General features: G+C 32.0%; 2 protein-coding genes across 3 annotated transcripts in view; one reads left to right on the top strand and one right to left on the bottom strand.

Moving 5' to 3' along the window:
* LOC132923893 (contactin) overlaps positions 1–15,660 on the top strand; it is a 21,244-nt gene extending 5,584 nt beyond the window's left edge. The window contains exons 6-22 of one of the 2 annotated variants that reach the window (XR_009661275.1): positions 45–245; positions 319–421; positions 1,169–1,350; positions 2,088–2,378; positions 2,446–2,583; positions 4,052–4,192; positions 4,273–4,442; positions 6,787–6,925; positions 7,011–7,148; positions 7,210–7,445; positions 7,508–7,684; positions 7,753–7,938; positions 8,217–8,391; positions 8,727–8,860; positions 8,927–9,110; positions 9,609–9,720; positions 13,253–15,660. Coding sequence is in view for 1 of the 2 variants with exons in the window: in XM_060987882.1 (XP_060843865.1) it covers positions 45–245; positions 319–421; positions 1,169–1,350; positions 2,088–2,378; positions 2,446–2,583; positions 4,052–4,192; positions 4,273–4,442; positions 6,787–6,925; positions 7,011–7,148; positions 7,210–7,445; positions 7,508–7,684; positions 7,753–7,938; positions 8,217–8,391; positions 8,727–8,860; positions 8,927–9,110; positions 13,253–13,347 (2,690 nt within the window). In the remaining variant the exon portion in view is untranslated. The remainder of the gene's footprint in view (positions 1–44; positions 246–318; positions 422–1,168; positions 1,351–2,087; positions 2,379–2,445; positions 2,584–4,051; positions 4,193–4,272; positions 4,443–6,786; positions 6,926–7,010; positions 7,149–7,209; positions 7,446–7,507; positions 7,685–7,752; positions 7,939–8,216; positions 8,392–8,726; positions 8,861–8,926; positions 9,111–9,608; positions 9,721–13,252) is intronic. The other variant, XM_060987882.1, reaches the window with a different exon arrangement.
* A 61,787-nt stretch (positions 15,661–77,447) lies between these two features.
* LOC132923990 (G1/S-specific cyclin-D2-like) lies at positions 77,448–138,028 on the bottom strand. The gene is made up of 5 exons (XM_060988029.1): positions 137,433–138,028; positions 115,154–115,369; positions 98,613–98,778; positions 82,617–82,753; positions 77,448–81,028 (listed from the first exon to the last, which is right to left on the bottom strand). Exons 1-5 carry the CDS (start codon positions 137,625–137,627, stop codon positions 80,885–80,887), a joined length of 858 nt encoding a protein of 285 aa, XP_060844012.1. The 5' UTR covers positions 137,628–138,028; the 3' UTR covers positions 77,448–80,884.
* Positions 138,029–144,179: the final 6,151 nt, after the last annotated feature.

The raw sequence follows: 144,179 nt of genomic DNA, 5'->3' as shown, positions 1-144,179 counted from the left end.
TCACTATCTAATGAATTGTGTTTATTCATTTTGATTGTTTTTAGAGGTGAGATATTTTTGGGTCAGAGAATCGTTTCCTAACTTGGTTCAAGAAGATCGGAGAGTGTTTGTCTCATATGATGGATTCTTATATTTTTCCGCTTTGGAAGAAAGTGATGCTGGCAACTATAGTTGTAATGTGCAAAGTGAAGTTTCTAATACTGGCAAGAATGGTCCCTTGTTCCAGTTGCATGTAGTAACACATTGTATGTACTTGTATTTTTATAATTTATTTCAATATGTACGTTAACTTATTTATTATTATTTTTTTTTTTTTAGCTGACTATCAACAACTTATATTACCCAACAACTTCCCTAAAGCTTTTCCAGAAGCACCTATTGCTGGCCAAGAAGTTAGACTTGAATGTGTTGCATTTGCATAGTAAGATTATTATTCTCTTATCTTTTTTTATACATAATTTCCGAAAACTTATCTTTAAACTATCTAGCTTATTAAATTATGTTACTGGCTATAATGAAAATAAATCTCTTATGTCAGAATTTATATTATTTCTTAGTCATTTTTGACTATGCTTAACCCTTTCAGTAAACATAAAAAAATATGTTACTAAGATTTTTAAAAATATGAATATTGAATAAGAATAATTTTTAGTAACTGATGTTCTTTAAGCAAATAAAGTGGAAACATTTTTTTTTGTATAAACAAATATTTTACAATTACATTAATTTTTATAAGGCCAAACATTGCTTTTTTTCTTATTATTAAGAAAGGTAGTCACTAAATATGTAAATATAGGCATGTGTACAAAGTGATCCAGTCAACCCTAGACTAAATACATAGTTTAGAACATATATATTATTCCCAGGTCATGCATATATTCATAAAAATTCCTAATAAAATTATAAGTTATGGCAATATTATAATAAATATAACATTTACTCATTAGCTAACAAGTCAAAGCATTATGGACAATCCCTAAGAAACTTAGTTATTTCTTGAATAATTACTAATAAATATTTATTCCATCATTACCTGTTACATGTATAATATACATTATAACTCAGTACTTGTTAAACTTAAATTAATTTAATTATACTCTATTATTAAATTACTGAGTATTTCGCTTTCTAATAAATAATAATAATTTTTTATTACTTTTACTTTTAGTCCTGTACCTTCATATAATTGGACAAGGAAAGGTTCTCCATTACCTAAAGGCTCTTATTTGACAAGCTACAATCGTGTATTGATAATTCCTGAAGTTCAAGTCGAAGATCAAGGAGAATATAATTGCCATGTTTTTAATGACCGAGATAGTAAAGAGAAAAGTGTTACTCTAACAATACAAGGTAATTAAAAATTATTACTATAATTTATAGTTTTTGTCAAATAACTTGGAACTATTTTTATGGTTCTGCGCTTTCCTTTGTCTGTAAAGTGCTTATGCATTAAGCATTAAAAATCTCAATTTATGTCCTACAATATATTATCTAGATATATTCAACTATCAAAAATTCCTAAATTTTTTTTCTTTTTCTAATCAGTCATTGACTGACAACTGTTATAAAAATAAACTAATGGTACATTTAACTTTTAACACTTTCAACACCACCCATGATTTTGTAAGTAATATCGCGACGTTGTGTTGTTCATACTGTGATGCGATGATTAGATAACGTGAATCTAAAAATAACGAAAACAAACCAATTATAGATTTAAATTTAGAGTTTATTGTTTACAGCCGGTGCACATTTTAGAGTTTATTAAAATTAAATCGATAAAATTAAGGTGAATACAAACTTACATGTTTCTGACGCGTAAACGCGTCACTGGGTCAATGAAATAAACTCTGTTAATGCGTATATGCATTATCATAAACTCTGTTAATGCGTATACGCATTATCATAAACTCTGTTAATGCGTATACGCATTATCGGCGTTGAAAGTGTTAAGTTTGTAGATAATTGGGATTATTCATTACAGGTGTTGCTCTTTAAGTATTTTTTGTTTTAATATTTTTGAGGGTTCACTATATTAGATGTGTGCATCTGATGTTATGGTTATTATATTCCAAATATTCTTTTAGCTGAACCAAACTTTACAATCCCATTGGAAGATAAACACATGGATCACCAGTCAGATTTGACATGGACATGCGAAGCTTTTGGCGTTCCAGACGTAACATATAAGTGGTTTAAAAATGGTGAACCACTAGATATTGATAAACTATTACCAGAGGATCAAAAACGGTATTTAATACAAGACAATGTATTAAGTATAAAATATGTAGAAACTGAAAAAGATTCAGGAATGTATCAATGTCAAGCTCGCAATACTTTAAAAACCCGTTACTCATCTGCACAGTTAAGAGTGCTATGTAAGTTAATGATTTTTTTAAATGTGTACAACGATATAGTGAAAAATTCATGATTTTCTTTTTATAGCTTTACGTCCATCATTTAAAAAGAAACCTCTGGAGCCTGAAATATATGGTGCTGAAGGCAAAAATGTAACAATCAAATGTAATCCTGAAGCTGCACCTAGACCTAAATTTACATGGAAAAAAGATGGATATATTATAGGTTAGTTATGTTTTGTTTTTTTTTAAATAAATTAATGAATAGCTTAAGTAATTTATAAAAAAAATTAAATAATGTTGGTACATTTTTTTCAACTAGTTAACATTTTAAATGATAAATTAAATAAAGACAGATTTTTTTTTTATTATTAAAACTATTAGTATATAAATGTATTTAATATTAAGTCTCGTAAATTACGAGTCGTAATATACCAAATTCTGTATTCTTAGGTGATACAATTGCTAATAATGGTGCGGTTATAGCAAAATTTATTCTCTGATAACTTTTCCACTGTATATAACACTTCACCCATTCCTTCACTTGGAGAATCTTGCATTTCTACTTCTACTCATCAATTTTATCATATCCTCCTAAATGTAGTATTTATTTTGACCCTGATGGAGTTTCTGGTTACTTTTTGGCAAACTAATAAGTTCTATAGCTTATCTAATGTTTATATATATGCAATAAACTCACGACCAGAGTATTTTTTCTTCACATTACTAAGGGAGATATTAAATTATCACATTAACAACATTTTGATGTAATTCTCGGTTTACCTATCAATGTTAATACTACTTTTTAGATTTTTATTGTACATTTTATATGTAAGATATTATATATTGTATATAATGTTGTATTTCTTTTGTAATATTGTTCCTAACCCGTTATTAGTCGTATGATATGAGGTTCTCTCACAATATTATTTTTGTCATCACTATCTTTTATATCAATTTAATGTCTAGTAGTTATGTTATATCTTAACAGGTATATTTAATCTAAAAATTGATGGGCGTTAACCAAAATTGTAATTGATTATCTATTGTCAGTATCCGTCTAACGCGACTCATATACAAACGGTGACAGAAATTCTCTATATTCTAACCATTATCATAGGTAATTTGTACATCAAGTTCAAGTTGCAAAAACATACTACAACCACATTTGATTCCTGTACTTGTAATATGCGAATTTAAGAAGAAAACATTTTATGTCTTTATTTTCTTGTAATAACAATAACAATGTTAATTGCTTAATGCTCAATCATTCATATTGTAATGTGTAGTGTGTTATGTATAAAAGAAAATATTAATACTGTAAATATATTATAGATTAGAAGTGCTTATAACAGAATAGTTAATATAAATTATATAACAAATATATTTTGGTTGTTTAAAACATATTATATATGACATATTAAAAAATTGTTAGAATCTCTCACCACGCAACTAAAAGAGTAATAATAAAAAAAAAAACGTGACCAACGACGGGTTTAACTATCTGTACTATTTTATTCAATCGAATAAATTATTTTTATTAAATGTAATCATGTGATATAATTATATATTTGATCAATTCAAAATTGTTTTGCTGTTTTTATATGTTTCAAATACTGCTTTTATTATCTGTTTTGATATTTTTGTGTTTTACACATATTTTATTTACTAAATTTTATTACCTTTTTTTTTAGGGTCTGGAGGTAGACGTCGCATATTAGAAAATGGAAATTTAATAATTAATCCAATTGGGAGAGATGATGAAGGAATGTATATATGTATTGCAGAAAATGTGTATGGAACTGCAGAAAGTCATGGAAAACTTATTGTTATGCGTAAGTTAATATTTTGTTAAGTAATTATATTATAATATTTTTGTTTTTACATTTCTTTAATTATTATAACCTTACTATAGGTGGCCCCGTGTTCATTGAACAACTAAATCCCCAAATAAGGTCAATTGTTAAACATGATTTACTATTACGTTGCCAAGCTGTTTCTGATGAACTTTTAGACATTGCATATGTTTGGACCCATAATAATATGCCATTAGCTAATTCTAATTCTGAACTGATTGGACATGTTGTGAGTATTAGTCTTTTAAATCACTTCAAATTACAAATTATTTGTATTGACTTATTTTATATTATAAGTAATAAATAAATAATTTTTATCTCATAAATTTTAATAAATTAATAACAATGGACAGAGTGCTGACATTCACATATTCTCATTTATTTATTTTGTGTTTGTTCTTAGATTTAACATTTCAGTGAACTAACTTCATTATTAAGTTTAAAGATAAGAACACTACCTGTGTTCTTTCATTGGCTTCTCAAAATATTTTAACTTCTAAACAAGTTATGAAAACTTTTAAATCTGACTATTTTACACACTCTTAACTTGCTTAAAAATTAAAGCATCATAAAAAATCAATGAGAAAATAAAGATAATATTCTTTTCTTTAAACTTGATAATAAGTCAATATGTATATGGACACTTTTTAGTTTGTACTCAAAAAAAATATTCGGTTTTTGGTGATGTCTGTAAGGGAGTTGTCACTGTATTCCACTTTTCTATTATATTTGAAAATAAACAATGTTGATAACTTAAAGCCTTTATTAATTATATAATTCAATTAGAATTTAGAAAAATACACTCATGATAAGTATTAAATCATTAGATTAATTTTTAAAACAAACAAGCAACAGTAATTAAAAATCTCTCATAACAAATATATAATTATAAATGATCTATATAGTTGTTTATAACAATTTTACATACATTTTTTTTTTATATTTATTAGATTAAAATTATAAAGGTACAAAAATCATCATTTTATAATGATAAAACACTTTGTACTTAGTTTTAAATATAAAAAATAATATATAAATATACAGTGTGTTTACACTAAGGGATATCACTTAATATTTCAGTTGGATGATCTTGTATTGAAATGGGGTTTTTGCTGAATGAAAGCGTGCACTTAAATACATATTTTTAAATAATTGTATAATTTTCAATTCTTTTGTTACGCACATGTGCGATACAACTTACTTTTTTTTAAATAGCAACATCAATTTTTTATTTTTACAAATATAGAATAATTTTTTTTAAACAATTTTTACTTGAAAAGTTTTTTTTTAATTACAAAATTTGCAAAGTTATAGTGTGTTGAATTTTTATTATTTACGAACAATCGGTTTTTGAAGAAATTTTAAGTCAAATTTATTAAAACATTCAAAATCAAAAGTAAAAACCAGTAGTCAAAACAAAATGTTTATTTAAGTTTGTAGTTAGTTGAAACCTCCCTTAACAGACACCTCCAAAATTTTGAGTATAATATTTGTTTCAGTACAAACTACAAAGTTTTCATAAACAGCTGTTTAAATAGCAGAAAAATTTAAGCAATTGAGAGTTTCCGGTATGCAGAGGTTTCGCTGTATTATATTTTATTCAAAACAAATCTGGTACTTCAGAAATCACAATTCTGTTATTGCTACTACCTAACTACCTAATTATTTGAGTAGAATAGCTTGTAGGTATTCTAAGTCTGATCTTATCATCATGTGTCCAAACCATTTAATACCTTGTTCTTTCACAAAGTTAGTTATTCTCAAAATGTTCACTAATTATTTTGGATTTTTTTGTTTCTTTTTCTACGTCAGCATCCCAGTTTGTTGTCATACATCGGGCTAAAGATGATTCACTGTATATTGTTTTCGAACGACATTGGTTTTCACACCATTTGGTTTTTAATGGCCATACTTCACATCCATATGTTAGGGTTGGTCTTATAATCGCTATGTAGAAATGCACTTTGATTCTTCTAGAAAACAATTTAGATTTGAGGTATTTGGTTAATGAAAAAGATAACATAACCTTTTCTGTCTTGTTGGCTTGGCTGTTTAATTCGATGAACCAGTCACTGTTAGTAGCTCTCAAATATGTAAATTGGTGTACTTTTTAAAATTTATGTCTTTGTATCACCACATTGTCTCGCATGGTTGTTTGTTGGCAGTAGCTCCATTACTTTGTTTTGTTATTACTCACAGCCAGCCTTATGGTTTTTGCCTTATTGACGAGAGTCGAGGTGTTTTGCATTATACTTTATACTGTCTTCATCGTTTACAATTAGATGAGTATTTTTATTAAATTTTAAGTTTTAATACAAATCTGTCATTTATTATAAAAATTAAAATGATGAGTATTTTTACTAATGTATTTAAATAAATTGACAAATTTATATTAAAATAGTTTTCACATAATAAGGTAGAGGCAATTATAATTGCGACACTAGTAATAAAACCATAATTCTATTAGGTAGTCGCAATAACCAATAAGTACCAACAATTATCAAGCATACATTATACCTTTACATTTAATTTATTTTAATTTGTATTAAATAATTAACAATTTATTATTAAAGAGCATTAATAGTGGAGAGCTGTACATTCATAACATGACATTGGAAGATTCTGGTGAATACAAATGTTTTGTACACAGTGTAGTTGGGGAAATATCATCAACGACTAATTTATTTGTTGATGGACCTCCTGGACCTCCAGGTATATTATATTTTTACCTAAACATTGCAATATAAAATGTGCATGTACAATGTAGTTGCAGTTAATTAAATCATTTTTTGTATAGGTGGACTACAAGTTGAAGTCTTAAAGACATCTGCCAAACTTCAATGGTCTGATGGTGCATCAAACGGACGTCAAATAACACATTATATAGTAAGCGCCCGTTCACAATGGAACAGTACTTGGTATACAGTTGCCACAGGTAATTTTGAATTTAGAAATTTATGTTTCGTCTTATCTAAAACTGTTATTAAACATTACAGATTTTATAGTCAAGGAAGTTGATAGGTATAATGGGCGCAAAGAAGCATTTTTAGAAAATGTTTTGCAACCTTGGTCCAAGTATGAATTTAGAATGGTAGCAGGAAATGAGCTTGGTTTTGGTGAAATATCTCTTCCTTCACCTCAAGTTAATACACCAGCTGATCGCCCATATAAAGCACCAACAAATATCACTGGAGGTGATGGTAAAATTGGAGATTTAACAATTGTGTGGAAAGTAAGTTTTTATCACTTTATTTTCTTTGAATTGGTCTAAACATACTTTTTTATACCATATAGCAACTTCCTCCTCAAGATCAAAACGGACCAGGCATCTATTATAAAGTATATTGGAGACGTTTGGATCATGATACAGATTTTCAGTATGAAACATTGCAAGATAATGGTAATATTGGAATGGCAGTAGTACACATCAAGCCAGAATTTTATTACACTAAATATGAAGTCAAAGTTCAGGTAAGAGTTGTTTTACTTTATTTATTGGAGTATTCTCTATTTGTTAAACTTATTTTGTGTATCTACAGCCCTTTAATTCATTCGGTGCTGGTCCTATATCAGATCCTAAAGTGATATATAGTGCAGAAGATATGCCACAAGTATCTCCACAGCAAGTGTTTGCTATTTCTTACAACTCAACTGCCATTAATGTAAGTTGGGTACCAATTGATCAATCACGGGAAATGTTACGCGGTAAATTAATTGGCCACAGAGTAAGTATATTTCATAATATTTAAAATGATTCATTATATTCTGTGCCACGAAAGACCAAAACCTGAGTTTGAACAAAACATGTCGTAGTCTGTGCAGCACCCAGCACCAGTCACACCGCATTGTCTTTTTGGTGGTGGTGGTGGTTAGGGGGTTTCATTAATTATATATGTGGCAGAGTTACAGTCTTTCATGGCCAAGAGTAAAACAGTGATTTTTTACAAAATATGTTATTATTGTTTTTCATAATTACATAAACATTTAATAATATGTTCTTTAGTTAAAATATTGGAAAAAAGATAAGAATGAAAAAGAAGAAGATGCTGTATATTATTTAAGTAGATTTGTTAGGCCTTGGGCACTTATTGTTGGATTGCAACCAGATACAGAATATTATGTAAAAGTAATGGCTTTCAATTCAGCTGGAGAAGGTCCGGAGAGTGAGCGATATATTGGTAAGATTTTAAATCTAATAAGTGTTATTATATTTTTGTAAACTAATAATTTTAAATATTATTTGATTGATTTTTATATTTTATTAATATTAATAAAATATTAAACTTACATATTTTTTTCTGTATTGTTGGTCATTTGTTTGCAAATATTATTACTGTACAGCGTTTTTCCTGTAAGATACTCTATTAACAATTTAATTAAAGATAAATTATTAAAAAAAAAAGTATTGTTTAATAAAAATAGAACCAAATAATAATAAATTAATTGTATATCTTAAAAATATGAGTCAACATGCATAGAGTGACTGAAACTACATAATATATTTTTTTTACAGAACGAACATACAGAAAAGCTCCTCAAAAACCACCATCATCTGTTATAATTAACGGCATAAATCCAGGTACCATACATGTAACATGGCGATATGTACAACCAACACTTGAAGAAGAACCAATTAAAGGCTATAAGGTTTGTATATTGATGAAACCAATAAAGTTAATAATATAACATTTGATTTTACATATGAATTGATAGGTGCGAGTATGGGAAAACGATCAAGACATGAGTACTGCGAATGATACAATTATTGAAATTGAAAGCAAATTAGAAGCGTACATTTCTAACCTAACACCTGGAAAAGTATACAAACTTCGAGTATTAGCATATTCTAATGGTGGAGATGGACGAATGTCATCACCCATTAACACTTTCCAAATGGGTAAGATTTAATTAATTAAAAATTTATATTTATACATAATTTAAATTTTTATTACCTAGTTATACAGTTTGTGTGATCAATTTAGTTGTTTCCATTGTTAAGTAGTACATTGCTTGATATATGTTGACAATGTCAAAATCTCTATTTCTGCATGTAATTCTTAATTTTTAATTGCTATTAATTATGTGTAATGTACCAATTTCTTTATATACCTAGGTATATTATATAATGGTATATACTAGTATTTTAATTTTTTTAGGATTCAGTTCAGTTATTACCATATTTATTTTTAATAACTTACATACACATATAGTTATAGAGACAAAATTAATTTGATTTTTCCAACCAAATTTTCATAGCACCATTTAGTAAAGTACTGTTTTTATGTGTTACTTCATATTGTTTTATATACCTATAATTTATAAATAGGTATACTTAAATGCGAAACCATTTGTTTGCATAATTGGTTTAATACATATTACAAATATATAATTACAGGAAGTTTTACTTAATAATGAAAGTAAATTACTTATGTGTAGCATATAATATAAATAAAAATATTTATATATTTATGCTGAACAATACAAGCTTACTCTAGTTATCACAATATGTAAGTAACATAATTTTATGTTAATGAAATAAAATAATTTCGCATGCGGATAATTGTTTCATACCTAAAATATTGTTCAACTTATATTTTTTGCATGCATAAGAAAAATATAATTTAATTTTACATAGGTGCAATCATTACACTTTTTATCTAATAAATAATTTAATTTATTTCGGAAATCCGTATCGATTTTCGATTACTTTAAAATTTGTAATATGTAAAAACATATCTAATTGATTAGGTAATCCGTCATTATCGTAATTTTGACGTTCACTAATTGTACAACGTATCAAGCAATTGAAATAATGATGAATGCATTTTTGTGAGAAACGTGAATCGCGAGCCTATGATAGATAAATCTTAAACCGTTGTTTGTATTAGTTTTTAGGTATTTTCGTATTTGTTTTTCTTCGATTAAAAAATTATTTCTAATTTTCGTTTCGCATCATTGCTGACTTTATTCTCAAGTATTTTGATTTTCAACGGTTTTACCTTTCACGAAAGTCTTTACACGTTAAATAAATTCGAGTTGTTCACCCGCATAAGATTGTCGAATCTGTATAGCTATTAATTATAACGATTATTACTAAAGAAGCCACACCTGTACGTGTTGTCCTGTCTTACATACGTAAATATCAATGCTTATACGTCGTAATGTTGGTTTTATATGATATTTTAATTTTTAAACGAGTTATATGCCTATTTAAATCCCAGTATTTTATATTTTACTTATATATAACTCATAAGCCATTACCCGTTCAATATTTAAAATATCATTAAAAAAGAAAACCGATGACGTACGAACATAGAGAAAGTTCTTGTCTTAAAATTTTATAATAGGTTAACTCACTCCAATATTGATTTTAACACAAAATTGGTTCTGCTGAACTATTCACTATATTGTATAGCTATAGTTATCTAGTATATATTTACTATGGTTGTACCTACGTTTGTGTGTTTTTAAGTTTGTACGTTAGACTAATACAAATAATGCAAACATGGCATCTTTTTAATCACGCTTTGTAATCGTCACTGTCAAATCACCAACAATAATCATAATGTATCATCGACATTTGCTTAATCGATTTGTTAACATTCGTTTAATTATCCGCAACTTGTATAGAATCGTATAATGACAACCATTATTATTAGTGAATATAATACATATTATAGATTAATAAATGATTTGGAAATAGAATTTGGTGAGAAAATCATTAAGTTAAAAAAAATGCATTACGAAATAGAAAAATATGAAAACACTTCAATAATGAGTCTTGTCTTTAAATGCAAAATTGGAAAAATGTTGGAAACTAAGGCTTCAAAAAATATTAATAATATATATGTGTATCAAATTTGTATGCCTTAATTTAATATAAGTAAGAAAGGTATTTTTCTGTATAAAAAGAGTTTAAATTGGCGTTGACTCTTTTTTATACTCATTATCATTTATTATTAGTTTGATTAATATTATACCATTATGGCTATAATATGTTTAAGATGAAGTTGCTTGGAATATAAGTTGAACAAGTCTAATTTTTATTTAACTTATTTAATAGATTGTTAATTTATACATTATTCTATTGAAAACATATAAGTGATTCAAATGTAGGTATACATATTTTTACAGATTGATAATGTGTTAGATATACCTAGGCACTTGATTCATTTTGAAAATATATAATTTTAGTACAGGTTTTAAATGCATGTAATATCTTAGTCTTCTCTATAAATTATATTACATTTCATGTACTAGTGTTGAATAGAAACACAAAATATGATTGTATCTGCAGGGACCCAATGATAGCACGACACTGCGTAAAATAATAATTACTTAGCTATTCACATCTGGATATTTTTTGTCCTTTTTCGTTCACAATAAAATATTTTTTTCTTTTTTCTACAAGTAGAATTTAATTTACCATTTTAAAAATATTTTCTCAATTTTTTTTTGTAATTTAAAAACCATCCAAATTTAAAAGTAAGAAAAAATTATGATTTAACTATATTTTATTTAATAATTAATTAATAATATGATAATTTTTATTTAACGTTTTCTTTTTCACTTCTTATTTCAAGTGAATTTTAATTAAACACTAAATCCAAACCATCTCCTAGTAGGTAAAACGGTTAATTTTTGTTAACCGCACGCAGTTTATTAGCCGTCGGCTATCGCTAATAATAGAGTATGAATGAGTAATATTAGTAATTCATAGATTGCTGTGCATTTCTTAATTAATAATACACATTAAGACATTCTAAAAAGTTATTAAAATACAGCGTATGTTGTATGTACCTGTATAAATGACTGGACTTTATTATTATTATTATTATTATATTTCGTATATTTTATATCCAATATAAGTTTAACTGTAATAATATGTTGTAAGATAATATATGCTATTTTTGCATATTTATGAATAAATTGGTATCTTTTTTTATTATTCAATATTATTTGAAATTATAAATTATGTACATAATATTTTATTTTAAATTAACAAAAGTATTCGAAAGTTTATACAATATCGTCATAAATTACGTATAGTGTATAATGTAAACAAAAAAAAAATATATTAAAAACCTGGAAGTAATTTAAATGAGACAGGTATGTGCATATAGTAACGTAAAGTTGTTAGGTACATGCAACAGTTTTTTCTTTATAAAAAATTAATATTATGATTTATAAATTTGAAACAGCAATAATTCAAATCGAAAATATTTGTAAAATATGTATATTGTTTATATATAAAAGTAGTAAATCCGTGTTAGTACATAATAATATGTTTTCAGTCAAAACTATTGCGTGTGTGTGTAACTGTGAATTATGATAAACATTTTCATGTATGTTCAATAAAGATTTAATATTATTATAAATCTGGATGTTTTTATAGAAAACATAGAATCTAGAATCACATACAATTCTGAAATATTTACTTGACACGTAATTTTATTGAAATCAGTTTTTTACTTGTATGTTTAATACATACAATTGTAAAAATATTTATTTATATTAGTCGTAATTCGCTCTTATATATTTTTTTGCTATATATAGTCAAAAATAAAGTTTGATAACCCGTGCTTACTGAAATATTAACTTAGATTGCATTTAATATTTTATAATCTCGCAATAATTGTGATTTTCCAAAATTTTAGAACTATTATTACAGTAGAACAACGATCGTTTCTAAATTGCAGATCACATGCACGTCACAATGTCCTATTAAAACACATGTCTACCAATAAAGTCGTATAGGCATACCTACGTTTTATTTGCTTAGATATATGTATAAAAATACTGATAAATCATTACGATATAATTGCGATTGCCAGTTTGTACTTAAATATTGAATTTTAACTTGTGGGTTTGTCTTTCGTTTTACTGGAAGGACGTACGCTTGTTGTGATCGTTGCGCGTGTTATGTCTTGTATGATTTAAATGTTTTGTTTTGCATCAATGGGTGTCATTCCTTACCAGAATGTCTCATTTCATAATATCAATTTTCTGTTTAAAATATTTGTGTGTATTTTTTTCCAGGTAATCCCGATCTGTACTTGACCAACAAAGCGAGCAAAAACTCGGCAGTCTGTCTGTCGATCGTGTTGCTGCTGAGATTGTACGGCATCATTTAGAATTTATAGATCTAAAACGTAACGCGCACGCCCACATGTAATAATCTCAATTATTATATTTTTTTAAACACATTTTTTACTATTATAAACGTATAGTTTTAAGTTAACGACAATAATTCGCCTAGAGTGTGATCAATTTTTGTGATTATAGTTAGATATATTCATAACAGATCACATATATTATTTATAAGAATATTAACCTATAACGGTAAACTCTATACAATTGTCCATACAAGTAAAATATCAAAATATATATGATTTCGGTGTACGTAATTATATACCGAATGTATATGGAGAAACAGTGCCTTGAAATATTATTAATAATATTATAATACGCATGAATCAAAAACTCTCGTCTGTGTTCAAAATATAATTGACAGCCATTATTTAATATAATATAATTGTGATTTAATACTATTCAATAGCGATAAGTGAGATTTTTAATATAAATACTGAAAAATGTACTTGTAAGTATAATTTTCAACGTTGTAAAATTACTAATTGTTTAAAATGTTTCAAGCGTAAACTATTAAAAGCAGTGATTCTTAACTTTTTTTTTTGTTTGTGGTACCTTTGGGTGTTTTATACAAATCCCAGAGTACCCTACACATTATATAATGTGTATGAATCATTTATATTTTAAATATCTTGTGGTACATCTAAAACCAATTCACGGAGCACTAGTGTTTCACGGCACACCAGTTGAGAATCACTGTTAAATACAGTACATACAATAATTATATTTTATATATTATATTAATTAAAAGTGATTATATAGTGTTCAACCTACAAGTTGTTTTCAGATAATGAATTTCTGGCGAAAAATTCCCAGTGTTAAAATGAAACTATTCTAATATTATGTTTATACAGCCTATATAATAGCCTATAGTAATTTTAATGTAGCTAAATATCAATACAAAAAATAATTAAATACTAATTTTTTTTTTATCATTAGATAAAATACAAGAGACCTATATAGAACAGATTATTAATAAAATATTTTATATTATGTTATTAACTAAAGAGTCTTTTAATTATATAATTTAAAAAAAAAATAATAATAATAATATTTATATGATAAATTAAGCAAAATGGAAAAATAATATTAAGCGCTATCTAATTTTTTATGATACTTAAACAAATTTAATTTTGAATATAAAAAAGCAAATTATTTACTATATTGTACGGCGATTTTATGACCTTTATCTGTTTTAGTTTTATCCTTTTTTTAAAGATTAACTAATAAGTAAATCATTACAGAATCTTAAAGTACTAAAAATTTAAAAAAAATATAAAAACGATAAAATATTGCAATAAATTTTGTTTGAACAACACCGGAATAAATTAATTACATCAAATATTTAATTAATTGACCTATTTAGTACCTACCTATGACAGTGGCGTAGCCAGGATTTTTTTCGTGGGACTGATCAATTTTTGTAAATTACAATTTAACATTTTTGTACTTTTAAAAATTAAAATAATTTTTTAATTTTCTTAATATTTTTTTTTGGAGAGGAAGGGCTATAGCCCTCTCAGCTTCCACCCTCGCTAACTGACCTATGAATAATACTCATAATACCTTTATATATAACTTATTATACAATAATAATATAGTACTAGGTTTTATAGCTCCGTATTTTAATTTATAATTAATTACCATATTCAGGAAGTATAAAAATGGATTGATTTTTATATTGGGAATTTTTTCGCAAATATTTTTGATCACACGTAGGAACTGCCAAAAAATATTTAAACATAAAATCACTATATATACATAATCATAATAATATATCTGTTCATTTAAACATTTTACAACATTGATTTATTTTTATAATGTATATTATTTTATTTTTGTACTTGCGTTTATGAAAAGTAAATTAGTTCTAGCGATTTCATTCTTATAGGTTTATATATACATATATATATATATATATATATATATATATATTATATTTTATATTAATTGCTTTTATACTTTTTATTCATTATTTTTATGTATACATTTTTATTGTATTTTTTACTATGCAGTATGCGTTTTTTTAATTTAAGTGAATCTATACCGTCCATACTATCTAGTGATATTTAATTAGTGCACAATATTGACGTACCTATTAAAGTAGTCGTTAAAATATTTTATTTATAACTAATATTGACAAATGTAGTTATTTTAACCTGTAGTACTTAGAACAACAATAATGTAACTAAATACCATTGTATACTTTTGAAACTTTTTGACTTTATATTGGCAATGTGTAACTTCCACTTATTTTTTGTTTAAATATATTATATTATTAAAGTTTAATCACAATATATACATGTATTTATTTGTTTTGCAATATTATCATTTTTTGTCGTCTTCTAGACGCGTCAAGCGTTTGAGAAATTTGTACAATATTCTTCTACCAACCCACGAAGTTGCCACCACACCTGGAAAACACGAAAAACCTGATAAATGATAGGTGATTTTCTCTAGTCTAGTAAGTCGTGAAAAGTCAAAAGTTTTTGTTTTATTTTCGTAGTAAAAAAATGTACGGTTTCTAGAATCAGAGAATTATTAAAATAAATAAAGAAATTTCACTCTCCAACAACAAAAAAGTATAATTAAACAATTTTTTTTTATTTATCATGTAATTATTTTGAGACTATATTTCATATTTATTATTCATTTAGGTTTTTGAATAAAATAAATGATTTATTTAAATTAATGTTTTCTATAACAAAAAAAAAAATTGTATATTGTTGTATTTAATATTTTTATGAATATGATTTCGTTATTGTTATTGACTAGTAGGTTGTAGGTATGTATATAAATGCAATTTAAATAAAATATTAAATTAATTTAAATTTATTTCAAAGTTTCTGTTGAAATTACAATGTCAATAATTAGTTTAATAGGTATATCTATTAGACAGACTGCGCATAGTCATGGCTAAATATATTTGTTTTATTTTTAAATTCTAACTAATATTGATATTTTGAATTAAAAAAATGGCTTTCAGAATACACGAAATATGATACCTATATAATACAGAATAGTTGTTAAATTTGAAAATCGTGGCGACTCTGGAATAGTAACCAACGATCATATTATACATATTGTATACATTGGAAAGTTTTTAAATGCAAAATTGACAACGTCTTGTACTTTTTAGTTGATTAACACTGTTGTTTTGATTAAAACTTTTTGAAATAGTTAATGAAATAGTAAATTGAACAAGAATTGTACTTTAGAACACCGACGTTAAATCTGCGATACACAAAAGTCAAAAGACTACATATCTATTGCTGGTAAGTAAAATTAGAACAAGATTAGAGGTTAGCCAGATTAGCTAATGTAACCTTTCAAATTTTAAACATTTTGTTAGTAGTAACAATATTGATTTGATAACCATTTGACCTCTGCAATTAGATGTCGAAAAACGATTTTTTTTTTCAACTTTACGGTAACACCTGAACCTGGTAACACAGCATGTATAAAAAATAATCACAGCAATACAGCATAATTCGGTTTTTAATATGACGTATTAAATATTATGAATGGACAGCATAAATAATAGCTGAGTATAATGGTACCTGTTTGAGTCATAAGTGGCACACCAGTGATACGCGTAAAGAAAGCTCTGCTTTAAAGAATTAGATAGACTTCCCAAGTTTTAAAACTTATAATGGCTTTTTGAGATAAATCTCACTTAATAATTATTATAAAAAAATATTCAGTGCTAGTCTAATAATTAAATTCCAAATGATAATACCGTATTCTATTACGATTTATCATTAAAAATTTAATTCTTGGTAACATTTTTTATGCCTTGTCAAAGGTTTAAAATGTAATACTATGTTCCTTCTTGCTAAAACTCCAATAGGTATCTAAAATAAAAAATATTGTGCTGTAATAGTAATAAAAAATAAATCACTGTAATATCAATTAAAATATACATATTATTTAGTAATATAGGCTAACTGCAGTATCCGTCTCAAATGAAGAATCGCAATCAATGATTTATTAATGAATTTAAATTATACAAATCCATAACTATACAATAACCTGTTCGACGACGAGGAATACTTGACACCACTCTACAGTTGAGTGGTTATAACTACATTTCAACTTCTTATTTTTGTTTTAAGACAAGATATATTTGTATAAAAAGTCGGTATTTTGATTATTGAATACTATTTTACGTCCGTTCAACTTTAATCGTAGAATTATATCTATTACAGTACTACTTATTTTATGAAACTGGGCATAAATGACTATCAGACTGTTGTAGCAATTCGTAAAGGTTAGTATATTGATAAAATAATAACCTTTTCACAAAATATAAAAAATAAAAATAAAAATATTATCTTAAAATAGTAAGCACTTAACAGTATTATTTATTAATTATATTTAATAATAAATCAAGCATTAAATATTATAAATATTTTCTATTTAATTAAGTAATTTATTAGATTAATTGTCATGAGTTATACTATGTAATGTTTCCGTTAAAGTTGTTTGTATTGGTTAATATGGCGATGGTGGGTATTGTGGAGGCATAAGGCTATATATAGCTTCCTCGACTATATGTTATCTGACATTTAAGCCCCCATTTTTACCTATTTGCAAAAATTTTCACCTATACTCCTGCTTTTAAGACTTCGGTCCTTTAAAGTTTAAAGTTCTTACTCTCTGGAAATTTTTATACAAAATAATTTTTATTAAAATGTGAATTTCAATTTATAATACAACGAATTTTAAAATTTTTAGTATCAAAATTATTTTTGATAATAGTTTATTAATTTATTATTATTATTATCACTACTATGACCCTTTAATTTTACAAATTTACCCTTTATTTTTTTTGTTTTTTACTTTATGACCCCATTTTTTTTTTGTAGTTTGTTTTTTAATTAATTATAATATCACACTTTCTTTGACTTAATTTTTCCCAATTCGAGCACTGAGTATATTACTATATATAGTACATTGATTTATATTATTATTTTATGTTATAATTTTATGATAACAAATTTACGTTACTTAACATAATACATTAGGTACTGCAAAAATTAAAATTATTATATGCAACAAATACAATTTTACCGCGATAGACGTTGGTAATTTTAATTTTGACTTAAATATAAATCATGATAAAGGAAGTTAGCTTTGACAATATATTACCTACTCAATTATTCAAAAGACATAATATTATATATAAATATATATATATATTTTATCATATTATGATAAAACAGTTGTTCGTATTTCGTATAATATTAACAGTTAACACCCGACATTGTGTAATAGGTATAATACACAGTTATATATAATTTAATTTATTATAAATATGGAAAAGGTTTCGTAGTAGAATTAGTAAATTGATATATAGGTCCATTGGAAAATGGGATTAGCAATTTCAATTCTCCCAAAAATGTACTACCGAAACTTCAAACAGAAAAAGGTTTAGAGATATATTATCGGTACTGCTTACAAAACCAAATGCAAAATCAGTAAGTTAATGTTTGCGAGATCGATGAAGAAATTGAAGTCGACGAGGAACCTAATGAAACTTTACTAAACGGGAAATTCTAAAAAGTAGAATTACCTAAAGAAACAAAATATGTTGAAATAAGAGATATAGGAAATGTAATACACCAGACACAAACAATTAAGCAACATCGAGAAAAATCTCATATCGATGAACTGCAAAAACGAGTCAGAACATGAAGGTAATATAAAATAATCATTATAATTGGGCAATCATATAATTTGATCAGAGTACAGTAGTTGATCCTGCACATTACCTACTTGGTTAGTGCCGCTAGTGGCCAGTGCTTGATTTGGAAAATAACTAGAAAGGGGACTCAGTGGATGTTGGATGAACGAGCGTTCCACACAAAATTCAATATCACATTACTGTGCGGAGCAAAGCCCCCCCACATCACCTTCAGCCACCCATAATCCCCAAAAATCATTACATTTATTATATAAAAATATTTTAAAATAAAGAAACACTTATTTATTTATTACACATCATCCAATGACATTATAATTTAAATTACGATTTATAAAGATATTTAACATGTTATTATAATAACTCCATCAATACACCTACGAAAAACTTATCATGTATTATTACCTATATATATATATACACCAATATACCCATGTATACAGACATACAGTATTGTGCGACACAAACGTCGTCGAGAAATGATTTTATGGTATACAGCACAACCCGTGGTTGAAGATATAAATATGACGTAAACGTTTAGCTACCGAGAACAACCAAAATAATATAAATATATAATGCAATTTATTGAATAAAAAAAAAAAACAGTATTGTACATCGACAAATGGGCTTCGAATCAAACGTATATTATATACGTGTACATTAAAGCAATAACAATAGAATAAATATCACGTACATCGATCGACGTCCGCGATCCTATGTGCGAAAATAAAAAGAATGAAGAAAAACGTCTGGGGGACTGTTGTCGGCGGTCGTACGGCGAAAAAGTCGTATATACGCACGGCTTTCAAAAGACGCAAACTAGGTACGCGAATACGAAAAGAACGTGTTGCAAAAAACTCTGGAAAAGTATTAAAATCCCGTGAAAAGTTTGTACATAATAAATAATTGTTTAATATTTTAACTTTTAATTTTTTGTCCGAGAGGGGGGATTTTTCCGTTCGGTGTGGGGGAGATGCACGGATAAGGTTCTAGATTCTTCTTTTCCTTTTTATTATTATCATTTTTATTATTCTTATTCCTAATCTTATTATTATTATTAATATTTCTATTTTTATTATTATTATTATAATTATTTTATTCTCATAATAACTTTTATTTAAATTGTGCGTTTATCGGCGATTGCACTATTGGGGTTTCTACGGTTTCTTGTTATCTGTCACAGAATACGATATCGGTCCTGTGTATAAAAGACCCGGTGAAACGACCAGCATTAACATTCACTGTCTTTCCTCCGTCGTAGCAAGACCCACCCTGGGCAGACTTGCGCGATTAGGGAAGGCATCTGGTGTCTATATTTTTTGATCTTTAACATATTATGTTGCCTGCACATTACATTGCTTGTACTCGTATTATTAAATAGTGATTTTATTCATATCTATATTCATACCTATTCGCAGCTCTAACATTTCCTTAGCTCAAGCTCTAATATGCACAAACAAAATTCGACCTTGGCCTTGTTCCGTGGCCTATAATATAAGTCTGACACCGTTTGGACAGTGCATCAGTGGTTGGTTTGTTGCGTTTGCGCGAACACTGATCGTCACATCTGTATTAAATATTTGCGTTAATGCATATTTTATTTTTTCTGTTTCCGTGTTATGCAATCAACAGTCATTCAAATACGTTATTCGTAAGTGTTCAAGTATGTTTCCCAAACAGAACGTATATTCGTAAAACCCCGTTTCCCTGTGCTTTATCGGCATTGTCGACATATGCGCAGAGTTACGGCGGGTTACGTTCCGCAGAAATGACAAGTCGCGCGTACGTCTCATCTAGCGAGCATATGGCACAGTTCCAGTGACTCGTCAGAGTTCCGCGTTACGGGTGTATCGCTCTCGTTTGAGCTGCCCGTCTCGTGTGCCGCTGTAATGATCTGACAACGCGTGCGATTCGATTCTGATCCGATTATTCGGTGGCTGTGATGTCGTTGAATGACATACGAATCTGTTCGAAACATTTTACACATTACGAAAACGTTAATTTATTTTTGGTAGTGTTGGTAAAATTGTAACGTATAATAATTGTCTATTATACAAGATCTTTTTTAGTAATACATATATCCAAGTTCATTTAGTTAAGTTTATTATTTATAAGCACTTAGTTATGAATATTTATTTTTAATATAGATTTCCTATAAAAAATGAGCAATTAACTCAACTGTAGCCAATCGATATTAATAGCGAATTAGTGTAAAATTTGTTGAAAAAGCACTCATAGATTTGACATATTGACATATTTTTCTTTTATATATTATTTTAATAAAAGTGAAAAATAGTTACGTTCACAATATCTAGGATCGCAGCGGTCGCATAGAAAAAAAGGTCTAGGTGTGGTCGCCGCAGCCTAACGATTGATTATTATTAACCAATTTTTTTTCTTTTCATAGTCGATACAAATACACAAATATTATGGCTCTATAATAGGTTATAGGTAATAGGTATATTTTGCATCAGAAAAAATTGATGATTTACAAATTCACTACATCAAATGTTGCGTTTCCAGCGTTCCGTTTAAATAAATAGAAGGGGTATGCTAAAGAAAAAAAGAAAAAAGAAGGCGGACTCCGTCCCCCCACTTCCTCCCCTAATTCAAGCACTGCTAGTGGCTGTGGTGTTATGCAAGTTGTGCGTGTAAATTTTTATTATCCAAATAAAAAAGTAAGAACACTCAACTTTTCATTCAAAATCAGTTCACCTTAAGCGAAGAAACCGTTTTAATTTTTGCAATAATTTTAGATTTTTAAATTTGTAATCGTCAAGTACTCAAATGGTTGGTATTGAAACTCTTTTATTTAAATGGTGGACCAGGATTAATAAAGTATATAATGTAAACGTCGATCCAAAAATGTATCGTGCAACTAGAGATGTCATAATAGCCGATCATCAATAAATCATTTTTTTAATAAAATACACCTTATTTATAACAATAATTTCAATTTTTATAATAATACCTCATATAAATAGTTATAATATTTAATAATAATATACATTTTTTATTTGTAGTACCTATAGCTGAAGTAGCAGCTAATAATTAACATACTTAAATAGATAATAATTTTTATTGTTATTAAATTAAAGTATATATTATTGTAATATTATAAAGGTACGAGTAGGTATAAAGCAATAGGAGAAAAATAAAAATATCGCGCAATTGGTAAACATTTTCAGATTGCTTACACTCAAGGTTTATCAGATAAATCGTTTGTAAAAGTCCTAACTACTTGGCTTAACCAAACCGACAGCAGTCAATAAAATATAAGATTTAGCGGTAAATCCCCGATTTCACCGGTATTCGTACTTTTACCAGTTTTACCGTAACATAATATATTGTATATATTATATAATACCAACACTATATTACTATAATATATTATTATAATAAATTAAACGTTCCTCTTCTTATGTCTGTGGTTAGTTATAATTACTATATTTATATTATCTGGGACGTCGTCTATCGACTATCACATTATATTTCAATATAAAATATATACCTACTAATTTATTACGTTATTAATTCACGTAAGTGGTCTTTGCGGATGACTTAAAATTATTTCGTATTTAATATATAAAGGCCCCAAATTATGCTGAATTACTTTAAAATGATATAAACGTCCACTATGACTGATGTAACTAAAAGTGCAGTATACTATTGAAAAAACGAACACCATATCTTTATCACTACAGTTTAAACGATTCTGAACTTCCTCGCGTCTATAAGAATTATGACCTAAACAAAACATTCGACGTATTTCAATCATTTAATGACCATTACTTATACATTTTCCGATCAAAGTTTCGTCTAAAGTTCTAAACGTTAGATTTCATAAATCGAAGCTGTAAAAACTTTATAAATAATCCACATGCATTAAAAGCCCTTCATTTATTCCTCATACGTATTACGTATACGTATATATGTGGTCAATTTTGGAATACAACTTTATTTGTTCGGTGTCGCCTAGTAAATGGGTCCGATATAAATAATAGAGTCGATACAAAATCGGTTTTTAAGATTTTGTGACATTCAACGCCAACCTCAGACTTTTTACCAACCGCTTTTAAAGTTTTAAACACAGAATCCTAGGAGATACGAAGGAACAGGTTAGACTTTTGTTTTATCTTTAAACTACGATACTCTTATAGGACAAATGTACTAACCAGAATTACTTTCAAACCTTAGCTTTCTGGTTCCGAATCATAGTACTCGACAATTAAATATTTTTTGTGTACCATTCTAGTCCAGTCTACCAATTATGGTCGAAATTCTCCTATATTAATATAGAGTAATGCAACTAGTTAATATATTTCATATTGATTCATTTTCATGTAAAACTGTTGATAAGTTTAATGTATATTTAAATAATTTAATAATATAATATGTAATAAACAACCTAGAACCTATGATTTGACGTATCATATTTATATTGTAAATAGTTTAATTCGACTTATGTTAATTTTTATTCAAAAATATATTATCTTTTTAATAAGTATGTCGTGTGACCAATTCACCAATTTAAAAATTCTATTTAACTGACCATCTTCAGTTTCCATTGGGCATCTTGTACGTCCAAATACATAAGTATAGTAAAATAATAATATAAATACAATACATAATGATGTTTAACTGCGTATGAGAAAAGCTTTAATTTCATATTCTTCCTTTTTTTGGTTTTAGCGATGGCCTCAAATCGTATATTATATATAAATGAATCAAAAAACATAATAAATCGGCAAATCGGCTATTTCTATTTAATTAACTATTGTACAATGTACATTATATTATTATCGGTATATATACATAGAAACATACGTTTTTTGTTGTTGTTGTATAATATTCATCGAGTTCCCCGAAAAAATGTATAATAATAATAATAACAAAAAACCATATCGAATAAATCATTTTCTGTGGGATAAAGGAAACTCCCCTTCTACTATAAACGGATCGAACCGCCGATTAAAAAAAAAAAAGAAAAAAAACAACCAAATCAACACTGGTGCAGCGGCTCTCTCGGTGCAACAGGGTTCGGTCGGCGTCGGCGGCAGAAACAACGGACCGTCGCGCGGCTTCACACGGATAATAATATTCGGCCGACCCACCCCCGCCCCCGCACCGAATATCACATAATACATATAATTTGGTCGCACAGTACACACACACACACACACACACAAACGTTGAATATATATTTCCTATGTGTGTGTGTGTGTGTGTGTGTGCGCGCGTATTATTGTCTGTGCATATTGGCGCCACCTCCTCCGACGGCGGCGGTGCCTATTTATACCATATACACACACCTGTATGAGTGCATTCATATATCATGTACATATTATTATTATTATTATTATTGTACGCGCCGTCTCTTTTCAACTCACAAAGAAAACGACAATATTTTACGCGCATTATTATATATTATTATTATTACCATCAACGTCTTATACTATGTCTATGTATATATATATTATATTTACAGCCATCATACAGGTATTGCACCGCTGCGAATTTGCGGGGCTTGAGTGAGCGCACGCGAAAAAAATAAAAAATCACACGGCGCGCGCACACATCCACCACAGCGGACCGGCCCGTCTTGTCATATGATAATAATAATAATAATAATAATAATCATTATTATTATACCTAAATTATAATAATATATTCGTTTCGTTTTGTGTTTCCCGCATATTATAGCATATTATTATTATTATTATATTCTTACGACCTACGTCATTATGTTATTGTTATGTGCGGTGTAATTTAGCCGACGACAACGGATGTGCGACGGACAGTGGTCTAAAATAATACCATAATAATATATTATGTTATAAATATATTATAATTTATAATATACATAGGTACTTTGAAAAGACGAACGTGCCACATTGGCTGTCACAATATGTTTTATCATTTATATATCACATTTTATAACACACAGTAAACGCGATGAACTTATATGACCTATATAATATAGTATCATTGATTATAAAATACTAGTATTAACATCAATGATAGTATCTATACATATTATATTACGAGTATATATTTTATATATATTATATTAACATAGGTATTCTTGCTTGATAGGTATATGAATATGAAACTTGCCTAAACAATGTAAGAATTTGGAAGTCGTCGTTTTTTTATTTTATTCAAAGAAATATCCCTCGGCATCGTGGTCATTGAAGAGAGTTTATACATTTTTTTAATAATAATATTTCACATTTTTAGTGTAGATAAAATTTTTTTTAAATTAAATTCAATAAACCTATTAAATAATTCATAATTATTATAATATTATAAATGTATATTTACACTGCAGGTTTATTCTATATATTATAATAATTTTTTCAACCCTTTCCGATCATTGCAGGCAATTTGGATATTTTGTTTTTTTCTTGCTTTACATTCGGTTAGTATTATGCCAATATTTATATAATATGTTTGATTGATTATTATATTTTTAATATCGTCTTATATAGGTAATATAGGTCGAAGATGCTGTATTCTTGACGTGTTTACTTTTCTGTTTCTTTTGAATGGTGCAGACTAACCCGGTACGTATGTATATTGTAGATACTAGATATTGTTTAAGAAGTGTTTTTTTATAAGTTCAACGCCTAAGTGGAATGGGGTGGCAAATCTCGTTTGAAAAATAATATATTTACTTGAAATGTACAGGTATTAATGCTTTTTGATACAATTAATCAAACACACTTAAGCTCAAATTGGTTTTCTTAAAAAAAAAATAAACTGTTAGATATGCGAGTGAAGTCACGAGAAATAGTACGTAGTTATATATTTTAACGGATTAATTTGGTTATTACGTTCTCTTGAAGGATTTTTTTGTTCAATTCCGTGAAAAGTGCACTTTCATCTAGTTTTTTTTAGTAATATCTTCAATATTGGTATACTGACCGTAAAACAGAAACTACGCAATCAGCATAATATTATATTACAGTCATAAATTAATCATACCCACGTAGACAGGCAAAATTGGTACTCGCAATATAGAATTCAGAAAAATTAGTATTATTCGGAATATATATGATGCCGGTCTATGGCCCTTTATGGTAATAATATATTGATATATATTATTCGTATGATGTAAAATCGAATACTATTAAAATGTTTACAATATTAAACGCCCGTACACATATACCTATAAAGGGGGCGCAGAATATTTTTCAAAGTGGACGCAATAGTTTGTACGCGCGTGTACACGTACATATAGGTATGTATTATGCAGTACCTATCTATAAAAAACGGTGTCGAAATTGTAACCGTCCGCTACACACATGACATTCGATTAAAAGAGATGTCTGTTTTATTACTCATGTATTAACATATTACATATATGTAGGCACGTAATTGAAGGTTGGGAATTATTCAAGACGGCCCTGTTGGATCGTATACGTATATACATATATATTATATATATCTACGTGCAGTACAAGTATCCGGCGACTGGAGTTGAATGAAACAATACTCATTCAGAAGATGAAAAAAATATTTTTCGGAGTTCCTATTCGAAGTACACAGCATTCAGAACACTATAATAATATTATAAAATTATGCGTATGTACATTACTATATGATATTATATAATATAATTATATATACATGTCTCTTTGGCTTCGTGTAGAGATTACACGAATGCTCGCAGTTGTTACACCATAGTTTATGTTTAAATGAAAATAGGTAGGTAAACACATTAATATACATAACATAGAGTATAGACTAGAGATCTGTATTTGCTTAATACTATTATATACAGAGTGGTTCTCTTAAAGGTTATAACTACTAAGAAACGTATATTAAGGTCTATGAATAACTATTTAATTAAAAAAATTAATATTTTTTATCGTTGTTGATATTGTTACTTTTTAAAAGACAATAATATATTTAACTTTTCATTTCATTTTTCGAAGCAGGATGTTTTTTTTGAAAATGACAACACTATTAGTTATAAATTAGTGCCTATATATTAATGTTTATATATGAGTGCAGAAATGATGCGCTGCCTGCAAAATGCTGGTATATTATAGTAAATATATATCTATGTACTCTACTCGTGCAAAGTCTAATTACTTATAACTGATATCAAATAGTTATTGAAAATTTGATTTCTATACATTGAACATCTTAGAAAAATATTTTATTTCGGAATAGTAAATTAAAATATATGTAACGTTGTTAATAGTTTTAGAGTTGATGAGTGTCTAATATTGAAGTAATCACTTTGTATATAATACTATTATGGATATATACGTGTATAAGTTCCTGCGCAAATACTATGATAAAATGTATATACATTGTCTATACTCTATAGATATATTAAAATAGACAAATAAAGAACTTGGTTTTATTTTTTAATATCAGGAACAAGAACCGAATTTGATTTCTTTTTAAAAGTAACTTTCTGAACAGAATATAACAAATGATTATAAAGAATAATTCATATGTGTATAGATGTATTAAACATTTATATTTTATATGAGTAGGTATTGTGTAAAATAAAAATAGACGTACGTTTGATGCTGTAAATGACCACGCTGCCACATTACGCCAAAAATAGCAAAGGGGTATCTCAAATTTTATTCAGAATCATTTTTATTACTCTATAATTTGATATACGTATATTTATACAGTAGTTTCCAATAAAATTCAGACGCTAAATGCTTAAATCTCATATTTCCATACATTTTTAAAATATTAGTTTATAAGTATGTCCAAGAATTTTTATAAAATAATGTATAATAATATATAGTATTCAAGAAATACTACAACATAATAATATCGTGTAGATAACTCTTATTATATAATATCATAATACCTATAGTTTATTATTTATCTAATTGGTTTTATCACAATTCTTAGGATAATTAGATATTTTCCCAGGCTTTCCATATCTCTGCGAAATTCATTAAATATTTTTCTTACCATTCAGGATTACGTCATTTATTTCTTGTCATACTTATACTTTGTCCGTCATATTTGAGATCAAAAATATATGTAAAACAACTAAAACTGGTTTTGACAATGTCCAGGTTATTATTGTGACTGAAGACTTTTTTAATTTTAATTTAATGTTCAATATAGAAATTACAAGAAAGACTAATTTTAAAGAAATCGATTTGATTTCTGAATATAAAATATTGTTTTTGATTTTGAGCTGAACGATGTATTTGTATTGTGTATATAATTTTTACAATACGACGTGTGTACACGATAAGTAGTTGAAAATATTTTTAGATTTTTAACTTAGAAAGAAGTTTCTGATATAAAATTGAATTTAATATGTATATAAGAGAAGTCAGTATCAAAAAATTACCAATACTTTTCAAAATAACTGAGAAAAACGAACATTTTTAGGCAAAACCATTTATCGAAAAAGCCGGTTAAAAATGAATAATCGTATATATTTGAACTTTTAATCAAACGTTATTATTAGCATTTACTACTCATAGCACAATTTTAAAAATATTTTGACTTTTTATGAGCTATTTATAAACGATATTTTTTTTTAGTTTTTTCTATAAATGTCGTTAAAACATTTTTCACTGATGAAAATGCTTGAAAATTGAACACAAGGTTCTTTATGAGTTGTTAATTTACCATTTCAAAAATATTGAAAAAAACATATTCACAATATTTGTTATTACTGAATATGAGTAATGAGTAATAACATACCTTCTCTCAATAGCATTCTAATGGAATTCCAGGTATCGACAACAAAAATGTTATAATACGTACAATATATTTAGTATTATTATAAGTGATAACCTACTTGAGATTAGGTTTGCAAATAATGACAATTGATATTATTATTATTGTGGTGAATGTATTGCCATTCAGTGAATATTGTAGTTTGTATAAATGACGAATGGTCCATTTCCTGCTATTAACGCATAATCATTACTCTTTATCATGCGTTTCCGTTAGGCGCATAGAGTATACAATTCTTGTTCTTATAGCGAAATTGTGTCTATTATATCAACACATTTTGGTGTAAAATAAATGTCTACGCTGGAAATAGTTTTTGAATAAGAACAATACATACATATAATATATGTTGATATTAACATCCCATTATCGTTTAGAAAATTGTAAAGAACTAAATTCGACTGATGGAAGAATGACCATTTCCTGCCATTAACATAAAAGATTAATATTATTGTGTTCCCATCAGAAGACTAGTATTTATGTGGCAGTTGCAATTGTTATTCGATCTAATGGTTAAAATGTCGACTTCTGTGACCCTGTAGGTATAAATAACACAGAGTGATTCACCAATTACTCTCAACATTTCGATTTTTGTAGATACCTAACCTTTGAAGGTTTTATGAATCGTATCGCGATGGTCTGGCCGCGGCGTAGAATAAACTGACTGTATAACTGCGTCTTAACTCTTAATAAAGTATTAATATGACGTATAACCGTTAAAATATTGGTCGTTGACAATTAATAAATATTTATTATTAATTATTATAAATACTCTGTATTGTATAATAAATAATTCGTATGTGTATAGAATATAGATATCTACCATAGGCGGTATACGACGTTGTATTACTACATAACCGCGGAACGTCAACTGCGCACTGCACCCCTATACATATATATATATGTATATATTACAAACTTCCGATCGTTTCGTTAATTATATTATATTAATTATAATAATATATTATTACACACGTATTATTAACGGTTTTAAAACGTGTAACGACGAATTTCTGAAATTCGTGATCTGAAACATCGATAAAATAATGAGGTGCCCGTCGTACACAGCCACACACAAGACACACAACGCGCGTACAGCAGACACGCATCGGTAAAAATGGTATAATAATAATAATAATAATATATATTATATTATTATATCGACTCGATATAGATCTATATTATTATTATTATTATTATTATTATTATACGCGTACTATTGTTGTATCGCGCGCGCACTGTACACACCGCGTTATGTATCGTATAATATAGCCCTCGTCTCTATACGAGTATACACGTGATGTTGATGGGTGGTGGTGTACGGTGGTCGTCGATGGCGTTCGATTTGAATTTCAAATTAAAAAAACGGACTACGTATATTGTTCTGGCGCGCGCGATACACACACGCGCGGGGTAGTGAATAGAATGTGTGGCTTGCGGTGATGATGGTGTCCGGCGCGGCGCGTTGTTCTCTCGTAGAGACCCGAATCGATTTTTCCCTTATCTAAAACAGTATATATATATGTGTGTGTGTGTGTGTGTGTGTGTGTATATTATTATATAATGTACAGTCACTTACGGCCGATATATACGAGTATATTATAATACATAATATATATTGTAATATGTGTGTACGACCATCTGGCCAGATTTTGTTTTTTATGACTTAAACGACGCGCGACGAGTACGCACACACACATCGACTTAGAATCGGGTGATATTCTCCTGCTCACGCGTTCTCCTGCAGCGGGTGGCGCCGTCGTAACCGAGGGTGGGTGGGCTCATACGTGCAGTGTACGTTTGTCCACTTCAACGTTTACCACTTTCACTGATAATTGTGTGAATTGTGCTGTTTTGATATATTTATCTACATCTCATTGGTGCCTATCACCTATATATATATATATATATATAATAGTTATAATATGTACAATTATTTTTAAAAGTTTTTTTCATTTTTACTCGATTATTTTATCAACTAAATACGATACATATGGTGGTGTATAATATAATATTATTGTGTTGGTAGGGGGGCCCGACCCTCCAAACAGTCTTAACCGACACGATGCATAATAATATACAAACTTCCCACGGGTTAGTGAGATGATATATGGTCTATATATATATATATATATATACAGTAATACTCCATATTATAGACCACGCGATGGCCGACAGCTGTGTTAAAACCTCAAAGTTCCGCCACCGACACTGGTGTGAAACGCTTTCGCCTAATTATTTATCCAAAGGGTATATTATAAAGCTATTGTTTATTTATCGTTATTGAATAGGTACTGTAATGTATTATTTATAAAGGCAGGTCGGTAGTTACAATAGTTACATTAAATCTGCAATCGATTCGGTCATCGTTTTGGTCCTTTTATCATGTTTTTCGAACACTTTTTTCATGAAAACATTCGAGGCCTTGGAATATCAAGTACATAACTTACATCACGTTTATTTGAATACAATTTAAATGTATCGTTATAATTAATTTGTTTATTTTAATTACGTTTAAAATTATTTTATTTATATGGTAAAAATGAGACAAAAATTAAAAAATTAAAAATAATGTCATTCAGTGAAAATATTTTTTGATCAGACTTGAGCCCCTCCAGATTGGAAGGGGCATATAGTTATGCCTATATGATAGCAAAACTAGTCAGAATTTGAAAGTCTTAGAAGTACGCATGCAGGCGTGAGCACAATTTGAAAATTGAATACCGTTTACCTTGTATAACATATGCAAATTATATGCTCTGGAGCTAAAATGTCGAATTACTTGTAGTATATTTTTTATGATAAAATGTCGAGCGGAAAAATCATCCTCCACACAAGTAGTATATTATGAAAAATGTCGCTGACCGTGGAAGATTTCTGGCTGGATATCTGCGTACAGTGCCCACCGCAGCAGTTAAATAGATATAATATAGTGTCACACTATAATTTTTAAGACAACGTCAAACTCGTTCACGACATTATTATTATTATTATTATTATTACTATAATCGACGTTGTTTCGAAATTTCGTTTCGTAATCCGAATTTATAGACCTTAGTATAAGGTCTATGGAATTTACATTTATATTAATATACTATATATTATAATATATAGGTACGTATATCGTGTATTATTGTATAATGCATAAGAACCTATCCCCGTGCCACGTTCTAGATTGTTGTCCAGACAATATTATATCAATAAACGATTTTCTTTTTTCAATTATTATTGTTTTTTAAAAAAGATTTTACGTGTGCGCAATACATAATATTACCATATTATGTTAGATTGTATAATACGTGCCACGACGAACCGTTGTTTTCCGTAATTAATATCGTTTCGTCGCCAAGACGATTCGATACGGGCGGGAAAAAAATGAAATGGAACTGCGCAATGAGAAATTTCCGATGCTGGGCGAACGGCGTTTTGTGTGTTGTTTTGTTTTGTTTGTTTTTTTTATTTGTTTATCTCAATTGGATGGATTATACAATAATAATATCGTTGTCGCCACTACAGCGACAAAGCACATATTTTACGTATTATAATATGCGGGCGGACGAATGCATTCGGTACTTCTGGCGCAGGTATAATAATAATATCAATGACGCGCTGTTTTTTCTTTTCAATAAGTCCACCGTCATCGGTATAATAATATCCCTGACCGTTTTTATCCGATTATATTCGTGAACGACAAACATATATAACGCTATTTGGCTTACATTGTGTTTACGACAAAAACATTTACACTATAATACACAATTTATAATAATTAATAAATATTATAAACAATGTCGCTAAAACAGGGGTGGCGAACCTATATACCTAGCATGCGTGCCAAAACTGGAACGCTGGCAATATTTCTATAGCACGGGAAAATATTTTTTTTTCATTGTTTAATCTTGCGTTTAATGGAAAAAAATTAAAAAAAGTTGTACAAAAATATTTATTATTTTTAAAAAATATACAATTATCAGCTATAAAAACGCCGGAACTCGCTGTTTCTATACATAATATTTTTTACTTTGAAAAAAATTAGTTCATTCTAAATAAATTTGATTTTTACGTCAACAAATACATTACAAATATGAAAATTTTTCAAATTGAACTACTTCGAATCAAAACAGTGGAATAACCGAATAATACATTGTCGGATAAAACTAATAATGCTGCTTGTTTTTCATCAAAACATCTAAACTTATAAAATACACAACTTATTTCAAAATAATTTTTCTGCAAAACATTTTTAAGAACCCATCGCCTCGAAAAAATTGTTTATGGGTATATATTATATATATATATATATATAAAAACATATATTACTGGTACATGAATCTGTTTAAGACTTTGATTACCGCATTTTACATTTTGGCACGTAGTCCAAAAAAGGTTCCCCACCCGTGGACTATATTCCAACCTTAATCCTCATCATTGCAGCAGTTCAAGTATAGTGAGTACTCAGAGTACTGTGTGAGAATGTGAAGGTTTTTAAATTGAACCCACAGTGAGTAGTTGTATAGTAAAAAGAGCAAGTACATAGTAAATTGGGCGTAAATTTGTAATCGTTATAATATATTGTATCACATAAATAAGTAATTTCGTTACAATTTTGAACTCAACATTTCAATAAAAAATATTTGCCTTTGTATTAGATTTTATGGTTAAATATATATTATAATAAAATTCTTATTAAATTTTCAAGAATTTTGACCCAGTGAATAATTTTTTACCAAAATGTATAGAAAAATTTTTTTAAAAAATTGAAAAGACCTCATGTTTATAAATGGCTTAAAAACAGTTAAAAAAAACTTTGAACATTTTAAGTATTTATTGCTTTTTTTTTTTCTGAAATATTTCTAAACTTATAAAGAATCTTGTATTACATTTTAAAATCGTAGATATAAAAAAATTTTTTTTTATGAATTTCTAACTACAAAATAATTTAAATAATCTTAAGAATTTTATCAAAACTCTAACTTTAAGCGCTTATAGAAAATATTGTGGCTATGAAGTTTTGAATTTTAAATGTACGAGACCGGGATAAATTACGTAATAATTTAATATAGGTATACATACAATTACTTCTTATTAACGATTAACCTATTAACAACAAAACATAGTGTATATGTATACTGAAAATATTTTCACCGCCCACCCAACCACCACCCCTTGAGACTTGTCAAATTCCACTACTGGTTTGTCTGGTCAGTCCAATGAAGTATTTACTTGTGTATTTTTCAGTTGGGGTTACCCAACATTTTTAGTCTTAACTTTATAATTATTATTTACAAATGTTCATTTGAAATTTATTTTCATCAAAATATTATTATGTATTGTATCAATGAATTGAGCGGGTCGTCGACAGAAGGGAAACCTCTCCATCATCACAGGATTTTCGTTTTCTTTGTTACCATCACATTACATATTTATACATTCATATACCCGTTTCCGTGAAGACAACTGTTTAACGGAAACGTATATGTGTGTCGTGTGTCTGAGGTCAGCTGGAGAGTTGTCCGAAAAAGTAACTGGTGTAAAATACCGACTTGAATCTTCATAAAAATAAAAAAAACATTTTAACAAAATTAATATAAAAAAAGCCTATGTAATAAATTACACGAACATAATGTATGCACGTATCGTAACTTTACAAACTATATATACTCATATATTCTTATTTCATATATATATATATTATATATATATACATAACTTTAGTACACATTTACCGTTGTCTCATTCACTATGTTCTTTTATAAATAGTCAACTATTTGAGTTCTACTATATATATATATATATATTGTGTTTATTGTAAATAGATGATATATATACATAATATAGAACGAAAATTCTTATGTAATCTTGGTGGTGAATCGTGAACGTATAGGTAGGCGTATATAGGTATATGTTTACAACTATATAGGTATAGATACAAGTGCATCGAGTCGCTACATTTATTAAATGCGTTTGATTACGTACACGGTTGAGAGGGATTTAGGGAGGTGTCGGGGGGTTCAGAAGTGTCATGCGTGGATCTAAAATGAGGGATTTAGGATGGGTGAGGGGAAATATATATATTTTAAGAAAAAAATATATTTAGTATAATATATAATATTCATATAGATTATTGATAACAATTTTATTTATATTTTTAATTTACATAGATTTTATCATTTTAAGACGTATGTACTGTTTATTATATAAACTAATACATAATATAAGACATTTACAAAAAGCGGGCTATAGCCCCTTAGCGGCTTAGTCCCTTTTTGGATTTACGTCTGTTGTTTACATTTAAGGGATTTACAATAATCTTCACATATATGGATAATTTTCACTATAAACCGAGAAAGTGAAATCGTTGCATCTGTTATCTGTCGTTTTCGAATACTTAGTTTGCATAAAACCTAAATTAGTTGTGTCCTACATGGTTATATGACATGGATACTCATACTATATAATGTCTAAAGTGGAACCTTTATTTAATGACATTGAAAATTCTTTGAAAAAAATTCGTAAATAGAAATGTTGTTAAAAAGAAATAATATTTTTTTTCATTTGAAAAACTATTTATTCGAAACGTATGCACTTATAATATTTTATAATGTTTATATATTAATAAAAATAAAAAAAAAATCCATTTAAATTATAATTTTTTTGTTATTCTTTGTTGTCGAAGAACTTTTTGATATCCGATATTCGTTAAGCAACTTTTGTACCATTTTGACATTACAAATGCTTGCTCTTATTTAAAAAGTTCTATTAACGAGTGTGTACTTTATAAATGTATAAAAAAACATTAATTTTTAAATTTTCTGTAATAACATACAATTATTTCGTTAAATAGAAACGTTATTGAATGAAAGTTGTATGGTTCCATAAATATTTTGTTATGTATACGAATATACATAGTTTCGTAAAATAGAAGTTTATTGAATTAAGGTTTCACTGTATATTTATATATACAAAATAAAGTAGACATATAAATATTATAATGCTATAACTTAAAAGTAATGTTCTCAATCCGCTACAAATAACTTAAAAATGTTAAAAATATATGCTTATAAATACTAAATAGGTATTTGACAAAAGGAAAAGTTGTAAGAGCAGTTTCTTGTTCGACAACAACTGTTAGGTATATATAATCGATTTTAGCATTGACCACCAACATATAGCTAAAACGAAGGTAAATGTATGCAATTTTTTAACTCTATACGTATTTTGATTGTATATAGTGATCGGGAATCCTTTCAACTGTACAGCAAATTTAATGTAAGAAATACGTTGTTTATATATATATATATACATTATAATATACATAATAATTTTTAGTTTTTATGTTGTTAAATTATTAATTAAAACTGTTAAAATGGTCAAAGTATAATTTAAAATAAAATTTCCGTTCCCAATTTTAAGTTCGATATTTTGATAATACTGACGGTATTCTATTTAAATATTGATTATATTTTTATAATATAAATGTTTGTAAGTATTTTAAATGTGCAATAGCTCAGTAGTTCTTATAGATTATATTAAAAAGCTACTTTCCTACTACAGTACGGCCGCGGCGGTATACCGGAATATGGTGCATGACGATATTTTAATCTAGTGAAATCAAAATCGATTAAAATTTTAATTACCTACTTTAGTTTATTCGTAATATGAATGTTTTTCAATCGAACAACACTACTACGTCATGTATATTCTATATTTTATATTAAGTAATAGGTACTAATTAGTAATCTCCATTCGAATCCACTTAATTTTATGTTTATAACTTCGTCATAATATAATTAAAGCGTTATAGGTATAAACTATTTTTCTCGTTAAAATAATTATACAGTACACCGATTATCGATTCACAATATACAAACATTTATTTAGTAGATGTGTGTTCGATATATTTTAAGATTCTGAGGGAAGCGAAAAGGTTTCAGTATTGTTCCTTAAAGGCTGTTCTTATTGCAATTAAAAAATATACAAAATATATTCATAATTTATTTTTATGTAGGTATATGTATATTTGTTTAAAGTTCAATTTTTAATTCTGAGAAGTGGATCAATGAATGCATTGATTTAACAATGATGACTGTTTATTTATAGTTATTTGATTAAAGACATTTTTATTGGTAGAAAAAATAATCAAGTTCAAAAAGTTGCTAATTCTGAAATGGTAAAAATTAGATTTAATTAATTGTACTTTATAGTTATTAGTTAGTTTAGTCAATCAAAAGTAGAATTTTGTTTAGTACTTTTTAACATAATAGGGATATATTAATAGGGAATACATATTTATGTTATGAGATAAGTCTTTTATATTAAATTTTAATTATTTATTGTTGAGTAACAAAGAAAAATATTGAACATTTACCCATTTACCCAGCAATCTTTATTTTTGTTATACTTTTGATTGTAAAAACCGCTTACAAAATATCAATTTTTTTAATAGATTTAAAATTTTTTAAATGTCACTTATTTGAGTTATTCTCTAGTATTTTTGAATTTTCTAAGTAAGAAATCGTAGTTTTTTCATTATTAATTTGTGTGACCGAAATGGCGAAAATCGTCGAATAGAATATTGAGGGTAAAAGGGATGAAGTGTACACAATTTAATTTCGGTCATAAGAATATACACTAATTAGTAATCAGGAACAATTGTCAAATTAATTTTTGGTAAAAGAAAAATTTAAAAGTCGATTTTTTGCACTAAGAGTAGGTGTCAGGGAAACTTTCACCATTCCACATTTTTTTTCTATATACTATTATAGTATAGTACTATAGTATCAAATGAGAAATTATTGACAGCACTGATATTATTAGAATATACGTTTTGATTAAATTAATGAAACAAAAAATATGTTAACCACAAGTAAATCGACCACACCTGAACACAAAAAATTATTTTTTTTAAATAATATAAAGTTACATTTAGAATTATGAATATATTACTATATGAATAACAAATAATAATAATAATAATAATAAAAATATAAATTAATAAAGAAGATTTATAACAGCTTTCAATATATTATGTTCAACCACGTTCAACACGGGGCAATTATTGTAACGAACAATTCTCAATATTTTAATATCTATTAATGTTATTGAAAATATTTTTTTACATCATTTTTAATCGAAATAAAAACAAAAACATTTTTTTAAATTTCGATAATAATATTAAAAAAAATATTTGGTAACCATGGTTACCGTAAGACCTAAAATCAGATATATATAATATAAAATACATTTTTCGAACGCATTCTTAAAATTATATAATAACATATAATATATAATAATGTATGTATCGTAAATGATGAATAAACCTTCACTCAATACTCAATGGCACTCAATAGATGGGATTGTGGTGAAATGTTGTTGAATTAAATTATTACCTGGTCTTTATCAAAAGATCGGTTCACTTGATGTGCAGTGTTATTGTTCTGCTGTAATTCAATAAAATACAATATTTTATATTTTCTCGTTAGTGGCTTTATACAAACACATATGCTGCCCTTTATAAAAATATATTTACGGTTTCTAGCCAGATATCTGTTTTCGAAAATGTTTCAAAATGTTAAAACACAATATACATATTATATACATAAATACTATTATATTATTTTACTTTAGAGAGGACTTGCAAATAATGACAATCAATAATCGTTTTTGGTGTGGATGTATAATCACGCTGTGAATATTGTACTTTGTACAAGAGACGGTCGGTCCATTTCCTGCTATTAACGCATAATCTTTATTATACGTTTCCGTTATAGGAGAGCATAGAATATAAAATGCATGTTCTTATAGTAAAAATGTGTCTATTATATTAACACATGTTGGTGCACAATATGATATGTATACATTGGAAATATTTTGTGAATAGTCTGACAATATATGTATATATATATAATGTGATACTAATATCCCATTATCGTTTAGGAAATTGTAAAGTAACTAAATTCGACAGGCGGAGAGGAATGACCGTTTCCTGCTATTAACATGAAAGATTAATATTATTGTGTTCCCATCAGGAGAATAATATAATTTATATGGTAGTACCAATTGCTGAGTGTATGCTTATTAGATCTAATAGTTTTGACTTCTTCTGGATCCCTGTAGCCTGTAAGTATAAATAATACAGAGTACCAAGTACCTAACCATTTTTCGTTTAGCAATGAATTTATTCAAACTGTGATTTTTGGAACTTTTGGTATCACATAATAATTTCAATTTATATAATTTAAGGAGTGTCCAACTAACCTTTTAGATTCTCAATGTAGAATAACATACGTATTATTGATTTTACTATGATAGGCGTTTTTTTTTTATTATTAATACATTTTTGTTTAATTACCTTTCGGAGCAGTAAAAATGATTTTATTTTAAACGTCGAGTGTGGTAACTAAATCTTAAAACATTCCATTACTGCAAACTAAAATACAAATCTCATATCTCGTCTTTATATCAAGTTATTTGTATTCTGTTTGAAAAAAAATTAAATAAAAAATAATATTTTCTTAAAAATAAAAGGGAACTTTTGATAAACAAAAAAAAAAAAAAAAATAAGTTACAATAACGAAAACAGTAAAATCATAATACCGTTTTAACATCAATTGTATAAAAGTATCTTTTATAATATATTGACTTTAGATATATCGATATCTATGTATTAGTATCGATGTATATAATGCATTTTGAACGATAATTCGTGATTATATATTCACTCGCCCCACCCGAGCTTACTCGAGTATTGTCCACGCGCCTGTCTATGTTTATAGATCACATGACAATAATATGTATTAAATACAATGATGAATCGTTGTCGCACAGGTCCAGAAGCTTAAATATTATACACGCCGTGATTGAATCGCGATGCCGCGGGGGCGGATATAGTTTGTCGTGGTGTTTATTTTTTTTTTCAAAAACGGTATTAATGACGGAGCGACAACGCCGTGGACATCGTATATTGTATCGCGCGGCTTAAGTCGAATCGATATAATACGAGTATAATAATAGTCGCAGTGACTAGGTAGGTGGTAGGTATATATATATATATACATAAATTATAATAAGGTACAATGTAGTCTGCTCGACGAGTATTAAACACATACCTGTGCGTATATCGTAACCTATATATGTGTGTACATCATATATGTATATATATAATAATATATTATCTAATAATGAAGGAAAACGGACGGCTGAAAAACGTGTACACTCGCGTATCGTATATAATATATAATATATTATATTCAGATCGGACGAGAGATTCGAAATAGTTTCCAGGTCCGCGGCCGCCGTACACCTCCCCTCGCGGTACTCACGCGGTAGTATAATAATATTATATACGCGCGCATAACAACAAGTGTTGTGTACAGCGTGTGTGTATACGTATATACATATATATATATATATATATTGTATTCATATAATGGCTTCATTTGTCTACCATCGCCGCCGTCCGAATATTTAATATTTCATATTACTATATATACCTATATATACACGTTAACTATACGGCGTACATATAATATTATATTCTAACTATTACTATATATATATATATGCATGCATATAGGTATACGGAGTGAGCGTGCGCGTCTTTGTACGGGACCGCCCTGCCGCCGGAGTCTACGGGTGGCGAATACCGTGGTCGTGGTAGGTTCCATCCATACACACGTACACAAAAGATATATAATACACATACATAAGTGTATGAGTGTGTGTGTGTGTGTGTGTGTGTGTGTGTGTGTGTGTGTGTGTGTAGCACAGGTATATCGGACCAGTCGCCGCCGCCATCGTCGTCGTCGTCGTCGTCGTCGTCATCGTCCCCGGTGGTTACCGTATATACACTATACATATATGTGTGTGTTATTGCCGAGGGAGTCGCTGCGACTGCCGCCGAAATTCACGCTGGGCCCCACACAGGTTATATACGTATATATATGTAGAAGTATGGCCATATAGGTATAATTTCCATCACCGGCAGCAGCAGCCGCCGCCGCCGCCGCTGCCGCCGCCACAACCGGTCGCGAACGAGCACCGTGAGACGTCGAAATTCCGGTGCGGACGGACGTCGGTTGCGGCGGAGGAGACGAGTTCCTCCGTACGCACATCGCCGCCGCACGCGCTCCACTCTCGTCGACACCACCGCCGCAATAATAACCGATCTCCTCGTTTCGTCCTCCGTTTTCGAATCTTATTCGTATATTTATTTTTCGTCCTTCTCAGAACAAGCGCGCGCGCGCGCGCACACACACGATTTTTTCCTCATATATAATATATATTTAATTTAATTACGTTTACGTATTTAAGTACACCGCGTCTGCTGCTGCTGCTGCTGCAGTCGTAGCGGCGCGAACTTGCTTTAGTTCCGAGACAACCCAGATTATTGACCCACCTATCCGTTTACATCTCAAACAGACTTTTAATATAGTTTTGATTTTGCATACAGACGTACACTGCGGGTAGGGAACTATATAGAAAGTCCAGCATGCCAATGCTGCCCGCGGGCAACCACATCCGTCCAAAATACAGACACGAGACAGTTGTCCCGTTGATCCACTGCACGTATGCATACACGTCTGTGTGTATAAATTATCACGTCTATAATAAGATTCTGTAGAGATGTCAAAACCGCCGTCCGTTTGTTGTTTTTTTTGCTCTTATAATAAAATAAAGAAATTACAGTGAATAAATGTAGAATTTTGAGGTAAATAAAAGAATCGAAAATCTGATATGCCCTGTGTCACTCCATAATAAAAATGTTGACATGATAATTGTTTGGTACTGGGGTGAAATTATTTTGCAACAGTATAAAAAAAAAGTGTGATCACACAAGTGCCCCAAAAACGTAGTGTATTTGAGTTTGTGGTGCTAGGGTAACGTTAATATACCCAACACCACGACTAAAAATTGTTTAACATGTATTTGGTCGGTTAGGAAAAGTTATGTCACATACATACGCATTTTAACGCCACAAACGGGTGTGCAACTAGCTATTAGGTGAGTGTTAGTGAGAACTCTAGAACCCCCAAGATCAAAGTTATTACTCTAAATCTCTAACTACTATTGATTAATCATTTTAAAAATAAATGATTTAATATTTATAATTAAAGTAGTCGGTAACTATAATATGAAATTTTGAAAGTTCGGAACTCATTTTCATAACATATTTTGTACTTTGAAAAAACGGCTCATTTCAAACTATCAACATTGTCGTCAACATACAGTCGTGAAAATATATTCTCTATTTATGATGATCCTGATCAGATCAAAATAAGACGGACGAAACTATAGTGCTCTGAAGTGTTTCATTTAAACTTACAAAAAGTAAATACACACCTATCATTTAAGAATTATCCAGTGATAAACAGTAACAACATTACAACAACATATAAATTATATTATAAAATGGGTGGAAGTTCAGTTGACAATTCGAAGATAATATATAGTTATGTTTTAAGAACTTTGTGTTTGTCATTTTTTTGACAAAACTTACTCGATCGGCCCGAAAAAAAATAAAGTTTGTAGCTACGAACATAATATATGACTTAAAATATTATTATTAAACTGTTAAACTGTTATAGTGTTATGTAAATTTTTTTTAGACTGACTATCTACGGAATTTCGGTATCGGCCCGCAGGTTCACCAAACCCAAGGTGTATATAATATAATACAATATTATGTACGTTTTACCTAACGCTTTATTCTGCAATATTTCCATTCTACATTTTACGATAAGTATATTATTATAAATGGTGAAAGCCGACGTTCGGACGAATCGATGAATGGACACATATTATACGCGTTGTACTCGCGATATTACCGGACGGCGGACTCGGACAGCCAGGACAATTCGACACCTGCAGCTGTATTATATAGACTATAGAGTGTCCCTGAATGATGTCCGGTACAACAGGTATATAGTATATACGCATAATGTACACGACGGCGTCCATAGAATACGAGGGCCGTTATATACCGAAAACGCCATATTATTATATATATATATAGTTCGACGTGGCCAACGGGGCAAGGACACCACTCGAATACAAGAAGACAAATAACGTTATATATACAAAAGTATGTATATATATATATATATATTACGATTTACAATAGGTATAATATAATATAATACGGCGTGGAGTCGCACGATGGCAAGTCGTATTATATCGCGTCCCTCAGGATAATAATTTCTCGGACGTCGACGTGTAGCAGCTGGAGAGTCGCGACGATTTTAGTCGTTCCTCAAACCGCGTCCACCGGAACGTATATACGTGGCATGTACATAATAAATTATTATTATTATTATACATTAATATTATATATTATTGTACAGATAACGTCGATATTTAGATGTGTGGTTTTTCGATTTATTTTATGTATATATTATTATTAAGTATGCGGTCGGTGACCAGGGTACGCGTAACCGCGGTTTGCCATCATATAATCTGCAGTTCGATTAGTCGAATAAAAGTCGACTGCAGCAGTGTATATGTACGATACGAATCAATAGAACGCTAAATAATTGCAGGTGTTACCCTATGACCTATATGATACCGTTAACACGTTGACTTATAATTTTGATGTGGTTCGCGCGCGTTTTATTTTACAACTACTAGGAAAACGTTTACCTATATTTGTAATATTATTATTATCCTTTAGAGCAGACTCCACACAGAGACGAAAAAACGATTTAGATAGTCCCGCCAGCGATGGGAAAGTATAGATTTGTTTACTGTCTTACTACACGTGGACGCGACATAAGAAGACGTTATTGCCCCGATATGTGTTGTCAGTATTATAATAAGTCTTAGTATGCATAACATATATACATTTTGCGTTACTCTGTAAATTCTGAAAAAATACTATCGAATTAACTTATTATAAAACATAAATAAATTCATGAATATCATCTACGATCCCGCGAAGGGATTATGTTTTGATTAAGCTGTTGGGATCAAGTTCTGAGCGTTTTAAATTGCACCAACGATTTAAAACTACTAAATGAGCGTAACGTGGTTTAAAACTAAAATATTTAAAAATTCTACTTGGTGCCATAGATAGTATTAGTCTTGCCTTAAAATTGTATATTGATCAATTTACTGCTGTAATATATAAAGTAACAGAATCAAATAGATTATTCTAAGCGTAAAATTTGCTATGACGGGCGTTTGTAAAACGGAAACAACGCGTGAGTATAAGAGTATATATAATGTCCTCTTAATCCGAATTTGAGCTGTGTATTCATTGTTCAGATTTTGTTTCTGACACATTATTTTCGAGGGTTCACATTTAAGGACCGGTTTATCCTTAAAAATAAGGTTATCGTCTTTGGTGGTAAGAGCCGAACTATATTTTTATAACCGGTAATCGAGCAGAGGCAGAGAGAATTCGATTCTTTCTCGCGTGCGACCGACGTAAAACGATGGCTGAACAACTATACCTATTTATAATATAATACATCTTATACCTATATACAATCAGGTATAGATATTTATTTATTTTCAATGATTTTACTACAATTTTAACCTGTTTAAATCTAATTATCGAAATCATATTATAAGCTTTAATTTTTCAGTGCAGTAATGAAATATTAATTAGTCGCTAAACAGTACCTACTCACTATCCAGTACCCATATGGGTATGATTAGGTGTTGTTGGCAAGTTTTAGTACAACTTACTACTTGATTATATTGACTTAGATATTTGATTAGATCCTTTAATATTTAGATCTGAATTCATCTAATAAACTAAAATACACGTAAAAAGGAAACTTTAAGTGTTTTGGATTTTGCAATCTTATTTCAAAACAATAAATTAAATTATAAAACGTGATATTCTTTATAAAATACTCAATATCTATACATATTAAGTTCAGTGTATTTTTGACAATTTATTATTGCCCGTAAAATCAGTGACGAAATAAGGACACATTTTTATACGATTTCCACTATCACAGACCACAGTGAATAAGTAAGACTACATATTATTATTATTATAGAAGTTATAACTTTACAAGTGTTAAAACTATGTAAAAAGGTATAATTTATAAGGTATATACTATAAATTATAGTGAAACGTATAACGTATATTGACGTAATTAAAAAATAACTGCTTGTGATGACTAGATGAACTATGATGAAATGATAATTATTGTGAAATTATTGTGTATTATGTTTTTATACATATAATAGCCCCTCAAAAAACAGGTGTATTGTAATTTATTAATACTTACAGTCTTGCTAAAGTAAATTTGTTGAAAACAAATAACAATATACAGTGGCATTGATAATACTACAAGAAAAATATTCAAGGGAAAAACTCACATTTGAGACACCCTTATTTTATGTACTATTTACGTTATGTGTGTCGGAAAACTTAATCTAGAATTATTTTATTTTTTGAAAAAAAATGTGGAACACATAAAAAACTTAGAAGCAAATTTCAAGATTAACTGAAAAGTAGAAGTTATTGATGAACAAATTAATGAAACAATTAAATAACTATATCAAATTATGAGTTTACAGATCATATAAAAAGTGTATATATAATGCGGTGTAAAATATGTGGTATAACGTACACCATATTAGTTTATTATTATTATTGTTATTTGAATTATTTAATATTGAATAATAAGTTACATAATTATTATACAACTACCTATTTTGTTGTTATACGTATTGACAAATACGTATACATATGGTAAGTTGGCTAGCAACACAGACGTGACGATGGCTTTAGTTGAAAAAGTTAATTTTAATGCAGTAGTTAGTTGTACTATTAAAATGGAAATTCACCGGAACCAATTCATATGCATACCTCTATAATAGCAGCGCCTACCCGGAAATCAATGCGGTAATAATTAGGAAGCAACAGATTTTTTTTTTAGATATAAAAATGAGATGTGAATGTTATTTTTTAGAACAAAAACAACAACGGTATCCCATGCGTCGCATGGACACGGAAAATAGTTATACTTTAGGCGCCCGTCGTGTCGGTCACGATTCGCCGACGCCGTCAACATGGTTTCCACTACAATAGGTCAACACAGATGATGACCATATTACATTATAACAAGCACGTTCGGCAGACTCGGATCGTGTATATTTAACAGTGGTCTTCAACCGGCGTGTCGCGACCCATTTTTGGGTCGTGTAAGTCTTAACATCGGGTCGCGATAAGTCTTCTTTTATTTTTATTATATTTTTTCGTATGAATTCTATAATTCTACTAAAATGTAATTTTTATTTATTCAGTAACAATATAGTATATATAGTATACTACTACAAAGCATCGAGCTATTTTAGATTTTTTTTTTTTTGTTTTTCTATAAAGTTTACGTGAGTCGCGAAAATTGTTGGCCTAAAAAAGTGGGTTACGAGTCCAAAAAGGTCGAAGACCACTGGTTCATAGGTATTACGCGCGTTATGCACATCAATAATATATATTATACTTGTACGCCGTCGCCTAGGCAGCCGTGTACATTGATACGAATAAACATGTATTGGGATGTCAACAAACGGCCGGAATCGCGGGTTTCCACAGGCGGTGTGGGAGGAAATCGGAAAGCTGTTCAATAGGTACACGACTATGACGGTGTTACTCTCCTCCGAACACGACGACGACGACGACGACGACGACGACAACGACAACGAACACGACCACTGCCTGACGCGATTCCGGCCGGTACGACGACGACACAACGCGACGACGACGAGGCCGACGATGACCGAGATCAATTCGGACGACAGCCTGTACAAGTTTGTGGCCACCAAGGCGACGATGAAACCGCTGCAGTGCGCCGAAGGGACGAGGAAGATCAAGAAGTGCTCTCCGGCGACGTGCGCCCGGCCCGCCAGAGCCGATCGGTGCGGCCCGGGCACCGCGGCAGACATCACTGCAGCCACGACGTACGTCTGCGCGGACGCGGTGCTGAGGTCGTGCCGGCCCGCCGCGGCGCCGCCGTCGCAACACGCCACTAACAGAAGTTCGGCCTGCCACAAGACCGCCGCCGAATGCCGTTGCCCGTGTACCCGGACCGGAAAACACGGGGCCAACGACCGTCACCAGCAGCAGCAGCAGTGCGCCGGCGCGAGAAACTACAGGGCCAACAACGACGGGCCATGCACGAGCGCCGGAAAGTACGGGGCCGCGGACAACGTGCAGTCGCCGTACACCGGCGTCGGCGGCCAATTCTACACCGGTGCCGGAAACCGATGCGGCTGCGTCTCGGCAGCGGCGGCGGCGGCGGCGGCGTGTCCGGTGGGCGCGAACACCTTCGGCCCGGACAGTAGCAACTTCTACACCGCGACGGTTGCGACGGTCTGCGGGTGGGCCAGAGCCGCCAAGGACTGGACGCGGCGAAAGAGTTCGCACATAGTCGTGGCCGCCGTGTCGTTCTTCCTCGGCATGTACACCTACGACTGTTTAGGTATGTGCGAAGACGTATTGGAGACGTGGTGATGACGACGACGACGACAGAGGCTCGTCAATATCGTTCTGTCGCGTTTCGTGTAACGTCGTGTAGATATAGATCGTGGAGATCGTAACGCTATGCGATCGCCATGCCGATGATCGTCGTAGAAAATCGGTTTGCGGACGGCCGCAATGATAATATTATTATTTTACATTATAAAACACTCTCACTCGTACACCTGACAGGACACGTAGCTAAGCGAATTAATATACGACCGAGGAAAACGGTTTGAAAAATTTTCATTTTAATTTTTTTTTTTTAGTTTTTAAATATTATTACAAACGTATAGACGACGTGTCGAAGTTCCCGTACGTTTGTCGAAATCAACAATATATATATAAATTATCATATCATATCATATAATAATATATGATAATCTAATTGTATAATATATATATATATATATATATTATATTATATACAGTGCTAAAATGCTATGGGTACGCGTTTGTAAAGGAAAAAATGTCTAATCAGCCGACCAAAGTACTGCGGCTAAATCTTTACAGCAGATTGATTTATTATTCGCATTGATTTTTCCCATTCGTTTAGTCGTTGTTTTTTCGTAGAAAATATAAACGCTCAGTTTAGGTATCGTTCAGCACTATACATACTACTGCAATTAGGACATTTCCACATTGATTTATACCTATAATATTCATCTGCAGATCGTTGATACGTCATAAAATTGCACTATGGTAGAGATTGTAGGTATATATACCTAATAAGAGATCGCGTCGTTATAATTTATGTTAGGTCGTGTAGTATATAGGTAATCGTCGAACGTGGTGATCTTTACGTTAAGTCGGTATGTATATAGATGACTTCATAGATCACTCTCGTGTACACATTTTTTTGCCATACATATATTATGTTGTACGGCCGAGAATAACTGTTCGAGAAACGTTTGTCTTTCGATGACGTAGTAAATAGTATACTAAAAATTATTAAAAACAAAACGATAATATCGTGGTACACGTATTTTAAACAAAAATTTTGTTGCTGAATCTCCCCCGTATAATATATTTAAAAAAAAATTTATTCGTACTGATTTTTTCTCCGCGAAATTTAAATGCGTTAAGACGATATATCTTGCAGGAAGTATACTTAAGATTTTTACATTTCATTTATTATTTGTGTATTACTAGCTGCAACTACAGGTAACAACGATGCTTAATCATACTATACAGTATACGTGCCTAATAATAAATATTATATATTATGTATTATGTATTATATTAAATCGAATTTTGATCAAAATACATCCGTAATTTAAATTAAACATACATTGCTGAAACGAGTAACGACCCTCAATCGCCGCGGTTTCTTTTTATTATTTTTATTCCAAATATATAAACAGTTCAATATATTTATTCATATTTGTTCTTTAGCATTATATAGGATTATGCAGAGATAGCCTGTAATTATGAATATATTTGAATCCGGATAATTCCTTCAAAAGTTCAATTCTATTCGACATTCAATACTCATTATAATTATGCTAATTAATTAATTAAAACTAAAGAGGAAACCGTCCAGGAAGTATATAACATTATGTATTATAACGAGTAGTAGTCGCGTAGGTAATGGGTCAGTGGGTGTACGCTGTTCAACTGTTAAATACGCATACTTACCTATTCCGCTTCAACAACAATAAGCTCTGATAAATCTACATAATTTATTTTTCACTATAATTCATCGTAGGAAAAACGTCAAATACGTATTAATAAACGCGCATTACTTATTTATTGGGCTGGCCACCGTTTTAAGCGAATACGATATGATTTGTAGGTATAAAATAATAGGTATATACTATATATATATATATCTACATACAAACATATATATATTATGTATAGCGTCCGTCTGTCTATACGCGTACTATGACTAAACGTTAATAAGACGAAAACGCCCAACTCGAGACGAGACCGTTCAGTTTTCATCAAAAGTTTAGTGGCGTGCGTTTATCTTACCTGTGAAACGTTTATCACCGTGATAAAAGATGAAAAAAACGTCTCGTACACATCGGACACGAAATCAAACACGAAAATTACACGTTATTATGCGGTAGGCACTTATTATTTATACCTACTCGTTTCGTTTATCCGGTAGAAGTGTATTAGGTAGGCACACACACAACATATCTATACGTAATATATTTTGGGTTTTCGGTCGTCCAATTGCGCCGCGCAACGGTAATTTTAAATTAAAAACAAAACAAAACTACAAACTGTAATACTGTATAATATTATATAAACGACCGTGTACGCATAACGAATTAACAACCATAACTAATGATCTCTCCCGCGACTCAGGTCGGTCAATCCGTTCCAATCGATTGATTATTAATACACACTCAAGGGTCACGTTCGGAGGGTTTTCGGTGGGCCTGCATATACATATTATATCGGATCGTCGAAGTAATTGTTTCGAGTCTATATATACATTTCGTCCGTATATTATTCCTACGCGTTATGCATAAGCGGTAATCCTAACACTGTATATTAATGATTTTGGTTTTTTTTAGTAAAACTAATTTAGATGTTTGGAATTCGTTTCGATGCTTTGTTGAATACACTGAAATGTGTATAGGTGAACTTTAAACCAGATTTTCGAGTGTATATTTTATCATATATATGTACAAATGTACATAAGCAATTGGTTATACTGATTACTTGGACGATTGGTAATTGTATAATATTTCGTTTGATTTTATAGAGCATACAAATCCGAATCCCAGTAATATGATAATATAATATGTACCTATATATGTATATAATAAAGACAACACGCAGTGAATGTATATCGTTCTCGCGGAAAACTAATAGAGCTAATAGATAATATGTATTTTTGTAATTAATGGAAATCGAACTATTCACTAAAATCATGAATCACGAAAACAAATATTTAAAAATAATGTTGTTATCAACGATTACGATTGATTTTTTTTTTTTTTTTTATTGTTTAAGAGATAATATACAATCTATACAGTATAGCACAATAAGTATATGTGAAAAGAGTAGTTATACATGAATAGACTTGATTAAGAAATCACCCTATGGTAACCCTATAAAATTGAAAAGATTGGAAGGTGGGAGTAAAAAGGCAGGAAATTTATTAAGTAGTAGGTGAGGTACTCATTTTTTTTTTTTTTTTTTTGTTTTTTTTTTTTTTTCTAATTTAAGAGGTCTCTGCACCATCTTCTTTTTAGCCTCCTACGAGGGTTTTCCGGGAGCGTTAAGGAATTTAGGCTTTGAATCAGTGGATTTTCGTGATTGTTTAGGCGTGAGAAGAATCGTTTGTAAAAGATTACAGATTCTTCTTCTATAGATTTCATACGTAGGTCGTTATGAAGGGTAAGATTAGATATGTAGGGTTGGGCATTTGTGATTTTTCTTAGTGTTATATTTTGATAGGCTTGAATTTTGTTTAGGTTCGTTTTTTTGGCTGTACCCCAAAACTGCAGTCCGTATAACCAAATTGGCTTTATCAGTGATTTGTATATTAATAATTTAGTTTTTAAACTTGAACATTTATTATTTGTAATTAAATTTTTAAGTGAACGGGAGCGAGAGTTTAAAATTAATCTTTTTGATTTGATATGTTGGTTCCAAGTTAGTCTTTTATCTAGTATGATTCCAAGATATTTTACTGAGTTTGATATAGGAATTGGTATATTGTCAACTGTGACAGGCGGACAAAAACCATGTTTAAGAGAGAAGGTGGTGTGGACTGATTTACTGTGGTTGAGTTTAATTCTCCATTTGGTATACCATTGTGAGAGTTGATCAAGATGGGATTGCAAATTGGCTGAAGCTGTAACTGGATTTTCATGGATCGACATTATAGCTTTATCATCGGCATAATCGGCGACTAGGGTGTCTTGCGAAATGGGTTGATCGGATGAGTATATATTGAAAAGAAAAGGCGATAAAATGGCTCCTTGGGGTACACCTGCATTGATTGGGGCCAAATCGGAAGTGCAAGACCCGAGGCGAATTTGGAAATATCTATCTGTTAAATACGATTTAATAAGAAGAAAAAGTGACGAGGGGAGAAAATTACGGAGCTTGAATAAAAGGCCATCATGCCAGACGCGATCGAATGCCTGGGATATGTCAAGGAATGCACAGGTACAGTATTGTTTGCGTTCAAGAGTTGTAGAAATAGCATCAACTAGTCGATGTGTTTGGTGGATTGTACTATGGTTGGTGCGGAAGCCAAACTGAGATGGAGGCAGGATGTTATTGGTGATAATATATGGGGAAATGCGCTGAAGTATAAGTCTTTCACAAATTTTTGAAAGGAACGGTAGAAGGCTTATAGGCCTGTAGGAGCTAGGAGAGTCAGGTGGTTTATTGGGTTTGGAGAACATAACGATGTGAGAGAATTTCCATAGTAAGGGGAAGTAAGAGAGTCTTAAAATTGCGTTGTAAATGTAAGTTAATAGAATGATTGCTTTTTTCGGTAGACACTTAACGACTTCTGCGGTTATTAGGTCGAAGCCAGGAGATTTTTTGTTAGAGTATTTTAAAATTATGTTTTTCACCTCGTTAGGAGTGAAGTATTTTGTTGGTAGTCCTATTGATAAGGGGGAATCGAGAAATTTTTTAACGTTACTCATGTGTAGGTTATCAGCAATATCAGCATGGGGTTGGAAAATGTTTGATAGGTGTGATTGAAACACTGCAGCTTTTTCTGGGTCACTAATAGCTAAGGAGTTATCTTCTTTTCTGAGAGGGGTTGAGATAGATTTATAATTTAGTAACCTTTTGGTTTCTCGCCAGAGACTGCCATCTTCAGCCGACAATTTGTGTAATTTCTGTTCGAAAGTATTTGATTTATGTTTTGCAAGAACTTTTTTTAATGAATTTGCAAGTTTATTATATTTTATTTTATGAGATGGGAGATGGGAGGCCTGGTACCTTGCTCTTGCCCTGAGTTTTTCGACAATCAGATTACGGATTTCTTCTGGGAAAAGGTGTGGCTTGGGTTTTAAGTTTCTATTTTTGTCGGGCTTGGTAGTTGACCATGCTGTCGATTGAATGAGATTTGTTAGATTATAGACTGCTTCGTCTATATCTGTGTTGGACTTAAGTTTAATATTTAAGTTGATTTTTTCATTAATTAGATCGTGGAATTGTTTACGATTAGTTAAGGGGGAGAATAGTTTAGGAAGCTCTATGCGAACTGACGGTGTTGCAGAAATCGAAAGTAATACGGAGGAGTGGTCTGAGTTTAAGTCTAGAATATTATAGGTAGAGCAATATAAGTTGCCCGGAATTTTAGCTGAGAAGATATCTAATATATCTGGGCTTTTTTTTGGAGAGGTAGGCCAATAAGTAGGTCCCGGTGGTGATAAAATTTGGAAATGACTTTCGTTGGCTAAGTTGTAAAGTACGGTGCCGCGAGGATTGTTGACTCGACAACCCCAACTCTGGTGCTTGGCGTTGTAATCACCACCGACAATAAAATTATTTTTAATTGTATTAAAGTAATTTGAAAGTATTTCTTTAGTGATCTTGTGACGAGGGGGAGAGTAAAATGCGCCAATAGTAAGTGGTATGTTGTTTAATTTGATTTGGATAGAGCAGGATTGTATATGATCAAAACTATAGTTAGGAAGTGGTTGATAAAATAAGGAGGTTTTAACTAGAATTGCTACACCACCGTGTGCGGTATTGTCTGGGTGGTTCGATTTTAATGAAAAGTAACCTGGGATATTTATAAAGGAGTATTTTGTGAAATGGGTTTCTGTAATTAGTGCTATATCTACACGTTTATTATATAAAACTGTTTGTAATTCATTGATATGATTTTTGAGACCGTTGGCATTGAAGAGGAGGATTAGGAGTGAGTTATTTGTGGCATTGTTATTCATTTTTTATCTAATAAACTTGAGATTACTTTTGTTAGTAGAGAGATTAGAGGATTAATTAAGGTTTTGAAATCATTCAGGAAACTTGTCATTAGGAGTGTGATATTGGTTTCTGAGGGTGGTGAGATATTAGGTGTTGAAGGTGGTAATGTATGCCGAGCTGTCTGATTGGCTACTGCCTCTGCGTAGGATTGATTTTGCACCTTGGGAGAATTAGTAGGAGTGGGACCTAAAGGGTGATTATCTTGTACATAATTAGGCTTAAAATTAGTATCTTTAGTATCGAAAAAAAATTTGTTATTATTGGAATTTGATTTCTTACGGTGTTGGAGCTCTTTGTAAGTAGAACAACCCTTGTAGCTCGCCGGGTGGTTTCCGTGACAGAGTGCACAGCATGGAGGTTCATCTCGAGATTTCGGACAGGAAGAAGAGTGGTGATCTTTTCCACAGCGGACGCAGCGAGGTGGGTGGCCGCAGTACGCCTTTGTGTGTCCATAGTCTTGACAATTAGCACATTGGGCGATCGTTTTAGATTTGTGGGGTTCTTCAACCTTTACTTTTGTGTGAAGAAGAGAATTGAGTTCGAATATTTCATTTGAGTGGGTCGTTGGTTCTAAATCTACAAAAAACAGTGGGAGCTGTTTTTTGTTTAGTCTGTGGAGTACCTGTGAGACTTGACGCACTTCAAAAAGACGTGTTTCCAGTTCACTTTTTATTAAACTAGTTGGTGTAGTAGGATGTAAATTACGGATCACCACTCGAGTTGGTTTATCCTCTTTTAATTGAAACGTGTGAAATTGTGCTTTTTCATTTCTTAAGAACTTGACTAGCGTTCTGTATGCTTCAGGATTTGTTGTTTGGATTTTTAGTTGATCTGGCGTTGACTTACACTGAAAATTATCAACACCAATTAACTCGCAGAGTTCGGTGCATAATTCAGGGAAATCGCGAACGTATTTTATGAATATAGGAGGGGGAGGTTTGATAGATGAGGGAACGTCTGGTTCGAAATTTGTATCCTGCGAATCTTCAGCAAGAGGTTCTACCGATTGTTCCATTGAACTGAGAACTTCATAGCGATTATTCGTAATGAATAATTTTTTTTTAGTTTTAGTAGGGTGCACTTGTGGAGAGGTTGGTGAATCAGGATTAGAATAAGAGGAATTGGAGTGATTCCTTTTCTTTTGAGTTGACCAGTCTCTCGTTGGTGTGACGTTAGACGAAGAAGCCTTGTGATTTGAATCATTTAGATTTGTATTTACATTGAGTTTTGTTTTTGCGAGTTTGTTGATCGGAGGCATATCAGCGTTGTTGTTTTTGTTCGTAGTTGTTGACATTGTGGTCGATGCGGAGGTGAGTAATTAATTAGATTAACCGGTCCGTCGAAGACGGTCCGCAGATAAGGAAACGCCGATCGGTGTGATTACGTAATAGAACAACAGTTGGACTATTTATAAATATAATTATTTTAAAACTGTATAAAATAATATTCATTCGTACGACTGTACGAATGCGTGGAAAAACAAAATAATAAATAATAAAAAATAGGTTATTTTTGATTATTTATATGTACGAGAGACATTAAAGAAATTGATATATTATGTTAATATTTAAAATATTAAACGCGTTGTTTAATTAAGCACTATTTGGCAGGCGAGGCACGACGACGTTGATAACATGCGTGTGTATCGGACGGCTGCCGCAACGGAACTGATTACGATTGATAATAAATTTATTTGTTAAATTAATCTTTATTCGATGGAAATAGTACCGAATAACTATTCCATGATTTATCCGTCGAATAAGCACTATCTGGACATTGAAAAACCGATTACAATGAATATTTTCTTATCTGCCGAATAACTCATGTTATCTGGCGGATAAAACAGATTGAAAAACCGGGCCTATGACGCATAAAAGTAATTGATTTGATTAAGAACGATTTGTTTTTTACATTTTTAAAATTATAAAATAATAAAAATAAAATAGATAATTTACAACTAAATTCAATCAAACATTTTTAAAGAATACAGAAAAGCGATATACTATTTGTTTACCTATAATAATAAATAGTTCAGATAGGTTAGAGATCACATTATGGTATTTTTGCATTAGGTACTGTTTTTTTTTTTTTATTTCAAGTTTACGCTTCACATAATATACTCTTACAAATTACTTATACACACGCAAACACACACAAACACCACGAATATTTATACCTGCACATGTCAAGATAAAACTATGGTGATAAGTAGTTTAAAATGTTTCCAAAAGTTTTAGACACATATTTTTAAATGTTTAGATGTTTTATAAACTATATTTATAAATAATTATTTGGTAATACAAACTTAATTTTTTCAAATGATAAACAGCTTTTTTTATATAAAATATAAAGCAGATAATTTTATTACAAATTAAAAATACTCAGATAAATTTTATAAAATATAAAACATTGATAAAATTAATATAAATTATTATAATTTTAAAATCTTTTAACCCCTATATCTTAGTAAACCTTATTTTGCTTTTTCATTCTTAATGTACTCGTTTTCTAGAGTGAAAAAATGTATTTTTAAAATAATTTTGGGTGGTAACCGAGTAGTTGAACGCTCAAATTATTGCCACTGATTGCGAAAATACGTCTACCATAATTGCTATTGGCAGCAGCCAGCAGTATTTCATATTATACCATAGTTCGTTTATGCAAATAATGGAAAATTAATAATGATTTAGCTCATTTTTTAAGTATTTTTATATTTTTATAAATATATTATATGATATTTACTTAACAAGTATTTATAAATACATAAACATATAATATTATGACTTATGACTTATTCGACAAATCACTACAAAAATTTGGAATTTAGGAAATAATTTTGTTTAACAACGCTGGTGGTAATTTTTCAGTAGAAACGATAATACTAAACGTACAGTACAATAACCGATAATTATAGTATAATATGAAGCATTTTTTTTTTAGCCAGTCTGTTACATTCAGCCATTTACAGATTCATTTGGATGAGTGATTTGGACCCTCTTGTCAAAGTGATTTGGCAAACACACTAGAAGAATTCGGGGAAAAAATATTCACATCTCGCATGATTGATTTCAAAATAAACACGCATGATCGACTTTCCAACTAAATTTTAAATACTTTCAGGTATAATATAGTAGTCGGTAATAAACACAAAATCCCAAATATTTATGAAATTAAATCCCTAATTTTGTGTGTATATAAAAATGCAAATGTGTAATGTTCGAATTTTAAAAATGGAGAATTTAAGTACCTAACCACTATATAATATGCAATATGTGTCAAGCGCATCCTCATCATTGAGTAGATCATTGTAAAATTGTGGTCAATTCCAGTTCAATGACAAATCGTTACATCTTATACATATACGAAAAACGATTGTGAACGAAGATCACAAATACTTTATTTTAAATTTTCTGAAATACTTTTAAAATATAAACAATTAACAGTAAGTTCTAATGTGCGTTTTAAAAATATTTATCGTTTATTAATTATACCTAAAATAAATAGTTCCAAAACGATAATATATTTCGTTATTTTAACATATTATAAATAAGTTAATAATTCATTAACAACACAACCGTTTATGTTCAAAAAGAATTTTAATTTACAATTCACGAAATTAAAATAACCAAATGAATAAAATAAAATACCTGAAAATAACGAAAACTATAGTATTTCAGTAAATATCCTCAAAATAAATAATGGATACTTAAATAACAACTTAAGTACTTAGATAATTAAACTAATTAAAGTGTTTAAAAAGTATACGATACTAAATTATTTACAACATTTTGAACGTTTTTACTTAAATATTTTTACAAAAATGTTCACTATAATATTATATTACACGGGAGTATACCCGCGCGCTCGACTATAATATGTCGTCTTGTTAGACTAAGGATAAGGGTCGTCCTGCGCGTCCTTTATATGCGACATGCATACACGCCGTCAACGTGTGTATATATATATTGGATTTTTATGTACCTGCAGAGTATTATATTATGTATGCATTTACGTTTTCAAGGTACAATACCGAATTTTAGTGTATCATGAAATCACATCATTTGGAGGGTGGTTACAGGGTTACTCTTTATTCCGAGGTAAAATCGGACGTAGGTTTCCACTCAACACAGCAATAGCATTTATACATTCTCGAAGTGATTTACCAATCATGTTCGCCTTTTCCCCTTTATCCTATAATATTGCATTTGTTAAAATAATAATCATTATTGGAATTTGTAAATATATTGTACAAACATATTTTAAAACATTTATTAGCTTTTCATCATTTATCAAATGTTCTGTAGCTATAAAAACTATTGTCTTTTCAAATGAAAACCGTCCTTTTCTATTATAAACTAAAAAACGATTAGTTTTTAAAATTTTGAATTGAAAAAAATGAAAGTATGATTAAAAGTCATTAATAGTTTAGCATAAAAAATAAAATATTTTTTAAATTTGTAATATTTAAACACTGTAATATTGGGATACATTTTTAAGTCTCATAACAAATATTATAGTATAATATTAATAATTACAATATATTAATAATGTTCAAATCATCAAATATTCATTACCCTCCATATCTTTTAACACTATATTGTAGTAGTATAATATTATCCTTAGTACCTACACTTAAAACTTGGTAACTATACTCATTCGAATTTCGATTTTTATACATCAACATTTTCAAAAAATAATCCCCTATCAGTCAACAATAGAAAAGTATTGGCCGACGTTTGAAAAAAAAATACATTTGTATTGGTACTGTAAATTTTTTAAATAATATAAAATATCTTAGTATCTATAAATATTTATGGTTCTAAACTATACTCAACTAATCCAAAAGTAAAAATTTCAATATATTTGTTATTAAAGGCAATATTGGGGCTGAATTTGCTCGACGAATCACCCTGTATACTGTATGATCTACAGTATATACATACAAAAGGTACGCACGACCGTGTTTCATATGCCGAAATGATTTTCATTCCTTTGCAGTTCGAATCGCACGGTTCGGTGCGGGCAGACGATGCCTCTCTCGTTCAAGGTATTCAGTGTTATATTATATGTTTTGGCATATAATATACGCATTGCGCACACATATATTCTGTAGGTCATTGCTTATTCGTCAATTCAATTGATGTTTTCGAAACGAGAACACAAATATATACAATATACATATTATTATTGCAAATGCGGTGTATTGCCAATACTTTTAAACTATATTTGTTCGTCTTTATATTTCGTATTCAATGCACGTCTAGTTTCAGACGAAATCTAATAATAATACTATTGTACAGCGAAACCTACGTAGTTACAGTAAAAAATATATTTTCTCGCTTGTCAAGAAACTCATAAAAGTATTGCACACATGAAAATCAAACAAATATTTTGTATATATACATAAAAAAAATAATAAATACCATATTATACGATTGTATTATTAAACACATAATACCTGTACGAATTATACAAAAATATAATAAATAAATCCATACTTGCACGAATTACCTAGATTTTGGACTGAGATCTTGACATTTGTGAATCTCTCGTATTTATACAACGGATATCAATAACGAAGTCATATTTTCTAATCCTTTTTCGTTGTATTCCAATCCTATTTATAAGGACAGTTAGGGGGACGATCGTGATACCATCATACACAAACAATTTATGCGGTTTAAGCTTTTATAGTGGTTTATACGATCAAACAAGTACCTACTCGTCAATTTCGCTCGTCTTCGCGCTGTTATATATATATATAATTTCTATACTCTTATGAATACTATATGATTTAAGTATTACAATATATATAGATGATGGTGGCATGGCCGCACGGGGATGCATTTAATTATTGGAGTAATAGCCAATAAGAACGTAAACGTTTTTATCGTGTAAAATTTGAATTTCACAAAATATTTTTGTATTAACTCTGTTTAATTATTTGCTCAATTTTATACCTTCTACCTCACATGTTAATCTTAGTACCTACTAATTATGACGTTGCAAACTTATAATCTTTAACTTAAATCTTCGTGGTATATTAGTGAGAATGAAATCTTTGATGCCTCAAAGTCAACTAATATTTATGGTATATACTCGTAGTATGGGTGGCGGGTGCTAATGGAGTCCCGCCAATTATCTTAAAAGTACGTACAAATTTGGTTATTAAATCTCTACATAAACTATTCCATTTGTCTTTGTCAAAATGCACCATTTAAACCGTCATATTTGGCTTCTATTTATAAAAGCTGTGATAAAAGTAATATGCGTTTAGCTATATACCAATTTCTAAATTATTTATTAGGTTATATTATTATTCTATTATCGTCTTTTTATTACTAAAAAACTATCTATTTTACTGTCCAATTATATTTATCCCAACTAACATAGGTTTCGGGCGTTTCGGCCTAAAATCTGTTCTTTAGTAGTATTTAAGACCATTTTAATTCACCTATGACGTGATGTAAGGTGTAATAATAAGTTATCCCGATCCAACATCTTATTTATTTATGATATTTTTAATAATAGAATTTAATGTTCCGATTTATTAAATAAAATTGGTATTTTTACTTATAACTATTCTATTAGAAATTCAAATTTATTTTTTGTACATCTTATAAGACAAAAATATTTACCAATTTATTTTTCCCGAGAGCGCTTTGTTATTTAATTAAATTTGTAATGATGTCGATTTTTAGGATTTTTTGAGTTTTAGAATGAAAGCTCTAAATATATTTTCAAATTAATATTTCATTATTTATGTATGCTCGTATTATTACACTTAGAACCTATTGTTTTGAACGAATAATATTGTATATTTTATATTTGGTAGTTCAGACTACTATTCTCTCTCTCTATATATATATATATATATATACATCCCCGTAAAATGAATACCTATAAATAAAATAAAATAAAAAATTTATTGAGTTTACCGTCCTAATAATATTGGCTGAACGTGTTTTCGTTAGATCTATAACTACCCAAGGGCGTAATACGAAAAACAAAAGGTTCTTCGGTTCTCCGCAGACATCCCGCCTTATACCATGTGCAGGCGCCTCTGCGCCGCGGGAGTTAAGACGAGTGAGTACTTAAAGCGGCTCGTATAAAATACTTTCTAAAATAATTTACCAATTTAAGGAGGTGGAGTTTATAAATAATGACATTTATAAATTATCCCACCGTAGTAAATTGGTAAATCTTGAAGGGACACTGGATAGTATAGTGATAAACACACCTTGGCTCGCCTTTATAGGTATAATACCTATACAACGGAGGTATATATATACGAATATCACCAGGTACAAAAGATGGTAAATATAATCGTAAATATAATATTAATTGCTTTACCCGGCATTGACACTGATAAATATATAAAGTAACGACACTGCAACAGTGATAACGGAAATACGGAATGCATACATTAATATGAGTGGGTACCTACAACGATATTTGTCTGCGTTTTATTCGTATTTTAACTTCTCAAACTAAGTGACGATCGTAATATAAGTTTGATAACAAGCAATAATTATTTATGAGTATTATGTATAGGCACAACCACTGCTGTAGTGCGAGCCACGTTATAAAAATGTATAATGTTTTCATTTAATTGTTCGTCAAATTCTGATCACAAACGACGTAGCGCACTGCAGCAGTGTTGATTGCGGGTCATCATTCGATGACTGACTTTCGTGAAAAATAATTTACTATTAGTAGTGCAGTAGTGCGCTACCTATATATACGCGAGTGTTCTATTTCACTAATTGTTTATATACTTAATTTGAAGCATCTGTCGTCCGAATACAATATACAGACAATATTATGTCAATGCGAGCTGTATATATTATAATATTACACGCGCGGCATTTACCTGTATTATATTGTATTATATTGTAACCAGAAACGATTAATCACGCGGCGTTGTTTGGATGTGTTTCTCGTCTAAGTCATGTCAGCTTGTTCGTATTACGTATTGCATTTAACCACAGAAATTATAGATGTATATTCCAATATCCATTTAATAGGCATACATTATTATATCGTGCGCGGACAATGCAGAAAACAAGACGTTTCATAAAACGTGTCCTACGCTTAGTGTATGATTATTATAGTTATCGCCGAACCACTGCAATACTGCACCGGTGTGTAGTATTAAATTACATCGTAATAGAACTAAACTTCATACGCCGACTAGTAGTTACTTATTCTATAATAGTCTATGAGCACAGTCGTACGGGTACAGGTATTATGCAGATAACAGATATATATCATTATTATATCGTAGACTTTAATTACAAATACAGCACATAAAAAATGAAGAGCGAATACGAACGATAACGTTTTATTTGTATGTGTAACGAGATACCTATTGAATAAAAATTATATTTTTCTAGATGGGTTCGCAGAATAAAAAAATATTGTCAAGATAAAGCAGAAGGTTAAGCAGAGAGATGTTAATTTCCGAAAATAGATAAAAAAAAATATATATATATATATTGTATGACAAACATTTCATTTTAAATGGTTATATAACAGTCAATATTTATTTATTTATTTTTTATCCAAATTAATTTAACGATATTTTTATGCACAAGCAACACAAACCTGTCAATATATTTTGTCCCATTCGTGGCCTCAACCTGTTTTCAAACAACAACAAAAAAAAAGATAAGAATATTGCTACATTTTCAATTACAAATAGAGCATAATGCATCATACTTGGTAATTATAATTTCACAAGCCGATAATATAGAAAATAATAAAACATCGCGAGGATAACAATTTAGTAAATAATGCTTATTATAATATCATCAGCTATACTATAAAGCTCTACATACTATATCGATACGATATTTAAATTGATTTCAATGCTTTAATGATAGAAAGTACCTTATTCACAACGACTAATAGATTTATCATACATATAAAAGGCATTGAAAAACGGATGGGAAAAATGAAATCATAAAAGAACAAAAGTATTATCGCTGTAAAGTCAGAAAACTACTAGAAGCGACGCGTATATACGAGAAAGGTGTAAATATAGATAAAAAAAAATAGCTAATCATATGATATATTTTATGTAAACGTTTCGCAACTATTCCACATTAAAACCGAGTGTAGATGACTAAATAAAATTATTACTATGGGTACAGACCACAAGCCAAGGTGCAGTCAACTAAATAGTACATTTAGCTACTACATTAGCTGGTTACAAATTACAACATTAATCATATCAGTATATAGGTATAATTGCCGACTTCATTAAGTAGTGCTAACTATTTTAAATACATGCGTATTGTATTACAATACAGTTTTTTAAATCAACTGATGTGTGCAAATAATAAAAACAAGCGACTGTCGTCCGCCTAAAACCAAGGCTGGGCATTAACGCGTTATTAAGTTAAAGTTAAGTTAATTAAATTTTTTAACTTAATAAGTTATTTTTTTTATGATTATTAACTTAATTATTAACTTTAGGAGTTTTCGAATTAACTTGAATTAATTTTCATTTAAACAAGCTATTAATTTCAATAAAATTGTGTGAACTATTGTAGGTATACAAATTTCTGGTACACATTTTATAAGTTATAAGTGTGCTAACAAAATTTATACTGTTAACCTTTGGAACATATACAATAATAATAGTTCTTTGGTCTAATAACATGAATAATTTTAGGTACCGATTATTTTAATTTTACCTATGTGAAAACAAGTTACTTTTTTATTTAACTAACTTAACTTGAGTTAAAAAGTTAATATTAAATTTTGGTTAACTCTTAACTAGTTCAATTGATAGACAATTTCGAATTAACTTTTAACTATCAACTTAATTTAGATTTTAATTTAACTTAACTTAACTAAGTTAAAAAAATATCATTAACTTGCCCAGCCTTGCCTAAAACCTAACAGTTACTATCATCTATACTCATATCATCACTTCGCGGCAACACATCTGTGTTGGTAAAAAAAAAAGAGTTTGGCTTTTTTCACTCACATCAAGGCCCCCTGTAAGCCTAACACACGAAAAACGATACAACGAAAAAAAAAACAAATCCCCTTATCGGATTCAGAAGTCAACGTCATCCATCAGCTTACAATTTATAGTTAACCTCTGTTTCGTTAACAATTAAAAAGCCGAGAGATTTGGTTTTTTTTCCAGTTTCCAGTTTCGAATAACATTGTGTTTTTCCGCTAGACCGAGACGCGGTCGTGACACGGGCAAAGGGCACGCCCGCTTACATTATTATATACGATGCGTTGTATACGCGGGAGAAGATTGTTATTGTCGGGAGTCGTAAGGTAGGTACACTAAGTCGGTTAAGGTTTGGTATCTACTTTTTACGAGTATAGGTACGGTCGTGTATTACATATTATACACTGTAAATAATTAAAAGCGTTCGAAAGAAAACGAAAAACTTATCATTTCGACCTCTCGTAGAGGTACCATATACGAAACTTGTATAACGTATACATTACCTAATACGATTCGACTTCATAACATATATATATTTATAATAATAATAAGCGGGGCTACCGCGTGCGCATATTATACATTATATTATCATATTGTATATATTAAACTTGCGTCACCAAAGCGTGGCGTTCTCGGCATTTCTTATTCGCGACGTTTATATTATTATTATATATATATATATATACCTATATATTATTATCACGTGTTATTCTTTTGTCACAACGCTCTCCTGCGTGCGACCGAACATTCGTTTCGGGAGGTTTATTTCGCCGTTTTGTTTTGTTTTGTTTTTTTTTTCTGTTTGTCGTAACTAACAATAAACGAACATATACGACGCATTACAATAACAATAACGTATTAAAAACATTATATGTATACATATTTATATATATTGTATAATATATATATATATATAGGTATATATTTTTTGTCGGAATGCTTATATATACATATATATGATATAAGCGAGCGCGCAGTAGGTTAAAAAAAAATGCAATTAAAAACGCTGCTAATATTACCGTGGTACATATACTACTATATACATTACCGCATATTATATACCTATGTTTAATGCCCGTGTGTGTGTGTGTGAAATATACCTGCCGAACTCGACGGCGGCGGTGCATATCCCGGGGGCGACCCGCTGGTTTTCGGGCCTGAGGCCTATTACTAGCGATATATATACAATATTATGCCTATATATATATATACATATGTATGGTTAAGTATAATATAATATAAAAGACACATTCCGCCGACACGTTAAATTAGCTTTTGGATCGGACGGGCTGGAGGAACCTATAGGTATATATATGTGGTACAGGCACTGCGCTGGAGTACAGCTGCTGCCGGTATGCCTATTTCATTTCTGTTTGACAGTTAATGAAGAACGAATGTATATAGTATATATGTATGCGTGTGTGTGTGTGTGTGTGGTGTATAGTATATAAACATCGAGAAAATGTATAGGCTGATGATATCGTATAATAATATTATGTGACCGTATGGGTAATAACAAGTAATAGCATATACAACGTCACTTATGTATTATATTTACATAAATTATCATATAAATACTGAAATACATAATATTCAATATTAATATTATATAGTTAAGATTTAATATTTTAATATTTTTGGGTGATATTAGTAAGTCTCGCGTGCCCTGCAATTCTACACGTCATAATCTACAGGCCTTGTTGTGTAAAGACGAACTGATTTTGAATATAATATGTACCTAAACATTTTTATTGTTAAGAAATATTATGAAAATTGAAAACATGTATAGCATACTCTCCCATATCGTTAACGTGCCACTTACCAATAGGCGGGGTTTGGAATTAATTTTTTAGCTTTTTTGTGAGGGGAGGGGCTAAAATATTTGTTCATAAAATGAGCCTAATCATTGACATAAAAATATAACTGTTATTTTAATTTTGGGGATGCTTGTAGGGGGATAACTTTCGGATGCTAATCCCCTTCCCGCAAGCACCTCCAATCGCCGTCTATGCCTCAAAACCATAGAGTCTGACATATCAGATTTGATAGAAGTTAAATCTATTGTGGAATTTTCTGTGTTTGAATAAAAACAAAGTGATAATTGATTGAGTTGATTTGAAATGATTATCGTAGTATCGCTTCTATAGAGTCATACTCGTATGTTGGAATGTGAAAGAAGATCCAAAACATACAAGAATGTAAATTGTAATTGATAAAAAATTCCATGCTTTTTTGATTTGAAAACGTAAACGACCAAAGTCGATTCATTCTTTGTGGTACCCTCTGTATATATAAGTATAATACATACTTATATACATAAATTATAAAACCCTTTGTAGTATGTCTCTCTTTAATTGCTGTACGTTAACGTTACCATATAAAATCGAAATTATAATAACATGATATAAATATTATATGATATTACTGTTATTATACTGTTGTTATTTCGATGGTATTATTATATTATCATACGAAATGTATACATTATGTTTATTTTACTTGGCGATGTTTACTATTTGCTTTAGGTTAGTACTAACGCGTATTAGGTGTATATAGTGTACTTACATATTATATTATTAATGTCAACGATATATGTTTATTAGTGTGGGATAGCGAACAATTCGATTGAAGTGTAAAGGATGTCGAGTAAACAAGTTTAAGACAGCAGTAGCGCCATTTAAGTTTTATCCAATTGCCAATAGGGATGCCAACATTTAAACAATTTTATTTTATTTTTCATCACCGGCTCACTTCTTTTTCAAAATAAAAATATGTATTTTATTGATACAGGATCCGACAAAAAACCTACCGTATATCAAGAGGCAGTTGCAAATAGACAAACAAAGAAATATAAAAAATTCTTTTATTTTTTACTAATAAATATTATGCCATTTTTAATTATTTATTTTAAACATTATATCGGTTGAGTGGTGTCCTCCATTGTTAATACAGTCACGAAGCCTTTTCCGATAGTTTTCCATAACTCTTTGTGTCATTGCTGGTGTAATGGAGGTCAATTCCTGGTGATTGGCTCCTTAAGTGCTTGTAGGGATGCGGGACAATGATCGTACACTGTGCTTTTAAATATCCCTAAAGAACGTAATCACAAGGTGATCACGTTAAAAAATTTAAATTTAGAAATTTTCTTTAAAATCACGTTTTGTTTTCGTTATTTTTTGTTGGTTTTTATTTCTTTTTTTTTCTTTTCTTTTTTGTTCCTCGCCATTACATCTACTTAAAATGGCACGTATACCACTATCCATCGATAGCTGTTGTACCACCACCACAATTCACACAGTGCTATATTTCTAAATAAGGGAGGTTTTTTGCCGGACGACCCAGTAATGATTCTACTGGTACAGTGTAAAATATATGGGTTTTAAGGGTAATTATATTTTAAATATTTTAATGGATTAAAAATTGCATGATATTATATTATTGATGTTATATTTAACTTTTATGTAATGGCCATCGACACGTTTATGTTTATACATTTTATAACAGACTAATAAGACGCAAAAACAATAGGGGTACCTATAAATACCAAAACAGCATTCCTGTAAGGGGGTATAAAAGAACATTCCTAACCTAACCAAATCAGTGGTCGTATTTTCAGCACTCTCATTTGTACTTCCAAACTTCTAATATGGTGACTAAGCATTAAGCATCATATTTCAAATTAAGTTTTCACCACGTATGTAATAAAATATTACAATTTAAAAATACTTACTCATATCTTGATTTAAAAATTTTAATTATAAAATAACGTAAAAAATCCAATGTACATACATAGATAATAATTCTTGACTTTGAGTTTGATAATCTTTGGTGAATACATTCTTACATTAAAGCTAACCACTAGATTTTTGTTGTTGAACATAAATTTGGTTATTATGTGATGGACTATATAAGAGAGTAAACAAAATAATACGCTGACACTTAAGGGGAGACAGCGCGCAACATGTTTTTTGTTCAAAAAAATACCTTATAGAAAAAACTCATCATGTTTCGCAGAATTGTATTTCGATAATAATATTTTTTTTTTTATTTGAAGAATAAGACTTTTAAAAAAACACGTTAAACTTTTATTTTCAAAATTATACATAGCTATCTATGAAAATATTTATTTATTCAGTAAATTTTCATATACGTTTTTCATTTTTTTTATTCTATTAACTTTGTTTTAGCAAAGTAATCAAGATTTGAATTCCAATATCCAATGTACCCTGTTAAAGCGTATTTCGATAAAATAAATAACGATTTTCAATTTTTTTTTTTTATGGGTGCCGTTATATTGACTTGTATCATTATAATCATTATATAATCACGAGGTTACGACTAATACAGCGGTTCGAGTAGCGACGACGATGAAATTATATATTGCGTGAGTTTTATCCCTTATTAGACGCGAACATCCCACTTAACCATAATAAAAAAATTTTTAAAATAATAATTATTTTTACGGATCAAACTGTTATATCGGTAATTTTAAGTCATAATACAATAAATGTACCTACCTTGTTGGCAATCACAAAGTAATTTAGTAATATGCATACATTTGTTTGAAGTTTGGAGTCTTTTGGACAATGCAGGTGTTCTCTGATCGCTTTTTTATTAGCAAAATCTTGTATCGTTCTTTAAATATATCGCGAGTAAGACTATAGTATAATATCAATAAACTATTTAAATTCAAATTCTTTTTTTTTTTCGACAAAATAATCTATAAATACAGTTAAATATTTTCCAATTGAAAGGAATACACCTTTTATAGATTATTAATGGAAAACCAGAATTTAGATCAGTTACGGAGATAATCAGATTGTCGAGTGATATTGTAATGTTGTAAACATAACTTTTGTGACTTTCTACGTAGGCATAACCGTATAAGGTATACGCGATTCACGCTGTAAAAAACAGAAAACTAATTGTACTTTAATATTACTACTATATGAGCCCTCTTACGAGTCGTTAGCGGACGCCCCGTTATTAATATGATAAATTCGCGATTGTTGTCAAAATTGTTTGCGTGTGGTATATCGTGACAATCGTAGTCAATACGAAAACGTATTCAAATCACTCAATGACATCTCGATAAGTTTAATATAAACTAAAAATAACCGATATCAGTTTATAATTGTGTTTGACTTCTATATATATATATATATATATATATATACGAAATCGGTCTATATAACATCATATATTATATTGTTGATAGTATTACCTTTATAAATGTTTTGTATACCGGTTGTGCAATTACAAATCGATCGGTAATAATATAAGAGAGGGTCTCGACAGAAGCGTGTGACAGAAAGTCATGGTCCATTGGCGTATTCGAGGAGAGCGATGGGCGGTCCCGCAGGAAATAGGTCCTTGGGTTTTGTTATGTGTTTATAATTGTATCTATATAATAATATAATGATACAAACATCAGGTTGGCATTAAAATATAAAAATGAAGAAAAAAAATGAATATTAGGTGCTGTTAAAAAAAAAAAAAAAAAAAGAACACGAGTATAGTTAATTAATTATGCAGGGCATTATGATGGCGTGAAGGGAAAACTGTAAATCAAGAGTTGTATTAAAATGATTTAATCGCGCCCTATCACTTCCCCCGCCTCTGTCGGACAAGCTTATACAGTGTAAATAATAATAATACTGGTGCGAGTTTGTAAATGAGCATGAAAAATCATATAGGCATACCTGTAGACCTCGTACGAATTTTTTCGTTGCAAGTCACTATATTATATTATTATAATGATATTTATATTGTATGTACATGCAACTATATATACCTATATAATATACAAGCTGAGAGCAGCTGATGCTGCCGTTTCGCAACGACCGTATAAAACGTATACCGTACGTTGTTAGAAAAAAAAATGTATTAAAATATTTGCGGCTCGAAACCGCGTGAAATCGAAACAATATAACGTCCACTGTATACGATAATAATATTATTATTGTTGTTGTCGCGTACATACTTTTCCTTTGGCGGTTCTATACACGCGTTAACGTGACGGACTATAACGGCGTACAATGTACGATATTGCTATAGGTATATATATATACAGGGTTATTCAAAATTCATGTAACAGTCATTTTAACACATCAATTCATTCAAAATAGAGAACAATTTACGATACGAAAGTTTTCGGATTTAGAAACATCTAAAGTGATTTGTACATTTTATAACTTTTTTTAAATATTTTAGAGAGCTTTTGAGGGGTTAACTTAAGAAATTTAAATGAGAACCTATTAGTTTTTAACAGACACGATATAGTGATGGCTGTGACATACATTTTGAATCACCCTGTATATATACTGCATATACACAGGCACCGCGGGTACATATTATAATATTAATATTATTATTATATTTCTCTCCTTTTATTTCTTTTTTCCTGTCGTCATTCATCCGGGAGGACGGCGGACTACTCGATTCTCGTCAAATCGAAAAATCGTACACAGCATATACCTCAGATGTAGGCATTGCAGCTCATATGCTATTATAATATGCCCTGTAATAATACTAACGCATCGCGACGACGGCAGACCGAATCATTCGAAATTCTAACACGTGTCGATATCGTTTCCGCGCTGCAGTGCTGCACGGTGCATCGCGTGGTTTGCGTGAGAATACAATACTATTATTATGCCTATACCTGATAATATAGCATAATGCGGCTAAAGTGAAACGTTGAATGGTAAAATGTTCACATAAATTATAATTAATATTATACTCGCCTGCAGGTGTAGCGCATATACACGGTGTCATAGAGTATACAACTGTACGCACTTTAATTTTTATTTACCTTTTGTTTTAGAACAATGTATTTCGGGTGCCACCTTAAAATAGTACGTTTTAACAAATACAAATACTATATAGTAGAACGAATGAAAATGTACATAGACAAAAAAATCCCAATGCTCTATATGCTGTTTATTATATAATATGTATACTCGATAGTCGATTCGTACATTTTAAAAATGTGATGCAACTACACTAGAAATAAATAATGCGAAATCGTATTCGTTTAAAAGCTTTGATATTACTATATCAATATAATATAATTAAAAAAACTCGTGTTGGCGCAGAAATCAACAACACGATTTTAAAAAAGTTACCTGTATATAGTATAATATACATATTGTGTTATGTCATCTTTAGAGCTACAACGATTATATTAATTCAGTTTAGTTACATTTTTACCGTATAAATCTGAGCTTTACGACACAAAGCTCATTTTTTCTGCAGAGCTAAGTGCACCCGATTTCGATAAATTATTGTATACACAAACACGCTGTTATTAAAATATTAACATAATTATTTTATATTTACTATTACGTGCGCATTCTGTATATATGTGGCCGACTGAGAGTTTGCAGGTTTCGCGAATAGTGCACAATGGATATTGGATCTTATATTCCTTTGCAGCCATGAGGTATCCATGGTGTGTTGGTCGAGTGCAGCCGATACAGAGTTTGTTGATAATTGCTTTATATTTTCTGTTTAAAAAAAAGTTAGGCCAGCCGAAGATCGTCTTAAAGAATTTTCTTAATTGTTTTACGTTCTGTCTTAGCCTGTAGTGTGTCTGACATTTGATTTGGACGAGTAGATATTTTTGTATCTGCGTAAGTTTTGTATAAAGTTTTGTGGTATCAGTGGATTCTATTGATCTATTGGCTTCTTGGTCTGCCTTCCGTTCCCCTCAATGTTGTATAGATTAGCGATTGTTGATTCATATACTTCTCGACTGGCTTATTATTAATTTATTTATATTTATTAACTTTGTCATGTCCGAGTGTCTGACGTAATAATACTTTTGATAGATATAAACGTAGTATAGCTATATTTAAGAGAATAGTAAGACCTCTTTTGAATCGCAGTGTTTTTATTTTATAATTTGTTTCCAAATGTATACTTCGATAAAGGTTGTTTGTAATCTCCTATTATAATTATTGTAGCTATGCTTTTACTTATGAATTCGATATAATTATGAGAATTATAATTAATAAATAAATGATTAGAACTTAACGCTTCAAACACAGGTTGAGCTTTCTGTTATTTATATTAAAGTAGCTATATATCTGTAATTAAATGTATTATAATGTGTTTTTATGTAAATTGAATGTTTTTGTTTATAATTATTATTAATTATTATTTCATTACGATTACACAGTGTAACTTCAATATTCTTAAAACATACTAAGTACGGGAAAAACAAAAAATCCATACGTTTAGTATAAATTCACATAATTTTCGCCAACAAATGTTATCTACGTATATCTAATTGATCAGCATATTCAAGTATAGATATATTATGTATAATATGTATAAATAACATAAAAAAATTAATTGATTTGTTCTCAGTGTGCACAAATGTCAAATAGAATAGCCGTAAAATATTTAAATTATGTAATTTAACTCACACAAATGTTTCAAAATATTCAAAAATATTTCAACGTTTAAGGCTATGTATAGTGACAGTAACGAGTACATGCAATAGAAAGTCTTGTAAAAAAACTTGATACATTCATTTTGTAATAGTTTGAAGTAGTGTAATGTATTATGGATGAGGCACTTATAAATAAAAAGGGGAGTAAATATATTTAAATATATATAGCATTTCCAATTGTATGTGGCCAAAAAGATAATAAGATTGTATAATAATCTAATATAATCTTTCCTTCCCCTATAATCACTTACTGTGTAATATACGAAATTTCGAAGCATAGCTCATATATGTATATTATGTTATACTAAGTTATACCTATATATCGCATAAAATTGTTGAAAGTGATATTATATTAATATTTAATCATATGTTAAATGATCACAAAATTGTTTTTAAATTTTAAGTATATTATTAATGCCTATCGTTGAAATTTTAAACGTGATATCGACAAGTGGCGACAATATAATAAAAAATAATAATTGCTATTAATAAATTAATGTAAAATTATGTTTTCAGTAATCCAAGTACATATATACATAATACTCATGGTTTTGAACTTATTTTAAACTTGGCATACGCAATTATTGTTCAATAAATTAACCATTTTAAATCCAATAACTAGGCTAACTCTGCTAATGCAATCAAAAATAATAATACATTTTAATTTTTATTATAGTTAAACAAAAGTAGGAGGGAAAGATTTATTACCCAGTAATTACCTCTCACTCTGGTTCTCTGGTTCCTTCTCGCTCACTCTCTCTCTCGCTCTCTCAGTCTATCCTTTTTCTCCCTCCGTGTACATTACAGGGGGTTATAGGGCCCCACACGAACATATTCAGTGACTAGTGAATGGAGCTTATTCTATCGACATAAACAATTCATTTAAATAAATAGTTTCAAAATGAACACACGTGGACATGACATATTATTTTTGTATTTTATATAAATATAATTTTCATTCCTTCCCCACAAAACTAAGAGGTACGCCATTACAACTAATAGTTAACAATTACAATCGTTTTGGTAAAATACAGAAAAGTAACTAATGTAAAGTGTGTAAAAAACGGGACAATATCATTGTTTTAGTTTTAGTTTTATTAATAGTGTATAAATAATACTCGTATTCATTATTGGACATAAACAATCTTTAGTATACTGAAATTTATACTTGAATATTGTTATTTTTATATAAACGCGAAATGAAGTGTTGAAGACCTTCACGTCTTTATTATCTTGTAAATATTTTTTAACGCAGTTCCGTTGAAGTCGTTTATGGATGTTATCAAAACACTAAATAATATAGAAATTGATAGAAATTCAATTGGTATTTGAACACAAACAGATTATACACCAATCTAACAATAGATAATAAAGAATTATTTATTAGTTGTACAGAACTAACCATCGTGAAATACTATAAACAAAGGAGAAAAATATGTTTTTCACGTATAAGTGATTTATTTTTAATAAAATGTTGACACAATAAATAAATTTAGTTTTTTTCTACCAACCACCTGTTTAGTGTAAACACATATTTCAGTCAGCAACATTCGTTTCAGAAGAAATTAGTTATCGTTTACCTGCCGACAAGTACAAACAATATAAATATAATATTTAAAAACTTTTTAAAAATATATATTTTTTCTTCATATTTTAAACTTGAAAATGAAGAAAATCCTATTTACCTTGTAATATTAACTCGTGTATACTTTATATTACACACATAGTCATAAACGTCAAAATCACGAAATCTAACACTAAATATAGTAACTATCATGGACGAAAGGCTTATATATTATGTGGCACATAATCGATAATAATTTTTTTTACATAAAAATAAAATAGATTATATTAAGTAATTTTTAAAAAGAACCTAACATTATTTTAATTTTTGTTTATATACTATTACCTAGATATTTTACTTATATCTGATATAATAATTGTGTTAAAATAAAAATACGTAGTATATATAAGTAGTTACTCTTAAAATGAATACTGAAATTTAAAAAAATAAGCTTTACGAAAACAACTACGATTTTTGAAAAACGTATAATATTTAAAGTGTTGCAATCTCGCGTATTTGAATATAATCTCAAATATATTGACATAAAACGCCATGTTGCCACATCCATTATTTTCCCCAAAATATGCAATAAAAACATTTTTAAAAACCAGTTTTATGCGATTATATGTATATATTGCATACGCTTGTATTTAGAATGGTATTGTATTGCACAAAATGTGTATCCAACTACATACATGTTCTGCGTTCTGAATAAAATTCATCGATATCATAATATAGCCCCGCACAAAGTAACAAGAACGCGGATTTAAATGTATGTATTGATTTTTTTTTTATTATGGCTCCATAGACGATGTTTTTCCAAGTACAAAATTAACTTTATACGTCGTGGAAATGAAATTCTTATTTTGCATATTTAGTGTATTATCTATATATTACATTTATGGTTAAAATCGAATCAATTCGTTTCCGAAAATAAAATATATATAACATAATACAGTGAAACTTCTGAATAGCGGACACTCTCGGTCACCAAAATGTTGTCCGTTATTCAGATGGGATACATTTTTGAAATTTATTTGTATAATAATGTACATGTATGTAATATGTATGTATAATATTATTATACTTATTATTTATAGTAAATTATTACATTTTTATATTTTTATAAATTATTATTAATTATTATTACCTATTTAAAGTATATTTTTACGATTAAAATCAAAATTATATAAATTATATACTTGTATTTTTAAATTACTTTTGTTTGAAAAAATCGGTGACCTTTGTCCGTTTACCGTCTCTGTGCAATCTCAATAGTAATACGATAATACATACGAATGTGAATACGTATTATTTTCAAATAAAGATAGGGACTTGCCATTATTTTAAAAACTCCCTATTAAAATATTATAATGTCCGTTAATTATTCCTACTGAAAAGTAGTGAAAATGTCTCCGTTCCCCAAAAAACGTTCGTTATTGGGAAGTGTCCGTTAGTGGAGATTTCACTGTACTATGAATAATAAAAAAGCTTTAGAAATTATTTATTTTGCTTTGACATATATATATATGTATGTATTCTTATGACGTGTACCTACTACAATAGACGTTTTTCTTGTTTTTCTATAGCCATTGAAATCCGCGTCCATCATATCATAACTAAATGCATATTATGTATACACTATAACATTATACAATATAATTCTCGTGTTCGTTATCGAAATATCGATAACTGTTTGCGTACTACATCATTATTCATTCCGTAATCTCGATATGCCGAAACTTACAGCAACGCACGATTAATCTTCAGGACCCTCTCTTACGCCGCAGTGCAGGTAGGCACTGCACCTTTAACGTTTATACCTATATAATATAATTGTACACACGACATTTAACTTATAACTGCAGTATGTCGCCCACGCGATTGAATAATGAGTTTTTATGTTTTTGTCACACGGGAAAATACCAACAGCATATTTTCTCGTTGGGTTCTATAAAAATTCCATTGAAAACACTTTTTGAATAACAAAAAATATCGGCTGTACGTATGCCTATACGGCGGTTAACTTACCGTATGACACCGTATCGTACAGTCGGACGGACAACAATATAATAATAATACAATAGACGCGTATCGTGATGAACGCAATGTATAAAGACGCATAAAAAAACACACACACACACACACACACACACACACACACACACACACACACGAAGGGATGGTAAACAACAATCGTCGGTCGTCGCGCGGAGAAGAGACGTTTGCGTGGAACTCGTCTCGTCGTCCGCGCACAAGACATAGGTACGCGTATAGATATAGTGTATAATACATATAGTAATACATATGAGTATATATATATAGGTGAGCATATGTGCCTATACCGACGACAGAGATACTCGACGTACAGTACCCGATAACCATTGGACGTGTTGTATACACGTCTCGATTTGATTTTTCACAGTAGAAATATTTCGACTCCGGTCCCGGCGGCGGTGGTCACCGCCTCAGACAGCGCCCCGAAATGTGTCGGTATTCGGTTAATCGTTACGTTAAATAGATATATTATATTCGAACACGACGTCTCCCGCGGGATTTATTTTCCGATCGTCTGCAATAGCGTACAGACACGTATAATACTGCACTGGTGCGCGTACGATAAGAGCGTTTCTTCGCCGGCCCGCGCGTACTTTATACACAGTCGATGATTCGCATCATCTACGTGCGCGGCGACGAGGCCCTTCGAAAAAAAAATTGTTTAACGTCAATATTACGGCGTATCGCGTATGGTGAAAATCCGCAGTCGGCGAAAAATAAAAATAAAAACGAGAAAAAAATCAACGATTTGAGTAAGAAAGAACGGTTGAGCTTTATCCAGATAAATGACGGTTATATGTCAGAAATATGTCAATGTTGCGTAATGCTTTAATTTTTAAAAATGAAAAGGAAATGTATCTGAAAACATCACTTGCTGTCACTACGCAAAAAAAAGTCTAAATTTCTGACCATGATGCAAAAATCCTAACCTAACACTATTCATATTGTACCGTGGTACAAAATGCCAAGCATTTTAGACAAAATATTATAGTTTAAAATAATTTATTTTCACTCGCTTTTTTTAACGCTCGGAATGCAGATATCAACTCTGGTGGTGGTATTTCATTCACGGGAATCGTTGGTTAAGTGAAAGTTGGTGTCACACCGAGCAAACGAGGTTGAAAAGTGGCCGGTGAGCGAAGCGAGCAGGGCCCTCAAGTCAGTTAGGTATACTTATAGTAAAACGATATTACAATTAGTATATATACATCAGCAATATAAATATGTATGAAAAAATAAACCATATATACTTACTAATACATAATATAGGATGACAGGCCGACTCCGATCGGAATCGTTTTTCGTATACGGTCGAAATCATTGGAACTATATTAGAATTCAAATTGAACACGTCCATTAAAGTGATACAGATACCTATTATACTCGATGATGATGTAATTATGGGCACACTCAACGCCTAATGCGTACAGCAAATCGATTACCACCTACCGACTTGCGACTTGCCCACTCATTTTATATACAGTTTAAATTTATTAACCACGTAAAAATGCATTTTCACAATTTTCATATCTACTTGCGGTATATATATATAGTTACTGACGGCTATGATTTAAAATCTTACTATATACAGCTTTTGAAAAATCCGAAATGCATCTTCGGCGGTTCGGTTTTCGACGAAACGCAACCAGATAAGTCATTCTTAACCGGCGTTAACCGTCGTCGTTTGAATGATTTCACACACGATCTCGTCAGAACATCGATCTGCGATGGAGGATTCCTATAATACAGCAGGGGTGGACAACTGGCGGGCCGCGAACCTTTTTTATCTGGCCCGCGCTACATTTTCAAATTACATCATAGAATTTCCAAGTCAATCGTCTATACTCTATGCTAAATTAAAATGCATATTTTGAATGACCTTTTTTTTTGCTCTCTATACACTGGCCCGCTAAATTTTAATTTTCTAAAAAAATCGGTCCTCTAATAACTTTCAGTTCCCCGTCCCTGCTATACAGGTACGAGCTAGGTATATTGATTCTTTATATATTATACAGTGCGTGAATTGAGTTCCTCTTGTTTTTTAAAAAAACGTCTTCCAATTATATCATCCTAATCAATAATACATTTAAATATTCAGGTAAACAATTTATTATTTTTATCTTTTCAATACTTTTTCATCATTCCCCAATTCAAGCACTGAATATATATATGTATGAACAAAAAACAAATTTTAATTTCAGTAAATCTTTTTTTCTTTATTGATATTATAGTATAATATTGACCTTACAATAAAACGAATAAGTACAAAAATATCAATATAATGTGTAAATAATAATATATCGTTACATGTTAAAAGTTCGTAAATGTGTATATAACCACTGCCTAACAATATTGATGCGGTGGTTATCTACTTACAAAGTGATAAATATGTTCAGATAAGTATAATTTTTTTTTTATATATATATAATAAAATGCTGTGCAATGTAAATGTAAATACTTTTGGCGTCGCCGACGACGCGTAAAATACGATTAACAACAGACATTGAAATACGAAAAAAAAAAAATGTATAATTTACTTTTATATATAAAGGTAATATGTGTATAAAATAAAAATGGTGTATTAATGATGGCAATATGAACATATTATACCATATTAATATAAATTTTGTTTAGGTACTATTATATTATGGCACAGTAAAAAAAAAGAAAAACAGAGCAAACATGACCAGATTGACTCAACTTATATATCTAATATGGAAAGTCTATGCGTTTGTGTAAATGACCAACATAGATTTAAAAGAAAAGAAAAACGTAAGCGTATTTTCAAACGAAATTTTAAGCGTTTGAGTCTTATCTAAGTCCTATTGTTTTCTTTGCGGGAACACATAAAACTTGGCATTCGATGTACGAATTCGTTAGTCTATAAATATTTGTACTAATTATTACCATTAAAAAAAAAAAAAAAGTTTAAAAGTTAAATTATCATAGCTTGATTTTTACGGCTTGTATTAATGAAGCACATGACAACATAGTGAATATAATAATAATAATAATAATAATATATCATATACATATACATAAAAACTGTAATATAACATTGAAAAAAAAAAAACAGTGTCTTAAATCTTTACTTTATATTTTCTTTATATGCTTATCAACTATACTATATATATATATGTATGTATATGTGTAAATATGGGTAAAATATATATATATATCTGTAGACATATACCTAGTACAGAAACAGATGTCGCATGTTCTCTACAAGACCAAAACATTAATATTTACGATATACTTTAAAAAAAAAAAAAAATTTATAAATATATAATAATATGAAAACATGGTATTATAATCTATCATATTCCAAAGATTTATTTGACTATTTCGGTTGGTAACAATTCTAAAATGTATTTCCACTACCTTCCGACACTCAACAGTCGCGTAAAGGCTGTAGAAATAAATCGGGAGAAAATAAAAGTTGAAATAGCCTGAGTGGAAAAAAAAATATTTTAATATATATATATATAAAAATGTAATAATAATAATAATAATAATAAAAACAACTGCGTTGATAACAGTGCAAAACTATAGTGATTAGCAGAATCTTTTTTTTTATATGTTTTATTATTTATATAGAATTCAACTTGGGTAGTTATATATGTATATATATATATATATATATAAATATGTATGTATTAAATAATATTATATAGATTTTTTTCTAAACAACTAAAATTCACCAAAAGATATATTATTATATGCATTATACATCATTATAATATTACATAAAAGTGTGTTTGTGTTTGTGGTGCGACTTACATTCTAAAATAATTATAACGAGGCCGAAACGTTACATTCCCCCCCTTCTCCCCGGTTCACTATCGGATTTTAGCCGTCGGGACGGAGTTGTACATATTTTACACGCGGTTAGGGACACATCCAGGACTTACGTATTACAATATATACGTTACTATTACTATTTATTATTATTAAGCATTATACGACTACTACTATGGAAAAAAATAAAATAAATCAGCTTGGAACTGAGATATGTATATGTGGTGTATGTGTATAAAAAAAACACGTTTTAAAAAAAAAAAAAAAAAATGTTTTGTGTTTTCTTTTTATTTCGTCCCTCCTTGTCCGAGCCGTTAACTCACGTCCCGTGGGCATGTTTGTATATATATATATTATAATCCGAATACAACGATGTTAATTTGGGGGGAGTGGAGGAGAGACAAATCTCGGGAAGCCAATGGCTTCGCGCGGATTTGAAGCCTGTGGAAGACGTGATTTCTATCGTTTTTCTCCGTGGATTTATCAACGAATTTTTAAATAATGGATAATGGAGAGGGGCAATGTGAATAATAGAACAACGGTGTATGCTACATACTTAAAAATACTTGTTATAAAACTCTTAACGTTAACAGAAAAAAATATATATAATAATAATAATAAAAATAATAATAAATTAATTAAATTATTTCGGTATTATCAGTGGAGCATACATCTTAAATTACGTTAATTTTCAATTTTTTTTTTTTTTTTTTACTCTTTAATTTGAAAAAAAACTGGGAATATAATTAGTATATATGTAAAGGCTTGAAAACTTATATTAATTATTGTAAACAAATATTGTAAAAGTGTGTAAACGTTCGGAAATACAAAGAAAGCAACAATCGTGAGTGATATTTTAATTATCAATGGAAACTTGAGCTTTTTAATTTATAAATATATATATATATATATATATAAAAAAGATTGCCGACGCAAGAGATCTTTAAAAAAAATGTTACACCAACCATGTGCTGAACTCTGGGTCGGCGAATCTATACCTTAAACGCTAAAAAAAAGTTAAGTAAATAATATATATTAAAAATTAAAATATAATAATATATGTAATATAATAACTATCTATTTTGATATAACTTAAAAGTTAATAAATTTTAGGAATCTGTTGGTTATATAGGTAGCCGTACCGGCACTTTACTGTACATTTAAATCGAATCGCGGTGTCGTAAACGGAACAAATAATATATATATAACACAATGTTGTATGATATTATACATTATAAGTATCGTGTACGTCTGCCGCGATCGGCTGTGATTCACAGAATGTATTTAGGATGTTTTTATGAAAATTGATTTTTTTTTTTTTTTCGTTTTTAGATTACATTGAGCTTTAATGAAAACTGATTTTATATTAAATGGTATATAAACAATCACCATTACACTGTTTAATAAACCGGAGTTGCTGTGGTTAATAATAATAATCTTATTATAATAACATTATATGTACGGAAACATGAAGCGTATTTTATTGCCTTCCCCATTAAAAAATAATAATAAAAAGTCAAAATAATCATAAAACCTAATCTTAAGACTACTAATAATCATATTACAGTGCCTCTAAAAGTCAAAAATCTAACTGTATGCGAGTACCTTAAATAATATGGGTATTATTTAGCATTTTATAATATTGTTGTGTGTGAATGTGTAATATAAATATATGGACCGATGATTTAACACCGATTGGTTGTAATAAGTGAAATGTACTGTGTGGTGGAGTATAATAATAATAAAATAAAAATTGTTTTGTTTTTGTTTTCACTGTATAGTTTTTTTTCCTCGTAAATATATTTTTTTTTTAAGTCTGATGACGATCTCAAATCCAACAGTTTGTAGAATCGTCCGACTCGGCAGTCTTGTCGTACGGCTTTTCGTACATTTCGAAATCCATTTCTTTGCGCTGTCTCTTGTGGCCTTCGACCATGGCTTCGATTTGCTCTTGGCACGTCTTCAGCACCTCCTGAGGACAAAAAAAACGACCAGCGCGTGATTAATGAAAAGCTCTACGAACGCGTCTCAGACGTGGTGGGGTCGTAAGGAATGAAACAGATCGACAAATATCGCACTGCCGCGGTGGAATAAAATATTCAACGGCATGACCAGTTGGACGCGAAGATTTAATTAATTCATATAGTCATCGGTGGCACGATGTTTTACTAGTAAACACCATTAGCGCGCGAGGTCTGCGCGGTCGGAGCAGGAAGAGGTATTATTCAGTGTATAATATTAATTACACATCATTATATGTGTCTGTGTTTCGATATAAAAAGAGTGTGTGTGGCGACGTTAGCTAGGTGAGAGGGGAGAGCTCGAAATTTAAATACGCGTAATTGCGACGAATTGCGTCGGCGGCGGTAGCGCGGCGGGGTAAAAGCAGTATTGCTGTTAAATAACATCAGATTGAAGTCGAATGAAAACGTTACACGCAGGCAACGATATAATGGTAATGATAATAATTATGATTATAATTATACCGTCGTCGTATTGTATAATATTATAATGTACACAACTGCGGCAGTTTGTGTACGCTAAAACGAACGTTTAGTTCGTATCAAACGACCATCCGAAAGTCATATGACTGTAATATATATCCACGCGCACGCGATTATCTTTATAGAGAAAGAGATGAATTTTGGAGCGGGCGCCATATAAACTCGTGTAATTGTGCAAACCCTATATTTTGTGCCGATAAGCTAATTAAAGGTATTTGCGGATTGCGGTAAAGTTAATAATACAAAGCATTACGATTATAGCGATTGTATAAGTCACGAACCCACTTGACGTTTACTAAATCTACGAATTATTATTATTTTTTTTTTTTTAAATATTTACAATATATAACATATTTATGATTAACAAAAAATTAAATTATCAAATTGTGTTTTTGAAGCTTTATATCATTATATTATATAAGTACTATTTTCCCTCGAATATATAACCTATACCTGGTACAAACAATAAACATAATAGTCGTAATTTGGGAGCTCAAGGGAAACAGTTGCCTTCTACATTTTATACTGAGGGCAAGTATATTTGTTTACCTATCCCTGTTTTATAATCTCTAATTTATTGCATATTACAAAACATTTTTTTTTTTTAAGTCCCAGCTTAAATATTATTTTTTTGCATGTGTACACTGTACATAATTCTACACATAATAATAATAATAATAATAATATACTAGGTTACTATATATTATATTTTCACTTTTTTATAATTTTACAAGACTTCAAGGACACGTTTATTATGGATAATAAATTAATAGTAAATTATTTTCGTTAATAATTTATTTCCTTGATAAAAATACGTCACATCTTCTCCTACTATATTTCAAGAGACACAATTGGTAAAAAAATATTTATTATCCCATCCCCTACCCGTTAAAAATAAAACGTACACAGACACGTATTTTATTACACATTTCCTAAACTTATTTCACTATATATATTATATTTTACGTATTTTATCGCACCGTCCCTTGGATACTGTCCCGGGGCCCGTCTACACAGCACAATATTATTGTTATAGAAAAAAAAAAACCCGCTTACCTTTTTCGAGCCAGTGATGGCGTGCAGCTTAGTGAACAAGTCGTACTTATAAATGGCCGCGTATTCCAGTCCATTGAGAGCAGCCGCGATGCTGGCCCCGGCGATCACGCTGGGCTTGTACGAACAAAATTTATAGTCTGAAACACACACACCGCAAACGGCACACGTTAATATCACATATTTAAATAACAATACGAATTGCAATACCTAGCAATGAAACACAAACGTATATTACATTATATAACGTTATTATAATACCGATACTATGGAACATTGCATAATATGTATGCAAATGCGCAGCGGGTAGCCATATACACTGTAAAGCATACTAATATTATACTATACGATTATAATTAATAGTATTATGGACTAGTTTTGTTAACACATATAATACGAGTATACAAGAGGAAATAATAACGGAAACGACCGCCGCTCAGAAATTCGCGGGTTCCTTCGCCGCGGATAGGATCGTCGAGACTTTTCGACAAACAATATATACATATATAAAATATAATAAATTATGTTTTGCTCTCACGTCACCCTTCGGCCGAACACCGCTATTAAATATTATATACCACTACGGCGGCGACCGTATATACACGAGACTATAGCGTGTACACGATAATATTTCAACGTTTCGTATATTAATATTATGCTTTATATATACTATTATAACATAACATTATTATTATTATTACGTTATTATTATTATTATTATTGTTAATATTATTATTATTATTATTATTAATATTATACACTCTTCCGAAACGCGGCGATGGTCGCGCGGCGCCCGGAGACATGATCGGCACGGCCGTCCTCCCCGCCACGGCGGACACCACAGAGAATAGACCCCCTCGCGCCCGTTTATTAACGGCGCTACTCCGGGGGGCACACGGTAACAAGACGAGATGTTTAGATGTATAATAATATTGTTATTACGACGCGTATATATTATTAATATTATTATATTGTGTGAGCTCGTGTATAACCCACGTGTGGACGCGATGTGGAAATCGACCGGTGCGTGTACAATACATAAATATATTACATATCATATTTATAATACACTCGTGTCGTCGTCGTTGTGTATGTGTGTGAGCGCGCGCTCGCTCGCGATGTATACACGTGTTGTTTTTTCGGGGACTCGGACAATCCGTCAGCGACCGGTACCTATTATATGCTTATACATTATGTATATGATAATACATGCCGTCCGAGAGAGCTCAAGAGTTGCGTCGTAACAATAATAATAATGATAATAGTACGATAAATAGACTCGTGTAGTCGTGTGTGTGCAAGTATTATGATGTAGTTACGTAAAATAATATATTACACAGAGCGACGAGTTCGATATATAAACAAAAAAACCTATAGGTATAGCTCTATATCATTCATATAGGCTTATCATCTAGTATTCTAGTGAATACTGAGGTGGTCAAGTCCCCTAAAAGTATGTGTAGATGATAGCCTTCAGATCGCTACAAGAACGCGGATAATTTGCTTAAATTAATAACTACAAAGAGAGCATATTATTGATTGATTAATAATCAATACTTAGTTTTTATACACGAGATACATACCCTATAGAGTATAGAGTCTATAGTATAGACTATAACCTTTTTTAAAATTAGTTTGAATGGTTATTTTACCTGTTAGTTTAGCGAAATGTAAAAAGTTATTTTCGACTATACGAAGATCAAAAATTATTTAATATCTATTATGCGTTTCAAGGCAGGTTTTTTAATTTGGCTTTTGTGAACATAAACATATATATTAATATAGACAAAAGAGTTACCTCGCAAAATTGTAGTCCACTAATTAAACAATCAGCGGAAAATAGATTTTAATGTATTGACATTTTTGGGAAAATATTATGATTTTTTTCAAAAATGTTGTTTTGTTATCTTTTTGGAAATATTTTTAAAATCCTAAATACTTTTCGACATAATGTGGGAAAAAATAATTTCTTGGGGATATAAGTGTGTTAAATTTTGATTTGAAAAATATAACGCCACGGTAATTTTGAGAGTCTCACGAGATGCGATGGTAGAGCTTCAGAGATTATATTACGGGAAGTTTAGCAAATCGCGCGCGTGGAGAATTTCCGTCAACATTGGATATATTGATGGCTGCGTGGTCGGGGGCGTTGTAGTTTTTAGACTGTTTTTTTACTCCAATTTACGACAGACAACGTGCGCACTTCGGGTCTAGTCGGGAAATAAGCACATACAAACGCATAATAGTCTAGACGCCCGGGGCCAAAGCGGTTTGGTTTCTATCTCTTTCTTTCTCTCCTCCACCACGTCATCTCGTCTCACTCACAGCAGTTCTCTCGCACACACTCACTATCTTTCTCTCTCTATCACACACACACACACATACGTATATAATATATGATGCCGGTGGTCTAAATCATATGTTGCGCACCGCATTCTTCTCAACCACCACCACCAACACCACCACCACACCGTCCTTTGTTTCGCCAACTCGATTTTTCTACATGCGCGCGCGAGATCGCATACACGCACGCGCACGCGCTCGGTCGGACGCTCACTTGGGGATGTCGGGTACGTGACTGAATTTTTGTATCAACCAAATATAAATAATATTATGAAATATGCGCCACGCCATAGGAGGGAGAAAAATATGTGCCCGTGATTACTCAATAAATCTCGACGATATGGGCCCGCCGCCATCGTCGCGTTAGTATATATATATATATATGTATATAATATAATAAAACAATGCGACGTAACGCCATAAATTTTCACGCAGACGCACGAGCGCGCACCGGTATACTGGTTAGTGGCCGTCACTTGTGGCGGACTCGGCGGCGGTCGTCGTCGTCGTCGTCGGTAACGGTGCAGCAGCGGCGGTGCGACGGTGTTGTGGTAGTAGCGCATAGCGTTGGGAGCCGCCGTCGAAAGAAAGATAAACGATCGAGAGAACGTCGTGTGACAACTGACAACCCCCGGGCAAGAGGGGAGGTAGTGACGTACCGCCGCGCCGTTTTCCTCCTCCCGCGCGCAAAAGACATCATAATCGGCGGCGACGGAATACCACTGATGAATCTCTGCCCTTATACTACTACTACTACTACTACTACTACTACTACTATTACCACTTTTCCTCCTCGTCTTCCTCTTGCCAACTACCCACCGCCAACGACGGTATATAATGATCGCCGCAAACGAATCAACAATAATAATAATATTGTAGATATAGAGGTCGTCTTCTTCTCGTCGGTGGCGCAAAACAAATTAAAACCACCGTCGGTCTCGTGATCGGGGGGAAAAAAAAACAAGCTTTGCAATAAACACAACTCGTTATCCGTGTGTGTAAATCGTGTATGCGCGAGATATGAACACATGAAAGAGAGAGAGTGAGAGGGAGGAGGGTCAAAAACGGATTTGAATGTGAATTTGTGTATATATGCTGTAATGTTTGTTTTCTTATCCAGAGATCCAAGTGAAACCGCAATTCCGGACATTACATATTATTATAATATTAGGTACAACGTCGTTTTGCTATGTGGTTGCGTATATTATAATATATTGTATGGGTCAGACGACAGGCAACGGTCGACCGGGCGTGGGGTACAAGTTTTTTCGGCGGCGATAGTCCGCGACCGAGCATATATTATTATTATTATTATATATACTTTTTAGGTATTTATTTTTTTTTATATACTCATTGAATATTGCGCCGTACGTATTCTGTACGGCCATGGGATGATCAAACGATAGACGACGGTATACACCGCCGCCTCTCTCGTCGAAGCGACCGAGTATAGGATAACCTATCTACCACTTTCATAATATAACTAACCTAACCATTGAGCGTATCATATATAGGCGCAGGCAGGGGTCGTCTCGTTTACACGCATCGTTTGGGTTAAAATATCGTCTCCCGGTTTCGTCCAAAAAACGTCGGTACCGCATACCGCGCTGCAACACCTCCGCCGCTGTGTATTAGAATACATGTATGTGTATATTACCATATAATATCATGTATATCAACCACGCCGCCGCCGCCGCAGTCGTCTCGGATAGCCAGTGTACCTATATATAGAGGCCAGCTACATAATTTCGTCGACTTTCGAAATATCGTTTCGCCGCGGTTCTCTTTGTACCTGTCGTCCCGCGTGCGTAAACCGATTTCGTGAATGAAACGTTTGCATAACAATAATGATAATATCGTAAGCCCTTAATCGTATGTTAAAGTTACCTGTGTACGTATATATAACAGCACACGGAGCTCCGACAGTGTTTTGTTTAATATCCCGATATTGTATTTCACAAACGATTTGACCAGAATATTCCGGTCAGCGATTAATATCTAGCTCTCGTCTCGGATAAGAACAAGTGGGAGAACGGATAATATTGTCTAATAACGTCGCGTTCGATTGTATTTCGATCGTTTCTTGTTGCAGTGTAGACACTTCCATAATATATAATATATAATAGATAATATATAATATAAAAATAATTAAATTCCACGGGAACATCGCTGTGCAATGTTTTTGTACACGACAATAGTTCGCGACTACATTTCATGTGCGTGGCTGATATGACGATCATACATTATGCTAAGCAGTGGTAGAATTGTAAAACATATGAGATTGAAAAAAAATTAATTTTCTCTTTTTTATGTTTTTATGTTGCACAAATTGAGTTTTATGACGTGAAATCATCGTGGGTACTTGTTTGTTATCGCTCCGCCAGTATGCCGCATAAAATTTATCGCCCCGCCATATAGTGTGCCGTTATTATACCTACAATTATCGTATTTAGCTCGTGATGGATGATCTATTTTGGGAAATGGAAAAACTATTGTATATTGTATATTAAACCATATTAGTACGCTGCTGGCTTCGTTATTTTATTAAACTTTGACATCGTTTGAAACCAATACGAAAAATTAATTTTTAATTTTTTTTACACAAAATATCGAGAGGTTGTGGGGTTCTGCTAAATGGGGAAATAGAAAGCGTCGTGGAACAAACAGAAATTTTTTGGAATCATATTTAGCAGAATTTATGTGGAGAACACGTCTCGGAAAACAAGACGCATTTAAAACCATTTTAAAAGATATCCGAGTTCTGGCCTCCACTATAATTATAATTATATTATTTATTTACTAATGCATTTATACATATTTTTTTAAATTTATAAACATATATTTATTCATTTATTTTTAAATTTTTTATTATTAATAATACATACATATTTTATATTTATTCATTATTTTGTTTATTTTATTTAATTGGCGGGGCGATAAATTTTATGCGGCATACTGGCGGAGCGATAACAAACAAGTACCTCATCGTGTTTTTGTATTTTTCGTCTTACAAATCATTTTTTTTCGCCGCATAAGGGTGGATCACCGACAAGGTATTTCAACCATCGGGATCGTAATCGCAGGATTACCTAGATCACTGTTACTCCAAAATTCGAGGGTTTGGTTACAGCGAAAAAAAGAGCGTTTCGTTGTAGCAAGGTGCGCCATTAGAGGGTGGTTGGGTGAGAATGGTCGGGCGCGGAATGTTGAAGGACGACAACCTATAGTGGAGGAGGGTGGTTAAGAACGACCAAGTGGAAATGCAATTGTCGTACGCACAATAGTATAATAATCATAAATAATAATTATAAACCATAATAAATCCTTTGCGTGGCTCCACCGCTGCTATACACCAATAACCACAAACATCACGGACAATTGTCACGTCAACTGGTGAGGAAATCACGGGAAAGGGACGGTAGCACTAAACTGTATGGACGTGATAGATAACTCTTGTTAGAAAAAATAGGTATTTAGTCGAAAAAAGCGAAAAAAAAATACATCGAATAAACACTTAAAATCTTACGGTCGTCGATAACCATAAATACAAGTACATCTAATAATGCAATAAGCCCCTCCCCTCCCATGGACATATCGTTTAGCCTAATCCTATGTACATATTACGATATACTATTTATTATAACAATTAATAAGCATAATGTCAGAAAAAATGAGAAACGCACTCGTTCTCCCCGGGCCCCTCGAGGACGCAACGGTCGGGAAAGCGAAAATTAAAAAAAAAATTAAAACCCTTGCGCAAACACGTTTCGTGTATCTGTCTTTGGTTTAACGTTGCCCTTGGACCCGTTGCCGCCACCGCATCGAATTACTTACACACAGAATACTGACACACCGAGTCGCCAATCAAAATCGAGAGAAAACAACGAACGACTCACGGTGCTGGAGCTGTCAAGTACAGAGGACAACACACACGCACGCACACTCAGTATTTCCATCATGTTATTATAATTTTTATGTATGTCAAAAGCGTATATTATTGGAGGCGCCAACTAGATCGTATCATTATTACATGGTTCTATTGTGTTTTTTCTACGTCATGCGCCTTGATAAAAGACGGTTCAACTAGTTAGGCCGACCAACCGATACACAAAAAAAAAAAATTAATTTTGTTAATTTAACTTGTTTAGAACACACATTTGTGAGGTGAGTTGCGTTTATTGATATTTTAGATGACAATAATCCATTCATATTTTACAAAATCCATATATACGACAACAAAACCTAAGCAAATGTTCCATATCACATGAAATTAACAACATAATATTTATATCATAAGCACGGATTTTAGTATGCATATAACGATAATGTAAATCGAAATGTGTAAAAAAAAAAATCTGAATTCACTACATTGTAATGATCTTGCGTGTTCGTGTTTTTCATATTTTATATTGTTTTTAATGCCCAAAATAATATAATATATTAGTGAATAGTGATCATTAAATATTTACGTGTAAGGAATTTTTTAAGATATATACACTGTTTTATTATATAGTCGGTTCTATAATATTTGATTATACTTTCTAGAATTTCATTATTTGATGTTTGAATACATTATAATTTTAGTCGGAAAACCTTGATGTTCGTCCAAACAACTTTTAGTTAATAGACATTACCGAAAACAGGAATATTTTTATAGTTGCGCACAGAAATATGATTCACTGATAACTGACCTGTCACATCACAAGATAGCGAGACTTAGCTTTCCATTATATGTGCTTCCGTTTTAGTAGTAACATTTAATAAACTAAAATACTTATCGCAATTATTAGTCACGATAAGAAATAAAAGGAACGACCAAAAAACAAACTAATAAAGTAAATCTTTTAGAGATTTTACCGATAATATAATCAAGAGTCGAATGATAACAGTATTTACAACAAATAGCGGCATTAAGCCCATATCTTTCTAATGTACATATTTTATCTTCTGCCAAGGGCCTACATATAAAAATGTACACACATTTTATTATGATACGCTTGTAATAAAATACACGTGTAAGCTGCTCGCTAGAATGTTACTATAGTATTTTATTGGTCGCATTTTTGTAATATTACCTTGTAACCCGCGCCGTCTTTAATATACAATAATACGCTTTATTTAAATTCGACACGAAATTTTTTTTTATATAAATTGTTGATAATAATAAAAACAAAAAAAAAACAAGAGAATGCATTCCGAGACATTTCTAAACGATTAAATGTGAACGGCATTAATATATATACTCGTGTATCCAGGTTGTCCCTGATAATTTGGTTTTTCGGGTCTGGGTCATACTGCCTGCAATTTAACCCAGATAATTGAGTTAAAAGTATTTGCAGTCATCACGGACGAGAAAGGTATTCACGATAAAAATAAAAATCAGTAAAAAAATGACATTATTTCAATAAACTAATATGGTTTATTTCTACTTAATTGACGTTAGTCTTGAGTACAAAAATTGTTTTCGAAATGATAAAAGTAAATTATAAAATATCGAATTACCTACGTCAATTAAAACTCCAGTAAATATATATACTAAATTTTATGCGATACATTCACTTGCAATTAAAATAGTTGAAATAATCAAAAACATGTTCACTTAGAATAATAATATTTTATAAATCAGCAATCAAAAAGCTTATCTTGGCATGTGTTTAGTTAAATTTATACATTCCTACTATATATTTTTTATGCATCCATACAATGCTATGTGTACACAATGCATATAATTCACAATAACTACCGTTTTTTGTCACTTTTGCCCACGTACTGCAGGCGTATAGAATTAAATCGATATGTTGATGTAGGATTATGAAAAAAGGGCTCATTTGGCTTTTATTTATCCAACTAACTGCTTTTACTGTACGAGTGATAAAAAAAAGTGGGACGGTTGTCAAAATTTCGTTTATGTATGGGACTTACTAAATGCACCATTTATAAGAGAATCTTTATAGAGCATAATATAATTAGTATTATATTATTGTTTCCTTATTTTTCACCATACGAATAAATAAATACGTATATATAATTTAGTATAATTATACCAAAATGTATAGAAAATTATAGACAATATTGTACAATTTTAAAAATACTATCTTATTCAATTTCTTTGGGTCGTATTTTGTATACGAACACATTATACACAAACACGGTGTGGTCGCAATGTTGTATGTGGTGAGATTGTCAGTATAGGTTTTCCAAGCTATCATTACGTGATCGCCATTTTGTTTTTGGGAGACGTCCAAGGGGGTTGTAGCGCGGCGGCAACGTGAACCGTTGCACCGAACATAATAGTAATAGTAATATATAGGTAGTACAATGCAACGCTAACAAGTTATTATTATGCAACGCACAAATCCTGTAAAAACAAGCGAATGTTTACGTTGAGCGTGCGTGTAAGAAGAAAAAAAGTGATATCACGACTTTTTTTTTTGAAAGAGACCTTGAAGGGACCATATAATATATTATATTATGGTACTTTAGGTAAAGGTATCCACCAACTCCCGGACGTCTGGAATGTCAACAAAACCTGAACCCCGTTCAAGGACTATAGGTTTCCGAACAATGCCACCACACTGTCTCGACTATTTTCAGAAGTCCACCGTCGGCTGGCTATATTAGATCGCATTCCAATTTATCGGTAATTGTACGTGTGGCTTTTTTTTTCATCTTCTTTTTCATTTTATAATGCATGTGTATATACTAGATATTATTATTATTATATATATATACGTACAATGTGTTTATTAAACCGAAAAGGAGAAACTAGTTGCCTGGGCATCGCTACTGCAGTAGTGTCAACGTACTTTGTAATACTTTGTACTTATTATACGTAATTGACCCTCTTTGAATATATATAATATATTTTGATATAAATAGTAAGTAATATATTTAGGTATGTAATATGTATATATTTGTATATTATATGAATGCTGTCGATCAAAAATAGTTTTATAAAATTAATATTAAAATATTAAGTATATAATAATATGGAGGTATATATACGAATTTAGAGAGCTGAAATTTATGAATACTTCAGTAACGGATCACGGATTTGTGACACTTTTACATCTATAAACATAAATATAGTTAATAAGGAAGTATAGGAATAATGCTTACTAGACGTATTATAGTCATCCGTGTACACATACACTCATGTTAACAATACATAAGAAACACCATGTAAATTTCATTAGTTCTGGGACTACCTCAATCCGCACACTAAGAAACTCCGAAAGACGTTCCTGAACATAATAGGTATATGATAATATTCAAATCGTGTAGTATAATATTGTATGTATAACAATAAAATATTTCAACTAAAGAATGCATTATTTGTACGATCTTTTGAAGCTCTCTAGCTATGGTTAAATTATATAATTCACAAATCCCTGAATATCTTTACTGAATTATATTTAAATATACAACAGGTTCCCAAACCCTGTTACATTAACATACGTATCTATGTACAGCAATAAATTGTACGTTGATAATAAAAATCTGCCTATTTTTTTAAGAATGCACTGAGTGAATACGAATTAACCAACAAAAGAAACAACCACTGACTCAAAATATGTGATTTCAAAGTCTAGGCTCTACAGTATGTAATCTACATAGATTTTGAACTATATTTAAACGTCTCTATTTTACGGTTACATATTGAAATATTATTAGTTAACTGTTGACATTTTATTGTACACACTTAATCCATATAATATCAAATATTTTATGTCAGTATAATTTTGACTGCGTATATACGAACTAATAACCTTTACAGGGGGCAAACTATTATATCGCATTTGGGAAACAACTTAAACATTTTTTAGTCTTTAGAAAAAATAATTTATTTATATCCCATTTACCGCCACATTTACAGTAAAATGAAATCGATACAATAGTATCGTTTAACGTGTTTAGTGCGTATAAGTACACTGCAGGTTTTATAATATCCCAAAACTCGTATTGTCATAGTTTTATAAGCTCTATAACAATAAGACAAAACACTTCATTAAATTAAATAAATACATTATATTATACAGATGAAAATATTTAAAAAAATATATTGTATAAAAACAAGCGCGCGCGCGTGTACTTATTAATATTGTATATAGATATACTGTCATAAAGAGAGCACTGGCATTATAAGAGCACAAACACCTTTAGTCGGCCAGATAATAATCCTGGGAAATAAAAACGGATAATTAACACGAATAAAATTAATATTTATATTTTATTATAATAATAATGCGAGACCACCGCGGTCGCAGCTCTATGTAGTACGTAGTATTACAGTACCAGTACCCGGTACGGGCGCGGAGTTACGGGGCGGCAGCGTTTGATGCCATCAGCATGTGTTGTATGTGCCGCCGGGGTACAAGAGACAACACACACACACACACACACACACACACAAATACATACATACGAGATAACAACAACGTGTGACAAATCTCGTCTACCGCTACTGATAACCCGTGAGTATTTCGTGGTCGGCGGCTATGCGGTATTATAAAGTATAATGATAATAATAAGAATTAATGATAGCGAGAATCAAACGCACGCACGGCTACCGATAAAGCGCGTGGTAAGCGTCAACGAATCGGCGGAGTCTATGGCGTAATACTTTAAATCGTCAATGGACGTGTTGGTCGACAAAAAAATGTGATAGATTCTGTATTTGTTGACAAAAAATAAATAAACGTGGTGGTTAAGCAAAAAATATCGGCGCTCGTAGTTATAATCGCTATTGCTGGTAGCAATAGGTATGTTATATATTATTGTAAAGTGCACATAAAATACGTCATTCAAAAACTGGGTTAAATAAAATTAAATGTCGATAGCGTAAAAATTATAATATAACCGTCACTTTTATGTAAAAAATAAATGGATTATCCGAATATTAAAAAAAAAATGTTATTTTTTCATCGGATAGAGATACTGGATAAAACCATTCAATTTTCGACACTGCAATTATAATCGAGTCGAGATGGATTTATTTTTTTTTAAGCAGTTAACGATTAAAAATCGATATTATTATATTTATAATTATATGTTTTTGTTTGCAGTGTATTGCAGCCGACATAAGCCGAAACCGGTGTAAACTTGAGTCTAAACGGAATCGGTAAGAGGATACCAGATTATGATCTATACACTTTATGGACGTCTATCATAAACTGGGAAAACTCGTCAACATATATACCGGTTGGCGTCAAAAATGCGACTAAATGTCATTATTATTTTTTACATAATATTTTTACATACATTTTTTTCATTATTATTTTTAAATTTTACCTATTTGGTACTTGTTTGTTATCGCTCCGCCAGTATGCCGCATAAAATTTATCGCCCCGCCATATAGTGTGCCGTTATTATACCTACAATTATCGTATTTAGCTCGTGATGGATGATCTATTTTGGGAAATGGAAAAACTATTGTATATTGTATATTAAACCATATTAGTACGCTGCTGGCTTCGTTATTTTATTAAACTTTGACATCGTTGAAACCAATACGAAAAATTAATTTTTAATTTTTTTTACACAAAATATCGAGAGGTTGTGGGGTTCTGCTAAATGGGGAAATAGAAAGCGTCGTGGAACAAACAGAAATTTTTTGGAATCATATTTAGCAGAATTTATGTGGAGAACACGTCTCGGAAAACAAGACGCATTTAAAACCATTTTAAAAGATATCCGAGTTCTGGCCTCCACTATAATTATAATTATATTATTTATTTACTAATGCATTTATACATATTTTTTTAAATTTATAAACATATATTTATTCATTTATTTTTAAATTTTTTATTATTAATAATACATACATATTTTATATTTATTCATTATTTTGTTTATTTTATTTAATTGGCGGGGCGATAAATTTTATGCGGCATACTGGCGGAGCGATAACAAACAAGTACCTATTTTTTTAACAGACGAAAAAAATCGACCGGCCACGAGCGTCGTCGTCGACGACAAGCATTCAGCGATTTTACGGTTTTTCACTAGGCCCCACGGACGCGAGTTTCTGTCGCCACACTGATACGACATGCAACGCGCACATATGTTTACCGCGCAAAGATATTCCCAAGATGACACACACACAACCGTTTTATGTGCGGTGTAGCAACACATGTACGAGAAGAAAAAGACATCGGAGACCGACCGTATTGTATGTATTATATATATATATGGAGAAAAAAATTGAAACAAAAAAATATTTAAAAAAAACCGAAAAAAGTCTTATATTATAGCGCAGTTACTCGGGTATGTTTTTTTCACCCTCCCACTAATCGAAAGCGCCTGTTCGTGTAATAATATAATATATGAAACGTAAGAATCGCTGCTGCATTTATCTGGCTCTATCTCTCTCTCGACGAATTCAATACTGTTTTTAAAAAAACATAAAAAAAAAATCCAAGGCATTCTCATTGAAACGTCGCGCGTCGAGGCCTATATACACATCATCTTCCATTCATTATTGTAAGCATTAATGATGAACGGCAGCAACGGCGAGGGATGAATATATTTTGTATATGTTAGACATATTTTACACACACACGCGCGCGCCCGCACGCATGATAATGGTTGACCCTGCGTCATTGAACCAGTCGTCTTCGTTGTCGTCGTCGTCATCGCCGCCGTCGCTTGTAGCCCATATATACATAATATACGCGTCGCGTCTCGTCTCCTATAACTGCGTACATTACTAGTTCCCAGCAAAGAAGAAATAATAATAATAATAATATAATAAGACCTTCACAACCCTTATTTTTGTTTATATCCAAGTTGTTTGACCTTGCGGACAGATAATGAAAAACAAACCACCCGGAGAATTGTTGGTCGCACAAGTAGTTTCCGGTTAATAACGTAAACACAAACCACAATATATTATACCGCCACCGTGTATATACACATAGACGGTTTTATGGGAGGCCTGAATAGTATAATATTTTCGAAATTAACATTTTTCACGTGTTATACACATTTCACATTTCCTAGGGACATGACCGTGTATTATAATAATATACGCAGTGCACATAGCAACGGCGCGGGACGACCACGACGACTGTTGAAATTATTATTTATACGATAACGGGCAGGGGGTGTCGGGCATAAAATCGAAACCAAGACATTAAAACATAACTTACATAACCATCACCGATACAATTATTGTAAGTACGTTTAAAGTGTTCACATAAATGTTCAAAACGAATATTAAGCGTGTTGTATCAACGACATTTTATGCATGCATGCTTGCGTATGCGTCACATATATTATTATAATATTATACACAACGTCCGTCGCATCGCCGTCTAGTTTTGTCTTGAAAATGTTTTATTGACACTTTTTGATTTGATATAAAATATATATATTTTTTTGTTTAGTATTCACGGACACACACATACACACACAGGTATATGTGGTACTGTTGCAGTGGCAGCAATAAGCATCAAAACGTCCGCAAAATCTGTAACGAATTGCAATCGACAGCGGCGGCGTTGGTGACTTAATCGGTGGGAATAAGACGTATAATATTATGTAGATTGTGTGAATATGATACATACGCGCGGAGGGGGTGGGGATGTTGGAAGTAATAATAGTAATAATAATAATGACGTTACTATTATTATTTTTATTAAAATCATTATCATATAAAAGAAAACCATATTTCATTCAGCACGTTTCTTTTGAGATTGTTACGTGGCGTTTTCCACGAAGTGCCCGCATACAGACGTGCGAGACAATGAGACGCGTTTCGGACGATGCAAACGGCAGCGCGGTGGAGGTTAGTACATAATAATATACATCAGCTATATATATATATGTACACTGGGACCACCTCTATACACGGATAAATGTCGTCGTGCAGCAAGAATCAGCCGCCTCCGATTTTTTTTTTATCATCATTATTTATCGTTTTTATTACGACGTGCGCTATATCGACCGTGCGAATCCGGCCAAGAATTAATATTGAAAAGACAGTCCACGGACGGGGACATCGTCTGATAATAATATTGCATTATATCGATCGTCTTTCTGTATGGAATATGTAATATACATAATACACCAAAAGCCAAAAGAACGATACGCGAACACTTCGTTCGCACGCCGAATCGTATATGCAAATTTTGGTTGTGCATGAATAGATGTGCGGTACGGGAAGAATTGAAAAAAACATTTTTAGTGTATGTTTTGATATCTACGATAATATCGTCAGTTATATTATTATGCAGTCGGGACAGCGTTTACAACTATTATTAAACTCATAAATAATTAGGTAATAAACATAATAACGAAATGCCGCTCCTATATAGTCGAATCGCTTACAGCGGGGGATGGATCTCGAACGCGACGAAACAACTCGACACGTTCACACGCCGTCCCACGATTACCTTTGTACGATCACCGCTATATCGACTTTAAATGTTATTATGATGATTATACTTTGTTAAATTTTGGTACACATAGGTATAATTATAAGTAACGACGACGGTCTTTTATCGTTGTTATTTATTAATTACTATGTTACTATCCGTGGCGTGATGGAGGAGCCGTCGTCACGTTTACAATATTTTAATTTACATTAGTCATTTAGTATCAAGCAAATCCGCGAGTACAAATCCGAAACCCTTTTACAGAGTTAATCGTCTACGTTTTTTTTCAACTCACATTATGTACAGACTGCAGTGCGCGCGCGCGCACACACACGTGCACAATTGATGTTGAGATAAGATTGCAAGTACGGTTAAGCTACCACCGCTCATCGTAAACCGGTCCCTAAGCATCATCAACATTGCAAGAGACCAAATAAGGTCGAGATAATCGAGTATACCTACGTATATACATATGTATAATACTCATGCGTGCCTTTATATAAATAATATAATTATTATTTCCTTCTAAATATTTATAATTCGCTTGAAACGCTAGTCTTGTAAAGGTTAAAAAAAAATCACAAACTGACAAAATATATCGTGGACACAGGTCGGAGACAAGCCGAACAATATAGAATACATAGGTATACCCGAGTAGCTTGGCCGGGAGTTAGATAAGTTCCAACACAAAATATAAATAGATGAATTTATAAAAAAAAAAACACTAAAAACAAATGTATAAATTACTACATAAGTAAATAAATTTAGAAACGTAAGTCCCACATACGAAATTAAATACAATACTTTGTATTTGTGTACCTCGTAAATAACGTAATTTTATATAAAATTCATCTAAGTTTAGAGATCGTTATTATTACTTATAATGAAGTTTTCAAATTTTCTTAAAATAAGAACATCCGATTTCTTCTACGTTAATCAAAAAATAAATAAAGCAAGCACGACTTCAAAAAAAAGTTGTATAACATCAATAAGTATTATAGGTTAAAATTTAAAATTAATCAATTTATAACACAGTATGACTAAGTCAAGTATTTTAACTTTGAAAAATAAGCTACATAAAGTTTAATTTTTAATTATTATGTATAAATAATATCAGTATACCTAAATCATTTTTGAACCTGTAAATTACAAGTACTGGACTCTTATAAATCCTGGCTACACCACTGCGCACAGCGTATCAATAACGATATAATACCGTGATATACATATACATCAAAATTAATTAAGTAGTTATGTGTATTATATTGTTAAGACTTACCTCTGGCGCACATGCCGATGAACGTGCCGCAGTGTTTGATAACAACGTCCACGAATGGCTTGGCCGTGTCCATGTGCAGTCTTTTAAGTATATACCATAGAAAGTCGTGAGCCGTGATTGCGGACACGTCCCATTTCAAGATGCTCAACAGGAGCAGCTCCCACATCTGTAAGCCAAACAACGGTGTTATAGCTTATATACAATGTTTATACACACACACATATACATTAATAACAATTATAATAATAATAATAGTAGTATTAATAATAATAATAATAATAATCAATTAACCAGAAATTTGACGACTACGAGTTACAACGAATTACGGCTAAATAGAGTTCCCATCGTCATCAAGCACGATCGTCATTACCGCTAGAGCAACAGGCGGTTGTCCACCAGCGGCGTCGGTGGTATGCAAGAAAACGTTTATAATAATATATACGTTCGTTCGACTACAGCACACCCCGCCGGGTGCTCACATAAATCACATACCGTTTAATAACATTTTTTTTTTTATATGAACCCAATTATTAATGTACATTATACTCATTACCCATCCAGTAACAGAGAAAATCATTTGTATATATAATATATATATACATAATAAAACAACATGTGATACACATAGGCATCATGCATACAGCAGCGTGATGCGTGAATGACGGGTGGTAGAGCAGGAACGGTATATCGACGTTTCAAAAGTCAAATTCGTTTCAATCTGAATATTTATCGTTGTACGATACATTTTTTACTTCACTTCTATTCAACCGTATACCGAGAATTCGAAAATCGCCGCGACCCCTAACACCGGTCGCGGCGTGCTGTGTGTGGAATGATGTATAATAAAATATACGCGAGAAGAAACCCTCTCGAGACCTACCCGACATCACTTACAAACGGATGCGGTCCGTGTGTGTATATTATGTTCATCTTGAGGCTCGGGACAACGAATTCAATTCAGGACCAAACCAGGAAATAATAAATAAAATTACATTATGAAATACAATGTTACGACGACCGTCGCGGAGGAGGTTTCGTTGTGTTGTTCTTTTGTGTTACACGTTTCCCGCGAAGATAATAATATATATGGTATATACAAACGCAGTGCGTCGGGTGTACTATACTTGCACGGCGTTCCGTATAGACAATTTAAGTGCTTTCAAGAGCCTGCATTTTTGATGGGTTCTTTTTCCACCGGTTATAATAATGATTATTATTATCAACGTGTGACGTGATGATATTACTTTATTCATTTTTGTTCTTGTGCGGACAATGAATACCACAGTGAAAACAATAATTTAATTTATATACGAAAACGATTGTAATAATAATACATAAGATAAATAAAATATATATTATATTATTAATAAGTGTTATGTTTGATATTTTTGTACAATGTTTATCTAAAAGACATATTAACCTGTGTCCATTATTATATAATTTAATTTATACTGTTTCAAATAAAATAGAGTGTAAAAGAAAACATATACGTAACTATTATCACATAAATTACTAAATCAGTAGACGAGCCGAGACGATCAACCAAATAAATTAGAGTCATTAAAAATAAAAGGTTCATTAAATCAGTTCTGTATATATATATATATATATATATATATATATATATATATATTACGCGGGGGGTAACAACTTAGTTTACGGTTTAAAAAAAATACATAATATAGTAGAGTTAATTTCTGTTGGTTTGTAAACAAAAGAATCGCGTTTATTTACAGTATTATGTAGGTATAGGTACCGTGTACACTTAAGATAAACACAATTGATTTCGAAAATCGTTTCCAAAAACACCCGAGATATTTTGGCATTCCTGACTAATGAACGCGATGGTGGCAGCGAAGAGTTTGCGGTGAAGGATGAATAGGAGGAACAGGAGTCAACTATTGTTATTATTGGAACCCATCGACGACGACGACGACGACGACGATTGATCACAAACCGTGTAATAGTATTCTAACGAAAAATCTATAAGCGATAGATCGAAATTGTAGTACGGAAGAAAAGAAGAAGAAACCTGGCCCCCGAGCCAAACGTAAAGATGAATATTTTAGATAACATTGTCCGACGCCTATAAGATTTTTTCCCTTTAATAGCTCGTTGCCGCCGCCGCCGCCGTGTAAACACCACGGGGCCGTTCGATTTCGTATACGTACGTATTATATATTATTATTTTTATGATATATATCTACAACCGGCGGCCGACCGACCTTCTCTGTATATATATATATATATATATATACCTATTCTATTACTTACTACTATTATAATATCTTATACAAAATATGACGTAAGTATATGTAGTATATAATACCTCTAATATATTATTGTGTGTGTGTACTTATACACTGTTTTCGTCTTCTCGCACAGTATATACACGATCGACGGAGAAATGAAAAAACAACGAGCATATTAAATTATATTACTATTTTTTCGGCGCGCGCGTTAAACGCGCACACAAATATAGTAATCTCGTTTCTTCTGCGACGGCCGTATAAAACCGACGGGAGGGGAAAATAATGGCGTATAATGTAATATATAATATTTAAGTATAGTTACAATAAAAAACAATAAAATGAATCCGAGTTTCACGTTCGGGTCCGTCCATCGGTCGCTCATTAACGCGGCAATATAATAGGCGCAACAATAATATGATGTATACCTCCTATACACCGAACACATATAGATGATGGCCGGCGTACTGCAATTATAATATTATATTATGTGCCCCGCGAGTACACATATTATTATACGCGATACATTATAATTCACGCGTCGGACACGCCGTGCAAGACTTCAGAAGCCGATTATATGGTAAGTATGCGTGGCGCGTACAACACACTGGGCATCATGCGGCAGCGTCATTCGACGTGATCGACAGGCTACGCCTCCGCACACGCATAATGGGTACCTGCACATTCGGGATATAATGGACGAGAGACGGAAAGATAGATAGAGATGAGAGAGAGAGAGAGAGAGCACTGTAATATACAACAGCGGTTTTTATACGACATTATACATAACATTATTATAATATTATTATACGCATTTATAACGCGAAAATGCGATTTACCCCGACGCGCCCCGTACGGGTATATAACAGCAGGGACAAGTGACGATGACTTTTGTGTGACGAAATCGACGCGGACACGCTGCTATTATACATATTGATATTATATTATAATATAATACATTCGCTTTTGTCCTCGACAATCACATAACATTAAATATACCACGACCGCTGTCGCCGGCGCCCGCCCGTGTGTTTCTCGACGAGTGTCGCTCGGCGTTTACACGTGGGGCTCACCTATATAACAGGCTTGAAATCCGACGGCAGACAGCGTATACCTTTATAATATTATATGCGTTTAATAATGAGCAACGCGGCAAGCGCATGCGCACAGACTCGCCCGTTCCATTCATCACGAACCCGAACCGTTTTCGATTGACGACTAAAGACACCCATTCAAGGTCGACTTCTCTTCACCGTTTACTTACGATATGTATATATATATATATTTAGTACAACCCTTTTTTTAATAGTGTTGTCAGTCAGACCGGCGGCGGTCGTTTTATCCTGCAGCATTAGTCTCGGGAATATATTATAAATATATATATACATATTACATATATAATATGATATACCGCCAACCGATGGTAATAATCGATTGAACACGGTTCAGCGTATCAGCAGCGGCCAGTCTCTTTCTCGAACACTAAGCGCAGGGATCTCGAGGAGGATACGTTTTAAAGAGCGAGTTCAACAAAAAATGGCGAATTCGTATAGGTACATAATACACACATATATATAGGCGAACACGTATAAGTATATGTACATCGTTTCCTCGTCAAATCCCAGAAAAACGGCGTTATCGCGATTGAAAAAATGTCTTGTAGATTTTATTTCTCGATACATTTGCCAAATATTTATGTGAAACTCGATTTCCCATTACCTTCGTAACCACTCTCTCCATATATATATTCACGCTCGGTTGGTATATTATTATGTTCGATGTTACACAAACAATAATAACTGCGAAGGTATGCCACTGCGATAGTGCTGAAAACGATGTTTAATATATATATAGTTATACAAATATAGCGATGGAGGATGAAGAGAGAACGAGCAATGGGAGGAAGTTGACAAGGAGTATATAAGACTTTTTGGAATGTGCTCGGTCATATTAATGTATATATTGTAAGATTTTTGTCGAAAACGACGATGACAACGGTGGCGGCGATATTTGAACGAATAAGGGGGGTTTTATTGAAGAAGGGAGAAAATATGTTTACCGAGAACGACTCAACAGCGGCGGCGGCGGCGGCGGCGGCGGCGGCGGCGTACAATCATCATGGGTGTGGTGGTTGCACCACTATAATACGTATATACATACATATGCGACTACATAATATGTGTCTACCTGTCGTTTTGTTATTGTTATTATTGTACCGTAGACCGGCCGCGCCGGTGGTGAAGCGTATATAGCATATATGTATGTAAAAAGCATCGTCGTATACTCTGACTATAAGCAATGAGGGGAGAGTCGGTGTCGCCGCGGCGGTCCGCCGTCTTTCGGAGGACACGGCAAAATAATAATCACGACGACTACACTGCTGTTGCTGCATCGTCGAGTCGTATTTCGTCGTCCTGTGTGTATATATATTATAATAAGTATTATTTGGCCGGGTTATACACTGGAAAATATCACCCACAGCGGGATTATAGTGTCCGTATAACATATATGCAGAGCGTCGAATCCGTACGCTTAAGAAATCGAACAACGCGCGTTTTGTTGGACCGATATAGTTGCCAGTATACATTGATACGCCGGTGTTGTGTTATAACGTATAATACCATCCAATTCCATTCTATTATCAATTTTTTCCTATTGATCGTACCTACCACCAATAATATATCCATTTTTCTCGTTTTTCTTTGTTTTAATATACTCCAAGCAGTCCAAGCTATAGGGAACTTAAAAATTAAAACACAATGATGAAAACGAAACGATTGAATACATGTACCTACGAATAATATATTTAATATGTATTATCGCCACACGCAGAGGCACCGATATCTTTCAAAACGCCTACGACATAATTATTTTTAAAGCTTAAGCACTAACCAGCAATTAATATTGACAAATAATTTATTTTACCATATTAATTTGTCATAAACAAAACCAACTTTCGGCGCTTATGGTCACACGTACATGCATATTATATTAAAAAGTCCTCGACGCAGGGAAGGAGACAATGAACGAGAGGACAACTACGATTTCCGTCTATACTTACTGAGTAGAGATTGTGTTTGTTCACGAAAACATGTGGATATACATATTATAGGTACTACACACAGCAAACGTTATGGATGTGATGATTTTCAATTTATTTTTAATGGGAAAAACTCGTAAGGTGTACCTTTTGTAAATACATTACGAACGCGTAATATAAGTGTTTATTGTGTGTGTGCGTGTTTGAAATATATTATATGTATATAGATTATCGTACCCTATATACAGCCGAGTAGATTTAAATAAAAAACGAAAGAGTTAGAAAATTCTTCGATCAATTTATATTGGTAATAAATAATAAAATAAATACATTATACAAGCACTTACACTCTTACAGGTAAAAAGGTACTTGTTTGTTATCGCTCCGCCAGTATGCCGCATAAAATTTATCGCCCCGCCATATAGTGTGCCGTTATTATACCTAACATTATCGTATTTAGCTCGTGATGGATGATCTATTTTGGGAAATGGAAAAACTATTGTATATTGTATATTAAACCATATTAGTACGCTGCTGGCTTCGTTATTTTATTAAACTTTGACATCGTTTGAAACCAATACGAAAAATTAATTTTTAATTTTTTTTACACAAAATATCGAGAAGTTGTGGGGTTCTGCTAAATGGGGAAATAGAAAGCGTCGTGGAACAAACAGAAATTTTTTGGAATCATATTTAGCAGAATTTATGTGGAGAACACGTCTCGGAAAACAAGACGCATTTAAAACCATTTTAAAAGATATCCGAGTTCTGGCCTCCACTATAATTATAATTATATTATTTATTTACTAATGCATTTATACATATTTTTTTAAATTTATAAACATATATTTATTCATTTATTTTTAAATTTTTCATTATTAATAATACATACATATTTTATATTTATTCATTATTTTGTTTATTTTATTTAATTGGCGGGGCGATAAATTTTATGCGGCATACTGGCGGGGCGATAACAAACAAGTACCGGTAAAAAAAAATGTATAATAAAAAAAATGTATTTGTAATTTACCTTGTTTATTTAAACATTGTTAACATGAACACTTTAAAAATTCAATAGTTGCATGACTCATTATATGAAAACAACGATTAGATACAAATGTAAGTACAATAAATATTATCACAATTTGGCGTCCGACTACAATACTATTATTCAGGAAATCGATTTCAAGCACCTAAAAATTGTCGCATGCATATTCAGGGACCACGCGCGGTACATAACCTGCCTGCTTAAGAACGTCGAATGATAAAATACATTATATGGACATAAAATTCTACGACTGTTTTTATAGAATAAAATAATAATAAAGATTATTTTTCAATACAGGAAATACAGACGATGACAGTACAGATACATATTAATATGTATTTTAAGATTACTCGAGTATTGTTTATTTCTATACATTTTTTTATCACAGTATCATACGTATAACCACAAACCACCAAAATGAAAGAAATAAAACCAAAGACCATTTATAATCATATATACAATGATACATTAAATATATATTATATTTTTTTGGTTTCTCGAACGGATGTAATAACAATCATTGTATTTACCATTGGTTGATAATAAACTGTGGTGTTTCGACATCCGCAACAATTGACAAATTAGAAGGCTAAATATAATATTATACGCCGCAAACACATCGCATATAATAATGTTTTTTTTTTATGATTAAAAACGACAATATACTTCCTCGTCATATTTAAAGGGTTTAATATGTGTTGTCAATTTTCTTTTTATTGCAAATGTTTTTGGTTTTTATATCTATGAACAAAATGCGCGTTTCTGTATATATAATCACATATAGGAGAAAGCTACGTTTATCCGGCATCTGGTTGTTTCGCACCAGAAATGATCAGTCTAAGTACCGAAATAAAGCTTTGATATTATAATGATGTCGATATGAATGTAAGATAAATGTATTTTCTGTTAGAGCGACACACGATAGTTCCTGCTTATATACCTATATAATTACATACATTAAAAAATCGTCTCGTTACGACTTAATTACGCGCCGGAATAATTGCATTGCCCGTGAAATCTTCATAGGCAATAAAAAACTTACACAAGACTTGTCGTTACGATCTCGGCGAAATCATAACGTACCTAATTGAAAGACATTAAACGTACCACTAATTTTACCATTTTATTACAAATTTTATATTTGTGTTACTGCACTTCGTTTTGATTTTTTTCAATTTTATTTAGATGAGAAGACCCAACCAATATTCTCTTTTCTCTGCCAATGAAGTCTGCGCACGTCTATATATAATGCATATATACAAAAATGCAATATATTACACTTTAAACATATAATATGGTAAAGCAATAAAAACATTCGACAAGAGTGAAGACGAATGTGAAACACGAAAAAGTTAACACCCGAACGAATGAAAATATATTATATAATAATCGTTTCGATGGTCCGACCGTCGACGTCCGCGACGGTTCGCACACGACGCGCCGTGAATGCTAATGAGAACACGTTGCGCGCACGGTGTATATAATAGTGTATACAATATTGTAATAATAATAATAATAATTTATAATAGTGAACGCCGCTACAGACTTGTATCGTATTATATTTATAATATATATATATATGTAATATGTACATATGTATATACACAAAATATATACATATTATTATGTATATAATATACTATATGGCCGCTGCTGCTCCGCGTGTGTACTTGGAATGCGTTTCATTCATAAAATTTATCTGACAGCCGCACCGCACCGCGCCGCACACGATCATCGTATCGCCCCGCCGACCTCTTCCCGTCGACCGATGACGAGCGGTGCGCTGAGTGTCGGTGGCGGTGCGACGACGAGTGTATAATTATTATTATTATTATTATTACTGAACGAGCCGTGCACACGACGCGCCGCCCCCTCGTACTCCCACCACCAAATCTTCTGCCGCGACGCACTACCGCGGACGGATCGAACGGTTATGACGAAATCTCGACGAGACGATCGCCCGACCGGACCGCACACCGTGTGACGAGATATTGTTATCGCAATATTTATAGTAGTCTATTATAAAATAATATGTAACGCGATACGATCGCACGACCGAATTTCAGCAATAAAAATATTATGCCGGAGAGAACGTGGTACACCCACCGCATGCGGTGATGTGTTACTGTTTCACTGACGCACAAACGTATAACGTAAATTGACATTCAATAGTTTCAATTTTCTGTTTTCAACACAACATCAGGGTGAATTGACCCATTATTAAAATAATATGTTGTTGCCATTATCTGTGTTCTTGGGGTGATTTTTTACAATAATTTAATTTTTAAGCGAGTTACCTATTTGAGTGTGTGCTGTAAACTATTGTGACAAGTTAACAATACAAAGTTGAAACACTTGAAACTACTGAATGCCAAATTTCTCTTAACCGTTGAGCGTTAAGTGGCAGAAAGTTTTCCGATGATTTTCGGACGAACTCTGACAAATGAAAAAGTCGTGAACTGTATGCGTCTTAATGTTAAATTAATATTATTATTCATTATAATTATTATCATACAGCGTTATTGTTATTGCAATACACGTAATCTACTAATTTTTTAATATGACACTATCAGCCAGAAAAAAAAATCAAAATATATACTGAGAACAATTCGCGCAATGATATATATATTATATCACATATAATTATTCGCCGGAAGTGTCTCATCAGACAGCGATCGCGCAAGCATTCGACCGACTGCACAACACACAATGAGAGGTCTGCAGTCTGCGCCGTAATAATCATAAACAATATTGTCATGTCGCAGACGAACACACAATCGCATATCACGGGTTCAAATATTACCGAAGATCTATGGCGGTATTACTGAGGTGGATTTTTTTTATCAGTTCACAGGCATCTTGAAAACGGTATTGTTTGAGAAAATATTAACTCGTCTGTTTCCCAACGTATGTTCCCCTCGTGGAATTCAACATTTCTGATTTCGAGCACAGTGCAAAAAACAACAAATTGGAAAAAAACGTATACAACGCGAATATTGTGGTACCGTATCAACCTGCGAGGGAACACCACTGAATCGAATTTTAAATTCTCTTGCTAATTTCGCGAGTGATGTAACCCAAGAAGGCTTTGTGTATGTGTGTATATTAGTTTCGATATAGTTTAAAAACGACAGCGGCACAACATGAAAAACAAAACAGGCCTATTTTTAATGGGGTTTCATTCGCAAGGTGCACAATTAGGCTGACTTCCTGTTGGCAAAAAAATTATAATTTATGCACAAAAAAAAACTCGTCTACGATGTGGGTAGTCGTGTGATGAATTTCCAAGGGACGAATTTTTATATAAGCACTCTATATTCGCATTTCAATTTAAACGTACCTCATTATAATTTATAATGGTTCAGTAATTTCCCTTTATTTGCATTAATCCAAAAACTTTAATTTAATTTATTTAAAACGAAATATCTTGTGTACTTTAAATAGACTACAAAACAACGATTAACGGATTATGATTTACAATAGGTACGGAATATTCGACATTAAGTATGTACATGTACCTATACACATTTTTAACTAATGCGTCTAATGTCGATTAAAATTGTATTAATATTCTTTGTGTTGCCACAAATGCGTTTGTTGGAGAAAAATAATATTATAACTTAGTTATGGAAAAATCGATTTTCTGTTACGTACTATATGTAACAGTATATCTAACTATATAGTTCGGCAATACCTAAATCATATAACTATATTTAGGTCAGAAAATTAATTACAACTATTGCAACAATAAACACATTTTCATGTTGACCATCATCAATTTTTACGTCAACGATAAAACCAGTCCGAAAAATACGCACGATCACAATCGAAGGATATAATACAATACGTGCACAATATATGAAAAATACTATCTCGCGGCAATTTCATTACCATAACTCTCGATATTAACTTGCATTGTTTATTCTTTTATTTGTTATCAATGTTTCACACGCTATAATAATAATAATAATAATAATACATAATACATGTATACGCATTGTCCATTGATACTGTTCAACAGAGTTTTGAAAAACGATTCTATATAGTTATATACAATATGTTATATTGTAAGTTTATACCCACTGAGAGAGGATACGCCATACACATAATAACAAATGTGCATTAATGGAATTTCAAGAATAACAAGCAATCATAAATCAACATTTCGTCCATTTGGGTCGTAAGCATCAGAGTAGTAGTTACAAGAAAGCGACTGAGAAAAAAAATAAATAAGGAGGAACATTATATGAGTTAACCCAGGGTCAGGTCGAGAGTGTAGTTGCACCCTTAGGCTAGCAATAACGCCCTTAAACAACATACACATTAAACACACAAGGACCTTGCACAACAACAAAAGCCATATATTATTTAAAATTGTCGGCATTATTTCAAAAACATTCTTCACCGGACCTTAATAATTAATAGATTCGGGGAAAGCAAAACGATATGGTAGCGAAAAACATATCAGCTGTTGCGATTAATATACCAATTCCACTACTACTACTACTACTACTACTACTACTACTACTACTACTACTACTGCTACTGCTACTACTACTACTACTACTACTACTGCTACCTGTGTCGTATTTACAATACACAACATGCTGTTGTCCATTCAAATGCATCACTCTACGGGGAAGGGGGTTGTCAAGTCCACTACCACAAATAAAATATACTACTACAAATTATAAGTTATACTTTTGAGAAATCATTTACTCGACTCGAGACTTGCTCTCTCTCACTCTATCTCTCTCCCATTATTGGTTTTGCGTTATTAACGAGATGTGGCGAATGACGTAAGTATGAAATAGATAATAATTAAATTAATTAGCAATGTTACTCTACAACCGTCGAAGGTCATCGCCGTTAAATGTTTGTACCTGAATAGTATTGTTTTTATATGCATACTTACATTAAACATAGGTACGCAAGCAACGCACATTGGAAGTACGCGTATCGTATAACCTGCAGCCAACAGAACTGGTCTTTGCACGAATAATAAAACACAAAATAAAAAAAATTTACTAGCACATTTAATCCTATAAATAAAAAACTAAAACCAAATTTTATATCTAAAACTGGTCACGTGCTTTTTAGCACAACATTCCTTTGTATGCATATATTGGTCTCGCTGAGTGAATTCTACGTAAACTGTAAACATTTAATATTATTATGTGCCCGTAATAAAATCGGATTTCAAATATTTTAAAGTGTTTCCCGACACAAACAGTGATCTTAAATTACATTTTCAAAAGCGGCACAACACTATACATCGTTATAGGTATAACATTATATAGTTTTTTATGCATATATATTAAATTATATTGATGTGTACGTACACATGAGATGACGGAGGTTTTAAAGTATAGGAAACAGCAGTAAAGAGTATATTGCTGTTGTATACTATTACAATTATTATTTTATATTCGTCAGTTTTGTCGACAAAGGAAAAATAATAACGTTTTTAAGTGTGCGAGTCAGCCCCGGTCGGAATGCCGCCGTAGTCATCGGCAGCCGCTACACTGCACATATACATGAATGAAAGCCGAAAAAACGATAAATACACTAGTTTTATGTGACACGTTTTTTCGCCCTTCTTTGACCGAACACGCACACGCACTCACACACACACACACGCACACACACGTACAGAGAGAGATACGGACCCCGACCGACCAAGAGTTTGTTTTTACAGACGAACAGACATCGTCCGGAAACATGAATGGACCCAAACGGGAAACATTTACGCAAAAACGTTACACACACCATTCATTAAACATTACAACTATACACACGTCATAACGAATGAAATACACACATGCGACCCAGCAGCACCAACACGCATCCGCATACGAGACGCACACATTGTATAAGAACGTCGCATTTCGTATTCAACACGTAACGTCGATGCGTGCGGTGTATCCACACATGTTTATCGAATATATATGATTTTTTTTTTTTATATAAGATTGCGTTGCGTGGCGTGAAACTCCAAATCTCTATACGGTCTGCAATATATACCGTCGATCACGTGGTGCGATCGGAGACTTTTCAAATTGAAAAGTAATAATAATATAATATTATTATACGCACCAAACGCGAATACCATTTGTATAGAGAGGTACCGAACGAATCGTACACGAAGTATATTGTCCTATTATTTTTCATAGAAACATTTCTTTATAGGTATTTCCTAGTTTTCTTTTACTCGATACGTTCTATATTCGAAAAAAATGATTTCAAGAAACCTTCATACAAGCGAGAAGAACTACGACGACGTGCTAACCAGAGGCGGCTGTGCTAACGAGGCCCGTACTTTAGTCGTGAGACGCGTTTACCGTCAATTAGAGCGAGACACGACTCGCGCGCGTACCAAACAGACACACACACACACACACACACATACATATTCATCATTACACACGACTCCCAGGTCTAAGTTACGTATCAATTTGACGAACGGCGGCGGATATTAATGCGATTTAAAGTGCGCGCGCGTATATACGTACTATATAATATACGATGCGGCCCGTAACGCCCACCGAAAACGAGTCATCGTGAAGTAAAAAAAAAAAAAAACCAAACAAACAACCAAGCGCCTCCTTAAGGACCACGCGCGAGACAAGACATACGTACCATCATATAAGACGTATCATGTGCGTATACGATATTATTATGGCGGCGGCAACGGTAATAATAACCTGCGAGGCTCGGTGTGTCCGAATCGATAAATATTGTACTCGCGCGCGACACGACTTGCGGGAAGACTTATTGAAAGGAGAAAAAAAAAACAAAGTGGCGCGAACGCATTATCACGATTTCCTTATACGTGGCGGCGGCGGCGGCGGCAGCATCTAAGCACAATAATAATAATAATAAAACAACAATACACGCATCGGCTAGCGTGTGTGTATTACATACAATACGCGTGTACTATATATACAGCGACGGACCTGGTCGAGAAATAATAATTTCAATAACAAACGAGCATAGTGGCGTCGGCGACAGTGTGAACTATATACGTGTATAATAATATGTATTATAATCATTACGTGTGTAGACGGTCCTTTTTTTCGGGATGTGGGCGCGAAGGGGTAAACACGTATTCTTATTTTTCTTTTTTCTTTTTTTTTTCTTTTCCTAGACGCCGAGCGCCAAGCCTGATGCTCCGCCGCCCGACTATGTGCGACCAGCGATACGTAGTAATAATCTTGGTAATAATAGTGTCGTCAATACACCCACCCGCGGGGCAACAAATCTACAACGGGACAGCAACAATAATAATAATAATAATAATAACAAAAATATAATATTCTTAGGACGCCCGTCAGACACCATACGTACACGCGTGTACGCACGCGACCCGGTCCGGTTCGGTCCTTTCTATTCACGTATTATCATAATATATACTGGTAGACTACGGTCGCGTCAAATTATAATATTCGACTTATCGTCGTCGGTCCAATTGAAAAAAAAAAACAAAGTAAGAATTCCAACTCGAACATTTCGGCGGCCAGGAAAACACGACTACGGCCCGGCATCCGGTCGACGTCGCGCGTTTAAACAACAAAAACAACATCGTCTGCGGGCAGCGCATAAAGGTAAACAATTTATAATACGACGTACGTCTGCGTGTTTGTTGTTTTACGACAATAATAATAATAATAATAATATCGAACCATTCGCGATCGAAGAGATTAAAAGAATTTCGTTTTTTTTTTAACGGGACTGCATGTATAATAAGTACAATATTCTATGCATATCGATATTATTCTTATTATCGTTTGACGCTACCTATATATATTTTGATCCGATCGAGCGGGTTAATCGATAGATCGATCTGTATTCCCTCACCCCACACACGGCATATTTATAGAATTGTGACTTAAAGAAGTGACTTTGACATATTGTATATGCTAAAACGTAACTTGACAAAGACTACGACGGCCAGTTTCAATGCGGACATTTATTTTTTTATCAAATCTTAACGAATAATCCACAATTGTGTACGTCACGGTCGCGGTGTCCAACAGCGGCGGCGGCGCTTCGTTCTTGAAACGATTCGTTTCATCATATACGTACTACGCGTTATTTTTATTTCTATTACGTCCTCCCGAATCCCGTCCGGCTCGTCTCCTTTACAATAATAATAATTATTATTACCGTCGCCTTTTGTTCGACAAAATCCTCCCACGACGACACGCAGTAATAATATTTCGGTTATTCGACCATTCACGTTTCGGTTGTTATACATAATATATATGGTGGTAGTAGTAGTGTGAGCGCGCGAACGATCGTTTCTTCTCCTTCAAAAACACCGATTCTCTCTCACTCTGTCTAGCACACTTTAACCATTGTGGTGGTCCTTCCATACGCGCCCAAATCACGAAGGACACACTACACACACACTCGCACGCGCGCGAGAGGGAAAGAAGGAATTTAAAAAAAAAACTGGCCAACGTTTCCTGCGTGGCCGTAGCATGTACCACACATCGCCACCGCCCTTTATTAGCATAACTCTTATATATAAAAAAAAAAGTAAGTACACTCTCACACAGAGGCGATAATCGACGTTGGATGGAGGCGGCGCGGTGGTAACACCACTCTTGGTCGATAATAATTTATTCGAAAATTTTTTTTGTCGCCCAATTTCTTGTTTGTCTGCGGCAGCGAAAACCAATATCGCGCGAGTACGCACACACACACACACCGGAAATTTACCGATATCACCTTTGCGCCACACCCGCCGTTAATTACATACATCCAAAACACGACAGTAGAAGAATTCGGTCGTCGTTTCTTCAATGCATATTTATTTTTTAATCGGTACATATTATTTTGTTCTCCCCGAAAATATCACGCTGACTGTTGTGTATCGAGATCGCACGCAACTGCGACACAAAAATAATACGATACGCGCGAAAAAAATAGTTGAGCATATAATACAAACTACAAAGTCGGTCGGTCACACCACACACAAGATTCGCGCGCGTCGGAGTAGCCCATACAACAATATTAATTCCCAACGACGGCGGAGAGATCTTATTTCGTCGCCAGACATTCACGTGAAAGGGTAAACCCCGAAATTACGCTTTCCCCTTTGACCTTCCCCACTCACCTTCGTAACACAAGATTTACGCGTTTTTCGTATTTCTACGCAGTATAACTATTATTATTATGTCTGTAACAGTGTAAACCCTAACCACGCCAGATTTATTTATTGGAAATACATTATATTATGGACAAACGATTAAACTTCGTATTAAAAATATATAAACGTTCTAAAATGGGTATATAGATTGTAAATGAAACTAGGAGGTAATCGCCGTCCAACTGGTTTTTTACGTTTTTAAGGCACGAAATCACATACCTACACATACCACCTTAGAACCTCAAACAAACGGTGTTCGTGACGTAGTTTTAAATTTTATGTTTTCTAACCGATTGAAACGAATACATGGCTAGTAAATATGTGACGATATGAATTCGATGAAACATATATTATTTTTTATCATTTCCACACACACGCATTAATAAAATGTTTCTTTTATCCGAGCCAAATCGACCAAACGAATTTCAGTTTATTTGTATTTGTGTAATTCGTCGTTAAAATACGTTGGCGGTCTGTGTGCAACACCGAATACTAAACACTACGCCGATTTACTTAAAAAAAAAAAAAAAACAGAAAACAAATTCAACAAAGCGTGTATTTCATAATTCATAATATCTATTATGTTGTATACCGAAATGAATGAATCCACTGTGCATAATTGATTGACAGTTTTTTATTTTTGCGAAAATAACATCGAGATTACAATAATGCTTTTGAAATAATATCTGACAAAAAATAATTAATAATAAAACCATATTTCATATACCAAGATATCTATAATTGAAAAATATTTACAAATAGTTGTTTTAATTATCGAATAAATACAATTTTACACATTAGTAATAATTATTAGAACGAATTTATCAGAAAAATACCTTGATTAACCACTCCATAATATATAATAATACAATTATATTTTCTAGTCGTCAAAAACAAACAAACAAACAATTGTAGTGAAGATCACACCAAAACAATGGGTTTGCAATGACAATTGACAATGAGCCGTGAGAGACAAGCAAACACCGACTATTGAATTAAATAATAATGATAACTTGAACTGATAGATATAACGAGCAAACGACTTACCAACAATTCTTCAGAAGTAATGGTATTGTCCGTGTACAGAACCAAAAGGTCAACGGAAAGGCAGTCGGACTCCCGAAGTTTAGAACTGACCAACAGGCAAGTGGTGCCCAGCAGCTGTAGGTGATTTTTATTGATCGGATTTACCGACAGGAACCTGTCCATATAGTTGACGGCCAATGGAAAAATGTCTTCTTGGCACTTTTGCTCTTCGCAGACCTGCACAACAAAAATAAAATACGTTTATAACATCAAGTAAAATAAAATAGACTTAAATATTAAATAGTATAATGTCTATGGAATAATCAGTTTTACAATAATATAATTCATCAAAAATAGATATATAATTAACTAATTATATTTCCGGTTTGAACACCAGAGTACAAGACACATGATTATAATATTAATTATAATATTATAATGATATATTATTATTAAGCATACGATATTCACAAGTTGGTAAGTTTTCGGAGAAACGAGAACTCAACTGTTCAAATTTAAATTATAATAATAAAAAATAATTGCGACGAGCTGTACTCGTGTACTCGGAATTCCAAATAAACCAACACCTATTAATATTATTACCATTTTTATCAACATAATATTTTCGACTAATTTGTGAATGTTGTTTATTATTTACACGAGTTATTTTTCACTCGTAATCACCGTTTATCATCTCTGAACCGGAAAAGAACATTGATAAATATAAAATGTTTGATAAAATACGTATTATATGTTTTTGCCACTGCACGAATAACCTTTGAAGCTTGAATACAATATAATAAGTATAATAGTATACAATATAATATAGACTTTTTTCTAATGTCGACGTCTACGGCTAAATAACTAAAAATGAAAATATCACGCACAGTCGATTGGAATAATTGTTAGAAGTGAAGACCTAAAATATGTCTATTGTATTGTAAAGGAAACACGTCATACAACTGTCTACGGAATAATAAAGATCGATTAGAGATAATAACATAAATCTATATGGACATTTACAAAAATTATAATACGGCACCGAGTTGCTCAATTATATAATATATTACATAATATAAGTTTTAAAAATTATAATTATGAAATTATCTGGTTTTTTGTCGAAATAACCGGTGTCGTGTCGCCTTAAGTCAAATCGTCGTTGACGTTGACGAGTAATTACAGGGTGCCAAAGTCAAGACACGATTACACACGAAACACGTCGCTTCTATCCGACACGTATTTCGAAAAAAAAATTCAGGAAGGGCCATCCTCCCTTGTTTTGATATACGATTCGAGTGATGGTATTATTGTCTCGAACAATACCGGTAGAAGCGGTCGCGGCATTCACACACGCGGCAAACAAGGTGCATAAACAATACACCTTCGTGTACTATTGAAATAATATATGTACTATTGCATTGCATTGCATAGAAGTAGGATGTATTATTGGTAAGGTACTCGACTACACAAGACGCGAAGTGGCTACGAGCTGCAATGTTCTCGTTCGTCGAGTGAAATCATTAATGGGGTAAATAAAATATAAATAATTTTTACGACAACCATGGGAAGAAACCGGCGGCGACGGTAGGTTTTTGTATATACAATACACAGTTTCCGGGGGAGCACCGTTTTGTTATTTAGGACTATATGTTCTCAGTATACATAATATAGGATCCGTGTAACATGCACTCGCTGCGTAACAACGACAAGTGGCGGCGTTTTCGGACATTTCCTTTGGACCGCGCGTGATATATGCGTCCGGTCGACCCGTTCGCAGGACACGAAAAACGACTATGAGGCACTAAATTATACAGAGCGCCGCCGCACACGTGTGTCACGGGGTAGTGGCGGCGTCTAAGACGCGCGATCGAACGAAGCGAGAAATTAATTTATAAATTAGGTAGAGACCTGGACTAAGACTACGACGAAGGCGATAATAATAATAATAATACGTGGGAATGCTATGTCTCAAATGTATATATATATATATATGAGTGTATGTGTATGATGTGTGCGTGCGATCATAACGATTATAGTATATATATATATATATTGTATATTATACTACCACCGATGGAATGTGCCTCCGGGTGGCTGGCTGGATGGCTGGTCGACAGTATTTATCCGAATCCCGATCGCGAGGGATGATATATACATAATAACGTTTCTCCGCGCCGCCGTGGCGCGGCAGCAGTCAATTACCCAAGGGATAACGACGACGACCATTGGCTTAGCTCGGAGGTGAGAGATTTTATTGTGAGATTGATGAGCATCTCAGTCTGTATATTATAATATATAATGCTTTCAGAGAAGATTATGGGTGGAGCCAGGTCGTCGTCGGCGGCGACGGCGGTGGTACCACTAACCGGGTTGTTGTCAGAGAGACGAGGGGCCCGGACGCCGACAATGGACGTTGGAATGTTGTTAAACCCGAAACGCATGTACACGTAATTGAAGGATAGGGTTTTCGGGTTGTTTCTTTTCGGTTTTTTTTGTGCGTGTGTCCGTTCCGTTTTACGGCGCCCGTGGTGGGGAATAATAAATTAGAAAATTAAAAACCGACGACTTTTATACAAGAAATAGAATTTTAATCACCGACGCCGATGGTAGGTCGGTGTATGCAATGGTGTAGTACTGCAGCAGACGAGTGACGGGGAGGGAAGACTCGTTTGTATGTGTATCGTGTGTACTTACTTGCGCGATAATTGAAATCGATCTATGCTAGGCGCTAGCAGTGGTCTGAACCGCGGAAAGAAAATTTACGCTATCGATTTCCGCGATTTCCGCGGTCGACTATGGCGATATCGAAAAAATAAACAGAAATTCCCGTTGCGTGTTATCGATCTATCGAACGCGAACCGCGTCAAATATTGAATACCGCTTATTATAATTATACGCGACGACGACACGCGGACAGCAGGTCATTTACGAATAATTAGTACTGGCTTGCTCGTGACGACGACAACGACGTCATATTATATTAATACTCGAAATTTAAAATCAAACGGCTTATACAACATTCGGTGTAAATTACCAGTATATACGGCAGGTTCTATAGGATCACGTATAATTGGCACGTAGCCACCGGGCACATGGAAAATAAAAAAACGCTTAATCAAAATTTATCACACTCGTTCAATTGATATATAATATTATATACATACAGATATCGTACGGGAACATACACGTGTTAAGTAAAAATAAAATAAAAAAATATAGCAAAATATAGGAAACCATCATAACGCGATAATATATTATTATTATGATGATTTTATTATAATATATACCTGATAGGACTTATTGGGTAATGAACTGGCATCGACTGGTTGTATTGTATAATATGAAAAGAGAACAGGAAAGTACAAAAACGCGCGTGTATACGACATTGTCTTTGTGCCGAAAATTGTGTTTGTGTGTGTGTGTGTGGCAAAAAATTCGTTGTTTCGACCTTGTCTATTCGCATATAGATTTTTTGCGCGTTTACCCAAGGTCTGTACGTGCGTATTGAGATATTTATCCCGTGTGGGAAGGGATAAAACGTACTTCCGGGGCTGGAGGGGAGGTATATACGTACAGAGCCTGTCGTCGAATTAAAACGCTGCATGCACGACATATAATAATAAGGTTTTGCGTGATTATTTCGCGTTTACATTATTTACAAAGTTTGGGTTTGTGAACTCGTTTGTGTCCACAACAATTTACTGTTTATCAGTTTTATTTTCAATTCAAAAGGAGGACCTGATAACTTAAGACGATGACGAGAACAATATTTTCGAAATTTCAAAAAACGCGTAGACAACAATAAAGTAATATTATGGTGTGTGAATTATTGTTTTGTTCTTGAATCGATTCGACCAAACACGCCGCGCTTATCAACGCCGACGTAGTATGTTACTCGTCGCAAAATCGCATTTCTTAATAATAAAAATTAAGTCCACCGCCGTCTCGACCGGAGTAGAAAATCGTCGCCGTTGGTGTACGAACACGCGCGTAACGTATAGTGTATAATATCACCGTCCACCATACGCGTACATGGTCGTTAATAATAAATAATAATAAAACATCATATCGAGTGACCGTATGAGTGGGGGGGACCCATTCCACGACCACTAACTCTGTCCACTGAACGCCGCCGTTCAACGACGATGACGACGAAATAAATTATATTATACAAAAATATTATCTATGTATATTGTACTCGTATAATCAAAGTCCAAACAAAACAACACACAACGACGAATACCGATTTTACACAAAGATATAATATTATTAGTATCCAACGTAACTTCCCAATTGCATTGTGACGGCGAGTCGACGACTATTAACATGCATACATTGCATACGTCCCCAGAGGCGTGCGTTCCAAATAAATAGAAAAAATAATTCCAAAAAATAAAATTTCAAAATAGTTAAAAACAATAAATAAATGCATCATGTCGTAAACTCGAGCAGTCCCACTGACGGCCCCAGACGATGAATTTAAATAATATGCGTCGTATAATACGTTATAATGATATTACGTTCAGAAGATTCGAAAAGAGCTATTAATTTAGTTTTCGTATCGTTTTTTATTTTTTATTTCTGATAATACATAACCTCGAGTCCCGGGCCCGTTATTATTCGTGTGTTGCGTGCAAATAATTACAGGTGTCAATAACTCGTTGCCCACCGATCTAATCTCGCCGATCGTCGACGATGTGACAACGACGACTAAACTTTTAACGATTTACAACCGTCAAGTCAATTTTTCGGATGGCTAAGATGGCTTTAACTTATTTCCACAAACGTCTCCCGAATCATCTACGAAAATCTTGAATAGTAATCAAATCGATATATTTAACGAGATTGCTGGATGCGTCATCGTCAACAGTCGAATGCCAAAAATAAAAATGACACGATTTACGAATGAATAGCGCGTGGCATGCTTAAACATATCGAGCGAGAAGCGATAAGATAATACGTGATGGCCTATCTCTCGCCGTGAACACCAAAAAACCCATTGAAGAAAAGAATAAAAACCGGGCACGTGTAACAGTGCTATGAACTAAAAATATACGCTATTTAGTATTTAATATATCATTATATTTTTATCTACAGCAGTCGCAGTGATACAAAAACGACGAACTGCTCAAATTATAACAAACGTCAAATATAATATTAATATTATATTATTATAATTTATAACGGTAACAATAGTGGTAATCATTTACGTACATTAATCGCGTCTAACCCACACGGCCACACACTAATTATAGGTACTACAGTTATTGGTGTTGGACGGAAATATCATTGTTTTTTTATCAATTTAACCATGGACTGTGGAGCGTCATGCCACCTTCACACATACACACTTTTGGACTTTTTAATGATTTGACGGTAGTTAAATATTCAAAAACTATACAAATTATAAATTAGCTATATCTATTAAATGATGTATCAATTATTTTTAAATTTATAAAAACGTGTATTATATACACGTGTAAACTAAATAATCGGAGAAAATGTCACGACTGGTATATACATTATAACTATACACAACTATTTTTACTATCTGAAACATGATTAAAAATAATTTTGTTTTTAAAATTAACGTCATAAGACATAACTCTGCAGAAAAAAAGCTCCGGAGGGGATTTACACCTACAAACGTTTATTACGCCTTCGATGCAGTTATCGTTCGATTATAATTATGTACAATGGGCGAATAATGCAGGATTATCCGTTGTATATAGGTAAGCACGCCCAAAGCATTCTTGATTATTATTTACGTTCCGTCGTATATAAAAACGAACAGATCGACATTTTCCATGTGCGCGAAACAATAAAATGCATTTTCCAACGTATACGTTGCGTCAGCGCGATTATATAGTTGGAACAGTAGACCACCTTTTTCGTATAATAAGCGCGAACGGTTTTTTAATTCCTTTAATGCACGTCGATTATTATATTTAGCGAAATTTTCAAAAGTGCATCGGCGTAAATATTTGTGACGTATATATTTTAAAATTATCGACGTCTGTAAATAATAATTGCCCGTACTCACCGCCTCCTCAACGTAAATGCCCCGCTTTAATTCCATCAATATTAACTCTTATTGACTATAATAACTATTATAAATTACACGATATTTAACATCAAGAAAATAAGAACAAGAAAATGACAGTCGACAGTGAACGAAGATCTACTATTGAAATGATTGTGTTGTTGTCGTCGATAAAGCAGGAAAAATTTTTTCGTTCTTCATACCTGTGGGGATATCCGAAAAGGAAAACTTTGCGCTAAAAACGATAAGCGCCACACCACACTGTACTTTCAATTCTATTACCATCTTGATTTCTATATTTTCAATATACAAAAACACTTTGTATATCACGCAGCGGCTGAGCGATGTCATAGATCGATGATCGGAAATAAATTATTCGTTTAGGGAAACGCAACATTGATTACGAGTTTGTGTACAAATGTAATGTATAATTTGATAAAACAATGACGATCAACCTCGATAATATTATCCAACTTCGTCTAGTCAGCGCCAAAAAGAAATATTTTTATAAATATTTGTATTATAAAACAGCTGAAGCCGTCCTTCAGTGTATACATATTTTTATACGTAAGAAATGCCTACTCTACGTCGTAGTAACATTAATTATACTAATGTCGCCAATGTGTCGAAAACGGAACAGATAAATAGAAAGAAATAAAAATGCTAAATCATCACAATAGATTCTTTTTAATTTCGTTTTCTTCGTGTTTATGTCATGTTTACATTAAAATACGTAAATATACATAAATATATTTTTTATCAAAGAAAAATATGTAAATATTGAAAAAATTAAAAATAGACAGTAGACGGGTGGTCAGTATTACTAGTGGTGACAATTAAATAAAAATATATCGCTTAACTAATAATAAAAATTAGGATTTTTTTTTTGATGAACATATTGAATGTGCATAATAATAAATATAAACGCGGGGAAAAAATATCAGTCCGGAACACCGGAGAGTGTGTAAAAATCACACGCGTTAACCACCGCGACCGCGACTACCACAAAAACCATTAAACAACACTAACCACTGTACATGATCACATCGCTTACATTATGTATATTATAAATTATATTAAACCTGCAAACGAAGGTATAAAAAAAAATTATAAATAATTAATAAAATATTCCATCGGTGAGAAAATGCAGCAACGTTCGAAATACTCAAAATACGTTACCGTCGTTTACTATCAAACATGATAAATTTTATTCGATCATGCAAACTAGATAAAAGTGATAAACAGTGGGTGGTCTGTGTAATATTGTACTATCATAAACTGGGAAATTATTGGGATTTTGCGTTGGTCGAATGCAAGTTCTTTCATTTTCGAAAACACTTACTAAAAATATATTTGTTCAACGCGTAAAAAAACTATTCAAGATATCGTATAATATTATTTTAAATAAGATATACGGCACGGTCGAAAATTATAAGAAAACATCAAGACTAGCGTGTAAGTAAATAAAGATTAGAGGTACGAGAGTGTATCGTATAAAATCTTAAAATTCTAAAAACGTTAAAATATACGGTGCCGTCGTCGCATTGAGACGGTTACACAATAGACGAAAAGGAAAAGATACAATATCCGGGCGACGATCGAAATCTGCGCCCAACTCGGCGGCCCGAGCTGAGAAAAAAATACAAAATAATAATAACAACATTATATCGTCTATATACGATGATGCCGTCAAAACACGGGGCCTCGCACGTCCCTGTAATTAAAACACGTCGCCGCAACGTAATTATTATCAAAAGATCCGCCGTCCAGTATAGGTGATTCCCGTCTACGTTGCGTATACGACCAATATTAGGTTACCTGAGGCAAAATTGTGGTTTTTTTTTTAATAAACACTGGCGACCACAACAACGTTTTAAAAGAAAATTGTTTTTCGTCCGACAATTATCGGAAATGTATTGCCGACCATTAGTACACTGCAAGCGGTACACGGGATCATGGTATACTACTGCAACACTTTTCGGACATCGCGGTTGTCATCGAAATGTCCCGCAGAACGGACGAGTGGACGATCGTCTTAACATTGTCATTTGTGTACTACTCAATTTCTGCGAAGGAAAAAAATTAAAAGCGAACACCACGACGACGGCACTTTATGACCGTTCTGCCGAGATCTCCTAGAGACACATTTAATCACGTGCGCGATGCGTGTCAATCAATCAATCGTGCCAATAGTGGAGACGACAAATTCGAACGGAAACACAAAATAAAAAATCACTAGTATTACAATTTTTGTTTATTGTATTTTGACAATACTAATCACACACACTACCTATACGATGAACTGCTGCACTGGGAAGATTAAAAATGTTGATAACAAAGGGCGGTGGCCGGGTAACGCGACAACCAGTTTGGTCGGCACTCGGCGACGACAGCGCGGCGGAGGACCGAATTATTTTTACGTCCGTTAATAGTCGTTTTGATGGATCCATTCGTCTTTTATGGTTTCTTTTTTTTCATTTCTTATAGCATTATCGCCGGGAGCGACCTGTTCTCGCCTTTATGTATATTTGTTTTACTCCACGAAAAAATGAATGAGAAATAAATTCGAATGGGAGAACAACCACCGTTCCATTTCGATACAAAGTAAAAATAAAAAACGAAAACTGGGAATTGTCACACAAGTGTCAACAATATTGTTATTCGAGAATTAACGACAAAATAAACAAACACAAAATAATAATTATATAATAGTTTTATATTTATAACATAATGTTATTATTAAGATCTATTTAGTATTTTCGATCATTGCTGTCCTTCGGTTAGTTTAAATAATTTAAAATAAGACCGACGGACGTGTGTGATTCGAATATTAATACAGGAAATCCCATTTGGCAGTTTTTCGTTTTTACATTGATTTTATATTATAAAATCAATGGTTTTTATAAATAACGATGCGAATTGGTTTTCATATGTCGAGCTGTTAAAAAAACTCTATCCGACGAGAAAACCGAAATAACAATTATAATAAAACAGTGGGTAGCGAGGGGAACAGGGATGTGTGCATTAATGGACTGGATCGTATTTTGTTACTTATGCTCTATCATGTTACGCCGCCGCCATAGACGTACGTTACAATAATAAAAATAAACCCGCTCTGCTGGATAAGATATAACAACGAGATGGCGTTTAAACAGATTTCAATGGAATGTAAAATAAAATAAACTTATGGGGGTACACATGCACGCACACACGATTTATTGGATTTGATAAAATACAACTCGCTCGTCGACGACTTACAAGTACACGCCACCACGGCCAACCACCGCCGGTCTGAACACTGAATGAAACCTAAGCGACTCTTTTTATAATACCTATAAATACTCAACACACTATCTTTCATACTCTATCTCAAACCGACTTCGGTGTTTAAAATTTTCATTTTATTCCTCTGTTTGGTATTTAATATATTATATACTAATCTGTTCCTTAAAAATTTTCTTTTTGAAATCTTACGTATTAACAGCGTTAACGTTTTATCTACCGTTTCGTTTTGATAGCAAAGACAACATAACGTGGCGTATAGAACTACTATACCGATTCTATAAAATATTCTGGTAGGTGATACATCTCCAATAACAAAAATAACCCCGTTTAAAAACAAAACGAGATGGAACGGAAACAAAACACTTTAATTTCGTTTAAAAACTAATAAGGCCAGTAAATACGGCAGGATGATTAATGATTATTATTTCGGTACGACAAATCAATCAAAGTCTGTTTAATTAACGATCCACTGACAATTTCGGTAATTTAACCAATCTAATATTTCATCGTACAATTGATTCATAATTGTTATTAGACTTTAGACACACACGACGAATGTCCAAATCGTGTAGAACACACAACGCTTTACTGATATAATGATATACTATAAAGAGGAGCGAAATTAATCGAGTAAGTACTTAATACTCTCTCGAAGACGGCACTACGCGCTTTTATATTAATTCTTTAAGTACACAATTACACAAACCGGCACGCGTTCGTTTTGCGTTTTTTTTTTTTTTATCATATATATTTCCCTAACCTGACGACCTACCAAAATACAACGATAATAATAATATGTATATAAATAGCAAATATTGTCTATACAGAATGACAATATTTGCTATTTATAGCTAAATTTTCTATACTGAAATCAATCGGTGTTTGCGTTAGCGATCACTTGAATCCTTCAACCATGAACGAACTACTAGCAAGCGATAATGTTAAAAGAATCGTAATAACGTACTAGACGATAATAATTGTGGGTAAAATACAATAATTATGTAATTTAAGCTGCCGGTGAGATATCGCGCGCGCGCGTTCACACAACACACTCACACTACAATCAAAAACACGTTTCAGCCACACGACGACTTTGACGATAAACTCTACAAAGTATACACACAACGCACACACATACATATTACGCAGAAAAAAACTTCAAATTTGTCTTTTTATTTGTTATGTTTTTTCGCGATAACTGGTTTCGGTAATGTTTTTATATACCTATTTTTGGCTGTGGCAAACACTATACTACTAACCATCAAAAAAACAGCTAAATTCTATCCATACAGTCTCACTGCAACGTCACGCATGCATTCAGAAAGCCTTGTTCCCTCCTCTACTCACTTCCACACATCGACAAACACCCAAACTGAAAAACTTCTCCGCCTCATTAGCGCGAGCATCCCGGAAGGCCTCGCGGGTTGTGATCCCGTCTACACAATGGGTATCCACAATCAATACACTAGTTTTGTGTAGGTACCCGTGTGGACTGGACAGGCGTAAATATTGTCGACGAGTCGGTATTATTAATAATATTATCATTATATACGACGCGCGTACTCGGTGGTCCGGTTAGTGGGATTGAGTAGGAGTAGAAGATGATAGGAACAACGGAGAACCGCAGTCGACTTGGTTTATAATTAATTAATTAATTCATATAGTCATTCAACCACACGTTATGTAATATTATAATACATCCCTAGCAATAGTATGGAGTATGGACAGAATAATACTCAAAATATTTATAAATAACGTATTTATAGACGTTTTCATTGATACATTTGAGTAAAATAAAACATGGGTTAACAAAATTATTTAATTACCGATATAGAATTTATTAACCCCGCCACATGTTACGACAATACTCGGTTGATATTTTTAAGGCAACTGCATTTAAAATTCTATGGTCGTTGCGCGATATTTTAGTATATTAAATCTAAAATAGTTTCTTGTACCTATTAAAGGTATGTGTTATGAGTTATGGCTTCTAGGTGTTATTACAAACTTATTTGAATGATTATATTTCGAAGAGATATTTTATGCTGTTCAGAATTTTATTATCGTTTAAAAAAGTAAACAGCAATCGTGCAATATTAAAACCGATAGCTTACATACTATATTAAACAGAGGGGAAGTCACTGTTCGCTATTATGAACGCGCAAAACGGGCCATGAATCATGATAATAATGAAAGCATAAAAACTATTATTAAAACATATTAAACAATTTCATTACAACCGCGCGTGCAACCGATCACGTTGCAACGAAACACATACACGGATTTTCGAACAATTCGAAAACTACCGGAAATGACTGCTTTGGAAGTCTATACGTTGACCAGGGAACCTTTATATTATGTTTATCTAGTTTCCTTATCTCGTCCGTCGTACATTATAATATGTATCATAATAAAATATTACTATTATTCTGTGTCTGTGTGTTAAACAAACAAAGTTGGTCAAGCTCCAAAGTAAACCGCACAGTTTAAAATCCACATACATGGTACGGTTTTTCAATAACCATAATATGAATAGCCAATAGGTTATTTGAGTTAATTCTTTTATGGAGAATAATGGAAATGAAAAAAAATGAATTTTTACAAACCAGGCAAATACAAATTACACATACACCACAGAAGCGGTGAAAATCATTTTCGCATTTTCATAATAAATATATAATAATATTGCATACCTCGAAAGTTACATTGGATACGGATAAATTGAAAATTGAAATTTTCATCTGGAAGCCCAAATTACGGACAACAATCACTTAATTGACTAAATTTAAATCAAAATGGCCTAGAACAAATGAGCCAAGAATAATAATCTTTATTTTTAGAAACAATATTTCATGAAAAATCGTATCCAGCAATAATCAGAGAAATGTTAAACAGAATAATCTTATATTTAATATTTATCTTATTCGTTGAATGTTGAATAGACTGTTCAATAATATTAAGTGTTCGATAGAGCAAATTACTAATTTTCTTATCGTATTCACCAAACGATGAATACACTTGAACAGTAAAATTATGATGCATAAAAAACGTTTATCGTGATACATTTATCAATATACGTAACGACTGACGCTAACAGTATATCGATCTCCGTAAAATATTAATTAAAAAAGAAATATAAAAAAATAACACGAAAATAACATCATTATTATAATTATGTTCATAACCCATCAACCATCATATAACACACACACACTTTAAATACTAACCATAACTACTAAATACTCGAATCGACATAATCGTTTCGACTGAGTCGCCCTTACATTGTAATACTTTTTCGAAAATACTCGTGACCTCTTATTTATTAAACACTGCGCTGCTGTCGTTCTAAATGTAATTATTAATTGTTTACGTGTAATTTGAACAATCAAGTGTTATAACTGTTTAACTAGAACACTAAATAATAGCGATAATTGGGTATAATAATATGTACAACACGCATTTGAATACTTCTCGAATTTACAAAACATAATCGTGTCATTAAATCGAACGAGCGGAGCGCGCGCGTTTGTATATTATGTATGTTACGTGTTTAGTGCTACGTGTTCGAAAACTTCAATTTAGTTTTCATTGCCTCGGGACGTTCGAATTTTCGTTTAATATATGATGTTCAAGATAATTGGGGTGGCAGAAATGATTATTGAAAATTAAATAAATAAATAGTGGAAAAGTACCTACATAAAAAAGTCAAGACAATTTATTATTACCTATTAATTATATTTTAGTAAACGTAAGGTTGTGACTAATTTATCAAGATTTTTTTTGTATGAAAAACAATTTTTCTAATGTTGCAATTTCTTTTGACACAAACCAATTTCCATAAATTTAGTAAGTTATAATTACTATGTAAATTCATACAAACAGACCATTGGCAACGACAAATAAAATTCAGTTTTCAGAAAAATGTAATAATTATTTTCCAAGAGATATTTGTGACAACGATTTACAGTTCAACTTCTACTCTTTAAAGTTTAAATTGTAAATTTTTACAATTCGAAGATATTCCAACAAATTCGATATATTATCATATTGGAACTATAGGGCCATAGGGGTCACGCGATGTGTCGTCGCCCGCACGCGGTGGAATAAATTGCGTTACGACCGATAAGATATTTCTAAACAAAACAAAAAATATTTAGAAGTTTTTAGACTGGTATTGCATTGCGTTTTAAACAAATATCATTGTCTCGCGCATAGCATAATAACTCGCGACCAAACCTACCCGTCGTTCGGAATTCATACACCAAACACGCGGTTCAACAATATTTCTCACGTCACTCGTTTCCCCCGCGAAACCCGGTTAAAAGAATAACAACGAATTCGGAGAATACAAGCAAACGAAGAAAACAATGTACTCACACGTGCCGCGCGAACATTGCGTAGAAAAATAGCGTATTCTATTTCCATTTCAAAGCGAAAAGAACATACAAATAAGAAGCAAACCACCAATGATCATCAACCGTGTTTATTTTACGTCTCGGGTGTACACATGATAGTAAAAGAAAAAAATCCAAAAACGACTTTGTGTCGTCTCTCGTAGCTTAGCTCTAAATAAAACTGACATCAACGGGAAATTACGGTATTTCATTGTCCAGCGTCCGTTTTTATTTATTTATTTTTTAAATCACGATTTATGTCTAAAACGTCTTTTAAATTATTCAATGCCGAATACATAACAGTAAGGCCCCGTTGCCTTATCAGTTGTTACGGGGATAACGTCTACTGTCTACAACTGTTGGTTGGGATGAACATAAAACATTTTTTTAACAAAAAAAAAAAAAAACGCGGTTTCAATTATATTAAACAAGGGAAAAAACTTTAGATAAGAAATTACTCTATATTTGTCGCATTATAATATTATACAGATAATTACTGACAGTAGTATACAAGTGTGTGATGAACTGATGAATGCTTCATATTGTGATATTATATTATTATTAGAACACAAGTTAGTGAACTACAAACGCCGTCGTCTCAGTCAAAATATCTTACAAGGACGATAAGGTCCCTGTCGTCCCTGACGGAATACGTTCACGGCGGATTACTAAATCATTAAACGTCGATACATTTCAAGGTGACGTAATGTGCGTGTATAAACAATTGTTTATCGTTTTAAATGCTTTGAGAATCGCGATATTACCATACTACTTCACACACGTCGATAAATTAACGAACAAGGATTCTCGAAACGAGAACTCGCAAGTGAAAACGAATATTATCATATTATATACAACAGCTGATATTATGAATACATTGTAATAATGTATACTTTAGACTTTAGAGAGCCGAATATTTATTAAAACGATAACACGTGAGTGTTGTTGAACACAGCGTTGAATTCAATTTTAAACAGAACCTAATTTACATTTCCCACAAAAATATTGCCAAATAAGTTGAAATAACATTATCAGTGTATGTATAATGTATTAATGTTATCGTTTTGGTACAACCAATGATAGATTAATTAAAAAAAAATTCACTAATAATTGATAATTTTAACTTGATAATCGATAGTACTGGTTACGGTAGTCGTAGTTAACGGTAGTCGCTTGGTTTCAAAAATGTACTTTGATTATAGAACTTAAATTTTTATTAATGGACAAAACATTTCTACAGCAAATCAATGGGCAGCTTCCATCAATGCGACGTTCATTTTTCGGGCGGGCTATCTCACTCGCGGGTGTGCACGTATTTACATAGTAAATAAATAATGATAGTCTACAAGACCACTTTCGAAACATCCAATAAACGACGACAACCTTGTGCGATTTACAGCTTAATTATGTATTATGTAAAAAATTATACTAATGGTATGATTACACGTTTGTGTTAAAATATTTATGGGTTTGAAATATTTTACACGAGGAAGAGTTTATATCACTGTAATAACCAACGAATTCGCGTCAAATAACAGTCAAAATAATCAATATGCTGGATCGTTAGTTCCTCTGTGATTTTTTGATAACAAATTTAAAGTTAAATATACCTAATATCTCTACAACGAGTAAAAATGTTTGATAATTAAGTATAATTATATACTCGTAGTTGTTGCAACTGACTTAAGTTTGTCACTTTGATCACCATTTAGTGTCATGTCTATATATGCGTTTTTAAATTTTAATAATTTCATCGAAATGTCGACGAAAGACCTTCGGGGGACTCAACACATTCATGAAATGAGCGTTGCAGCCGAAAGGAAGTAACGAAGGCCACTGAAAGCGTACGACAGCCGCGGCAAACAACTTATAATATATTATTATATTATTATGGTTTTATATAAGGGTTAACAATCAAAGACAAACGAAACTTCGTACTTAGCCCTCTTTCCCGGTTTACTCCCACTTTTCTCTCCATTCATAAATATGACGGAGATTTCTTGTCAAGTTATAGAAGGTGTGAATCGGCTAAACCATAATATCAATACCTACATCGATAAATTAAGTGCGTCTTACCCCCGAACTCAATGTGTTCTCGTTACTAAAAACCTTCAACGGCTTCAACCCATCTATTTGATTAATCTCCGTAAAAGTTTTACAACCATCATTTGGACGATTTGGCTCAAAAAACGCATATGTTTTAAATAGTTTCCCCTTCCTATGTCGCGCCACAAAAGCGACGCGTCCTCATCCACGAAACCGACTAAAACGCAATAAGGTGTATCATATATTTTTTTTCGAAATGCACACACGCACACGCGGTATGTAGAAATATTCAAATGGAAAAATTAAAATTATTTTACTACGAGTTATTCGGTCGGATGTGTATGTGTGTGTGTGTACTGCATGTGTGCGTGTGACACATGCGTAACGACGACGAAGGCGACATGAATACCATTATTGATATTATTATTTGTGATCGCAGTCGACACGACTGCACGACGGCTGTATAGGACAAAAATTCCTAGGCGTGTGTGTACGTACACATTTTACGCGTGCCTATATCCGGTGGTAACGGTGTTGGATTTCGTACGAATCGCGGATTTCGTGGAAGAATATTGTAACATTTATAACACTGTGTAGGTTTGACGGAGAGTATAATAACAGTGGTCTATAACAATATCGCATTATACACGATGGGAAAGCGAAAGAGTTAAAAAAAAACCAAATCGAACATTGTTGTTTTTTTCTCTATAGTCCGAGAGTTCGTTGCCGCCAATGATGACTTTCACGAAACCACTCGATAATAATAATTATTATTGTTCGTATGTACGATTATTACCACCGCCGCGATATGATAATCAGCTGTTTTGCGTCAGAGGAACCCGTGCACATATATGCGTGTGTCATGCACACTTCGTCGTCCGATAACCCGAGAACCGTAAGAATTTGATAGCGCGCACTCTCCTCCGTGCCCCGCCACTTTGTTGTTCACCTGTCGTCCGCCGCTGCCAACGTACCCACCGGGGGCTTCCCCTCTACCGACACCTAAACGCGAGCCCGCGAGATTGTATAACACACGACGACGACAACGACGACCGCATAATTTGAAAATAATAATATGTAATATATTATTATTTTAGACGAGTCGATTTTTACGAATCGTATATTCGTACAATCGTACCTACTCGTAGTGCCCAGTGCACCGGTGGTACAGTGTAATAATATAATATCGTTATTTATTATTGTGGATGTGCGTGACGCGCGTTAGCATACGGAATCGCGGGTCGGCCGGGTCGCGCGGACGCTAAGACTCGTCGTATTGATAAATCGTAGGTAATAGTCTTTTAATAATAATACACATGCATCGGGTTTTCGAATTAACACGGAATAAATGCAAATCCACGTCGTCGCTGCGCGAAAATAATTCTTGGAATCTCTCGGGAACCGCATGCGTACGCCGCGCCGCGCGTCTCGTATATTTTACAATACGATTATTGCCGTCGTAATTAATTCCTATGACATTTTGCGCTGCGGGCAGAGACGCAAAATAGGTAATTGTTACGAGCGCAGTTCTACGCAAAAGTAAAAATTTGAAGAAAAAAAACAAGAGTGCGACCGCGCGCGTCCGTCCGAAATATGTACACGGCCATAAAATAATAAATTATACGCTCGATTATTAACGCGGCGGCAGCGGCGATCGATATTAATATTATGATAATGAGCACACACACGGTTCGCGCGATTACGCGATAACGATTTCGGATACAGCAGAGCCCCGCGAGTACGCCCATTATTCATGCCGGGGTATACTAACGCCGAATATTCACTCGTCCGCGCTAAGCACATAAAATAATATCATAAATATAATATCATGCTCGTTATTATGTTTACTTATACACTCCTGCATGAGTGATCAAGGTGTCGGGTGGTGATGCACGTTTTTGAAATATAATATCCATTAACTGCGTTTAAGAATATTGTTCGCCGTTGTTGAACGGCGGGCGGGAGAGATAATAGTTTTTCAATATATAGGTACAAGCAACGAGCATATCATTTTTTGTAGTATTATAAAACAAAATATATATTATTATCTCAAACTTAAAAACAACGCATAACGCTAAATTAAAAAAAAAAATGTTTATACATTTCTGAATGTATTGTAAAGAGGACAGAGGACTTTAATGTTCGGTAGAGATGTCGACACGTTGTAAATGGGACCTATAAAATCGTCTACAGTTATACGCAAAAGTCGGCAGGAACTACCTAAGTTAAATTTATAGCATATCCGAACCACAATTGTATAATAAATATAAATATATAATTGAAAACAAGTTTTTTTGTATGTATTTTAAATTTGTGAAAACTAAACCAGCGAGCGTTTCATTGAACTGTTTTTGCCCCAAAACTCGATAATCTCTTACGTACTCTTACGTAATATTAAAAATTAACCTATTTGTCGTAAATATAATAATCGTTAGTGCTAGTCCGGGATTTTTTCTTGATAAAGAGAGGAGGAGGGTTTAGTAAAATTTTTACGCATCAGTGGTTAAATAAAGCACAAACGGCGACATGACACCTTTTTTTTCGACACGTGTTCACCGTCGAACATTGGCCAGAGGGGAACTCGGCGAGGGTCCCCCCACCCCGAAATGACCTCGGAACGACGCATCACTACATACCGAATATGTATGTGCATGCGAAAACAGCTGAACAAATTATAGTCTTTTTTTTAAATTTTTTTTTTTTTTTACTCTTTAATTAGACGGATTCGTCCGATAAAAGAGAATAATATAAGAATATCACATTGTGACGACGACATTGTGCGTGTGTCCTTTTCACTCCTACCACCACGACCAGCCTTCCCGATCGCGCACGCCGAACGTCACGCAGTGCTGTTTTCGGGCGGTTTGACTTTGTGCTATACGGGCTCTACCGCACCCGATTTTGATTAATATTCGTCGACATTGCAACATTACATACCGTTCAGGAGAAAAAAAGTAATAACCTAACATTCCGTGTTTCATGATCGTATAATAATCGACATAAAATAATAATATACAAAATAAAAGAGTGTACGAAAAAATACAGAATGATATAAATAGTTTTTAGACTGTTTTTAAACATTTAAATGCAATAATTTAGTACACCAAACCAAAAGGTATATTTTCATTCTTTAGAGTCCTACTCATTATTTTAAACGATTCCCATTAAGTACTATTTTAATTGCAGTATGTACATTCGTCAGTAGAAAAAAACTTTTACGATAGATTTCTTGTTTGCCTTTTAACAAACCAATTAGTAATAACAATTATTATTATTATCGTGATTATTATTTTTACGAAGTAATGTAGTTAATGTATTCCAATGAATATAAAAAAACCTGTTTACATTTAGTTGACAATTTAATATTGTAATAAAATATTACATATTTTTAATAAAGCTTTTTTATAATGTAATTAAAAATGTTTGAAAACGTGATCGTTAAATAATATAATGACGAGTAACGGAGTAATCAAAATCAAATGTAATTTCTAATCATTGAACTATTTTTTTGGGAAAATCATTGTTAAAATCAGAAAATTTAAAAATATGAATTGTTTCTTTTAAAAATATAAAAACATTAAAACATATATTAATAATAAACACAAAATGGAGTTTTGTGGTGTTAAGCGGTTCGGTTAGAAATACCTAAACTTGTAATCTGTATAAGAGATTGACTTTTTTCTTATGTCATAAATTCCCCTTTTCAGAAGAATATTTTAAATCACACAGGTTTAAAAAAAAAAAAAATAATAAGTCAATTTTGTTTTACTCCTAAAACGCACTACCTTCAACTTACAGAATGTCATAAAATTAATAGGATACTAAAATAAAATAATTATTTGGGAACATTACGTGTACAAACATACAGGTCACACTCACTTACACATACTACATACATCACACAAACATAGTCGCTACTCGCTAGCACTTAATGAATACGTGAAAGGTATATCATAATATTAAAACTATAATATATTACAATTATTAATAAAATCTTATTACTTATTATACACATATTTTTAGGCAATAAGCGGAGGGGAGGTCGGGAGAGTTATAAAATTTAATTCGCCGCCTCTAGTGTGTAACCTAACCAGCAGTTTACCCAGGACCGGCCTCTTTGGGCGTTATATACGGCGGTTGCGTATAATATAGACGGGATTTACCTACCATCATCGTCGTTATTATTAACAGACACCACTTTTGTTTTTACATTTATAATACTTGTCTAAACTGGAAATTTGAAAAATAACACGAGGCAAAATAAAATGCTACACTGTTATCGCACGATTTGGAAACCTTTCAAAACGTATGTAATATTTTAATTCACTTAAATTTCACATGTAACAATATTTGCAAAGTTTAAGTATAGGATACGGTCGAAATTCTAGTCAGATTTTTAAATTGATTCATCCGTCTCCCGCAGTCATTACAATTAAATTCAAATCGACAAAAAAAACGAAGTATTGTTGTTCTAGATACGTCTCCGCTACGCTTTAACCGTTATCTACCCCACAATTGAACCGTCAACGTGATTTACAATCAAAAATAACCTGCGTGTGTTCTTTTTTTCACAAAGCCGTCGTATAAACGAGGACTCCAAAAAACATTCTCCAAAAAGTCACGTCCTATAAAAACAATTTGGACCTTTTGGAGATTATAACACGCCCCGCACCTGTCTGACGATTCCTGTTCGATTGAGTGGCTGCTACAATGAAGTCTGAAAATCATCTGGAAATCGTATTTTTATCGAATTCACCTAAGTACTGAAACGTGTTCGGTATATAATATAATATGTATAATATTATAAATATTACAAATTACAATGTTACAATATAACCGACGTTTAAAAAGTCGTCTTTTATATTATACAAACAGTGAAACACACATAAGCTAATCATGTTGCATTTTTTTTTTTGGCTTAGAGCCAACAACAAAACGTGCGGCGTTCATTTTCGAATTCGCTACTGGTGAAAAATATAACGACCAAACGTTCATAATGGTAAATACATACGGTTGGTCGGACATGAAAAGCTCGTGTTTAATTAATAATATTAGGTAAGTTATATTCATTAACTTAGCGTGATTGAAAGGCAAAAATATATTTAGATATCCTAAAATATATTTACTTACATCAAAAACATTTAAAATGCATTTTACTCAAACTTTTTAACTTAACACGCAAGTATTAAGTATTTTTTTTTAAAGTTGATTTTGAATGTATTAATATTATTTAAACATTTTAAATTTTAGTTTAATAATAGTTTAAAAAATAGGAAAATCTTACAAAAGTTAAAAAAAATTATACGTTTAAATTTATATTAATAATTAAAATTGATGATTTACATGAAAAATGTTCGATATTCTACTATACTCTAAAAACATTTATAATATTTTAGAATAAAAACCAGTTTTTAATTTAGTAAGCTATAACATATTTAAATATAAAATAAATACATGTTATAATATAGTAAATTGACTAATTTGTAATAGTTTATTGTATATTTATACCCGTAAAAGACAATATTTATTAACTTAGATAATTAATTAATTTAGGTAGATATTTTTTGAACAAATTGGATATTATGACACAGAAGTGAATGAAAAAAAGTAATAAAACAAATTAAAACAAAATTAATTAACTAAAACTAAAGTAAAATAATTAATATATAGATGAGTATGTAGGTATAAGATTATTTTACGAAATTTGGGGACTTGACAAAAAATGAATAGTTATATAGTAAATATGATAGAAATATAACAAGATATAAAGTGATTAGAAAAGGAAACAATAAGTCGGGTGTGAAAAAATGACAAAGAATAATCGAACGAATAGGTTTTAGATAAAAAATATCTAGTTATTAAATTAATAAAGGTGTAATTTTTATGTAGTACTAATATGTTATGCACTTAATTATACTTAATATTAAAATAATTGCAGATGTATAATATATTACAGAATTAAAAGCAATAAATCAAATCGATACTATAATTTAATAGGAAAAACAATTTAAATACAAGCACCTAAGTATATTATATTATTTACGTGTCGATAACCGGCACGATTGTCTGATTGTCACCAGTTGCCTTTTTCAAAGTGCGATTGGGAATTGTGCGGTACCACCCGACCACTTGTTGCTTGTAAAAAAACAGCTGGCACAACGCCTCGAAAGCAATATATATGCCTTCTCCATTCAAACAATTCATGATATAACCCTTCGGGTCGTCGTTAAAGTAATATAAAAACACATTATAACATTAAACAAATTGGCTAAAAATATTGTACCTATTGTAATTTTAACCAAACAGTTGATAATTTTTTTGACGATAACCACATAATTTTTTTTGGGCTTAAATTGCTGTTTAAAAATATCAATAAGTTCAGTCGTTACACAGAATTCGGCAAATCAAAAACGAGGACACACATCGTACAAAATACAAAAGTATAATATTTAATACTAAGTAAAGTTGACAATTATTACTACCTGTACAATTTAAACCAATAATAAGGTTACTAAAAAAATTAAATACTGACCTCCCACATCCAATCAACCACGATCTTCCTGAGGTTGGCAGTGAGGTCCTTCTGGACGGTTGCCAAATAGTCGGGAGCCGGTAAGCACCTGATCTCAGACTTGAGCATGGTGTCGAACACACGGTCGTCCAACAGCAGAGTGGGATCCTTTTGCGCGACGCTCTTCGAAGTTGATTCGCAACACAACAAGTCCATGATTGAGACGGTTTGGCTGTGCGGATATTATATATCTGTGTATAAAGTACGGTGTAATAGTAGTGTTACGCGGGTGTATACGCGAGCGAGGTGGACACCGTGCGACGAGAAGGAACAGAAAACCACGAGATTATAATTTTAACTCAGAGAAGTGTTTATTATTATTGTTATTAAATTTTTTTTCAATTATCGATTTACGAATAAAAAAAATCGACAAGAGACGTGGTAGTACGCACTGGCACGGGTATACGACAACGGCGTGTGGTGTGCGTGTGTGTGTGTGTGTGCGAGTGGAGGAGCGTATGCGTAATGAAAGCGCGTTGAAACGTCCGAACCCGGCAACGGACCAGGTCAGAATGCGTGTGTGCCGCGCGTCTCGTCGTCGGAATCGAATCAGTATCAGTGGGACAGCGTCGTGCGAGTGTGTGTGTGCGTGAGCGCGTATGCGCGCCCGTGTGTGCGTGTGCGTATGCGTGTGAGAGTGTGCGTGTGTGCGTGTGTGTGTGTGTGTGTGTGTGTGTGTGTGTGTCTGTCTACGTATAGCGCCGGCGAACCGTACACAGTCAAAGGAGAGGCGCGACGTACACAAGCGCACGTTTATACGGCTGCACACGGCCGCGTTTACACACACTCGAACACGGACGCGCGAGCTCGAGCGCGCGCGCGCGCGCAGGCAGACCCTCGACCGTATGCGGTGGTAGGTCCCACCAGCGATATATAAAAATTCTTTCACATGCCGAAAAAAAAAAAATAATAATAATAATAATAATAAGAAGAATAAATAAAATACGAACGAAAAAACCCAGGACTACGGCAGCGGCGGCGGCGGTGGCGGTGGCGGCCGAAGCACCGGTTTCGTGTCGTCGTGTGAGCTAGTGAGGGAGAGAGAGAACGAGCGAGAGCACATCACGTGAGAATGAAAACGAGAGTGTGGGGGGGCACTGTGTATACGCATTATAAAAAATTATTATTATACAATTACCGCCGTCATGTATATATTGTATATTATACATACATATTATTTAGGCAAGTATATAGCATATTATACCTCTATACATCGTGCACCAAAGTACATCAGACTTTATTATACAAGTATACAATATACCGCGACCGCTGTATACCACGTCGTCATGTCGTTTACCCATAGCGCATACATTATATATTTAAAGTGTTATCAGTTTATCACCATGCGCACGTCATTCGATTTTTCCTAACATCTACATATATAGGGAACATTCGCCGACTCGAATCGAAGAAAATCGTATGGGAAACGTGTTTTCCTTTCTAAACGTATACATAAACGACTCGCGATAATACTTGTTTGCTAAAAATCAAGTCAGTGTCTTTGGAAAACCAATTATTACCTATTATCATAGTTTAGTACCACTGGGCAAGTGCAAATTAACTTATAATCTATAATAGGTTCTCGTGAGTATCCGTTTTAATTTTCCTATACTCAAATAGTATCAACAGTACCTATTATGTAATAAACACCAGGCCATAGTTAGTGCCCAAATTTAGTTTTTATACTACGTTTTACAAATATTATACAATTTGAGATTATTACCATTTTTTTTTCTAAAATATTTTTTTTGTCGATAGTCATGTCATTAATTTTTTTTTTTTTTTTGATTACTGTGTGGGCCGTGGGGCTTGGACATCAGATTAGTTTATTCGACAATTTTTTAATCAACGCGTTTTTTTCGACCGCAGTGCAAATAATAACCTTTTTCACAATTTCAAATCTTTGAAATGTAAAACGTGAAACTTCCCATATTTTTATATTTATTTAAGGTCTTTAAATATAACGAAACGTCCTCGTATTAAACATACACGACTGTCAAACAATTTGTTTTTCAAGGCTTTTATTCAAATACATCTGTTTATAATAATAACGCAACGAAAAAAAAACCCATTGAATAACAGAAGACGACGTCGTAGCTTGTCGATAACAGGACCGGTCAAGGTTAAAACTGTATAATCCCTGTATTAAATAAAAAATGCTAAAAGCCTATTAAGTAATTTTTATCTATAGTTCAAAAATCACTTTTCTACTTAGTCATAAAAGACACTTATCGGTTCGTTCCAATGTATATTCATTTAATTCATGTTTTTTTTTTCATATCTTCCACAAGATACTAACTACATTGACAAGAACGCGTTGAGTCATACTATAAAAATACAAACACAATGGATAAAAGATAATACAATTATGTATAATATCATAAACCACGGTTATCATTTTATAATATTAAATTTTAGACATTTTATAAGTAGAGTGTAATTGATAACCATTTGAGTTATGAGTTTATGACCACTGCGTAACTGCATGTCGACAAAGTTAAATATTTTTCAACTTTAAGGAACACGGTATATCAAAACGATTACCGGAGAGCGTTCAGCCGATTAAAACGCCGGGACTTAAACTTGACGCATTAAATTATGGACGACATACGACAGAAGAGAATAAGGCACCTTTACTCGCTTTTTCCGTTCAACTTACCAGTGACCACATACCGCACACTATTTTCAGTCGATTACAGTCGACAAGACAAACGCTTCAATATATTTTTAAATAAATGAACTAGTATATATTATTACAATAATGACACCCGGCTGAAGTAACATACACAAGTATATTGGTCTAAAATAACAATATTATCCCCATTCCAAATCGATGCGCCAATAATATCTCGCGAATCCTATAGTGATATTAATCTTAGTATATTTCACATCCATAATAATAACAATAATAACGCAATGCACATAATGTGGGCGTCAGTATATGGATCGTTCGTACGGCGTTTTTCCAAGAAAAATAGACAATAGAACGTGAATTAGACCAACGTCGACGGACGGCGGACATATTATTATTATTATTATTGTGATTGGGTCAGGTGTTTTAATATAGGTCGTAGGTGGTGAGTGACTATATAGTCTATAGTGTGTGTGGTGCCCGAAAGTAATTGTTAGCGACGCAACGTTTGTGTATTATATATACAGGACGTCGCGGTTAAAATATCGAGTCGACTGATGGCAATAAAACGCGGCCATACACATCGTCGATTTTCTTTTGTAGTGTAATTTTATGGGAAATACTTTTACGGTGTGAATAATAATACGAACGCGCCCGTAATAAATTACACTATGCGTCGTGGTTTCGATTTTCAAAGGGAATCGTATAACTGCATAATAATAATATCGTTGTTATACATATATAGTACGTATATATGCCGTACGCAGTAAACGGACGAACGAATTCAAATGGCCCCGAATGTACCCCCACCTACTATTATATTAATGATATCGTATTCAAATCGAAGCTCATAAGTTGTAACTTATAAGAGTTGCATTTTTTTTTCTGTAATAGCCATGCCAGAAATTCGTTCTAGTTACAATAAAAAGTTTACAAACGAAAATGAAAAATGCATATTTTTGTTTATTTATTGTTAATTTTAAAAATCAAGTGCTATTTCTGAGTTAATAGATTTTTCTGCAATTTTATTATTTTATAAAAAAAAAAAATTATGTTCGTATACTGAATTATTTTAAATAGGTATTTTCTTTTTTTTGAAGGTTTGTTCAACGTATAGAAAAAGCCATTATTTTCACTAAATATAACAAAACTTTTTGATAATGCTATATATGTTTTTGACATGGCTCAACAACTGTATATGCACATATGCCACAATTACGTTGTATTTTTTTTGTGTCCAACAAATTTTTAACAAATGTCATTATAATCATTGTTATTTTTAAAATTAAAATAATTTTAAAATATACTAGTATGTAATTAATGATAAGTTTTTAATTTTTTTTTTACATATTTTATCGATTTTAACGTCCATAATTTCCATGCACTAATTATTATATACTATAGAATTATAAAATATTATATAAGTATACTCAAACGATTGCATTACAATTACAGAATTAACTTAAAAAAATTATTATACAATAATATCATGACTATTGTGTATGTGCAAGACGTTAAAGACAGTATATACATATAATTTTATACTATACGTATATCGCAGGTACGTCGATGGAAATTAAATTAACGACGTGCAGGTCGCAATGCAAAACCAACGTTAGCACTTAGCACTCATTAAACATAATAATATTATAATTTATAACATATCGAAACCAATGTCCAAAACTACTGAATATTATTATGCAATGCGCTTTATATATTATACAAAAGTACATATCATTATAAACGATCGATTGTAAAGCGCGTCTTTGTACGTGGTACTGGCTAACCGTCCGGGTGACTGGCTAATAAACACAATTTTATTCTTAAACACTGTACATGTATTGTACCTATATAGTTTTTCGAACCGTTGATTATTTTAATGAACGTTTCGCTATGACGCGGCGACACTAGCTGGTTCCGACACCAAATTTTGATAATTTACGACGAAGACAATTTTTAATGGACGCGCACAACATTCGTCGTTATTAGGAGGACTTTCTATATAATATCTATCGTTGCAGTCTTATGTATTTTACGTAATATATTTTATACATACTTATCGTACGTATTATTTTATGTCGCAATATGAGGCACGTTAAAACAATGTATTTTTATATGCCTATAATACAATATACGGTATTATTATATACAAACCGAATCGAAAATATATTACACAAAACCGTTTATGACTATTGACTATTGACTATAATATTATGCTAGTTATCACGTATTTTGTTTAAAATCAAATAATAAATATAATTAGAATGATAGAGCACTTCTCTATATCATATGCAGGTACTTCGTTAAATAGTTTCCGTTACGAAAAACGTCGTAAAAACATAGGTAGTAGTTTATATTATTATATGAGATATAGTTAACCATTAAGTTAAGTTCACATTTTACATTCTCTATCAATTAGACCCGATTTTTTTTTAATGTGTAAAACGAACGTTCTTTATAGTTTATATTAACCTCCAACATATTTTCACGTCAATGTGAATTCAGTGTTTAAATATTTCAAAAATCGAAAATAATAAATTCAATTGTTCGACATGTAAGGCTCGGGCAAACGCAAAGCACATGATATTATAATAGATAAGTACCTTAATATTTTTTACACAAAAGCATGTATAATATACTGTTTGTCAAGATGATGAAACGAAAAACTAAGATGTTTTACAAAAAAGGTGCGTATTGATCGCTTAAATTGTGTATACTCGAGTTGTGAATGAAAAGAACTAATAATTGGTGTACAACTATAGTGAAAATAATTTCATAATAATATATGTAATAATGAAATGTATATGATAAAAATACTACAGACTACAGTTCAACATTGTATCCTTCTATAAATAGGTTCTATTTGAGATTAAAACGCATAATTTAATAATATCGTATAACAAAATATATAATATTATCTACTATCAGTCTATCACACACGATAGAGGTGGTAATACATGTGTTTAATATTTACATCGTAATGTCGTCTGATAATATACAATACATTCGTAAAATACGTATGATGAATACAACTTATTAAAATAATAATACGAGTAAAGAACGGTAAAGTTTTTGACTTTATGGTTATGAATAAGTATAATTTGTTACCGTTTCAGTATACAGTGTAACAGCTGTACGCACGGACACAGTTATACATGAAATAATCTCGGTAAAAGATTATATACCTAATGTGAATTATATTTGACAAAATAATAGAGCGACTATATATTATTCAATGAAATTGTACACGAATCGTATGGACAAAACCTGTTTTCACGTTAAAAAAAAGGGTCCATGGCATATACACATATTATTTATGTTATAAAGAATTCAAACTACAAGGGACCTAACAGAAACTTGTTTTCGTTTTCAAAACGCTCAGTGATTTCCATTTTTTTCAACCAAACGCCGCCACCAGAATTAGTGATGCTAATTGAGTTACAGAGTAACTCTTAAGAGGTGGGGGTACTCTGAGGAATATAATATAATGTTAAAGTTGCTATATATATTTGGGTAGCTATAGAAACCTTTCTTAGCGATCAACAATACACACAACGCACTTAAAACAATGAGATTAAAATTCTATATTTTAAATTAATAATTTACATTATTTTAGTTAACTAATGTATGAAATATATATTTTTAGACTGGTAGACTGATGCAAACTATATATGTACAAGGATATTTTAGTGATTTAATTTCCTAAATCATGGAAATCGTTGAAATTTAATACTTTAACAGTATAATGTATACTAAAAAGTAATTATTAAAAAAAATTATTATTGTTACTTTTTTTCAAAATGTAAACTTGCCATAAACGTAATTGTCTATGTTTTACTTTTGTGATTTTCAAATAGTATGTATAAATATTAACTAAAAATAATAAAAATATTCCCTACAAGTGGGCGAAACACCAGATTAGTCCATTATATTTAAGTATTTAACTACTAGCTATTTCCCGTGATATCGCTCGCATATCAGTAATTTTGTTGTGATAAGTGGGAGTGATAATGATTAGAAAAGCTAGTTTAAGCTAAACGTGTTTCATTAATTGTGTCAAAGATCATTAATGCCAC

Source organism: Rhopalosiphum padi, chromosome 3 (assembly GCF_020882245.1).
Source record: "Rhopalosiphum padi isolate XX-2018 chromosome 3, ASM2088224v1, whole genome shotgun sequence".
Classification (NCBI taxonomy): Eukaryota; Metazoa; Arthropoda; class Insecta; order Hemiptera; family Aphididae; genus Rhopalosiphum; species Rhopalosiphum padi.
The sequence above is the reverse complement of the archived record's forward strand: the minus strand, read 5'-3'. Positions and strand labels throughout refer to the sequence as shown.

What these genes read in the sequence shown, in the direction of transcription:
- LOC132923990 (XM_060988029.1), bottom strand. Translation starts at nt 137,627, where the DNA reads ATGGACTTGTTGTGTTGCGAATCAACTTCGAAGAGCGTCGCGCAAAAG. An exon ending in TTACTTCTGAAGAATTGTTG is followed by an intron (nt 98,779 to 115,153) that starts GTAAGTCGTTTG and finishes TTTGGCTTACAG; the next exon opens with ATGTGGGAGCTGCTCCTGTT. An exon ending in CATCGGCATGTGCGCCAGAG is followed by an intron (nt 82,754 to 98,612) that starts GTAAGTCTTAAC and finishes TGTGTGTTTCAG; the next exon opens with ACTATAAATTTTGTTCGTAC.